Raw genomic sequence first — 128970 nt, 5'->3', positions numbered from 1 at the left:
TTTTATATTTATTTTAAAAATAATTTTATTTTATAAATTTTAAAATATTTTTAAAAAAATAAAAAGTATTTTTAAATAAATAAAAATAATTACTATTTCATATAGAGAAAATCGCCTCAGTGACCAAAAAAAAGTTATAATATACGATTTTAACCAACTTTTTTTGGATTTGCCAAAATGACCAACAAAATCGCAACGCGAAATAAAAATCGCAACGCGATCCCCAGAATCGCAAATCAGTTTCCAAAATCGCAACGCGATTCTTGAAAATCGCAATGCGATAGTACAAATTCGCATTGCGATTTTCCAAAATCGCAACGCGAATATGAAAATCGCAACGCGAACACATAAATCGCAACGTGTATCCGTATATCGCAACGCGTATCCGTAAATCGCAATGCGTATCCGTATATCGCAACGCGTATCCGTAAATCGCAACGATAATCCGTAAATCGCAACGAGAATCTGTAAATCGCAACGATAATCCGTAAATCGCAACGAGAATCTGTAAATCGCAACGATAATCCGTAAATCGCAACGAGAATCTGTAAATCACAACACTGAAATTTTGGGTATATAACACTGAAATCATAAACTAAATCCCTAAATCGCAACTCATTCCATCTCCATCTATCACTCTCTCCGGCGACATCCGTTCCTATATCCAACGACATCCTTCCCAATCCGGCAACAGGTTTTAGTTTCGCAGCTCGTCTGTTTAGTAAATTAATTTACAACCATGAAATCATCTAATGTTGATCATGTTTGGATAGATTTGTGTTTTGGAGGGTCATGGGATAATGTTCATGGTGTTTTACAATATATGCCTTTACCCATGAATCTTCAACTAAAATTGTCTTTACAAAAGTTAACTTATGAAACTCTAATGCTACGTGTTTCAAATAAATTGAATTTAGAGCCCCTAAGTGGATTTAGGCTATCTTATCAGAGAAATGGTAAAGTTTATTTGTTAACCGACAATGAAGATGTTGAACGATTCATTGCTTACATTAGTGTTTCACAAGATGATGTTACATTGTATGTTGTTGAACCTAGAAGTAGTATTGTTGGGTCAGTAGCGGGTAGTAATCAACTAAGTTTTTCTCAAAACCCACAACCTTTCTCTAATCCAAATCCCAATCAACTTTCAGCACCAAATTCCGGTTTTCGTATTGACCAGTTAGACGATGATGAGCCAACAGAAAAAATTGTGAGTACTAGTCAGTATTCGAAATTTGGTCTTGGTCAATATCCGGACTTTGATATTGGTCAATACACGGATTTTGATGATGTTTCAGAAGAAGAAACAGACCATGTGTGTAATGATTTTAATATTGGTCAATACCCGAATTTTGATGATGAAACACCTGTTGCCGAGGAAGATGTTGTTGATGATAATGAGGAGGAAGTTACGACTGTGAATGAACATGTTGAACATCCATTCTGTAATTCATATAATCCTGAAGAAGAAAAAGAAGAAGAAAAATCCCCGAAGAAAAGAAAATGCCACGGGAGTATAACTGGAATATGCCAGAATTACTTCAGTTACCGGAAGAAGAGTTGGCAAAGAAAGCAGTTGATTGTTACACAAAAGTTATTCGTGTCAAGAAAGATGATTGTTTTGATACAAAGGAAGACTTGAAGATAGCTTTGTATACGAAATGTGTGGAAGATGGCTATCAACTAAAAGTTAACAAATCAAGCAAAGATCGTTTCGAAACAAGGTGTATGATTGACAAAAACTGTACGTGGCGTATGATTGCAAAGAGAATAAAAGATTGCAAAATGTTTCAAGTTAGGACTTTTATTGATAAACATACATGTTCAAGAACCCAAGTTTTTCCTCACCATAGACAGGCAAACAAAAAGGTGTTGGGTGGTTTTCTGGCTGAGTTAATGTTTTTGAATGGCAGGGTATATCGGGGACATGAAATTATGACTGACATGAATGCTCGGTTCAAGATTAGTATATCATATTCTCAAGCTTGGAGAGCCAAATGTTATGCCTTGGAATTGTTGAGGGGGTCGCCAGAAGCATCGTTTGCCCAACTGCCGGCTTATTGTCACAATTTAAAGCTGAAAAATCCTGGGTCGGTAACTCATATCAAAACAGATAGAGATGGACGCTTTGAGTTGCTGTTTATCGCCATTGGTGCTACGGTTAGTAAATCAATATAATTTTGTTGACTCATTTTTGTTAGTTACATGCATTTCACATTTAAATGATTATATTTCTTGTGTATATTATTTTGTAGATTCGTTCGTTTATTACTTGCATGCGCCCAGTTATTATAGTTGACGGAGCACATTTGAAAGGTCGATACCTTGGAGTAAACTTATTAGCAGTAGCCATGGATGCTAACAATGGGATATTGCCAATAGCTTACGGGGTTGGCAAATCTGAAACCTCTGATTCATGGACATGGTTTATGGGGCATCTTAGGGATTGCATAGGTCCTATTAGCAATCTGACAATCATATCCGATAGGGCAAACTCAATTGACAACGCTGTTAGAAGGTGTTTCCCAGATGCTTTTCATGGACTTTGTGGTGTTCATTTGTATAGAAATCTAAAATCAAGGTCTGCTGGTATAAAAAAGCACAAATGGACATACTGGAAGGCTGTAAAAGCTTATCGGGAAGTGGATTTCAATAAGCATATAAATTTTTTAAGACGTGTTTTGCCTCAGTGTGCTCAAACACTAGAAGATGTCGGGTTTGAAAGATGGTCAAGAGTACATCAACTTGGAGCAAGATATGGTTTCATGACGTCTAATAGTGCAGAATCAATCAACGCTCTAAGTCGTCATTCCCGGAAATTACCCATTACTATGTTAATGGAGTTTTTTCGAGCCTCTATTCAACAGTGGTACTACAAGAAAAGAAACCATGCAGGTATTATTTCTTTGAATTCGTAACTTATCATATTTATATATTTTACTAAGTATTGTTTATTTAAATTTACAGGAACATTGGAACATCGTGTTACACCATGGACTGAAAAAAAGATAACGAAACGTGTTGTGAAGTCAACATCATGGAGAGTTGAACCATGTTCAAACACTTTGTTTCAAGTACTGGATAATAACTTAAATGGGCTAGTCGATCTAAATGCAAAGACGTGTAGTTGTATGAAATGGCAAACATCTGGTTATCCGTGTGGCCATGTTATAAAAGTTGCTCTTCATTTAAACCAAGATGATTCAAGCGCATACGCTATGGATTGCTACACTACAGAAGTTTATCGACAGACTTATGCCGAGATTGTCTACCCTATTCCACATCCTTCTGAGTGGGACATACCAGATGACTTACAAACAGTTTTGCCACCAGCCATGGACAGAAGGCTACCTGGCCGACCAAAAAGTCACGATCGTATACCGTCTAAGGGTGAAGAGAAGAAGAGATTGACATGTAGTCGGTGCAAGGAAAGTGGTCATACAAGGTTGACATGTGGATCACCAGTGCCATCAAAATCATCTTTTCCTCTACCAAAATATGGATCCTCATCAAAATCCAAAGCTCATATGGTGTCAAGCAAAAGGCAACCATCTTCAAAATCCCAATCACAATTGGCTTCACCTTTTGGGACTGTTAACTTAGGTGATTTTTAAATGCAAACGTTGTATTATGTGGATTTTATGTGTGAACTTTTAACATTTTCAGTTGAATTAATGACTCAGGCCAACCATTTTGACTTAACCAACTCTTGTTATTCAGTTGTTATCACTATTAGGCATGCATTTGACTATCGCAACACGGAAATTACAATCGCAACGAGAGAATCGCAATGCGAAATGAAAATCGCATTGCGATTCTCTCGTTGCGATTTTCATTTCCGCATTGCGATTTTCATTTCGCATTGCGATTCTCTCGTTGCGATTTTCATTTCGCATTGCGATTTTCATTTCGCATTGCGATAGTCAATTTTGCCTTCAACATAATGCAGATGAAATCAACAAAATCAACCATTACATTTCGCAATGCGGAAATGAAAATCGCAACGAGAGAATCGCAATGCGAAATGAAAATCGCAATGCGAAATGAAAATCGCAACGAGAGAATCGCAATGCGAAATGAAAATCGCAATGCGAAATGAAAATCGCAACGAGAGAATCGCAATGCGAAATTAAAATCGCATTGCGATTCTCCCATTGCGATTTTCATTTCCGCATTGCGATTTTCATTTCGCATTGCGATTCTCTCGTTGCGATTTTCATTTCGCATTGCGATTTTCATTTCGCATTGCGATAGTCAATTTTGCCTTCAACATAATGCAGATTGAAATCAACAAAATCAACCATTACATTTCAATCAATTAAACAAGCACAAATAAGAATTATATTCGCATCAATTACACAAATCAACTTTTACAAATCATGTTTTACAAATCAATTAAACAATCAAAAAATAAGCAATAATTCTTATTTCCGATCATCTACTATTGAATCAACTTTTACAAATCAATTAAACAATCAATTAAACTATTGAATCAACTTTTGCAGCCATACATCATTTTCACGCAGTTCACTTCTGAGATTAACCTGCAGAAACCAAACATTTGCTCAAACAACACTTTCTACACATCTAAAACCTACAAACAGCAAATTATTGAATTCTAGGTACTTAACCAAACATTTTCAAACCAAAAGTATATAAACTTACCAATTGTTTATGGACATTTTTATAACGCGGATGCAGGTAGGCAGCGTCTCGTATATATCGATTTAGCCATATAATGCCGAAACCACAAGCCTACTGCAGCTCTATCTCTATCGGTGGGAGGTAGATACTTGATGCTTCCCGTCGTCAAACGCTCCAACGCCAAGCATACGAGAGGACCACAATCTCCTCTGGCTCCGCTCGTTTGTTGTGGCGTGGTCTCGTCTCTAATAACTGTAATATTGAGCTTCTTTGGCTTCTTGTTTCCAGAACGAGTCCAATAATTGATCGCATCCAAGAATTTAGCCAAATGAGAGCTCCATCCCTTAATAACATCTCTTAAATCAGCCAATGATATGTAATTTATCATGCTGTCATACACTATTGTCTTAAGGGATGGGAGCTGAAGCTCGACGAGAATCCAATGTTTACGTTCCAAAACAGGGATAAACACCTGCAATCATAAGTAATAATTCATTCATTTGCGCACTTATTTCATAAAACCTTTAAACTCAATCTAAAATAAATACTAACCTTATCGACCTCCCACCATGCAGGATAAAGTTTAGCTTGTCCATTGCCCAAATCAAATGATTCATTTCGTGCATTCTTCAAGTGAACGGCGTGAAAAGACGTCGGCATAATTGTATATCGTATATTTTTATTTTTCTTAAGTTTTCTTATTATTAGAAGACGTGTCACCCACGCATCGATATGCTGTTTTACAAAAAAAGACATATATTAGTGACTTACATAAATTTAAAAAAAAATTAATCAAATTGAAATATAAGAAAAATATAAGACTTACCCCCCCATCGAAATAGCCATTGTCTTCGACCCCTAATAATACGCCCCACCAAGACCGATCAAGCAACAAATAGATATCATCGGTGAGCTTGCATATGTCAGTGAAACACCCCTGGCTCCGCTCATGTAGATAAAAATCAACAGCGGTCTTAGCCCAAAGGGTGTTATCCAGAATTGTGTCCGGTAGTTGTTCCCTCTCCTCTTCAGATACCGGTATGGTACTGGCCAGTAACTCATACAAGAGCCAACTTGAATCCATCATGTCCGGCACGTCAGAGGGTTTCTCAAGAAGCCTACATATGACGCCATGTGAATCGGGCTCTTGAATGGTGGGAGGGACCTCTTCAATGATGACAGTGGCCTCTTGAACGGTGGGAGGGGACTCTCGAGGAATGATAGGGGGGGCCTCTTCAACGATAGGAGTGGACTCTTGAGGGATGACAGGCGAGTCGGGCTTCTTCTTGCGGTGTCTTCGCACTATTGGGGTGTACGGAGACTTAATAGCACGTGCACGCTGTCTGATGCGTGAACTCCGTCGTGCAAGCATAACCCGACGTAAAGCATCCACTCTATCGGGCCGCTAAATAATTAAATACAAAAATCAGTAAATAAACAGACATGATATTTAAACAGTGAAAACAAAGACAAATATGTTTCAAACTTGCATTGTATTCACCCAAGTCATTATTCTATCATAGTTCACAAAATGCATTAGATAACAAAGAAAAATATGTTTCAAACTAATACCCTGAAGTTAGTATTTGTCTTTGTTTTGTCTTTTGGTTGAAAGTAAATTTATCCATTCAAGTTTCAATTTGCAGAAGAAGAAATAGTTTACTTTCGCAACACGAAACTTAAAATCGCAACGCGAAACCAAAATCGCAACGCGAAATAAAATCGCAACGACAGAATCGCAATGCGAAATGAAAATCGCAACGAAAGAATCGCAACGCGAAATGAAAATCGCAATGCGATTTTGGTTTCGCGTTGCGATCTTGTCGTTGCGATTTTGGTTTCGCGTTGCGATTTTCATTTCGCGTTGCGATTTTGGTTTCGCGTTGCGATTTTAAGTTTCGTGTTGCGAAAGTAAACTATTTCTTCTTCTGCAAATTGAAACTTGAATGGATAAATTTACTTTCAACCAAAAGACAAAACAAAGACAAATACTATTTCACAGTGTTAAAGAATACACAGTTTAGCAGAATTGGCAGCAACCGAACAAATTTACTTTCAACCAAAAGACAAAACAAAGACAAATACTATTTCACAGTGTTATAGAATACACAGTTTAGCAGAATTGGCAGCAACCGAACAAATTTACTTTCAACCAAAAGACAAAACAAAGACAAATACTATTTCAGTGTTAAAGAATACACAGTTTAGCAGAATTGGCAGCAACCGAACAAATTTACTTTCAACCAAAAGACAAAACAAAGACAAATACTATTTCACAGTGTTAAAGAATACACAGTTTAGCAGAATTGGCAGCAACCGAATAAATTTACTAAGCAATCTAAGTGAAATGGCTAATCTAAGTGAAATTACGAGTAAATTTATCATTAAGTTAAATATGGAAAATCTTAAACTTACCTCGTTGCGTAGAGTATGAACCTCATTCTGCAACGATACTATCATCTCACGTAGAGCGGCAACCTCACCACGTAAAGTTGACACCTCCACACGCCATGCACCATCGTTATCGCGTAGAGTACCGATCTCCTCACGCAAGGCATTAACCTCATCACGTAACTCCCTTGACTCATCCCGTTGAGGTGGAGGTGGAGAACAGGGAGATAGGAGTCGTGGCATCTTTGCCGGTCGCCTATCATGAGGTGATGGTGGAGAAGAGGCTCGATGATGTGACGGGATAGGTGATGGCTCTCGTTCTAGAGGTGTATAGTCGGGTCGATCGGGTGATGGCTCTAGGTGAGGTGATGGCTCTCGAATTGGAGGAAGTGGATGCTGCTCATCATCCGTGCCATCAAAAAAATTCTGACTAGCTTGCCACCAATCAGTGGCAAGCTCTTCCTCCGTGGGTGTCAGTCTTTGTAATGGAATGTTAGCCTCCTAAAATATAAAAACTCAAACAAAGTTAAACGTCTACTATTAATAACTTGTTTATATATTATATGAAAGTATTTGTGTTAACTTACATTATTTATTGTGGCATATGGTATTAAGTCTTCCCAATCCAACAGAGTTTTCCTCTTCCAGGAAATAGCCCTGGGAATATCATTTGACGTTTTTATTGCATATGTACGCATGCTGGGGAAAGCCTCGAATATCCAAATCTACAAACAATATAATAACAAAATTAGTAATTGTTAAATAATTAATTATAATTTTAGAAACATTATATAGAAATTCTTACCTTAAAGGCCCAAACAAAGCCTGACAAAGTGTATTTGGACCCATCGCCCCGCAAACTTTTGCGGTCATCAAAGGCAGACGACAACTTAGTCCAGGTAGCTTTCCATATATACGAACCCCACGGAAACAGATTCCATGCATTCAGGTCCTCTACCAATATTATTAGCTCCCGATGAATAGGTTGTCTGGCCTCTCTGCCTAAAAAGCCGGCATACACAAGTAGTAGAAGGCATACTCGGACAACATCGACGTCATCCATCCGAGTGAAACCAGCTTTCTTATTAAACAATTTCTTCAGGTCGTCGACATGTAGGTTCGGCTTCTCCATTGACTCATCCGGAAAAACCCGGGATAACCATGATGGGCGGGCGATATGACGAGTGTACCGGCCTACATCATCGTGTCCGAATCGTAGACCAGTGATTAAGCAGAACTCCTTCCGCCCAAAAAAGTATACGCTGGTGGAAAATGAAACCATATCTCTTCCTCACCACGTTGTATACTGTCGGGTAGATTTGATGTCATGGTCTGAAGCCACAAATGGGTCAAATTAGCATCTCCACCCGGATGCTGTACTCTCAGCCATGGCCCGAAGCAGGTTTCCTCAAACAATTGTCTTTGAGCAGGTGAAAGCTTCTTTGCAATTGTAGTGGCCAGGCTGACTTTATTTCTCAAGGTCAATTGAGCCGAAAAAATTTCTACAAAAACAATAAACATACCAAGTTAGATATACCAAAAACTACACTGTGAAGATATACCAAAAACAATAAACATAAAAAGTAGTAGTTTATTCTTGAAACTAAAATTTGCAACACTGTTTTGTCTTTTGGTTGAAATGAAAATCGCAACGAGAGAATCGCAACGCGAGATGACAATCGCAACGCGAAATGAAAATCGCAACGAGAGAATCGCAACGCGAAATGAAAATCGCAATGCGATTTTGGTTTCGCGTTGCGATTCTCTCGTTGCGATTTTCATTTCGCGTTGCGATTCTCTCGTTGCGCTTTTCATTTCTCTCGTTGCGACAGTCATTCTCTCGTTGCGATTTTCATTTATCTCGTTGCGACTCTTCTGCAAATTGAAACTTGAATGGATTGCATTACTTCAACCAAAAGACAGAACAAAGACAAAGACAAATACTAACTTGAAAATCGGAACGAGAGAATAGCAACGCGAAATGAAAATCGCAACGACAGAATCGTAACGCGAAATGAAATCTAAGTGAAATGGTTAATCTATTATTGAAATGACCAGTAAACTTATCATCAGTTTCAATATGAAAAACCTACAATAATGCAAACATTTCAAAATAAAAATAATTAAAAAACTAACCCTCGGAGGTTGATTTTCCATTTCTGAATATTGTGAGGGATTTCTGACCGTGAATGGTTGTGAGGGATTTCGCCGGAGATGGGGACGGAAATCTTCGGAGATGGGGACGGATTTCTTCGCCGTAGAGAGTGAGAGATGGAGATGGGACTGAGTTGTGATTTTAGGTTTTAGGTTATGAGTTGCGATTACGGGATTTTGTCTTAATATTCTTTTTGTAATTTGAAAATAAAATACGCGTAGCGATTATAATGGCGCTTTAAATATCGCGTTGCGATTTACGGATACGCGTTGCGATTTTATGTATTATCGTTGCGATTTACGGATACGCGTTGCGATATACGGATACGCATTGCGATTTACCCATACGCGTTGCGATTTACGGATACACGTTGCGATTTACGGATACGCGTTGCGATTTATGTGTTCGCGTTGCGATTTTCATATTCGCGTTGCGATTTTGGAAAATCGCAATGCGATTTTCATATTCGCGTTGCGATTTTGGAAAATCGCAATGCGAATTTGTACTATCGCATTGCGATTTTCAAGAATCGCGTTGCGATTTTGGAAACTGATTTGCGATTCTGGGGATCGCGTTGCGATTTTTATTTCGCGTTGCGATTTTGTTGGTCATTTTGGCAAATCCAAAAAAAGTTGGTTAAAATCGTATATTATAACTTTTTTTTGGTCACTGAGGCGATTTTCTCTTTCATATATTATATTTTTAAATTATTTCATTATCTTTTAAATATAAAATATTCATTTTTATATTATGAAATAAATAAAAATCAAATTTAATTTAATTCAAATAACTGTAATTTTTAAATTTAGAGTTAATTGCATCATATGTCCCTAAATTATACTCTCATTTTAGATTGGTACTTAAACTTTTTAATATTCCAATTTCATCCCCCAAACTATGATCTTCATTCTAAATTGGTCTCCAAACTTTTGAATATTCCAATTTCACCCCAAATTCATCCAAATATGTAATTAATTTCAATCATAGTTTAACCTGAATTTTGTTAACAGTTGATGTGATTAGTATACGTGTATAGTTTAGGATGAAATTGGAATGTTCAAAAAGTTTGGGGATGAATTTTAAATGTTCAAAAGTTTGAGAACTAATTTAGAATGATAGTCATAGTTTAAGGATGAAATTGAAACATTAAAAAATTTAGGGACCAATTTAAAATATGATCATACTTTGAGAACATATGATATAATTAACTCTTACATTTATAAATCATAATTTATCCAAACACTATTTTAAAAATAAATGTGTGATTAATGGAATTTTATTTTTCAACTCTACCGCCAAGGGTTGGCGCTGGCCATGTCCTATCAAAAGCAAATTTAATATTTAATCACTTTAAATTTTAAGAAACTATAAAATAACATAACGGTAAAATTTTATTCCGACCTTAAAACATTTTATAAGAGAACGTAAAAACATCCTCCACCATTTTTATAAATTAAAGGAAATATTTATTAAATAAAAGAAAATAAAAATTTATATATATATATAAGTATATAGATGAAAAGGAGAAAAATATAGAGAAGATAACGTAAATGAAATAAAAAAATCGATTAGAGACCTCACATTGTCAGCAACGATAATTAATTAGAATTTTAACTTTTAACTTTAGACAAAATTAAAATTTAAATGATTGTATCATAGTTAAATATTTATAGTGATAAGTAGATACTTACCTAATTGTTATTAACATCTATTATTCTTCACAATAAAATATTTTTATATTATATTCTAAGTTAATATATTTCATTAATCATGTAATTAACGTATTTAAATATATATTTTTATAACATTTGAACAGAATATATATATATATAACTTAATCGGATTCCATTTATTAAACCAAGTAAAATAACTTCCGAATACATCAATCCGACATTATCGATCGTAAAGACAAAATCCAGGCCTATGAAAAAGACCAACACTGATATTATCTTAACCAGTTTTATTTAAGCCAACACTAAAATTTATCTTCCAACTGGGATTCTTCATTGCATGTTCTTACTGTGTCATAATTTAGTGAATCCTGTATCCATAAACAACAATCATAGTAAAAATGTGATAGTTAACAATAAATCTTACTATAATATGCTATGCTGTAATGATTGAGAAAGGCTATACACTAGGGGTGTGCAAAATTACCCGACCCGATTGACCCGACCCGCCGACCCGGATCTAAAAAAATCGGGTAATTTTCTAAAAAAAATACCCGGCCATGTCGGGTACCCAGCCCGACATTTCCCGGGTCAGGCCCGGCTCACAAAATCTAGTTTTTCCGGGTACCCGGTTAGTTTTTATTTTTTTAATTTTATATATATAATTATATAAAATATAATGAATTATTTATATTATGGATTATTATATTTTGTATTTTGAACTTTTAAATTTTATGTTCGAATATTAGAATATGTAATTCGAAGTTTCGAACATTTAAATTTGTGTATATATTTTTTTAAATTAATAATTTAAAAATAAAAAATTAAAAACCGGGTATCGGGTACCCGATTACCGGGTACCCGAAAAATCCGGTACCCGATTATCGGATATCCGTAACATCCGGGTCGGGACACGGGTCGAGAAATTATCGACCCGGAAGTTCCGGATATCCGAAAACCGGGTACCCGAAAATCCGGGTACCCGGATTTGCACACCCCTACTATACACTCCGACACTAGATTTGGGTTTTCAAATTACCTCTTTGAAAAAGGAATTAGTGGGCCTGCCCACTACTTTTAAAATCAATTTTCGGCTTGTACCCCCTGAATTAGTTATTGCTCAAGTATTTGGTCCTTCACCTTCACTGTACTGGGGGCTACTCTCACAATGGAAATCTCCAATCATACAATACAACCATTGAGCACGTAAAATTCGATTGTCATTGACAATAATAAAATATTTTAATCCATTTTTTATGATATTCAATTAGATTTTTTTAATTATTAAACCTAACATCGCCCAAGCGAGACACCGCCAAAGTGAGGTGGCCAAGTAGGCGTGTCTATTTGCATTTGGAAACTATTAACGAACAGTGGGTCTTCTCGCCATATCCAAATGTTAATACTACTCCTTTGGCACAACAACTACCATTTTGTTTGTCTTCACCTTGTTATTTACTTTTCACTTTCCATATTAAATAAATGATATAATGTTCAAATCTATTGTAACCCCTCATATCGATGAGGATAGTCCGATCCGATCTGGAGTGTCACATTAGGGCCACCAGAGCGACCCACTATAAAAATTACGGAAAATTTAAATATTTTCTTAAAACATGTAAAATCATAAAATGAATTATTATTATTAAGAAATAAAACAGATTTTTCAAACTCAGATATAAAACAAAATTCAATCTACATGCACCCTAATCACATGTATCATACTCTGCAAGCAACGCCGGAAGAACTCCCTTACTGATGTTGATAGTTGTATTGGTACAATTCTTTTAACATGCAATGGTGACTAATAGAGTGAGCTTTGAAAAACTTAGTAATATAGAACTACCAGATGCTACTGCAATACATGCCGATAAATGGAAAGCCATATCATTTCTTATTTAATCAAACGTATACCGGTTTTCGGAATAATCTGGAGTTCCACTGGTAGTTCAACGAATAGAAGCCATGAATATCTCAGTTCATAGGAATCATTCATAGTATCACATTTTCAGGAGATCGAATACGATGTCTAGTGTGTTCCATCAGTACGATAAAATCATAATAGGTACACTAATCAAATGATATTTCAGTAAATCCCATAAACCATACTGTAGTGGAGCTTTTTAAACTCGTATTTTAAAATCATCGTATAAAGAGTTAACCTAAAGGAACATTTAGGACCTGACAGCTTACCCAAGAAAGTTCAGGGCCATGGGGCCTACCTAAGAACACATCTTACGGCCGCATGGCCTACCCGAGAATGATCTCAGGGCCGCAGAGCCTACCTAAGAGTCACATTAGGTCCATAAAAATTTTCCAGCTTGATCAGAGCTATAATTTACAAATCTATACATCCAATATACAATTTATACATTGATAGAATTCCATAAGCCATCACCAATAAGTTGATGCATCCATAAAATAGTAACCATAATTTTCAGTGTACCTCATGTTAAAACAATAAAACAATTTATTAAAATATAAGGAACACACTAGAGAAATCTCAATATATATCAGACGCATTTTGTAGTCATCAGTATGGATAACAGAAAACTTATGCAATTTGATCAAATTCCAGGAACGATGTCCTATTGAAGAGAATCGCTTACTAACCGATCTAATCAAACATTTAAGGTTGATACTTTAGAATCCCACTATGTTTTCATGTGCATCCGGAATAACCGGATTGATTTGAGTCGAAAAAGAAGAAACAAATATTCATGGAATTACCATCCATGACAATCGATCGGATTATCGAATAACTTGAGCTGAACAACTCTCAGAACTAATTTCTGTCGACTGGTCAATTCATTTCCCTTCCTGGTATTCACTCTATAATACCAACAATTCTTGTCTATAAATCATCTTCAGAATCATCGCTAAATATACCTTAAGGAATCGAACAGTCATCCCTATAATCTTTATTTTCTTTCCACAATACAACAATATCAAGAATTGATGACGTATTTGATTATTAGTTTATAACCATAGGGACCGTACATCATACACGTTTATTGTATTTCCATACTCATCCAATTACTTACTAAATTCTCCGTCATTAAGGTTCCTTGGTTCATTTAACAATTAATGTTATCCCGGTTACTTCAGAGTTTTACAGAGTAATTCAGACACTTCTGAGTTTTGGATACATATTGTACTTCCGTTCAGTACAATTTGGTCATGTATTAAAATCATTTTGGTATTCGTGATTGATTTATCTCACGAATATCCACTACTTAATATCGAATGCGCTCTAGCGTTGAGCTGAGCTGAGTACTTCCATAATTATCATCAATCCAAACTTGAAGATACGAACTAGTATTCAAGTGGTACCTATGCCATTCAAGTACTGATATAGCACTAGCATTGTTTGACCGGCTTAAGTTGCGTTTCATAACTTTAAAGAGCAGTACAACATCCATGTTTATTGGAATTTTTTAATTAATCCAATACATCTACTTAGTCTAGATCATAAGGGCATTTTGGTGCTCAATGTTTTTCCATTCATTTCAAACCTTGAGGATATTTATTCATTTCTGAACTTGGTGATATTCTTGAGTCATTTCAATTACAAGGGTATTTTGGTCATTTTATAGATCCCACGTATTTTAATTAGTTCCTTCCGTCGATCTTATTATTTAATTCAGACTTATCATCTATTCTATTCTATACGAACAATTCTAACAGAAGAGCACCCTCGATAATTTATTCTTCAGGTATTTACTCATAACTCGAAGATTTCAAGTTAAATACCTTCTCATATGTTACTAACGAATTATCAGAAATTTTTCATACAAAAAATAGGATCTCAACAAGTAAATCAGTAATTTATCGAGTTAAAAATAAATTCTCAAAGTACTTTCTCATTCAGGTTCAACTCATACTATTTTTACCTCTAAAGGGTATTTTTGTAATTTTTAACCAGATAATTTCGCTTGAGAAAATTTCACTCGAAATAGCAATTTATCTCACTTGAGATTGTTTTTCTTAAAACATTTCCATAAAGAGTTTGTAATAAGAAGAACTCGTCTGAAGATGAAGAATAAGTTCATAATCTGAAGAACTTATTCAACCTTTTGCTCGATTATATCGCAGAAGGAGATAGAGCATCATCAACATTTTCCAGAAGGAGTTCGTAATAAGAAGACCTCATTTGAGGAGGAATAAGAAGTTCATAATCTGAAGAAATTATTCAACCTATTGCTCGACTCTATCGCAGAAGGAGATAGAGCAACATCAATATTTTCCAGAAGAAGTTCGTAATAAGAAGAACTCATCTGAAGAGGAAGAAGAAGTTCATAATCTGAAGAACTTGTTCAACATTTTTGTCTTAATCAAGAGAAATCAAATGGACAAAAACTTATTGTCTTTTTCGTCTTTGCCATATTCTAGTTAACACAAGAATGAGCAAAGAGGGGAAGCTATAAACATAATGTTTTTGCCTCATTCTCAATTTTATTATTATTGTTATTAATAATATTATTATTATTTTATTAATATTATTATTGTTATTAATATTATTATTATTAATATAATTATTATTATTATTATAGGCCCAAATACAATTTAAATCTGAAGGCCTAACAACTCAGAGGTCCGTTTACAATATTAACCCGGAAGCCTAACCCGATCTGGTCCATATCCAGCCCAACAGACCCGATCTAGATGCAGCTAGGGTTTCATCCCTATCTCTAACTGCCATCAACCTCATCTGTTAGATCTGGCACGATCCAACGGTCCAGATCTTTTCCAGTAGAAACCCTAGGGTTGGTGAACCCTAGGGTGATTTCGGCGCAGCCTTCAACCACTCCAACTGATCCGCCACCTCTACTTCAACCACTCTGTTGTTATGTTCTCCATCCAGTTACTGCGACAACGTTATAGCCGCAATTGAAGACTCCAGAAGTGAAGAAAACCATACATATCATGATCTATGGTGAGTCACCATCATAGATCCGGTGACTCACTATAGATCCATCAAATAAACGCCATCATCGGGGCTTATAAAAGCCTTCGATCACCTGCAAGAAAAGGGGAGGAGGAAGCAAGATACCCACAACAAGTAAGAGAGGAATACATAAAACAACCAACAATAAGTTTAAAGAAAAAAGACTTACTACCAAGGAAGCTACAAAGTCGTCGGAGCCTCAAAATACCGCTGTAGAACTAAAAGTTTGAATGTAAAAAAAGTTAGATCTACGTTTATCTAAAGGGTTTTAGGCTAAAATAAGCTTGGATTTGGGTTTAGGATAATAAGGGCTTTAATTTGAGGTAGTTTTATAGATTCTGACCACCGTAGGTGGTGGCCATCGGTGCCGGAACTCTGCTTCCGGCGGTGGCCGGATTACCTACAATGGGAGGATTTTAGAGAGAGTTCAGAATGTTGGGCAACCAAGAAGGATCATGTAAGGAGGATAGAGGTCGCAGAAATGAGAATGCTTCGATGGATATGCGGTAGGACTCTGTGGGATATGACAACAAACTCTGCTATTAGGATGTCCTTGGGGGTGGTGTATGTTTCCGAAAAATTGAAGGAGTGAAGACTACGGTGGTTTGGGCATGTTCTTAGGCGACTACCGTCGGATGCAGTCAGGAGGGTAGATTCGATTACAGTCGACGGTTCCAGAATGAGAGGAAGACCAAGGCGGAAGTGGGAAGAATGCTTGAGATCTGATTTGATGGATTTAGCCCTTACCGAGGACATAACCTCTGATAGGAAATTATAGAGACTTAAGACTAGGATAGTCGAGTAGTGTGGGTCACATCTCTAGGGTGTATCATCTCTGTCTTCTTTTAATGCCTTTGTAGTAATTTTCATGACTCCTACTTTTTATATGTTTCTGTTATTGGTATTTATGAAGGTTTAGAACTGGGCTTGCTATCTTAGACTATTGTGTATCATTCTCTTCACTTTTAAATTTAGTTGGGTCTTACGTTTCTGTCTATATGCAGAGATTTTTTCGCAGGGGTTTATTTGCAGGGATTACTGCCCATTACAGACGCACATATGATATTAATGACTGCAAATGAATATTGTTCAACTATGTATTTATTTATATATGCATTGCATTTTATCGATATTTTTAATTTTCTGACTGTCGGAGGTCTTCCACGGAAGCTACTCTCAACTTGGCGTTGGGGGCAGCCTACTACCCTACCTCCCCCTTACCCCATTGCATATGGGAATTGGGTTTTGTTGTTGTTGTTGTTGTTGTCGTCTTTTAGAGAGAGAGGGGAAAAAAGAAAATGAGAGATATGGTTGAGTTTAGGCCGGGTTTGGGCCTTTTATCCCCTTCTCAAACGACGTAGTTTTGGAAAGGGGTGTCTGTGTAATTTCCCTCTTGGGAAAATCACGTCCGTGATCCTTCCAAGTTTATATTCTTTTGCAATTTGGTCATTAAATTGACTTTCTAAGTTTTTTAATTTTGTATTCTTATTTTATTTTATTATGTTATAGTCCTTGCTATATTTATATAATATTTAGAATAAATATTATTTAGTCCCTTATATTTTTAGTAACTTTTATTTTAATCCCTTATAATTAATTATGATTAAATTATACTATTAATACTTATATTAAATAAATTGTTTATTGATTATGGATATTAGGTGATAATAATTATATTATATATATTTTGGTAATAAAATCAACGTGGGTACACTATTAAAGCTATGTTAATTCAAACTACTTTTGACTTTTTTAAAAGTTAAAGTTTAAAACTGAATAATATTTTATTACTATTATTGGATTAAAAAAATGTCTTATTCATATTAGATTTAATTGTAATAAAATACTTTAATTTAAAATTATGTAATTTTAAACAATGTTTGCAAATATTTGTTTCAATATTTTAAATATAGTATTTAATTATTACTTTATTTTTTTTTTCATTTTTTTCATTATAGATATGTTAAACCTATTTTTTATTTATGGTGACAACTTTATTAGGTAGATTCTTTTTGTTTATTATTTTTCATGATAATGTATACCTACATATATCAATAGAAGGTTAGCACATGAAGGTTATTAAAGTATTGATTTTGATTATGTTTTGTTGGTTCGTAAATGTAATTATTTGTTTTATATGGCTTTATCTTTTCTTATTTTATGAATTCAACTTTAGATTTTCCTATTCTTTCATTTTAGTCATTATATTATTATTTTTGTTTCCTACATGATTATGTATTTATTTACATTACATTTTTTAAAGGATAGTTAATATTTATTTATTTTTAAATATTAAGAAAGGATTGTCTTAAATTAACTAGAGGTACTATTCTAATATTTTTTAATAAATAGATACCTTACTTATAAAAACAAATATATATATATATATATATATATATAATTTTAGTTTTATTCAAATTATTTTCTTATTAATATTCATTTTTTAATATTGAAGAAATGGGTTGTCTTAAAATAATTAGATGTTCTTTTTTATATTTTTATAAAACCCTAAGTATATATATATTTATTTATTTATTTTTATAAAAATTATTTTAATATATTTTTCATTAGAATTATAAAATTGAATCTGGAATAATAAGATCATAAATTAAATTCATATTTGAATTCTTAGATTTCCATTAATAGAGACAATATATAATCGATAGGTACCAATTTTAGGCGTTGTGGGGGTGCTAATCCTTCCTCAAACGTAACCGACCACGAATCCCTTTTTATTACTAAAATAAATGAATTTTTGGTTATACACAGACTGATTTATCTTTTAAATGATGTTTTCTTAAAAACTATTTTAAAAGGTGATTTTTAGGTATTCGACCTACCTAACCCAAAAGGTTCGATGAAGACTCTAAAATATTTCATTAAAAACCATTTATTTATTCACTCACTTTTCCGCCAAGAAACATTCGTGCCCGGGCGAAACCCGGTTATGACAGCTTTCCCGAACATTCTTTGATCTTGAAATGATTCCTTAACAAACTTCTAGTATCTTGTATAAACTCTCTTGGGGTTAAAACCGGTTATCCAAATTTCCTAAGTAACACTAACATTTCTTATACACATCATTAGTTTCATCAAATCAATGTCTTTAAAAATCCCTTATCTATCTTCCGTGGTCAAATCTTGTCTTTTTACAACATAAGGGTATTTTCATAATTTTACCAAACCGGAGTTTTCTCAATTTTCCATCCAAGTACATTTAGCATTTAACTTTTGATGATATAAATTATAAGGAACAAAACTAAACTGGTTCATTTATCACATAATCACAAAACTTAGTTTAATACCAACTATCCTCCAATTTCTTTAGTCATCTGAACCATATTCTATTATCGCATTTTTACCGTATTCGGATCGAGTGTAGAAATTAATTAACTACACAAATAAAACCAACCCTTATCTTATTCATGCATTTACCAGTATCAGCATATTCTATAAAGCATAAAGAGGTAGTAAAGTATTACCTCGATTTTCGTGGCATACTGATTTATTGTTAATTTCCATTCGAAAGTCCTCGATCCTTAATTCAACTTCCAATAATTCCTCAAATGCATATCAACAGAAATTACATAAAAACGGAGCTTAATTCCGAAAAATGAATCGAATCGGGTGATAAATCAGTCAAAAATAACTTATCGATTTGAATTTAGCGAAACGGACTCCAAAAACATATTTAAGACATCGAAAAACATAAACTATGACTTTTATAAAAATTTGACTTTTTCGGTCAAAGTCAATGATTTAGTCAACAGTTAATTATTTTACACAAATATCACCCTAACAGAAATTAATTACGAATTAGGCACCATTCTAAACATATTTACAAAACTAGCACCCGAGTTTTTTTATCTGCAACAAAACTTCCCCACGCGCAAAATTCCTGAAAAAATTTCTAAAAATTATTTTAAGGTATTTGAGACACTTACTAAGCTCGGTTCACAATTTTGAACGGTGGAGAGCTCGATTTCAACAAATTTGAAACTTTGACCGCTTCACCTCCCTCACGTGTCGCCGCCGCCGGAAACAAGGAGGATACCGACGGACTCGGAATGGCACAAGGAACACAATGGTGCAGGAGGTGTCGAAAACAGAGCAACGATCGGCGATAAATTTAAGATTTTCTTGACGATGTGCTAAAAAATCGAAATTCACGACGTTTAACAACATTTCACTTCAATTGGTTTAAGGGGTTTGTTCATCGATCGATGACGAACACGATGGTGGTTTGAAATTGACGATCGGGTGTCGAACGACATCGAAATCGGGTTTGGAAGTTGGGCGTTGGAAGAGGAATTTTGAGTTTCATTTCTGATTTCAGAAATGAATTTCACGCATATATTGCGTTTATGCCGACACTATTTGGTAAAATTCAGGTCTTGGTCCCTGAATTTTCTTAACTTTGAAAAAGGATATAAGTTTTGAAAACTTTTAATTTAATCCCCAAATTTCTTCCAAAATACCAATTAAATTCACCCTTTTATAATTTCTAAAATTTAGCCCCTAAATTGGAGTGTTACATCCATCTTTAATTTTTTTAGTTATTCCAGTTTTGTTTTGAAAAATATTTCCACCTCAAATTTTAATTTTAATCAAAATTATCTTCTTTAAACCTGTTATCTCGTGTTAAAGTGCCTATGTGGATACCTGATCGTCATTAACTAATTGTGTCAATCTAAAAGAAAACTATTTTGTTATAAAATAAAAAAATAAAATACTTAAAAAATCAAAATCGAAATAACTATTCCATCAATTATTAAGAATAGATTTTAACATTACACTTAAATAAATGAAATTACCATCTCCATTTTGATATTTACTTTTCACTACTCATAATAGTTGATAGATAATATACCAACAAAACGATACATAATTATGCGTTAGTTAAAAAACTTAGTTTATATCGGTAATTAATAAATTAAAAAATACATACAGTATTTTGCCAGGGAAAAGATAATGATCTCATAAGAGAAAAGATACGGATGATGGTTTGATTTTCTTTATTTCAACTTGCAAATCACTTAAAGGGTATGGGATTAATGCAAAGGAACAAAATAATACTATATTTTAATGACTTGTCGTCATTGGAAGCAAAGTCATTTATGTCACATGGGAAATGACACAAAATCCAATAGCTTTATTATCCATAACATTAATTTAATCCCACAACATAATATTAATAAGTTATTATTTTTGCAGTTTCCCATACACTTATGTTTATCGGTTTCATGTTGAGACGGTTAAATTCATGAATCTACTAAAGGAAAAAATTGTTATATATTTTTAAAATTTATATTATTTGTAAATCAAATTATATAAACATAAAATAAATAAATAATTCTTAAAATTATAAAAAAAATAATCAAAAATATAATTTACCATTTGATCAAACAATGCGAGATGATCAGAGAAGTAGCCTTCCAAATTTCCGGCTAACTACGCTGAAGTCACTCGAAAGGCATGTCCATGCCAATAAAATATAGCCATAATTTCATAATGTTTACTTTGACTACTCCTTCACTTCTATTCTAAGCTATACGTGGAACTCCGATTCTTTAGTTTCAGCCTGTTCCTCTGTACTTGTATTTTTATTTTAATTTAGAGTATGTATATATATATAATTTAATATACCATTAGTATATAAATTTATACAAAAATCATAACCGTTTAACAATAAATTATAAAAAAGCTTTAAAATATATGTAAATAAAATAATTAATTTTTGAGGAAAGTTATATTGATTGATGGTCATTGAAGTTTTATGATATTTTCACTATGGTCATCAAACTTTTAACGCTTGCATTACAACCACTAAAATTTTAATTTATTTTTTAATAAAATATACTAATAGTCACTACCGTTAACTGCCATTAAAAAATGATATGACATAATAAAATATTCTTTTAAATAAAAGCTCAAGATTTTAAATTAACAATCACCGCAAAGGTTAAGTTTTAGTTAAACCGAGTGATCGTTGACAAATCCTAACAGCGAAAATGTTATGTTTGACTTATGATTAATATAGTTTGATTTCAAGTTGATCTAATGATTGATAGTGGTAGATAAATAAGTTTTAGATTTTAGTTTTGATTAGGATTTGAAGATATTTGAAGGTTTTCTGACGAGATTGAATCAAAAGAAAGAAAAAGAAGAGTTTAGCAATTTTTTTACCAATGAAATTACTGAACGACGAAAAAATCAAAAAAAAACAATGATTGCCATTTTTTTAAGAAGTTTAATGTGTCACATGCTTGTTGTTAATAACTTAACGATTCAATGACTAGGATAAAAAAAATTCAACAACAACGATTGTAATAAAAAGATTTCATTTTTTAAGTATCCCAAAATCCGATTTACGAAAAAAATTATCATTTAAACATTCACGATGCATCAAATATGGATTATATGTATTATCGAAACTATCCAAACTCCACTCATTAATCCAAGAATAGTATGTATTTAAGAATACTTAAATTATATTCTTGATATATTATAGCAATCATTACTAACTAAACTAAGATTATTTCGATAAAATAAATATAATTAATAAAATACGGAGATGTCTGGTAAAGTAAAGAGTTGTAGATTAGATAGGTGAGCTGTGGTGGATGCAACCGGTGAGGCTGCCGTAGACGGTGACGTCAAGCGGTGTAAGAGGGGTTGGTAAGTGTCTGGCGTGCACCTAACTCAACACCAACATCTGATTCTCTCCGATTATTTTAACGCACGACGCATTAGTCAGCGTCCAGCTCGGGTTCCCCCCGTTTTAACTAATTATAAGTTTATAACAACTACTATATATTTTATTATAATATCTTAATTTTATTTTAATTAAATAAAAAAAACAAGTGACTAAATTATGGGGGGTTGCTTCACATGCCAAGATAATAATGGTGGGAAGACAAAAGAACTGTATAGTAATGGTCAGAGAATCCCAGTTGAATTTGTTCTCTTATAGGGGCGGGGGTTGTCATGCATGAACGTGGAGTAACTGTTGTCTCGATTCCATTTTCAATCATTCAAATACAAACTATACTAAACTAAATCAAATTACATTTTATTAGCTAGGGTTTTGTTCTGGCATGGACCACCAAGAAAATCTTAGTTATTTTTTAGGCATCGATTAAAAAATCAACACATCCGGCTATAACAGCTAGCTTCTCCGAGAAACGACAAAAACATTAAAAACTTTAGTAGTATAAGATTATTTGTTAGAGTTAGTGGTTTATATTGAGTATCATACAGTTTTATTTAAATAGGATTATTATATTTGTATAATTATATATATTTATTTAAGTTTTGATATAATTTCGTAAAGTTTTATATTTTTGTTTGGATTAATCACTAGTATTTGATCTATTAATCAATTAATTTAGATAAAATATTTTAGATGTTTATTATGGGGCAACCCCTCAAATCTCAACCTAGTTTTACTCCATTCACAATATAATATCACGTTTCGAATATATGATAATACTTAAAGAATCTACCACCTCATCACACTAGATCAACTAATTGTTGATATAATTTCATTATAATTTAACGTCGATTACAATAAAAGTAATTTTCTGTAGTCATGACTTTTCTATTTATAATTTTTATGTAAATATTTATATCCTTAACTTTTGTAACACCTTCAGACCGATACAAGTGATTCGATCTTATACGGGGTGTCACATTAGGGTCACCGGAGCGATCCAGACTAAAAATCCTGGAAAATTTAAAAAATTTGTTAATCCATTTAAAATTGCAAAATAATTTATAGATAAAATACATGTAACAACCTCAATACCGGGTTAGTGACTAAATTGTAAAACTTTAGAATTTGGTGACTAAAGCATAATAATTAAATAGTATTGTAATTGGTATAGGGTTAAAATGGTCATTTGCATGGGAAATAATTAAAGAATAGATATTTATATATTAACTTCACGTGGAAGAGAAGAAAGAAAAACAAAGTTCCAGAGTTCTCTTCTTCTCTTCTTTCTCCACACGTGAAGAAGGCAAAACAAAGGTGAGATTTCTTAAAAGCTAATGGTTTACTGAAATTTAAGTTTGGTTTTGATCCTTAGATGTTAATTAAGCTTATGGAAAGCTTGATTTGTTTTAAAGTAACCAGATGAAGAAGTTATAAGAGATTAAAGAAAATGGGGTTTTAAATGAATTAATTTATGGAAAAGAGTTGATAAGTTGAATTTGAAGATAAATTTGACTTGTCATCATGCTAATTAAGGAATATGAAGTGTTAGAATTATATTTAGAACATATTGAAATTTAAGTATGATTCTTGAATTACATATGAGGGATAGGATTTTGAGGTTAAAGATGATTTTCATGGATATAAGTTGGTTTAAGTAATGATGGTCGAGTTTAATGACATGATAGGGGTTTAAATAGAAGAATTGAGTGAAGAATTGATGATTTTCGGGGTTAAAATACAAATTATGGGTTGTGTGCATCGATGCACTATCAAATAATTGAACATCGAATGCAATTAGTGCATCGATGCATAAGGAGTGCATTGATGCATGAGGAGTGCATCGATGCACCTACTTAAAATACAAACTTCGAATGGGATTTATGCACCGATGCACAGATAGTGCATCGATGCACCCGTCAAGGGATGCATCGATACATGGTGTAGTGCATCGATGCATACCTTCATTAAAAGATAAAAATAGCTTTCTTTTTAGCCTAAGGAGTGATAGTTTATAATATATCAATTAGTATACTGATATGTATCAATGTATTACTATGTAGATTTAGAACGTAATCTCGTTCCGGAACAATCGAGAGATTAGCATTGAGTTAAAGCAAGGCTAAGGTGAGGGCCCATACTGGATATAAATGTATGGAGATAAGACTTGCGATAAGTCTATCTATTATAGTTGAATTCCTGATTTCATATTAATGTACATGCATCCACATATATATATTGGATACAGTGATTTCATGTATAGTTCATGTATGCTTTAATATGATATTATATGAAAAAATGAAATTGTCAGAGGATCAATCCAGGTATGTGAAATAATGAAAGTGATCATATGTGTGTATATGAAGTGAAATACATGTTTATATGAAAAGTGATAAGAAGATATGAAAATGAGAAATGTATTCATATTTAAGCCCATGTGAGTTAATATGAGAGCTGTAGGTATAATTGGCATGCCAAGAGTCGAGGGTTCTACATGGTCTTTCGGGACATATATGTAATTCTGTGGAACATATATGTGGTACTTTGGTACACTTATTTGGTCCATTGTATTATGTATATGGTTCTTAAGGAGTGGTCATTCGGGACAAGTGGTTATTCGGAACAATCAGTGGTCTTTCAGGACATAGTGGTCATTCGGGAAAAATATTCAGTGCCCCTTGAGGGAATTATACGAGCTGTGGTGACAGCATAGTGCACAACCTCTATGTACTCACATACATTTGTTCTCAATAATGTACATGGGCAATTCAAAGATAAATTAAAGCGAAATCAAAATAAAAATATATGTCTTATATGTGCATACTATCATCATATATGTTATAGTATAGTAAATATATGCAAGTTAAGATGTCATGATCAATGATAATGATGCATGTTCATAAATTCATTGTTATACATGCGTATATATATATTTATGTTATGCCTCACTAAGTCTATGACTTAGCGTGTAAGTGATTTACACGTAGGTTCCAAGAGTCGAGCAGAACCGAAATAGGAGTAGCAATAACAGCAGCACTGCCAGAAGATCATATCAGAAGTAACTGATAAAGTATGTATTTTGTCGTGTATAGTATGTTGGCATGTAAGTAAAGTGTCAGTTATGAATGCTCTGATCAATTTTGGTTGTTTTAGTCATGTCATGCAAGTAAACCGTTTTTATGTTAACGAAAGTTTTAAATTTCCTTGATTTTTCGTCAAGAGTCAGAGGTTGAAAAGTCAACGTGACACCTCAGACTCGTATCCGGGTCGGGTACAGGTTGAGGGTGTTACAATACAAGTTCAAAAAATCATTTATTAAAAATAGAATTCAACAATATCCAGTAATAAAACAAGTTTCAGACTCGAATATAAAAATAAAATACAACCTACAACCCCCTAATTGCGTGCACCGTACTCTGCAAGCAACGCCGGTAGAACTCCTTTACTGGCATTAGTAAAAGCACATGATCAAACTCTTTAACCTGAAATGGTAAGTAAAAAAGTGAGCTTTGGAAAGCTCAGTAATACAGAACTACCAGATGAATGCAATAGGTCACCAAGTATAATGTAAAATATAAATTTTCTTAACGATACAAACATCATCAGATTCTAGCGACGAGCTCATATTTCATTAATTATTTCTTCAAGTAACCATCAGGAAATCAAAATATGAAAATATTCAGAAAGGCAGATTTAGGAGATTAAGATGAGGAGTCTAGTGTGTTCCAACAAAACCAGAGAAAGTGTACATGTATTTTAAAATAGTAACAATTTAAAACATATTTTTAATACAACAGTAATACCCTCCAACTAAACACCGATATTCATTTCCCCATAACTGCATCCATAAAGACTTACCCTAGGCCCATTGGGCGTAAGTGTCAACCTAAGATAATATCTTTGGGCTTGAGAGCCTACCAAGGGAGTACATTAGGGCCTAAGAGCCTACCCAATGAAGTACCTTGGGGCCTTAGAGCCTACCCAAGGAAATGCTTTGGGGCCTCAGAGCCTACCAAAGGTCATCTTAAGTCCGTAAGGAATTACCAACTTGATCAGAGTTGTACCTCCACACTTCAGAATCCTACCCATACAATATCTCAATAATTGGTTCATACAGTAAACAGTAGATTCCATGATCCATAAATTAGGAACGATTATATTTTCCAGTGAAAAGAGGTAACCAGGGATCACATATCATGTAGTCATAGTTCATAAACAGTAAATCAATATATCAATAAATCAGAATATCGAACAGTTTAAAGATTCAGTAAACCATTAACTTCAGTAAATCAAATTTTAGGACAGATAAAATATTCATATAGCACATAGGGAACACACTAGAGGATCCAGTTATTTTCCAGAGGTACTTAGCAATTATCAAGCAGGAAAAGCACGAAAATTTTGCAAACTGATTGAATTTCAGAAACGATATCCCTATAAAGAGAGGGTTTGATAGCAAACGGATTCATCAGTTATTCAGGAAGTGATTTATCAAGATCATAGTATTCAAATATATCATCAAGGTATTCAAGAATTATTGCATCAAAATTTATTTAGGATGCAGACATTCCTAAAGTGATTCCATCAAGCAAGCTTTGCGATCAAGTCATGGCGGAGTTAATCCGAAGTCTGATTTAAAAGGGTTGGAAGATACAAATATGTCAGATAAAATGAGAGCAGGGTCAAGCATACACTTTGACGAAATTATGTCGTGACCAATCCTTAGACGAGCTTTCGACTGTTGTGCCGTTGTTGCACAAGAAGCTTCGGTGGATGTTGAATAACTTTTATATTACGTTAACGATAAGATCGAGTTTAAGCATTTTCTGATAATAAGTTTAGATATCATACCTAATTACTATATGTACATTTTTAGTTTATATTTTATTTTGATAAAAGATATTTTCTCCTTTGATGTGGTGGAAATTTCATTTATCTCTTGTTTGAAAAATACTTACTTCTTCTCATATGAATTTTTTAATGATGAATTTATTCTCAATTAATTATAATGTTAATTATTTTTTACAATCTTTAATATTTTTTATTAATTAATCATTAATTAAATAATGTTAATTATAAAATTATTTTAATTATTAGTAAATAGCATTACAAAATTTATTATAGTCTAATAGAAACATATTGGTGTAGTTTTTTAATGTCATGAATAACTTATTTTTCATTTTTGTTCTCGTTTAATAATATGTTATTCGTCAACAATTTTTGAAGCAGTGCTTCTCTTTAGGTTGTGAGTACAATACTCATTAAGAACAAAATTCTCTCTCTCAATCATAGAATTGGTTAAAAAATATAAAATTATACTATGTAAATACATATTTAAAAATGAAAAATATTTCTAATATATATAATGAAGGATATAAATGTTTCATTAATATAACAAATTATATATACATTTACATTTTATTATTTTAAAAATGTACACTTATCCTTAAAAAAAAGGTATTGTTTTTCGTTTGCATCAAAATAGTGGGATATTGGATGCGGGTTGGGTAAAGGGGTGTTAAAAATCGGGTATCTGTTTTTTTTTGGAATCGGAAGTATTGGGTATTCGGACCTAGATAAAAAAATCGACCCATGATCCAACCCGTAACATCAAGGTACCCGTTGATTTGGGAAATAGGGTACTTGGTTCCTTTTTTTCAAACTACAAAAATTATGCAATAATTTTTCTGAAAAATTAAAATTCGAACAAACTTAAGCACTTAAAAATTCAAATTACATAATCCAAATATTAAACTTAAATATTAAGAGTATAAAGAAAATACAACTAAAGAAATATATTAAAAAATAAATTAAAAAGGTTTTGGATTCAAGGTTGGCGGATACTCAATTAAGTAATATTTTGTGATCCGAGCTTGATTCGAAGACTCAAAAAAAATAGGTCTAATACTCGATCCAAAAATTTCAAATATTTTCAATGTAAATATCCGATAATTTTCATATGAGTCGACATGTTAACAGGTCAAATCATCTGAATTGAATATTTTTGAGCACCCTACTGATAGTAATAAACAACAGAAAGCAAAATCAAGAAGTGAAGAATCACTATGAGAGGTCCTGATCCCGCGTCGAAGTTTTAAACCAAACGCACTGCACTGCCCCGCCCACGCTTCAATAAACCAATCGCTATCCCCAAACGCTTTTCCCTCGGACCCCTACTGCTTTTGTTTTTGGAAACCCAAAACAATACAATACATTTTCCCTTCGTTTTTTAGCACAGAACATTTAACAAGTATTATTGTAAAAACAACATTTAACGAGTATTAATTTCACTGCTTTATTTATATGTCTTTTTAATTATTTTACAATTAAATAATTTATATTTAAGTACTTATTTCAAGTAAAATATTGCTTTGTTTTAAAAATATGCTCCACTATAGAAATCCAATGTTATAGTTTTATTTAGGTATAACGTTAAGAGAACTTCAACTAAAACACACACACACACACAATCTAGTGAGGTTATATGAATTGGACCCATTTGGTCTTAACTCCTGTAATACTGTTTTAGTAATATTACCATTTGTTCATTAATTTTTATATTTAAAAATGACCAGTTTTGTATTAAAAGTCAGCGACTCTCTCCCCCATCTCTCTCTCTCTCTCTCTCCAGGAAAGAACAGAAAAGAAATAGTCTTGAGTTTATTTTGTTTGCTTTTGATGTGAAGAAAGAAGATTATTTTGGTCGATCGGTTTTGTTCTGAAACCTTTAAACAAAAAGAACCCTGTTCCTTTGCTTCCAATAGCCAAAACCCATCTCTACAAAATTCAAAACATTTGCATGTTTTTTCACGTCTGCAATTAGTGCTGGTGCAAATTGAAGCTCAGAGCAGTGTGGGAATGGAGACACTGTAGATGTAGGTTCTCTCTCTCTCTCTCTCTCTCTCTCTTTTCTTTTTATAAGAGAAAACCCGCTGTTTGCTTCTTACATGTTTCTTTACAAATGGAGAACTACCGAGGCAAAGGTGATTTAAACGACATAGTTCGGGCAAGTGGTGGTGGTCCATTGAGCTGTGTCATTAGTCAAGGCTCGGATACGGTTCCAACTTCAAGCTGGCAGCAATTCCCCTCTGATCCATTGAATTTCTCATCTTCAGCCATGGAAGGTTATGGTTTAAACGCTTTCGGTGACCCTTTCTCGAGTATCTCCGATCCACTTCTTCACGAGCTCGATGTGGCTGCTGGTTCGACATATTTTAGCAGCCCTAGTTCAGCCGATCATCGTCGTATCATCAATAACAGCTCCACCACCGTTGATGATGCGACGAACTTCCCCGATTCAACAACAACCGTGGGTCAAAGTAAGCTGTTTGAAGAAGATATGCGGAGTCCTTGTAACATATTTTCTCGGATTCAGATCTTCCCGGTAAGCTCAAGTAATCTACCTTTGTCGCCCTGTGATTCGCCGATAATGACTGCAACGGGTGTTTCCCTAAGAGGAATTAAGGCGCCTGCTGTGCTTCCAAGCGACATGATTAACGCCAAAACCACCTCAAAACATAGATTGATCGATAATATTGGCCCAGTGCAGATCTCATCTCCGCGGAATCTGGGTATCAAGAGGAGGTTCGGGTAATATTTAATTCTCTAAGCTCAGCCTTCGTTATTTTACTCTGAAAATAAACCCCTCAACTAGCTACTATATTTTTATATTCTTCTTGTTTCATTGATTGACACCCATGATGCACGAATTAATAACATTTAGGGAACTAAATCAACTAACGAATTTTTTTGAACTTTGGGTTTTCTTTTTTCTTTCATAAAACCATGTAGTAGATGAGACAATTAGGGTTTATTGTTACTAATGAATCAAAACTCATAAATACGTGTTGAATTTTATGCACTGAAGTGTATGAAAGTTAGATAGATAGCTTAATTGGAAACTTTGCTTTCGAGTAGTTATATGAAAGTACTTAACTTTTCTTCCTTAACCCACCTGAAATATCATGAATGATGGTGTTCACTGCTATTTGTCTTTAAATATATTGAACAACAATCACTTTCACATTCTTTGGGAAAAATTATGTCCAAAATAATCTCATCTCATGCGCCTGAATGCTCTTCTTTCAATGTTTGTTAAAAGATTAAGTTTCAAAATAAATAACGTAAATTGTTGTGGAAATGTATATATATATATAGAAAGACCCAGGTTAAGAAGGTGGTTTGTATTCCAGCACCAGCAGCTGCAAACAGCAGGTCTAGTGGAGAAGTAGTTCCTTCTGATCTGTGGGCATGGAGAAAATATGGGCAGAAACCCATCAAAGGTTCCCCTTATCCAAGGTGCATATATAAATATATTTATGTATATAGAATATTATATTATATCAGTGAAACATAATATAATTACTAGTCAGTTACGTTATCATTGGCAAGATGAGTAGCCAAAAGCTACTAATAAGTTTTAGAAACTAAAGCTGCAGTTGCAGTAGCTATCCTGCTGTCTTCTGAGATGACAAGATGCAGAAATCATGTTTTTTGGTTGCTTTGTAGTGTTTCTTAGTTATAATAATATAAGAGCATGCCGAGTGATTTCACTCGCAGTGTATTGCACAGTAGTTCATTGTACATGCTCACCGATCGCCGATGTTTTTCCTAATATATACAAACATAAATAACCTATGTCTCTTTTCCCTCTCTTCTTTGCTTCACTATCATGTATATATCTATGTTTATATGGAAATATATTATGATTCAGATTGTGCATTTCATCGGGTAATTGATAAGTTTATTCCAGGGGATACTACAGATGCAGCAGTTCCAAAGGCTGCTCTGCAAGGAAGCAAGTGGAGCGAAGCCGAAATGATCCCAACATGCTTGTGATCACCTACACATCCGAGCACAATCATCCATGGCCGACTCAAAGGAATGCTCTCGCGGGATCAACAAGGTCTCAGCCATCCAAAACCAATAATGCTTCTTCCGCCCCCAAGATAATAAACCCCAAGGATGAAGAGCTTAAAGAGAGCAGCAACGATTCATTGTCTCCCACTAATGTAGCTGCTGTTGTCAGCTCAACCGCAAGTGCATCGGCTAAAGAAGAGAGCGAGGACATGGAGAAGAAGCTGGAAATGGAGGATGGTGAATTTGCCCAAGGAATCCCTCAAAACTACACACCGGCATTAATGGCAGACTCCCAGCAAGCCGAGGATTTCTTTGCTGAATTGGATGAGATAGAGACAGACCCTCTTAACCAATTGTTTCCACATGGATTCAGTCAGGATGAGCAGAAAGAAAAGAAAACAACGGATCCTTTTGGCCTGTTTGGTTGTCCAGGGAACAACGGTGCTTCTTTCTAATTAAAAGAAAAGCCATAAACCTTGAATTTGAAGTTTAATTCGGATTCAAGGTCATGCTATGAACCCTTATGACCATGTTGGGGTTATATTTTTGTTGCTATTCACCAGAATAGTACGGGAGATTAGGGGGAACGGGATGAGTGGAGTCCCACATTCCTTTTGGATGGGACAGAAAGCTGAGGAACAGAAGGTTTAAATAGTGCAAACAAATTCGTGCCATCAGACATGACTGGAAAACTCAGGCAGCAGATTGATTTAGGATGGACTTGCCCTTCCTTCCTTCATTTTTTTCTTTTCTTTTTAGTGGAAATTTATTAAGGGAGAGAGGGGGAGAAACCCATGATTAAAATGCTTTGATGGTGAGTAAATAGGTGGTAAAAAAATCGTTTGAAAAGCTTGACTTCTTTGTCAAATCTTATTATCTAGGGATATGTGCAAATGAGTGATGATGATTTTTTTTTAACTTTTCTTCTTTACCAAACAAAGCCGATTCAACTTCTTTTCCTGATTAATGCAAGAATTGTTGGTTTCATAATGTTAAAAATAGCTTCTTTGGCGAGAATCTGTTTTTGGTTTATAGATGTTGAGAGGCTTTTTTATTGTCTCAACAACTTCTCTGAATTTTATTAACTTTATATATAAATATTTGTTGTTGTCTGATGTTTCAGCATTAAGTGATAAATAACGATAAATAGTTTACGTCCTACACCATTTCAAGACTCTCTCCCTGCAAGTTGTTTATCGAGACTCGTTACGAATTTTTTTTTTAATATTTAACGATAATATTTCTTTTAAAACGTAACATTTAATTATTGAGATTTTTAATCAACTGCGCAATAAAGGACGTCTCAACATCTCAGTAAACATCCAAGCATGATAAAGCAACAAGACATGCTTCCTTTATTAAAGTGAATTTTATTTGAAAAATGAGAATTGTTTTGAAACAATGTATTAACAATCTCTGCATCAATTTGGTTTTAAACTTAGTCCGAAGGAATCAACTTCATTGGTTGGGTTTGCGTTTCAGAGGCGAGGCAGATTTAAGGATGGAAACTTGTACAGAGTTGAGCAAATATATATATTTGGGCTAAGCCTTGTCTTATCAAAGCCACAGAAACGAAGGCCTTGATTTCTGGCCCAACGATGGAAACCCTAATTAGGTCATGAAAGAAAGTTTGTGTTGTTCTCAAGTCCCGTGGGACAAGTGTGGGCATCCTTCTTCCACAACCTTACTTTACAATTTCTCATTCCATTGTTGTGTATTTCCATCTTAATCAGGATTTAAAAGAAAGAGTAAAATTTGAAGTCATGCATGATCAACACCCTTGTGTATTTGATGGCGCATGTATTCTGTTTCCTAATTATATAAGCATATTCATATGCTATTCTACAATAATTCAAGCATCGGCTTTGCATTTATCTCTATGATTAAAATGCTTTTTTTCTTTCTCTAATTATTAAGCATATTTATATGCTATTCCACAATAATTCAAACATGCAATTCCCTAAACTGTTACTTCTTTTTATATACCACATAGATATTCTAGTCTTAAATCTTATTAATTATAGTAGAAATCATATATAATATATAACGAATAATTTTAAATTAAAATTGTTTGTAGATCCATTCAATCTTAAAACCATGTTATAAAAATTGATAGATATCGTGGCTAAAATGTTATTATCCTATTAATTGGGGGGAAGAATTGAATGAAATTGTAAAGGAGTAATAATGAGGAGAGTGTTTGGAAAAGAATGTGTCCAAGAAAAGCAAAGCAAAGCAAAGCAAATCGATCCCTCCCCAGGGATACATCAATTGTCAAAATCAAGTCTATATCTGACATCCATTCCTCTTCTAACCATTTTTACTTTTGTGGAGGAAAAATAAGCGACACATCACCTCCAATTACATCCTTGAATGCGACGTAAGTATAATTATTACCCATGTAAATATATATATATATATATAATTAATTATTAAATTATCGACCGAATTTATGATGTACTAATAAATAAATTAGTTTAATTTTAACTGACATCAGATTTTAAATTAATTCTTAAAAGTTGTTATCTTTTCCTTATTTAAAAATATTAATAATTTTCAGAATATCTCTCTCTATAATATTAAAAATATGATTTTATGTAAAAAAAATACATAGACGTAATATAAATGCATCAATTACATTATATCCTTTATTTTAAGACAATTAAATTCTAATAAAATTTTTAAAAATCTTAACGGACCAAATGATAATTTACTACAATTTTAAAGGCATGTCCTCGTCCTCACTGTATTCCTCCATTGATTATACTTATCATTCACAGCACAATGAAAATTACATTATGATATGTGCGGACAAATAGGTACTAGAAAATTAAGATCGAGTCAACATTTGTCAAACGAGTTTTGAATTAATTTATTTTTTAAAGTCATGAATATATATAAATATAGTTATTTTTTAATTATAGGTATGAGAGAATCATAGCAGTATATTTGTTAAACTTTTTTGATTTAGCCATATAATAATTACATATTCAAAAATTTAAAGTTAATATTAAAATTAATGAGGAATAATGAGATTTCAAAGTTTTGAAGTAGAGTAGAATTTCAAGCTCAGCTATGGTGCATTTTGTAATTAAAGTATAAGATTGAGTATTAAAATCAAATGAAATTTGGAGAATCAAAACAGTCCTTTGATATTCTTCCATTAATCTGATGTATGAAGAAAAGAAAAAGCTGCAGATTAGTAGTCCAGTGACAGCGACCAACTACAACATATATCAGGTCTCCGGGGAAATGGGATTTCCAGGCATATCATTATTATCAGCAGCTGTTGAGTTCTTCTTTGCGAGTGAGCTATTTCATCTACCCTTTGCTTGAGCCTCCTTCACTTGCCTCAGGTACAGCCTTACAACTCCGGCACTGAAAGGGTTCATCACCGGTTGACCTCCGTTCTCCTCAAAAGCCACACGGAGCCGGCCGACCAGACCATCCAAGCTGCTCCAATCTTCCTTGAGAGGGCAAGAGCATGACGATGGTGGTTCAGGTCGGTCCACCAAAAAGGGACAGTTCTGGGTGTGGATTTTGGTGTCCACGAACCGATACTCCAAGAATTCGAGCACGTGTACGCCGCTGCACTGGGAGAGACACAAGTGTGGGCGATGCATCTTCAGGTACTGCACGAACGCGTTCCAGTCACGTTGCTTCTGTGATTCATAGCGGCTAAAAGCTGGGACGAGCAGTGCGGGTTGTGGCGATGGTGGGAAAATGGGTGTCCAACGTTGATGGTTCACTGCCTGCTGGTTACTTCGATGATGAGAACTGCGGTTAGATGAGACTCTTGCGGCGGCGGCGGCGGCTGCTACGGCGGCTGACATGTTGAATTTAATTGGCTTTTGGAATTGCTGGTTAGCTAGGGTAGTGAAGCTACAACAACGGATACAGTTGTTGGATCAAGGATGATTCCTTTGCTAATGTGTTCCTTGTTCTCTGCATTTGAAGAACAATGGATTTGAAATGTTGATCATCGGTACCTATATATGCGTGTGTGTGTGAGCAGGAGAGAATTTGTTAATAATTGTTAACCAATAATTATTAGACACGGATTTGTAGTAGAATTGTATTGCAGCAATGAACAGCCAAACCATTTTTAGAGGACAATTAATGATGGAAATAATGCTGAATCCACAACAGTGATGGATCTTGTATTGCATTTTTAGAGGACAATTAATTTTTTTCAGGGTTATATTATACAATATAATATATTGTTAGATTTTTTTTAAATAAGAGATTATTAAAACAATCTAATAATTATTCTTAAAATTTTTAAAAATTGAATGTTATTTTAAAAAAAAAATTAAAGAAATCATCCTCCGTAGATTCATTAGTTGGTCGAGTATATTCATATATTAAAAATATATGATTTTCTTTACGAACAAGGAACCAGTTGAAACGTAACCTTGGGATCTTGGGACGTTTCAATTTCTTAACATATAAAAGATTAACGACAATAATATGAACGGTAGATTCAAATATTTATATATATTTAATTTATTTACGTGTTCGAATGTTAAAAATGTTGTTTATAATAAACATATTAATTTCTCTGAGTGACTCAGATTTTAGTATTTTCAATGAATATGAAACACATATTTGTGTAGTGTATAACTGTATATCGATATAATGATGAAATACACAATAAATTAAGGATCAAAGAGAAGAAGGCAATAATTGGGAGGCAAAGCAGTGATGAGTGGAACAAGAGAGAGATGGAGCAATTTCAAGAGTCAGAATAGATATTAGGAAGTGTTTGTCTGTTGTATCCGTGGCCCAGATTTATTCACTCTATCACTCGCACAATATGAGAAGATAAGAGAATATGACAAATGATTTGTCTTGTACCACACATTTGCGTTTTCTACTTCTCTTTAATAAAATTTAAAATTATATTTATTAATATGATACCTAAATTTCAATTTTAATATTTAATAAAATTATATAGGTTTTAGAATTAAATGAATCCACTTATTTTCTCAATAAAAAAATAATTATTTGGACATATAATAAATAAATAAAGTTTGATTTTGGATGTATGGTTGGCTCTTTGGCTCTTTGCATGTGGTATTGGTTAATTGCTGGAAATTTCAAGCAAAAATGTATTCAACATGAAATGAACTCACATATATTGGGTGCTTGATTCGAGTGCCTCATTACACACCATCTAATGAGAAATGATGTTGCTAATGATTTGGTCATTGAAATTGGACAGTAGAGACGTCAGACAGTTCAAGAAATTTTCGGTATATGTCGGGTTGGTTGGATGGTAGTGGGCATGCCATGAACTTCGGGAGCGGTCAATATAAGGTATGTTAAGAGCTATGCTTAGATCATTATTGGTCCTTCCTGTTACAAAAATAAGCACTTAGTTGAATTGAATGATGGATGGCGTGCAGGTGGTCGACTATTGTTTATGAAATTGACATTTGGATATGCTTGACCTGGGTGCAATGCGACTGTTCAAAGTACACTCACTTCACTGCAATACCATTTAAAAAAAAATGAAAGCAAATAGAAAATGAACTCTATTTTCCTTTTTAAAAAAGAAAATAAAAATAAAAAAGTTATCATAATACCATTTTTTTAAAAAAAGAATGAAAGCAAATAGAACCATTTATTTAGACTTCAGTATATGAATTTTACCTTATCTAACCAACCAGCCAACAACAACAACCCAAACCTCCTCTTTCGTCAACACACGGAATATATATTGATTATGGCAAGTTGTAAAACCCAGAGAATAATAGGACTAAAGTGACGTTTGGTTTGCTAGAATGTTTGGGAATTAGAATCTGTGAAGGAATTAGAATCTGTAAGAATTGAAATCCAATTCCATATTCTGTTTGGTTGGCAGGAAATAAAATTGAAATCCAATTTCATATTATGTTTGGTTCGCAGACATGTCAGATGAATTTGATTTCAATAATGTAAAATAACAGAATTGCCCTTTTTATTTTTTTGCTTTATTTTAGTTTATTTTACAACTTACATGTAGTAATATATTATAAAAAACTAAAAAATATTAAATTTTCATTTTATTGATTGATTATTCATTTCAATAAATTATAAAAATCATGCTAATAAACATTATAAGTTAAAATCATCGCAATAAAAATATGTTAATAAGTTACCAAAAGATGGAGTAATATTTCGATACATTCCAATCGGAGTATATTAATTAGTTACTAAAAAATATACCAAAAACTATTTTTATTCAATATATTAATTAGAAACTCGACCCGACACGACTCAATAATAAAAAAATTATTTTTATTCAATAAAAACATTAACTTAATTGAAAAAAATTATATATAGAGGGATATTATTATAATTATTCTTAAATATATAAGGTAAAATTATATATTTTTTTCGGGTTGGTCCGGTTTTTTCACCCTAAACCCGAACCCGACTTAACCCGAATATCACACTTAAAAAAACCCAACCGACTCGACCCGAATATCACACTTAAAAAACCCGACCCGACCCGAACAAAATAAAGTTTCACCCGGCCCGACTCGAATATATGAATTAGAAATCCAACCCTACCCGACCCGAAATAATAAAAACAGTGACTTAATCCGACCTGACCTGAATTATATATATTTTCGGGTCGGTCCAATTTTTTTCACCCTAAACCCGAACCCGACCCGACCAAAATAAAGTTTCACCCGACCCGACCATATGAATTAGAAATCCAACCCGAAATAATAAAAAAATATTTTTATTCAATATATGAATAAGTTACCAAAGGATTGATGAGGGTAGTATGATCAAATTTCAATTCCCTCCAACAATTTGGATGAAATTCACTTTTCCTCATTTGATGAATTGAATTCCATCAGGGATTCCAATTCCCTTGAAAAACTTGAACCAAACATGGGAAAGTGGTGAAATTAGATTCCAATTCCCACCAATTTCAAGGGATTCCATCCAACCAAACGCCACCTAACAGTTGTGCCCAGGCATAACCGTTTACCTTTTATCAAAAACAAACTCCACATCTTCAAGCAACTGATTGCACTGCTCTTTCAAAATTATCTTCGGCCGATGATGATACATGCTTAACAAGAATGTGTTCTGGATGTGTGAGTTTCAATTGGCTGCATTCATATTTAATCATTACACGGTAAGGATTATGGCATTTAAAAAATCAATTATGAATGCAGCACATCAGTTAAGATCTAGAACAGCAACAGCAGAAAAGTAAGATATTAGTCTACAAACTTCTTTACAGGAGGGAGGACCTAGCAATAAGGCTTGAAATATCAAGCCTCAAAATTAAGACGTGGCTATGTTGCCAACTTTGGCAAACCAGAATAGAAACTTAGCGATTTGGTTAGCAGGTTCAGAGATACACTAATTTTTGTACTGTTCCACTATATCCGATAAAAATACAGACAGGAATAAAATATGCTAACATGAATAACAAATGAAAACTCTTAGTATGGTGTATCCCATTAATCTAGTTACCAAGTATTAACCATTGAACATGTTGGACTCTTTTTGATAAACCAAACTAGCCTTTTGTACTCTTTTATAGAGCACTTTGGGAAAATGTAATCGAATTAGTCAAGGAAAAAAACAAAAAGGAAAGCCCAAAATAGAGGAAACGAAAAGCTAGTTTACCTTAACGTGAAGATGATTACCAAGGTGAAGACTGCATACAACCAGGTTGGCAAGAGCTTCCGGATCCTTTGCATCCTGTATCCATTTACAAATAAAACCCTCTCATCACATGCACTTATAACATGAGCATCATCTAATTGCTTTGAAGCAATAAAACTTGGGAGTGAAATATTCATCATCGTGATGAATCCAGAATATAAAAACGGACAGTATTTTAAAGGGCTGGAAGAAGTTTAAGAGTCAAATTCACAATCATTTGATGCCATTCAGAGGTTATATTTACACTAATTGAAACTTGATGCGTATTAAATCTGAAAGAACTGTAATTTATAATCATGAAACACAATAGCTGTAGCCAATCTTGTTCTTGGAGGTATAAACAAACACCAAAAGAAAAGCGAAATCATAAGATAAAATTGAGAAAACAAAAAATTGCCACAGATTATGCTTGCCTTATTAAGTGCTTCAAGCAAAAGTGTTTCAGCTTCATCAAAGCTTCCCATATGCATACAGCAGACAGCCTTCCCATTGAGGATCAATCCAGTCATAAGGTATTTCTCAGAGAAATCTTGGAAGATCAGATAGGCTTCCTGTATCTTGGAACCACCCTGATAAGATAGAAAATGCCATTAAACCATCTATTGTTTCTCATTTATCGTGTTACTAAAAAGAAAAGTATCCCATACCACGGCCAGATTCAACCATGCATTTGCAAGTTGCGTCAGTGTATGATCCTCATCAATCTGCTGCATGACCCTCAGCTGTCTCTCCGCATAGTCTGACCGGTGCATCTATATGAATATTTGCACATTCAGCGCATGCCTGAAAGGAAAGAGCACATTGACTTCATCAGATGTACCAGAGCTTCCAATTTGTCTTGTACACAAATAAATTACTCAGTTTCTCGCTTAAGCAGTTAAAGTAGTCACTAGCAGGAACATAAGGCCTTTCAGAGGAATCACTTGAAGGAACATATTTTCTAGAGGAATTGGACATCAACTACTAATTTGCAAGCATATTTGCCAAAAATATATTCCAGAATAACTCAACATCAATTACAGAACCACTATTAGATTGTATTTACGGTAAATAATGGCTTTTAGTTATATCTAACCTTATTTACAAGTTCCTTCTACTTCTAAATATATACATTAAGCTGGTAGAAGACAGGCACAAAATATAAAATCTTTCCAAATATATACTGCTACAGTTCCTTCTATTTCTAAATATATGGATTAAGCTGGTAGAAGTCAGCCGCAGCATATAAGAGCCTAATTAGTTCGCTGTAGTTTGAAGAGATACACTGGCAGAAAATTTTAAAAAATACCATCTGTTTGATTGGATCTAAAATCTTTCCTGATATGTCTTTTGCATCTATTTTGATCCATTAAATCAAGGTGGGTCACTTATTTTTCTCTTTGCAGGGAGAAGAAGAAATAAAGCTCATCATTTAGAATCTATGCTTGGGTATCTTCCGTGAACTGGAAACTGGGAGCAATCGATATTTGTGCCCTAAACCAGTTACAGATCATCTTTTTGTTACAATGTAAAGCCTAATCCCCATACTTTAGAACCAATTCGAAGAGCACCCCCCAACCCCAAGAGAACAGCTTGGTAAAGTGCTAAATAACGTTGATCATTTTCTATGATAATACGTGCAACAAGTTCAGGGTGTTTTCTGTTTCATGAAAAAATAAGACCACAAAATTGGCATGTCTTATCATAACATTGGTAATGGTCTGGATGCAGAATAATTGAATAAAACAACTGGCAATTTTTGACGGACATGAAATAGCAGAGATTTAAACATCAGCAAGACTGTACAGGGTGTTAAAACCTCTATGGACAACGTTCTGGAAAAACAGAAAGAATGGACCTGTTAATATAGCCATGCTAATTGCTCCCTTCATGAGTTAACACTGATAGTTTAACCCATTAATGGACAGCTGGATTAACCACCTAACTAATCCTAACAGAATCAGTTAACAAAACCAGCAGCTAACAGTTCCAGCTGGCAAGATTTCCAACCGGCATTGCTTAATTCTCAACATTCACCCCGTTTTTTCAATTTCTTGAAAAAAAACTTAGTTCTTTGTGCAGCTGAAGCCTTTGCAGCGAAGAACACATTGAGCTTTTGGCGTAATTCCTGAAATCGAGTTATAACCAACGGCTTTGTTAACACATCTGCAAATTGGCAATTTGCAGGAACATAATTGACTATTAGTTGCTTGTCCATGACTTTTTCCCTAACAAAGTGAACATCTAAGTCCACATGTTTAACTTTGGCATGCAAAACTGGATTAGCAGCCATGGCAACAGTATTGGTATTATCACACCATATAACCGGAGTTTGAGACAGTTCAACATTCATGTCATCTAGAACTGCTTTAACCCAAAGAACCTCAGCCGTTGTGTCAGCAAGGCTTCTGTATTCTGCCTCAACTGTTGATCGAGACACCGACCTTTGCTTGCGTGAGCTCCATGACAACAAATGACTTCCTAGGTAAACACAATACCCGAAAATCGATCGTCTATCATCGGGGTCACTGCCCCAATCTGCATCTGTACACGCCTTGATTTGAAGTTGTCCTTGACCTTTGTTCAACCATAACCCATAATCCATTGTACCTTTTAAGTAACGTAGAATGCGTTTAACGCCTGTCCAATGAGCTTCACAAGGGGACTGCATAAATTGTGCTACCTTATGAACAACAAAGCAATATCTGGTCTAGTATGACACACATACAATAGCGCACCAACTGCACTTCGATACTATTGAGCATTCACTGGAGCTCCTGTATTTTCTGAACTCAACTTAGGAGTAATAGGTAAAGGTGTGTCCACTGGTTTACCATATACACTAAACTTGGTCAACAGCTCTTCCACATACTTCTTTTGATTCAAAAACATCCCAGTTGTTGTATGAACAGCTTCAATACCAAAAAAATAGTGAATAAGCCCGAGATCCTTTAACGAGAACCTGTCATGAAGTTGCTTCTTAACCTCGTTAACACGTTTTTCAGAAGAAACTGTTACAAGAATATCATCAACATACACAACATATGTGGTATCATGTTTCATGCCATGAATGAATAAAGAGCTATCAGCTCTAGAAGGTTGAAATCCCATATCACACAGGCATTGTTGAAGCTTATGATACAAATTACGAGGGGCTTGTCTAAGTCCATAAAGGGCCTTTTGAAGCTTGCACACTAGTTTTTCTCCACGATCACCAGTCTACTCGAACCCTTCTGGTTGAGTCATGTATACTTCCTCCCTGTAGATCGCCTTTGAGGAAAGCATTATTAACATCTACTTGATATACTTGCCATCCTCGTGAAGCAGCAACCGATAGTAACACATTTATCGTGAAGAATCGCACCACATGACTGAAGGTGTCAACAAAGTCACATCCTGGTACTTGAGAATACCCTTTTGCAACAAGTCGTGCTTTGAATCTATTAACAAAACCATCCGAGTTGTGTTTAATACGAAACAACCACTTACACCCAATGACCTTTCGATCAGCTGGCAGAGGAACCAACTTCCACGTGTTATTATCAGTTAACGCCTTGAATTCCATTTCTCCTGCAGCACGCCAATGTTTATGTTGTAGAGCATCCTGCACATTCAGAGGAGTCTCATTAAACAAGGCATTATAAACCTTAGGTTTGAAGATTCCTGCTTTGCTGCGAGTAACCATGTGGTGCCTATTTGTGGTGTGCTGAGCATCCACATTGTTATATTCATCAGACACAGTCCTGCATGAAGCACCTGACTCCTGAACACTTGCTGAACCATTTTGGTCATCATTTGAAGCAGCACCCGAATGCATAGACTCACTGTGAGTAGCCTCTGGTTGAGCAGCAGCTCTAGACACAACATCTGGCTCTACCTCCATTGTGTAAGCTCTATCATGGTGACTAACACTTACACCAGGTGTGTGAGACGAGTCTGCCACAGTATCATTTACCGAGTCAGGTAATTAGCCGGATTATCGCACCCAGTATCCTCGTGATCGGTCAAGCTGACCTCCTTGCAAGGGAAAGGAACAACCCAGTCAACTTGCTTACCACGTTGATTAATACCAACACGCTGAGACACACATGGAAACACATTTTCATTAAACACCACGTGTCGAGAAATATACACACGACTGATTCATCAAGGCACTGATATCCATGATGTTGTGGAGAGTAGCCAAGAAACACACACGGCTTGGACCTGAAGTCAAACTTGTGTCGATTGAAAGGTCGAAGACATGGGAAGCATTGACAGCCAAAAATTCTAAGAAACTGATAATCGGGTTTCTTACCATACAGCTTCTCGAATGATGAGATTCCTCCAAGAAGATTTGCAGGTAACCTATTGATTAGGTAAACTGCAGTAAGAACAGCATACGACCAATATTTAAAGGGAACTGCTGACTGAGCTAGAAGTGTTAAGGTTGTATCAATGATGTGTCGGTGTTTGCGCTCAACTACACCATTATGTTGCGAGGTATGTGGACATGTAATCATATGTTTAATTCCTGCAGCTGCAAGATAACGCTCTAAACCTCGATACTTACCTCCACCATCAGTTTGTAAAGCAACAATGTTTGTTTTAAACTGATTTTTAATAAGAGCATGAAACAAATTGAATGCTTGAGTAATATCCAATTTATTACACATCAAGTATACCCAGACATTCCTGCTGTACATATCTATAAACGAAACATAATATTGCCAACCACCAGACTTAATCGGTGTTGGACCCCATACATCAGTTTCTACCAGCTCAAACAAACGACTGTAGACTGTATCAGATTGCATAAAAGGAAGCCTGTGACTTTTTCCTAGCTGACATGCAACACATATTTCACTATTATCATTAACAACATTCTTAACATGAAAGAGCGAAGATAGGATTTTTGATACAGGGTGTCCCAACCGTCGATGCCATAACCAAAAACTTTTATTGGACTTAACGTCTTTTTCTTCAGCAGGAGCAGTAACCTGATGAAGCATGCCATCCATTCGAGCAATTTTATTAAAGCAATACAACCCATTTTCCAGTTTTCCTTCCAACAGGATTCGACCAGTTCTTTCATCCTTCACAAAACACTTGTCTGAGTGAAACTCGAGATATACATTGTTGTCTTGTGTAAGTTTAGAAACAGACAACAAATTCCTAGTTATTTTTGGGATGCACAAGACATTTTTTAGTAAGTCACATGTATTGGCAGTCAATGGCACATTACTTATATGTGAGATGGGTAAAGTGGAACCATTACCAAGGTAGACCTTACCTTTTCCCGAGTATGGTCGACCCAAGGATGTTGCAGCTTTGTCGTTGCTCACATGGTGAGTAGCACCTGAATCGGGATACCACTTGTCAGTAGCAGACAATACTCCTTTAACAATGAGAGAGTTGATTTGCACAGTGTCAGTAGTGGCATCTTCAGTGACCACCTCACCACCTATAGCTGTGTGAACAAACGGATTATAAGACGAATCATTAGCATCATATTTACATACGTTGGCCTGCATCTCATTGGTATCTATGGACTGCCTAGAGGCTACTCCTTTAAAGTTCTCATCGAAGCGATGCCAACACCTATCCACTAAATGACCAATCTTCCCACATAATTGACATTGATGCCTAGGTCTGCCCTTATACTTATTCATGTTTTGAGTTTTTTCTCGAGTATCATTCAATCTATTATTAGTGTAATACTTGTCACGATTACCATTAGCATTTCCTCCACTGTAATTATTATGCCTGGTCAAGTTTATGCTGACAGATGTCTTCATAAGGTCACCAATCCTCGATTCAGCATCAATGAGAACTGAAGTGACAGTGTCAAAGGTATAAGGTTCACGACTCACTATTATGGCAACAACAAATGGTTCGAAATCACCTAGTAGCCCATTGAGTAACGTAACAATTTTATCAATCTCAGACACCGGGCTTCCACTCGTCGCAAGCAAGTCACAAATCTCCTTGATTTGTGTGGAAAATTTGCGCATATATAGGTCTCCTTTTTTTAAAGAGACATGAGTCTTCCATGGAGGCTCATAATCTTTGTAGTGGAGAGCTTCGAGAACATGCTGAGAACTGTATTCCAGATCTTAGTAGAGGTATGTGCTTCTACAAGCTCTTAGCAGAGGTAAGTGCTCCTACAAGCTGAGGAAGAATGGAAGGACTGATTGTTGAAAGAAGCCCGGATGCCAATAAACTATCTTGCTTTTTGTGATGCCGATACGCCGGATTCACTATTAATTCACCAGATTCATCGACAATGGTTTGAGGTGGAATCGGCAGTGATTCATCCAGCAGATGTTCCAACTCGTGTCCTTGAATCATAAAGAGAACTTGCTGCTTCCAAAGAAGGAAGTTGTTGTCATCTAGTCGAACATTAACATACTTGTTCATGAATGGCGTCTCCACCATCCTATTATTGGCAGCAGCAGCACTGCTTCCTTCTGATGCAGCTTCGACCGCAACAAATTAGTCAGGCATGATGAGCAGAAAATAGAATCATCAAAGAAAGATCACCGTAGAACCACTGGCAATTGGATCGCTAGACATCTGATACCATGTTAAAACTTATATGAACAACGTTCTGGAAAAACAGAAAGAATGGACTAAAGCATTGAGAAAACAGAATGTAGGCTAAAAGCTATTTCAGCCCTTGGTCAAATGACCTGTTAATATAGCCATGCTAATTGCTCCCTTCATGAGTTAAAACTGATAGTTTAACCCATTAATGGACAATTGGCTTAACCACCTAACTAATCCTAACAGAATCAGTTAACAAAACCAGCAGCTAACAGTTCCAGCTGGCAAGATTTCCAGCTGGCATTGCTTAATTCTCAACACGGGTTAATTTATCCGACCAACATGTAATTCTGTCGGTTGTTAATTTCGAACCAGGGGAATATTTCCTTTTTTATTCTTCTTTTATTCTCCTTTACCATTCTCGCTTTAGATAATGGAATGTGATCTTTACCTTATCAAAGAACACCCAATACTTCGTCCTATACCTAAGATACTGAGACTGAAGAGCCTAAAAATCAAATGACCAGACCTACGGTTAAGCAGGCCAGATAAAATAACAGTACATATATAGCAAATGTTCACAAATTTGAAGATACAAAGAACAATAAATGAAGTCAGATCAGAAATTAAAATAAAGACGTAACATATGAGAAAGAGAAAAATGAAGTCAAAAGGGACAACTCACAATTCTATGGTGCCACCGGCATTGGTGTGTTTAAGAGCCTCATTATAATCTTCTTCGTGAAATAAAACGATTCCAGCGATCAACCTTAAGATGGCATTGTTTCCAATTGCTGGATCTGCCAACCATTCCTTCAAGCTGGAAATCGCCGATTCCTAATCATAGAACACCTCGATCAATAACAGATTTTTCCTGTAACAAAAAAGAAAACGAGGCAGTTCTCAATAGGAACTTCAACCTTGTCGCGAGGATTGGAGAGATAGAGAGCGAGCAATTTAACGGCTTGGAGAGGAGTGGCAGCGGAGGAATCGATCTCACTGATCACCAGCTGAAATTTTCAGAAATTCTAAACTGCTTAGAAATAAGAAATCAAATTGAGATTAAAAGGGGATGGGTTGGAAATACTTGATAGCTTCCGAGGGCGATGTAAGAGCGATAAAGGATACAGTCGCGTTCGACGGCGTCGTCGGTGGAGAGATGGGGAATATCGCTGTTGTAGATGGCAACCTGGTACGAACCCAAGTAGAAATTGTTCCTCAAATTGAACAAGTGATCTGGATTTCCAGCCATTTCTTTCTTTTTCTTCCCTACGAAATTTGAATGATCGATCTAAAAACAATTCTCACTAACACAACACAAAACAAATGCTCTTTCCTTCAGATTTGTTTCACTTTTTTCCCCCCAATAAAATAGTCGATGCCAACGGCTCTGCTGTCAAAATTTCCACTCTACGACAACGTTTTAAATTTATAATTTCTCTTAGGATAATTCTACGAATGGACCTTGAACTATGGCAAAACATTCAATATGATACACTTGAGGAGTTGTTGATTTTAATACTTAAAAATTCATTCTGTCCGTTAAAAAGATGCATGTCGTTAATGAAGTGGCATGACACAAATTTTTAATTGAGTCAATAATTTTTAGAATATACCGTTAAAAGTTCTCAATTAATATTTTCCTTTCCTTTTAGATTGTAAGTTAATATTCTTAAATAATATAACTCTTCTTTCCCTCTTCTTAGATAGGAATTGTTCCAAAAAAATCAATTGAAATTTAATATTTCTACTGTCTTACTAAATTTTTTCTTTGTAGATTTTAAAATTATCTCATTCAAAATATTTTATTAAAAAATTAAAAAATAATAATATTGATATTATTTATTATTTATTATCTATCTTATCAAAACAAATATATCAAACACTTTTTAAAGATAATTTTATCCTTTCCTTCATTTTATATGAATTGACATGTTACCAAATTAACCTCCTAAAATTATGTGCTGGGTCAACATTAAACAAAAGTAATGGAACGAAAAAAATTATATAATATCGATGAAATTTAATACACAATCTCACGTGATGGTATAGTGTATTAAATAATTTCATATTTAATAAAATAATGATAAAAGGGTAAGTTTTGTCTTGATAGTAGATTCAATTTATCATTTTCGCTCATTATCATATTTTGTATCAATAACTCCCGAAATTATTAAAATGCATCATTCTATATCTACTCTAAACTTAAAATTCTAAATCGAGGGTTTAAAGATAAGGTTTAGGGTTTATGTTTTAGAGGTTATAAGATTATGATTTAGGGTTTAAGTTTATTAGTTTAGGGTTTTAAGTTAGGGATAGAACATAGAATGATACAATTAAACAACTTTGAAGAATAAATTGATGTGAAAATAGATACAAAATTTATAAAATTAATTTATTTAACACATGATATCGAATAATATTATCGCATGACACTATAAAATACTGTCACTGTTAAATTTTAAGTTGTGAAACTAAAATATATATTTTCTATATGTGACACTATTCCAGTGTATGCATCACTTCGGTAATCATTTTTGTAATTCTTTTGTTGGTGTCTAGTTTAGATGGGTATGAGACTCAAATATAATTTTTTGTGATATAATTTTCTAAGATTAGAGTTTTTTTTTATATTTAAGTTTGGGTATGATAATTCTTTTAAGGCAAATTTGAAAAGGGTCATATTCATAAAAAAATTAGCTGATCCTATTCCCATATGTAATGTGGAGTGAGGGGGGTAAGATAGTAGGCTGTTCCCAACGCTAGGTTGAGAGCAGCTTCCGTAAAAGACCTCCGGCAATCAGAATTATGAATTGCTCACCGTGAGACTCGTTCGCACGACCACAAGATTAAGAGCATTACGCTCTACCAACTAAGCTGAAAAGGGTCATATTCATACTTAGAGTGAAAATTTTTGATTCAATTTAAATCTAATGCACGTTCTTATCTAAAAATAAGTTAGATAAAATCTTTATAAATTCTTATCAAATGACGAATAATAAGATAAAAATATCCAAATCAATTAAAAATTTAACCCGACTTATCCTTATTCCTGTCCCTTTTCACATCCCAATCTTTTCCCCTCCATTCCTTTCTTATGCTTCTTCTTTTTTCATTGTTGTGATATTTATTCTTTGAGTTTTGTAAAAAAGAAAAAGAAAAATTATCACTTTATTTTATTAAAATTTGATTTTTATAATTTAAATAAATTTTAAATTAAATAAATTTTTTTTTAAAATTTATCCTTAAATTATAGATTTGACAAACTATTAATACAATAATTATATAAAAATTTAAATCCCGAAATGAAGTGTGTAACATCAAATAACTTAACAGATGGGAACGGAGGAAACCAAAAAGAAAACGAACGTTGATATTTGTTGAAATAATGATTAAAATGATAAGAGAACGTTAAGAAAAACAAAACACAGCATCCGAGGAAAGTTACAGATTCTCCTTTCATAGGCTTAACTTCTTTTATAAATATATATACCGATAATTAAAAGAAAAAAATGGTGATGTCACTAGGAGTATGCATTATCAAATATCATATATTATTCGATTTAAATTTTTGAATATCTTAAATTTTAGATCAGATATTTAAATATCAAGATCCAACTCTATTTTTTTTGCAAAAAATTCTAAAAAAATTAACATAATTTAAAATATTCATATTTACTTCTTTTTCAACAATTTGTTTATGTAATTACATGTCTCACTATGATTAAAATTTTAAGTAACATAGTATAATAAAATAGTCCTTAAATGTTAAATAGCCTAAAGTAGTGTACAGTAACAACACAATTGTTGAAAATATTTTGATATATTGATATACCAAACAAATTTATTAATTAATTTTATAAATTTTAAGATTATATTCGATTCAATTATTTAAAATATATATATATATATATATTACTTAAAGTTTAAAACGTCAGTTTTTACTCCTTATTCAAATGGAAAATTGAGATCTATACTGAAAATATTTTTGAAATAATTTTTACTAAATATTTCAAACTTTAATCGAGTAAAAAATTTAATTTTAACTAAGTAGTACCGATACTGCTAAGACAGTACTAATACCATGAAAACAGAACCTCAAAATAATACTGATATCATGAAGTGATATCGATACTACTCAAAATTTTTTGAGTTTTCAGATAATCTAAACATGGTTTTTTATCGATACGTATCTGATCTGATAATTTGAAAAAAAATTCGTATACCCGAACATAACTATCTGAAAATTAAAAAATAATCAGATATCTAAAATTTTTAAATTGAATCAACAAATCAGATCGACCCAATTGGATTGAATTGGATTTTTTTGCACACCCTTAGCTGTCAGAGTCCCTCAACTCTTTCCATGAATCCACTATATCTTAATTAACGGCTCTCTTTGCCCTTTCTTTCCTTCTTTTCATCAACTGCAGCTGTGTTCACACGTTCCTCATAAAGGAAGAGGGTAGGATTTTTCTTCTTCACCACTGCCTTGGATTTCTTCAGCATACAGAACCTTACCTTATTTTCTTCACTGAACCTTCTGCTGCTGCTTGTATCTTTTAGTGTGAAGGTTTTGTTTGGTTTGAAAATCTGGGATTTTGATTTCACTCAAAATGGGCAACTTTCATTGCCTGTTTTTGGTGCTGTTGCCACTTTGTTTTGGGTTTTTTGTGAACACTCTGAGTCAGGAGGATTCGGGTTCAGATGCAAGCACGGATATTTACATCGTCACTCTTAAGCAAGCTCCCGCGGCTCATCAATTTGAGGAACAGCTAAGAAGGCAGGGTCATCATCGGTTCCACAATGGTTCTTCTTCAGGGAGATTAAACAGGTTTCACAAACCAAGGTGTGGAATTTTACCCTCGGTTCAGTAGAATTAAGCCGTTGTCGGCAACAGTTTTTCCCCCCCTGAAAAAATGTGATTTCTTTTTTGTATTTTGTAGTTTTAATAATTCAAGTACTTGGAATTTCTGAAGTGTAAATGCTTGTTTTAATAGTTTTTCTAAATAATTTATGGACCGTTGATGGTTAATTATTATTTAAACTGTAAGGGGTCCTCTTGTTTCTTTCTGTGGGGCAAGGGGATTTGGCTGTTAGGGAATGTCATCAAATCTAGCATCTGCCTTTAGTTTTGACAACCTCAAATTATGTTTTTCTTCTTCTCTTTTTGGGGTTAGTATTACTTCAAAAGAAGAGCATAAAATATCCTTCTGGAAACTAGTATTTTTACTTGCAAAATACTTTTTAAGATAGACATTCTGGGTCTCAGCTTCACCATGTTGACACTTGACTTTAAAAAATAACCAATAATTTGCTGAATGCTGATTATTGTGCTTGCTGTTCCCTTTTTCACTTCTCTCTCAAGTTGAATATCTCTTTTGCATTTCTTGGATCCTTTATAATTATAGGTTGTTTGGGAATGTATTTTTTTTTTTAAAAAACTTGACTGTTTCTTCATTTTGGATGTGTTCTTTTATATGTAGGAATAAGTCAAGATCTCATCCAAGTTCTCGATCATATATTTTTCGAGTTCATGATTCTTTGTTAAAGAGAGCCTTGAGGGGGGAGAAATATCTGAAGTTGTATAGTTACCACTACTTGGTCAATGGCTTTGCTGTGTTTATCACCCCTGAACAGGTTTAGCATCAATCAACATTCCTCATAATTACACACCATTTAGTCAAATGCTATCATCATCATTATCCTGCTGAGTGCTTTCTGAAAGTTGTAGCATTTTTAAGTTTAATATTTTATTTATCCTTACTAAATATATGAAATATGTTTGACATATCTTCTTTGGTGTGTGCATATCATTTAGGCTCTTAGCGTCTTAGAAGATGTCATGACATATAGCTTTTAATTTCCTTTTGGAAAATTTTGTTATTAATTAGGCAGAATGGTCTTAGTTTTGTTGTATTCTTTATTTCTAAGGCGAAAAAGCTTTCGAGGAGAAGAGAAGTAGCAAATGTTGCATTGGATTTCTCTGTTAGAACTGCAACCACCCATACTCCACAATTTTTGGGTTTGCCGAAGGGTGCATGGTCCCAGGGAGGAGGATTTGAAACTGCTGGAGAGGGAATTGTAATTGGGTTCATCGATACTGGTATTGATCCAACTCATCCCAGCTTTGCTGATGATGTGTCGGAGCATTCGTACCCAGTTCCAGCCCATTTCTCTGGCGTTTGTGAGGTGACACGGGAATTTCCATCTGGATCATGCAATAGGAAGCTTGTTGGAGCTCGCCATTTTGCAGCATCTGCAATAACAAGAGGAATATTCAATTCGTCACAGGATTCTGCATCACCATTTGATGGTGATGGCCATGGCACGTGAGTGAATCTTTTGCATTTTGTAGATCATTGTTGTGTTAGTAATATTTTCTGAATTTTTTAATTGCTTTAAGATTAGAGGGGAGATAAGGAACAACTTTAACCAGGTGATCTTAGATAGAAACTTAACATTGAGATGAACTTATAGAAAATTTATATTATAAATATTGACGTAAATAAATTTAACTATGCTACTAACCAGGTACCACCAGAAAAAAGATGCTATTATGGGAATTTATTAGAAAAAATAGTAGAAACTTGGAAGCTCCATATTCTACAAAGAACGTGCAAGTTCCCAATAAAAACCTGTAAGCTCTATATGCTAAAAAAACTTGTAAGTTTTCAATAGAAACTTGTGAGCTCTATATCACTAGACTAAAGATGCTATTATGAGAATTTTTTGTGGTTTGTGGTCAAGATTTCCACACATTTTTCCAATCCCTTGAGAAAATTGTTAGCTCTATATGTTACAGATAAACATGTTTGATCATCCTTCTCTTTTCTGTTGGAAGAACCGACTTAGATTATATATTTGATATTCTTCCCTCCTTGCTCCTATGTGGACAATGCTCGTAATTATTAGATAAGCCTATATATGTGTTAGAGTGACATTCTTTTCCCTTATTTTGTTCCTAGATTTTTAAGGGTAGTGCTTTGCACACCTGTTCCTGTTTAGTGCCATACTGCCATTGATTTAAAAAATGTATCATATTGTCTTTCCCAATGCAATAGAAGTTGTGTTGTTTCGTCAATGTAATAATGTGAAGCAAATTGCTTGATGTTGGAATCTCAAAGATGGCCGTTTACTTTCTTGAATAATAATTGTTAAATGCTATAGACAACCTTCTTTTCACATAATGTATGAACAATGGACCTATGCTTACCACAATAGTGTCAATGCTGAATGATATGCAATAACTTCTGGCTACCTGCTTATGTGCTGACCTGATATTATTGGTTGACTCAATCTTCTAATGTTACCAATGGATATAATATTAACGCAGGCACACAGCTTCTGTTGCTGCAGGAAACCATGGGATTCCAGTGGTGGTTGCTGGGCACCACTTTGGAAATGCTAGTGGGATGGCTCCCCGTTCACAGTAAGTTTTCGGATCCCCTTTTCAATTATCTACCAAAGCTATACTTTGAGCCAGTATTTCTACTTAATCATACTAATGATGTGGCCATGTTTTCCAGTATTGCTGTTTACAAGGCTTTGTATAAGAGCTTTGGAGGATTTGCTGCAGATGTAGTTGCTGCTATAGATCAGGTACATCATGGTTTGAAATTCAAGTGTTGAGTAGTATTTGGGTTATGTACTCATTCATAACCATTTGAAGATGAACATTTAGAGACTTGCTTTTGGGAACTGATATTATAACTCAGATTTTATCTGCAGTTTCATGCTATAACCCTTCAAACACTAAACCCACCAAAAAAAAAAGAAAAAGAAAAAGAAAAATAGTGTCCATTGTTATAAGAAGCCTCTTTTTTTTCTACATTTGAACCAAATTGACAAGGCTTCTTTGTTTTAGAAGAAGTCCTTTTGTTAAATCAGTGTCAATGAAGGAAATAAAACCCGTAGGTAAAAATGGACCTTGCATCCTTCTTGTAGACCACAGAATATCAATGGGGGAAGTAATGGATCTTCTTGGGCAATAATTCTTTTGGCTACAGTGAAAATACTTTTTTTTATTTGTAAGAATTACGCATGGAGATAGAATCTTTCCTTTCACTGCAACCATTTTGGCACCAATTATCGATTGCTTTATCATGATACTTTTTCAGGCAGCTCAAGATGGGGTTGACATCATAAACTTATCAATAACTCCCAACAGGCGTCCACCTGGTATTGCAACATTTTTCAATCCCATCGACATGGCATTGCTATCTGCTGTAAAGACTGGCATTTTTGTTGTGCAAGCTGCTGGCAATACTGGGCCATCACCTAAGAGCATGTCTTCTTTCAGTCCATGGATCTTCACCGTTGGTGCTGCCTCTCATGACAGAGCATATTCTAACTCCATCATCCTTGGAAACAATGTAACTATCCCTGGAGTTGGACTTGCACGTAAGTTTTCCTTTCAGATCTATTGACTTCTCTATTTATCCGATGGATTTGTTAAGCATGCTTTAACAAATTGGGAAAGGAAAAAAAGAAGAAGCATCGGTATAAAACAATGTTTTCTACAAAATTGAGGCAGAAGAAGTGCCCAATAAGGGACATGTTTTGAGATGTTCAAATTGACAGCTTGTTTATATCTTTTCGTATCATTTTCTACAATTTATATTTGTTAATACAAGTAAAATTTGTAGTCGTAATACTATACATGATTGTCGTGTGATACAAATGTCATACGAGTTTGAAAGTTAACATGCCTTATGGGTAGAGTAAATTGTCAAATCATGTGATTTGGTAAATATGAAATATGCAAAAAGTTATGGGATGATTAATAATAACTAATACGTGTATGATCACCCCCATCGAAAGGGTGCTGCCTAGTTATGGCTATACCAAACTCAACATACTTGTTCTTATACTACTTTGTTATTTTTAACTATTTTTCCATGCATATTCTTTTTTGTGTGCCAGATTTTTGTTGTAAATTCTTCTCTCCCCTTCATCGAGTGACTGATAAATATGAATTATACAGAAGTCATGGGATGATTAAACTAATACTTGCATGATCACCCATCGAAAGGATGTTGCCTGTTATGGCTATACTTAAAAGTATTTTTCTTGTACTGCTTTGTTACTTTAACTATTTTTCCATGCATATTCCTTTTCTGTGCAGGATTTTTGTTATAAATTCCTCTCTCCCCTTCATTAACTAATTGTTTCACTCCTGAAATTTATGATTAGTAGTTCGATCCTTATATATCAAAGCCTATGCCACTAATCCATTGATTTATGGAATTGCGTTATTATAAATGTCATGCAGAGTATCCATTATTACTAAGCTTACATAATACTTACTTTCTTACTCTTTTATTTTTGACAGCGGGGACTGATACGAATAAAATGTATACACTGATATCGGCAGTTCATGCTCTATGCAATGACACACCACTTGCCAATGATATGTATGTGAGCGAGTGCCAAGACTCCAGTAACTTCAATGAGGAACTTATCCAAGGAAACCTGTTAATCTGTAGCTATTCAATCCGATTTGTGCTTGGACTCTCTACAATCAAGCAGGCCCTAGAAACTGCAAAGAACCTCAGTGCAGCTGGAGTTGTGTTCTTCATGGATTCTTTTGTAATTGGTTTTCAGCTTAATCCCACACCATTGGAAATGCCTGGCATTATAATTCCATCCCCAGAGGATTCCAAGGTGCAGATTCTACATATTACTTCCGCAAGGCACATACAAATTTTATTATTATTTCTCATGTCTTGTTTCTTTATTTTTAATTGAATATGGTGGGAGAATGTTGGAAATTATTTCTAAAACATCTGATAAATTGTTACCAGTGTTAGAATTTGGAGTACCCTTCCACTACCTCTACATACATGCACAGACACAAACACAATCAGAAAAATTACTGATTTTTATTATTGTCTTGAGCAGATTTTACTCCAATATTACAATTCTTCTTTGGAGAGAAAAGGACTTGCAAGGAAAATTGCTAGATTTGGGGCAGTGGCTACCATTTCAGGTGGACTGAAAGCAAACTATAGCATTACTGCTCCGAAGGTTATGTATTACTCGGCTAGAGGACCAGATCCTGAAGACAGTTCTCTAGATGATGCAGACATAATGAAACCTAACTTGGTTGCTCCTGGAAATATGATATGGGCTGCCTGGAGTTCACTTGGTACAGATTCGGTTGAATTTCAAGGTATTAGAATCGTGAAGTAATGGATAGTTCAGTTAAAATTCTATATGAGGTACATTATTCTTAAACAATTAACTTGACTTCTTAGGTGAAAGCTTTGCAATGATGTCTGGAACAAGCATGGCTGCTCCTCATATTGCTGGGCTTGCTGCACTGGTAAAACAAAAGTTTCCTCATTTCAGCCCTGCAGCCATCGCATCTGCACTCTCAACAACTGCTTCTCTTTATGACAAGAGTGGTGGCCCCATAATGGCCCAGCGTGTTTATGCTGATCCTGATGTAAATCAGTCTCCAGCAACGCCATTCGACATGGGCAGTGGTTTTGTGGATGCTACTTCAGCCCTTGATCCTGGTCTGATCTTGGATATGAGTAAGTCATTCTGCTTTTGTCTATAAGACATTCTTCAGTAGTTATGTCTCAATGTACATCTCATTCTTACTATATATGTACTTGCTTGTTGCAGCTTACGATGATTATATGTCTTTTCTTTGCGGCATCAATGGTTCTGGTCCAGTGATCTTGAATTACACTGGTCAAAACTGTTGGGGCTGTAATTCTACCATTGGTAGTGCTGACCTAAACCTGCCATCCATTACCATTGCTAGACTGAACCAGTCTAAAATGGTTGAAAAAACAGTGACTAACATTGCTGGCAATGAAACATACAAAATCGGCTGGAGTGCTCCATACGGGGTGTCGATGAAGGTGACTCCAACTCGATTCTTCATTGGCATGGGAGAGAAGCAGGTCTTGACAATAATCTTTAATGCAACAATGAACCATTCTGTGGCAAGCTTTGGGAGGATTGGACTTTTTGGAGACCGAGGCCATAAGCTCGGCATTCCATTATCGGTCATTGTAAAATTATCCTACAATACCACTAACAGCTGAGGGTAGATAAAATAGTGATTTTAGTGTTGGATTGGATGGGGTCCTTTGGTTTGTTGGTTTTCTTCTTTTCAGCTTCAGCTTTCATGGATGTAACCAATTTTTTCATTCGTTTAGCCTGTAAATGCATAAAATCAATTTGTATTTTCTAGAAATAAGAAGGATGAAATAATTTGTCCACAGTTTAATTTCTTTCAATTGCTTACTTCTGACATCTAATTGTTGGCAATGTGGAACTAAAAATGTAAAATGAAACACTCACTGTATTTGATAAACGAATGTAATTGAATCAGAGCTAGGCAATAACCCACATTCATCCCACCTATAATGACAATAGTAATTGTCAGGATCAAAGAAAGAATGCCGTGAGTTCGCGTTTCAATTGGTCTCAGGGTCCTCTCATTTTCTCAACAATATGCCTACCCCTTTCTTCAATGTGACGCTTCTTCTCTTCGAACCTCTCTCCCATTTTCTTTGTCAAATCCATCACCCTTGCCCTCCTCCCCGTCTTCTTTGGCCTTGAATCATTGTCATCACCTACATCACTCTGCCTTTCAGACTCAGTCAGAGACCTAGATACTGACACAGAATCTGAACTTTCCTCTATATTCTGCTGATGCATTTCATGTGGTTCATCAGTTTCAAGAAGGGGAGTTCTTAGATCTTGCAAGGACCTACTCTTTGCTGAAGAGCTTCTTGATGACCATGCTTCAGACTCTGTGACTCGACGACTGGTGACTGGTGCCTCTAGATTAAGCCATATAAATGGGGCAACTTCCCTTGGGACCCAATCATATTTCTCTGTTAACATCCAAGGAATGCATGTACTTTCACAGTTTGGAAGCACTTTCACGTATAGCTGCCTGCACAAATAATGGAAACATCAGCTGTAAGTTCACTTGGCCAGTTTCTTTCATAGTATCGATGCCAAAGTTCAGCAAATGAAAATTGTGACATAGCTCATTATGTGTTTTCTATGGCTGAAGCAAATATTGAAAAGTAGGTCTAGTATCATTCCAGATCTGATCATATCTCAATGGAAAATACTTGAGATAGGCATGAGTGGACTTGTAAGAAGATGCAGGTAATTAGAAGTAATTGTATTATATAAATAATTGAAAAGGCATTAGCCAACAAAATTTTAGTCACATGCAGCATCAAGAACCATATCATCTTCAGTCTTAAGATTTCAAAATGACTACAAATAAGTAGAAAAAGACCAATGGTTCCAAGAAATTATTAATGTGGAGAAAACACCCGTAACAAATTAAAAGAAGATAAAGCAAAATCCACCACAAATTTTCCTATGTCAGAAAAAGCGTGTTTCGAGTCAAAAAGAGAATGGAAAAGGAATTCATAATATTCAGTGAACAAGTTAAAACCTTTCCCTCTTACAACGCTTTAGAACATAAGGTGTATTAGTCAATGAAGTGGGATCGTACGCCTTTTATTTATCTTCCTAAGGGACAGCTGGTGGCATAGGGAATTTTATTTATATGGACATATAATGCCGTTGTCAATTGCTTAGTTCCTAATTACACGTTAAATGATGTAAACTCAGTAGATAAAATTGCTTTAAAACCAAATAAAATTAAGATGAATATATCTAAAACTAGGGACATCTTTCAATTTTTATTTGTTTCACATGCACAAGCAAAAGTAGAGAAAATAATCACTTCGTTTTATCACAACTTTTTTCACTTTTAAAACACGAATTTTGTTGTAAAAATCACCCATTTTTACTCTTCCATTTGATTGGTGTGCCAAAATTGTAGCGTACACCGTCACAGGATAGTCAATGCTTCATGGGGAAATTTAAATAATCAATCCAAAGAATAAAATGAAACGGTAGGATATGTTTTTCAACAAACAAATGATATTCATACCTTAAACCGACTGATCAAGAATAAAGCAATATGTCCACTATTTATCTTGTGTTCCCTAATAGAAGACTCGAGGACAAATTCTATATCAGGCATGGACGTGAAGCTAAACTATAACTGATCGGAAGGGGTTGGCTTTATATATAACCGCAGCGTTCCTCGAAGGGATGCAACCCTTATCGACAAAGACAAAGGCACCTGCAATTTGAAAATACAGGTTATGTTTGATCCTCAAATACCAAGTTGAAGTATTTCGATTGGCTGATTTAATATTCCTTTTTTTTCAATTTGCTGAATCTTAAACTATCTATCTTTACATAAATACCTTCATAACACTTTAATGCCATTTTTTTTTGTTCTTCTAAGCAGAACCACCTCTGTATAAAGAGATTATATTCAAACCTGTGAAACCTGTTTGGCTACGGAATTTACAACATACTTCCATTGGGATGCATAACTTGTTGTTGGTGTAGCTCTACTGCCTTTTAGACCATCTGAAATCCGAAGAGAGTGAAATCAAAAATTAAAAATAGCAACCATTATCCTGGTCACATAAAACCTCCTATACTAACATTCCAAAAAAATAAAAATAAAACCTCCTATACTAAGGGAGGCTTCATTACAGCAAGACATCAATACATGCCAACACCAGGGAAGGGATTTGGAGTCAACAAGGCTTTCAAATTAGAAATTTCTTCAAATCTGATTTATACAACTTTCTACAGAGGCTGCTACTTAATCTTCAACAGTGTGTGTCCGAATGCTTTTAAAATAAATAGAAATCCACATTTTTGACAATTATGTCATAATTGAAAAAACTAACAAAACACATTATGCAGATATTTTGGGCCTTGTTGATGAATAAGTGTATAAAAATTATTATAATTTTTATACTCACCAACTTTAGGGTCGACCTCATCCTCTTCAGGAAGATTCAAATGCTTTCCAAAATGCTCAAAGCCTTCAAGAAGGTCTGAAGAGACATTTTCAACAGAATTTGTTTCTGAATTTGAGCAACCAGGCCATTTTTAAAATCTTGGTCACTAACTTCAAGTCTGGTCTCAACATCTAACAGAATTCCACCAGAATATTCAGCATCAACTTCAAATGCACATACCTCATTCATGTCTGAAGGAAGAATCCTCATTGCATGGATATAAGGTGGGAGATTTCCAATGTCTAAATCAGTTCAAATGACTTCCCCTATGTAACTAGGGGTCCTAATATTGGACAATGTTCTCTGTTATATCAAATCATGAAAATAATCAAAAACCAACTTCAATGTACATTCAAATACGTTTCCAAAAGAACTAATTACATGAATACCTTGAAGGCAAAATGACCATTGAATGTTTAAATCAAAACATTGATGCAGTAAAAGTACACAAAAAAGAAATGTAGTCGACAGACACCAAAATACTGTGTAAAAACCAAAATTTCATTGGCAATTATACTAATAAAGGAGACAATGAATCAGGAAACACAAAATACCCACTTGAAATAAGCAAAATAGGTTTTTCTTTTCCCTTATTTTCGCTGGAAAACAAATCAAAAGTCCAGGTGCATTTTTTTATAATAACAAATAAACCAAAATGCAAAAAATGACATGAACATACGTACCAAGCACCCAAAAAATGAAAGGAAGGAAGGAAGGAAGTCTAGTTCTGGTGACCATCCAACCTGAATACGTGCTTGAATAGAACTTTTCAACCCTGAATTTCCTTTCATATCAAAAAAGATTCGAGAAATTAACAAGTTCCAGCAAAGTGTCCCTTCATCAAAACTAAATTTGTCTTGTTCCGAATCAGCATCAGAAGCAACAGAAGCACTTTGACTAACTGAACGAGGAAAACCTTGCGGTAATGGAAATGCCATATTTTCTTCGGTTGAACTGTTTGGTACTTTCTTTGTCACTTAATCTTGGAATGGTTGCCGTTCTTCACGGGCAGTTTGCGATGTCCAAATTCCCTTATTTTCCATACCAGGCTTTAATTTGGAAATTTTTCTCCAAAATAATTTAACTTTTTGATGAAGAACCATCAAACTTACCTCCATTATCCATTGGCTCAGCACTGAAACCTAAATAAGGTTTCATAAATGACAGACATCCAACATTTAAAGATGCCAAGTAAGCATGGAAGTCTTCATTCAACTTAGCAAATCAGCTCAGCTTTTCTTTATCCTTGCACGAAGCAAGACGAAGAGCTTTGCACCATGACTCCTTCTCCCAAGAAGTCTCCAGATTAAGGTAAATGGTTTTACTTCCAATGTACATGGATGAAGATTTGTTTTCCACTTTTATTGGAAATCTCGTGGCCCTATCAAACCATTCATACAACGCAAACGAATGAAGCAAAGTTAAATATTTTGAAAGTGCACATAACTTAGAACAACTGATTAAGCTATATCATAACAGCACGGTATTTTATGATTCAAAGGCGACAAATGAAGTCAGACACCTATATTCTTAACTCTTAACAATGTCAACATTGTTATGCCAAAAAAAGCTTGATTGAAAACCAAAACTTTAACTTACAACTTGAAGCAAAAGGATGGGACAGATAAGCTTGAGAGTTGAGACTTAAGTAAGAATCATTGTCGAAAATACATGAACAATGAGCATTGAAGTGAGAAAGAAGAGTAAAAGCAAAGGGCATAACACCATTTTCTTGAGGCTAAATTGGTAGCGGAAATAGCCTCTATGACGCAGCCCTTAAAGGGAATGGTAGTGCGGGAAGAATCAGAATGTATGAAAACTAAGTTGTTTTCCAGGATTTTAGCATGCTTTCGAGTAGGAGAAAATTCCAAGGGCGAGTCCTTTTTTCACTTCTGCTCTCATGGTGCCGGAGCTTTTTCTGATTCAAGAACCCAAACAGTCCCCTAACACAACACGATGCAAGCAAGTTCAAATCTAAGCAAAAAAAAAAGATGAAAGAAAGACGGGGGAATCCATACCTGCTTGTTGTAAGTGAAATCGGAGGAAGGTTGGGACTGGGGATTCGATGCAGCAAGAGATTCTCGTTTGATCCTTCGATTCAATCGATTTAACACAAAAAAGAATCCCACAACTTGCAGACTCACAATTGCTAGCACTCCAAAAACCAACCCAACAAAGAACACACTCCATATCTTTCTTTGGGTTCAATTCAACTCTTCGGAAAAACGAACCGTCTTTATGGATAGTAGTTTCTCTAAATTCCTTTTTCTTTCATGCTTACGCGGTAACTTGATTTTTTTTTGGTTGAATACGGGTGAATGGGCCTTTTAGGTGCCAGTTTTATCAGCTAGAATAATCTCTCAGCTTCCTTAGGGTAATTACGCAGAAAGTTAGTATCCTCCGACTGGTTCTTCATTAGTTTGGCGATAAAATCAGTGATCCGGTTGGCCTCCCTTGATATGTTCTCTATCTTCACTCCCCAGTTTATTTTTAGTAAAATCTCTATGTGTTGAAGGATTGTTAATTGTCTGTGTTCAAAAGATCTATTTTTAATCAGGTTAACTGCTTTCTTGCTATATGATTCCACTATTACTTTCCTTTCTCCTCTCATTCATGCCGTTTTTAATCCTTCATGTATTCCCCATAGTTCTGCTTCTAGTAATGTGCAACTTTCGATTTTCAAATCCCATAGCCAGTTACCATTATAATCCCTAGCGACTGCTCCCACATTGCATCACCATTGTTTAGATTTCTAGTTTCATCAGTGTTAACTTTACAGTAGCCAATCTCTGATTTTTGCCATTTATAATGGGTATTTCTTTTGGTTTGATTATTACCCGAGTTCAGGATTTCTAAGTCTCTAATATCCTGGGTAAGCCTATAGGCTTGTTGTATGATTGATTCTCTTTCAATCATTTCAGAATCAAACACTAATTGGTTTCTTCTCTTCCAGATATACTAGATTATGGAACTGAAGAAGGTAGGCCAATTTTCCGTTCTTGATGTAGGAGATTGGGCCATTTCAAGGTTTTCAATGATCTACTCCTCCATAGTCTTACTTGGGAATTGATTCATATTCATGTTATCAATTAATTATGTCCAAATAGTTAAGGCTTTAGGGCAAAATCTCAGAGTGTGGTTGATGTCTTCAGTCTCATTCCCACACATAGGGCAGCTCTCATCCATCATCATGTGTCTGTGTTTCCTTTCCGAATTAGTCAAAATTTTATTTCTCCCAATAAGCCATAAGAATTTTTAACCCTGTGAATGTTCTTGTGTTTAGCAATGCTGCTCCATAGCTTTTCTTCCATAATACTGCTAATATTCCCAATCCATTTGTATGCAAAACTCACCGAGAAAACCCTTTTTTCTGAGAGGATTCAGCCCGGGGAATCAATAATGTACTCTTCCACTAGAGGTGGTGTAACTTTCAGCTTATTAATGGCTTGGACCGGGAGAAGCTTTGTTAGTTTGTTTCAGTCCCAAGTACCATTTTGGTTTATCCACTCCTTAACTTTTGATATGTCATTTTCCACTTCCTTTGGTTGAATGCATAGTCTGGATAGGGGTTATTTACTGTCTAGACATTTGTCACTCCAAAATTCCACTTGTTTTCCATTGCCAATATTCCAGCATAAATTTTGTTTAAACTTAGGCCATAAGGAACATATATGATTCCATAGTTGTGATCCACCCTTTTTTTTCCAGCTCTTCAGGTATGTCTTCCTTCATCTTGTATTTGCTTCTCATCACCTGCACCCACAAAAGATCAATTCTGTTAATGAGTTTATACGCAAGTTTAAAAGTAAATGCCTCATTTTGGCTCCTTAGTTTCTTAAATCCTTGACCCCCTCCTTTTACAAGTATGCATAGAGTGTCCCAGTTTACTAGATGTAATTCTTTATGCTCATTTGTATCTCCCCATATAAAATTTATGGTAAGTCTTTCCAGCTCATTACAAACTCCTTTAGGTATTAAAATTGACTGCATAGTGTATGCAGGAATTGAAGAAATAACCGATTTGGCGAGTATAATTCTTCCTGCCAGGGATAATACTTTGGCTTTCCATCTTGTGAGTCTGTCCTTTACTCTTTGGATAATATTGCTGTAAGTGTGTTTATTGATCTGATTGTGTAGCATAGGAACTCCCAGGTATATTCCAAGGTTATCCACCTCCTTAATGTTAAGCTTATTGATAATAGAATTTCTGATTTGTGTATAAACATTGTTGGAGTAATAGATGCTGGATTTTTGCAAGTTAACTTTTTGTCCTGAGCTGCAACAAAATCTGTTGAGAATATTCTGAATAACTTCAATTTGGGAATTATCAGCTTCCACGAAGAGGATTAGATCATCTGCAAAGAAAAGGTGAGAAATGTTAGGCCCATTTTTAAACAATTTAATAGGTTTCCAGCTTCCTTGTTGCACAACTAACTTAATCTCTTATGCTAATCTTTCCATGCAGATCACAAAAATGTAGGGTGACAACGAATCTCCTTGTATGATCCCCCTAGAAGGTTTAAAAGGTTCGATAAGTTCTCCATTCCAGTTAATTTGAATAGTAGTTGATGCAATTCATAATAGGCAGCATGATCTTATTAGGCAACCCCATCTTCTCCATAGTGTTCTTTATAAAGCTCCAATCCAATCTATCATAAGCTTTTTCTAGATCAATTTTTATGGCAATCCACCTTTTTTTTTCCTTTCTTTTTCTTCATGGAGTGAATGACCTCTTGAGCAAGGATTATATTATCTATGATCACCTTGCCCGGAACAAAGCTTGTTTGACTGTTTGAGATGACATTAGGCAAAATAGGCTTAAGACGATTAGCAATCACTTTAGTAATAATTTTGTAAATGACCTGACAAAGGCTAATGGGTCTGAACTGAGTAATTCTTTCAGGATTATCCACCTTACGAATTAATACCAGACTCGTTTTGTTTAACTCTTCATTAATTTGACCGCCATGAAGACACTGATTTACTAAGTAGCAAATCTTCTCCCCAATCGTGTCCCAGTTCTTTTTATATAAAGTAGCATGAAAACCATCTAGTCCGGGTGCCTTGAGAGGACTCGTACTTAATAAGGCCTCTTTGATATCCTTATTATCAAAATCTTTATTAAGCCAATTCCAATGATCTTGTCTCAGTTTCGGGAAAAGTCCTTGATTATTCAAACTTTGATTGATCGAAGGATCTTTAGTGAACAGTTTTTCATAGAACTACTTGACATGATTTTTAAGAATTTCCTCGTCATCGCACCATATATCCGAGTCAATTTTGAGGGTTGTAATACGTTTTCTTCTTCCTTTCGTTATTGCACAAGAGTGGAAGTATTTAGTATTTTTATCTCCATGAGTAATCCACTTGCATTTCGCCCTTTGAGCCCAGAGTAGTTCCTCATGTCTCAAAATAGTGTCAAGTTCAATTTTTAGATCGGATTCAATATTTGATAGTCTGTCTGAGCTATATTTGTGAAGTGCCTTATCAATGTCTTTCAGACGAGAAATAATTCTTCTCTTCTTTTGATTAATATTTCCAAATGTCTCTCTGTTCCAAATTCTGATGCTATGTTTGATATGGTTGAGGCTTTTCAATAAATCATTGTGCTTAACCTATTCTCTCTTCAAAAAATTATCAAAATCCGGGTGTTCCATCCAGGCTGCCAGAAATCTAAAAGGTTTAATAATGTTATCTTTGTTTTGTTGATTAATATGTAACATAATAGATGATCAGAACCAATACGGTCAAGATGATGCACCATTGTATCTGGAAATAATTCGAGCCATTTCATATTCATCAAGCAACGATCGAGTCTTTGCCAAAGGTTCCCTTTACGCCAAGTAAATTCATCCCCTTGATAATTCACTTCTATCAATTCATTATTGAAAATGAAGTCTTAAAAGAGTTTGCTCTCAGTTCTATAACGGTTGTTTCCACCATGTCTCTCTTCGGGTTTAAGGATACAATTACAATCTCCTTCTATGATCCATGGAGCATTATTTTCAGGTTTAAGCTTCGACAATAGGTCCCAAAGCTTACTTCTAATACTAGGATTAGGACTAGCATACACAGTTGTAAAAAACTCCTAATATTTACTATTACTACGTCTGAATTGAGCATGTATATACTGATTAGAAACATTCAACATCCTGACCTCCACTGTATTATCCCATAAAATTCAAATGCCACCACTGTGCCCTTGCGCTTCAATTCTGAAAGAATTGTTGTAACCCATATTATTGATGATTTTATCAGCTCTTCTCCCGCTTTTGTGGGTTTCCATAAGAGTAATGATTTTAGGCTTATTGTTATTCACACAATCCTTGAAATGTCTTCTAAAGGAAGGTTTGACAACTCCTTGGGTGTTCTAAAATAGAATCTTCATCATTCTCGAGAGAGTGAAATAATACTATTTGTATGTTCCTTTCCCCTATGTTAAATTTCTTGAACTTGACTTTGACTAGGTTGTTCTAGTAATTGGGTCTGATTAGCAGTAGGGCTTTTATTATCAGGGGGTGCTAAATTCTCTACGTTCATGGTATTTTCTTGAATCCATTCGGATAACATCGGAACAGTAGGAGTGATAGTATTTCTGGATTTTCTAATTTTCAGACCTTTTTTTGTAATGCTAGAGATATGACTGGGCTTCTTATTGAAATTCCATCTGGAAGTTTGGCTGCAGTTGTAGTCCTTTTCTTGAATTGAAATAGTTGCATGGTTTCTAGTTCCCAAACTTGATCTGTATTCCTTGATGTGAGCATTTTTCTTAGCAATGATTTGTATTTCTCCACTATTCTGTTCTCTGTTGTGGTCATGACCCATTTTTGTTTCTTCTTCTATAATAGGAACCTCAATTAGATTGTTGTTATCTTTCCCAGCGCTAATGAATTTATCTCTCTTTTGATCTTGTTCTGTAGTTTCTTTTTCACGTGTTGCATTGACTTTGTTGCCCATCATTCTTCTATCCTTTGTTTTATTAATCTGGTTTATAGATGTGTTCGATCTTGTGTCAATTTTATACACCTGCCCTTCATTGTTTATAAGTTGGTCATCTTTATTATTGCCTCTGGGTTCTTCCTCCAACATTTCTTCTTGAATTGGTGTAAATCTGGATCTCTGATTTGCTATTTTTTCCACTTCTTTGTTTTTATTCTGGTTTCTTTGATATTTACTGTTTCTTCCTCTTGGTTGAACAACCATCCAAGGGTCGAAACATTTTTTTACTGTTATCTTTTGTTGATTGTGCTCCACTGTCTTGATCAGTGTTTACAATATTCATCTGATTATCCTGTTGTAAGATCTGGCAGTTTTCTTTAGCATGGTCATAAGTACCACAATTGAAACAAATCTATTGTAGACCTTCATATTCAATTTTTTTGGGATAAAATCATCAATCCCCATACATATAATAAGAGGTTTATTGAGGTCTATAACAACTGCAACTCTGGCAAATTTCCTCTCTCCCCAGCCTTGGTATTATAATCAATTTTGATAACTCTTCCAATGGTATTAGCAATAGTTCTAATCAACATTGTATTATAATACTTGTAGGGTAGCCCTGGTAGACACAGCCAAGCAATTACTTGGGAAGGATGCTTTTCAGATGTGGATAAGTTTCTTGACCACGGTTGAACAGTTAGGTAGCTTCCATAGATCATCCAATGACCGTCTGTAAGCACTCTCGTATAATCCTCATTATTTTCAAATTTCACTAAAAAGTAATCATTCTCAAGATCGATCAAGTTAAAATTTCCTATCGGATTCCATAGTGCATATATTCTGTTTATCAGCGCCTTATACTCGATCTTTTTTCCCAGTAGTCTTGTAATGATAACTTGCTTCATGTTTTGATCTATCAGGTCATGGATTCTTTTAGAAAAGCTTATCCTTGGAAAGTCTCCAGAGTTGTCCATTATGATATCTCCTTCTTGGAATACTATTTCTTCTTCAGGCATCTTGACGGGAGGATTTTTCTTGTAGTTCGACCCACTGGCTACCATAGCAACATAAGAAATTCTCTCTGGACTCTTAGGAGGATCTTTGTTTGCTTCGTTAACTTCTTGAGTCCCTTCTTCAGTTTGTATATTCCCTGTTGGTTGATTCGCTTCAATATCTTCCATTGCTATTTCTCTATTCTTTGCTTTCTTTGTAGCTCTTTGTTCTTCTTGGGCGTTTTCTCTATTCATTCTTGGAGATTCCCATGTTCACGCGGTAACTTGATTTAATAAATTCCTTTTTAAATTAAATTCCGAAGGATCTTATTCTCCATCCTCATTATTTCTGGACTTTGACTTGGACTTGACTTATTCTTTTCTTGTATTAAAAATTGAAAATGTGTTGCCATTTTAGGGTAAATTACATATTTAGTATTTAAATTATCAATTTTATTTTGTTTTAATACTTAAACTTTTATTTATTTTTAAATCATATATAATGTTTACTTTTTGTTTCGGTTTAGTACCTCTATTAAAATCTTAGCGGAATTATTACAACATGTCACTTTTTTATGAGTAAATTACATTATTCATCGCTCAACTATCTTCTCACTTCTATTTTGGTATATGAAATTTATTTTTTTATTTTAATTACATAACTTTCAAATTACTCCTAATTTAATCAATCTAACTTTCAAATTTAATTTTTTTATTTTAATTATATATTAATAAAATAATAATAATAATAAATTTCATATCACAAAAATTATTAATAAAATAAATTTTAGTGATAAAAACATGAGCAATTTAAAAGTTAAGTAGTTAAATTAAAACAATTTAAATTTTAGTGATCAAAGTAGGAGTGAAAGATATTAGGCATGATTTTGATGTAATTTATCTAAAAAAAGGCCACGTTCAACATTTTCGTTAAGTTTTTAATGACATGTACTGAAATAAAACAAAAAGTAAATATTAAGCATTATTTTGAAACAAATGAAAGTTTAGATACTAAAATAAAATAAAACTGATAGTTTAGATATTAAAAGTATAGTTTACCCTATAATAAGAAAAAAAACTTAATATAAAAAATATTTAAATTATATATATTTTTTCCTTTAGGTGACTAAATTTTTTACGGTCAATCTAGGTGTTTGATGTTACAAATGTTATCATTTCAAGTACCTCACTAATGACAACCATTAAAAAAACTCCGTTAAATGACACACATCATATTTATATAATTTTAAAATTTTATTTTTAAAAAATTAAAAATATATATTATTTAAAAAAATCATTTTTTTGAATTAATCACTGGTATCCGATCTATTGACCGACTAATCCAGGTCGGGTACTATAGAAGCGAGGACAACCCTCTTAATTCAATTTGCTCTATTCGCAAACGTCAGGATTCACAAACGTCGTGAATACCTAAAATTTCTTATTTTAATCCCTTATTAAGGTCGTCGGTCATCTCCCCGCTACCACCCCCGCCGCCGGCATATACCCACCTCTTCGTCGATGACCCTATTACCGGCCATTCCTTGCCGTTGCTAGTTTAATTCCAGTCATTTCTAAGTTGGCCAAAATTGTTTTAACAACCAAGGAAAAATCACCACATCCTCCTGCTTTTTGCTTCTCGCAGAATGCAAACTCGATATATTTTACACGGTGGCTTGATTATGAGCAAGGGATTTAGGTGAACGACAGGTCGCTTGATTGGGTGAATAACGGTAATATTGGATGAGGGGAATTTAGGGCTTCAAGTTTAAGGATTTAGGGAATTTGTATGACGTCAAATGAAAAGACCGATAGCGATGATTTGACAACGAGTGAGTGGATATTTGACAATGTTGGTAGTGATCGATACCATAAGCGGCGATCGGGAAATGATTAAAGATGAGGGATTTTAGGTTTTTAAGGATATTAGGGTTTGTTGGTTTTTAAAAAGAAAATTATAATTTTAGGTTTTCTATTTTAGATAAAAATTTAAAATTATATAAATGTGATATATGTTATTTAACAATATTTTTAACGGTTATTACGACTGAAATGCTTAAAATAGTAACGTTAAACACTTGAATTTATCGTAAAGAAAATTGAAGTATTTAAATAAGAAAAATGTATAATTTGGACATTGTTTTGTATTAAACCTTTAAAATATAATATCTTGAATGTCAGAACAAATAAAAGAAACTCTTTTATACATTAGATACATAAACAACTTGATTACACATACATTTAAGACAATTAAATAATAAACCCTTAAATTTATACATTTTTTAAAAATCAGATATCTAATTTCTTTGTCAGTTCAAATACATAAATCATACTTTTGCAACTATTATGAGCTCGAAAAAACCTTTATCCAATCAAAACAAAGACAAACAAGGAATTAATCTACTGTTTTTAATTAATTAGATTAGATTAATTACAGGAATATTTCCAAGTATCTCAATTTTAACTTCCAACACTGTCACTCCTCGATCAAAATTTTTATATTTAAATTTTGTAGGTTATATCCACTTGTATTCTTTGTAGGGTTAATTTGATCAAATCAATTGGAGGTAAAAAGCGAAAGTTTGGAAAAATAAATTAATCACTCTTTCAACTTGAATTCAAAAATCGTATAAATATGCTGGTCTTCCTACCTACTGTTACTAAACTTCAAAGATTTTATCATAAAAATGATTTGTTGTTTTTATATCAAATTTCCGTAGTCCAAATTGCCGAGATATTGTTGTGGAAAAAATTCTCGAGATAAGGCACATCGGGGATTATTTCCCATCTAAGGTGAAATCTACAGTAACAACACAAAAATTCCATGACTACATTGCCGTCTTCAGGCCAAATGTAAAGACTTTAGGAGTGCATGACGTCTTCAGGCCAAATGTAAAGACTCTAGGAGTGCATGGCGTTTTCAGGCCAAATGTAAAGACTCCAGGAGTGCATGGCATCTTCAAGCCAATGGATAAGACTCAGGGCCGTGGCAGGATTTTCGGGGGCCCTGTACAAATTCTTATAAAGAGGCTCTTATTTTCTAGATATATTCGATTTTGGGGTAACAATAGTGGCGTTTTCTTGACAAACACCGCGATAGATCCATCTATAATGGCGTTTTATCAATAAAGCCGTAATAATAGTGGCGTTTTTTGAAAAAACATCGCAATAGGTCCATCTATAGTAGCGTTTATTAGAAAAACGTCACTATATATATACTTTTTTGGGACCCCATTTTTTAGGGCCCTATGCGGTCGAGCAGTTTGTGCCGCCCCAGCCACGGACCTGATAAGACTCCAGGAGTGCACGACGTCTTCAGGCCAAACGTAAACACTCTAGGAGTGCATGACGTCTTCAGGCCATGCAGAAACAAGTAGGTTGTCTCTCCTAGGCCTGAAGACGCTGTACACTCCTAGAGTCTTTAAGTTTGACCTGAAGACGTCAAATAATCATAAATATTAGTGTTGTTGCTGTAGATTTCACCCTAAATAGAGAAATAATTCTAGATATGCCTATAGAGATTTTTTTTCCCACAACAATATCTCAGTCATTTTCCCAATTTCCGTACGTAAATGTCTCATGCTGCTTGTAGCTATTGGGTTTCGAGTTTCGAAAGATTACTAGAAAGCAAAGTCAGCATTCGATAAAGCTTGTAAAGGACAAGGATGTTATTCTCTATCATTAATTATTAGGTTTAATACACCTTTTATCCCTTCACGTTTATCTTTTTTTTTTCTTTCATTTTGATACTTAACTTTTTTTTGTTAATAATGTCCTAATATATATAAATATTACTAATTTTACCCCAATGGCATTACAAACGTTAAAATAAACTAAGCAAAATGTGTTACATAGTACTTTTTGACTAAAGAAATGCAGTTAACTTTAACGAGGAATGGTAAATCAACAAGTATTTCAGATTTTATTCTTATTCACTTTGGCTTATAATTATTTTATTTAATCTTAAATTAATCTCTACTTATTTCTATATTTTATAATTAAGGACAATATTAATTATAATATTTATATTTATTTTAAATAGAAACATCATAAATAATATTAAACTAAATTATAAAACATAGAAATAAATAGAGATTAATTTAAGATTAAATAAAAAAATAAAAAAATAAATAAAATCTAAAAGACTTGACATGTGATTTTTTGTTTCTCATTAAAGTTTCTTTAGTAGAAAAGTGGCAAGTAACCAAAAAACTAATGTATATAACAGACTTTGGGGTAAATGCGTAACAGTTGTGTATTCTTTAGGGACGTTATTAACAAAAATATAAGGTATTGAAATGAGAAAGATAAATATCAAGGGGCAAAATTTGCACTGAGCGTAGTATTATAATCCATGTTTTGCAGTTCTTATTTCGTATTCAACACTTATGTATGTTGGAATAAATAGGCTTCTGAGCTTTGTTAAGCACTTAAGCTGTTAGGTTTTGGTTGGGAAATTGTTAGTGGTGAGTTAAAGTTTGTTAGGGGATTGCTATTGGTTGAAGTTCAGTTGGAGCTAATATGTTGAAAGACAAACCAGCAGCGTATGGTCTATGAAATGTTTTGCTTGGCCTTGTGCCAAACAGAGTTTTTATAGAAAATCCAATAAAATAAATTAACAACGAATCCATCTTTGATCTGATTTCACTAGTACTCCGGCCACCGTGTAAGTTTACCAATGCACTTCTTCCGACTTAAACAATCAAAACTTAAAGACTTAACTCCTGAAAACTGTGGAGCAAAAACGGATTCTTTTAATGAATATGATTCTGTTGGCAATTTTTTTTAAACTTAATTTCCTGTTATTTAGCTTGTTGGAACCTATCTTTTTTTTGAAAGGCTGTTGGAGCATATCAAATATGCAGGAAACAGACACCAAATTTTGTACACAGGCCATGCAAGCATGGACATAAACAAACCCAGAGACTACACATCCAAAAAAAAGTTAAAATATTGTGTAGCTGCAAACCCAGAATCAGCAAGATGACCAGGGACGTTTCAAGAATTAAATAGTTGCTAGAATTCAACAAAGCTTGCTAGGGATAAAGTTGAGGTTACAACACTTCATGCTTCAAGTTAAAAACAAACAAACACTTCATGCTTTTAATCGTCTTCTCTTTCCGGAGGCAGACCACAAGGCAGAAGCATTTTCTGCACAATTAAGATCACCAACAATTATACCTTGAGACTCGTTTAGCCAACCAAAATATCGAAATTCAGTTCGTCATTTAGTAAGATGATATTAAACAAGACTCATTCTTACAACAGAGACTGACCGGAGCAGAGGACCAATCCCTAATAGAGATCCGATTTTTCATCAGTTTTGATTGAAATAAACAGGCGGATACCATTGCGAAAAGCCATTGGTAGGTACAGAATGTATCCAAGAATCCCATCTATGGTATAGGATACACCTAATTTGTTTAGTAAGTCTGGGCAACGTGGCACCCACTTGGATTGCAAAAATGTGTGTATTCTCCTCTAAGCATACCCCAAGGTAGAAATAGAATTACTCCAAATTCTCCACTCAACAAAACATAAAAAGAAATCATTTTGTTCCATGTAAGGGCAAGGCAAGCTTTAAACTCTTTTTTCAAGTAGTAAAAGCAATTGGTCTTATGGAATACAAAGAAAATCATTTTGAAACTCAAAAAGCTTAGATAAATCCCAAGGGAAAAAGGAGAAAAGCATCGATGCCTCTACGCTCTACATTCCACAAAATTCTAAAACCATAAAACTTAGTTCAAATATCACACAATATACACCGCCAGGCAAGCAAAGAAGCATGAATCTAATAAATCCAAAAACACCAAACTTAAGAAAAGAATAAAGTTTACCTGCATGAAATTGTAGCGCTCTCTTCCAATGGGATTCATTTTCAGCCACAGCAAAGTAAGCCAACATTGGGTAATGCCCAATATATGATGCGTAGCTATCTCGTTGAATGTTCACCGCCCATTCACTGCCATCAAATTAACCAAGGAAACATATGTATATTTATATTATCAGTGACAATTCTTTTGTTCAGTTAATAGAAGAGAAGAAAAAGTATTATAAACTAACAATCTGTTCAGATCAGCATGGCCAGTTCCGACGTATTTGGCTTGGAGATGTTCGAGCTGGGAATTGATGTTGAACCTATCGCTTGCCTGGCAATATTTATGAAAGAGTAAGAGAGAAACATATAAACCAAATATAGGGTTAGAGGGTTGGGATGTTAGAAATTTGATGGAATTTTTAAAAATTAATCAAGAAAGGGAATTAGGGTTTTGACGGCAATTTGATTAAACTGACATCTTTTCGATGTAATATTTCTCTAACACCCTTTGATCAATATTTTTCGAAGTAGCACCATTTCGGCTGAGGTGGCACAAAGGCGCAACCCTGGGGACGCGCTTTACCTGGGTTTATGCTGACTGTGATGCTACGCGTGTAAGGCTCATCCTCGAGGATGCGTTTTCACGGGGTTCTGTTGAGTCGGATGCCACGGGGGTAAGGCGCATACCCGGAGACGCGTCTTTCATTAAATTCCATAAATGTTCATCCGTTTTCCCCCAACTACCCCTCCTTCTCCCATATATAAACCCCCTCAACCCGCTCATTCTTCACACCAAAATCATCTTCTCCTCTCTTATATAACTCAAATTCTCCAACTATTCGAGTTTTAAATTTCTTATTAGTAGTAAGAAATTTATTTTTTAAGTTAGTATTTTTTAAATAGTTTTTATATTTTATAGTAATATAATTATATAAATATTAATTTTTTATAAAAATAATATTTATATAATTATTATTTATTTAAATTTATTAATTAATTATTTTTTGTGCTAATTATATTTTTTGTCTCTAGTTATAATAGAAAGTGAAATGCTGTTGCGATTGGATGCAGACCATATCTCTAGACATTTTAGTGATATAGTAATTTTTTATAATTAATGTTAATATTTATTATTATTTTTAATTTAAATTTATAATGAATTTATATTAATTATAAATTTTTATAATGCATATTATTTAGGAAACTGATCGTATTTTAGAGACTTTTATTAAAAACCCACATATACCTATACCACAACGTATTTTGCCATATTTGTCTTCTGTCGGGTTCAAGTATATTGCAACAATTATTGGCGGTTGCAAACTCGAACATGTCCTAATTTCTGCATTGATTGAGAGGTGGAGGCCTGAGACACACATTTCATCTTCCATGTGGAGAGGCTACAATTACATTGGAGGATGTCTCTATGCGTCTGGGTTTTCCGTCGATGGGAATATTATGTGTGGTATGACGGATGGTGATTGACAGTCAATGTGCATGGAGTATCTTGGAGCTGCTTCGCCAGAGTTTAATGGAGGTAGAATAACTTTATCATGGTTGAAAGCTAATTTTGAAGTTCTGAATGAAAATGCTTCAGATGATGAAGTAAATGCATGTGCTCGGGCTTATATTCTACTAATCATTGGAGGAATATTGATGCCCGAAAAATCTCGCAACCAGGTGCATTGTATCTGGTTGCGGCATCTGATTGATTTTGATGAAGCTGGAAGATATAGTTGGGGCGCTGCAGTTTTGGCATTTCTCTTTAGAGAAATATGTCGTGCGACAAATTATAAGAAAAATGCTATATCTCTTGCTTCTGCAATCATGGTGTGGTTTCGCATGCATTTCTTATGCCCAATCGTCAATGAACCATACGCATTCCCCTTATTATTGAGGTAATTTTCGAACTGAAATTTGATTTAAATATTGTTAATTAAATAGAGTGATATTTAGTTTATATTATATTTCATAGGTGGTCGATGAAAAGAAAGAATCATAAAGATATACCTACTGGACTAGAGGAAATCCGTTTACTTATTGATACAAAAGCTGGGTCTGAGGTATGTTTGAAATATGTTTAAATATGAATATTTTAATTTAAAATGTTAGATATAATTAGAATATTATATTTATTTGAATTGTATATTTATATTTCAGTTTCAGTGGATACCTTATGCGAGCAATGAAGTAAAGGCTTGTATCTCACCTCACCTCAGTGGGTCATTAGATGTTTGGATGTCAATTTTACCTCTTATATGTTATGCTATTATTGAGTGGCATCCAGTTGATCGCGTGCTCCGTCAGTTTGGTTGTACGCAATATATTCCTGGAGCACCTAGGAATTTAGACGACATGCATAACATAGATAGGCAAGGCAAGAAAGAGGTTAACTGGGTGGTGGGACACAGAGATTGGATTGTGCTTTGGGAGAACCGGTATGCAAAATTGGCCCCTCGACAATTTTACGCTAAAACTGGTCATATGGTTACGGATAACTATATGGATTGGTTTAATGAAAATGGAAAGTCGTTTCTACTTTCGGCGGAAGATCGAGGGGTTAACATTCCTAGTGCCGAGAGAGACGTCCACCATCTCAATATCATCGTCTCCCAACTCGTGGACGGAGAGAAGGTGCTATCGGTTCTGCATCAATCCTACCACAACATCCCTATCCACCGATGATGATGCCCAACCCTCCAGTTCAGATGTCATCTCCTCAGGGATATATGCCAAGCCCACCAGTTTATATGCCATATCCGCAAGGTTACATTCATAGCCCACCAGGTTACATGCCTAGCCCGTAGGGTTTTATGACACCATATGGAGGTACATATACGACTATGTTTAATGATCCAACATATGGTTCATATACATATTATTTGGCTGGTGGTCTTTCTCCACAGACACCTCAATCTCCATCTGGATCACAGACATCGATGCCAATGTTTTCACACTTTTCTCAATTTTCTATGAGCGGTGAGATTGTTAGTAGCACTTCTCCAGGGTCTTTATTTTATACAGGCCCTTCAGCGTCATCTACAACACCAGCTGAAGAAAATGCCGATCATGATAGTGAAGATGAGGAGACTGAAGAACAAGTTCCACGAAGAAATCCTTAGCGAAATAGACAACCACCGCCATGTGGAACTCATTCGAAAAGACGACATCGGTGATCCAATTGTATTTTAATATTATTTAAATAGTTATATTTCATAAATTTATGTAATTTGGTTATGTTATTTAAATGTTTCATGGTTGTTACACCAATATTTTTAATATTATTTTTTATTCAAATTTAACATTAAATGTTTTTAATATACAAATTATAGTTTTCGAAATTTAAAATTAAAATACAAATTATGGTATTCAAAATTTAACATTAAATTCAACTTAATATTCCAATTGTATTCAAAATTAAAAGTTATATTCCAATTATAGTTCACAGTACTTAAATTGAAATTAAATTTATCCATACGTATGATTTATCCTTAACATATACATTAAAACACATTGGTCAAAACGACTTATTTTCGTTTGGGTCAACTCTTTGCAAAGCTCGGTGGACAAGCTCTTACTTGGATGCAAAACGGCCATATTTACCACCCAAGACTAGTAGCTGATTTATAGAAAAAAATGGTTGCATCAAATGGCATGTTGGTTATAAATTTTTCTCGCACCCGTGAATTGTTTCGTGTTACCGAAATGCCACATCTGCTGCAAGGGATTTAAGCTAATTCTTTCAGAGTTAATCTGCAAGAGAGGTGGTGCGATTGTGGTTTCTTTCAAGCACTCAAATATCCATGCTCTCATGTTATTGCAGCTTGCTCACATTCGCATTTGTACTACAAAAATTATGTTGATCCCGTATACCAACTTTCACAAGTATTCAATGTATATGAATTTGAGTTTTCACCCATAGGAAACGAAAGAGACCCAGTTGAGATTCAAATTTGACTTACAATTGTACTAGATCCATTGCTATTGAGAGACTCAGGTCGTCCAAAATCTACTAGAATACATTGTGATATGGATATTCGAGAGAAGTCAACAGAACAAAAACGATGTAGACATTGTAGAAACATCGGGCACAATAGAAAAAAATGTCCAGCTCTGTTATCATTACATAACCGTTAACCCTTATGTAATTAATATTCTATTTAAATGAATTTTTTTGTTTCTAATATTTAAATGTAATTGTTTTTTCTATCATTTCTCAATGTATGTACATCTAAATACATTTTATTTTTTTTAAATTTTTATTTAAAAATTATTTTATGATAGTTATTTAATATAATAGTTAATATTATTTATTATAAAAATTATTATTAATTATAAAATATTATAATAATTCCACCTTCTAAGTAGAGAAAAAAATATTAAATTAAACAAATTAGAAGTTATAAAAAAATTATGTATACGATGACACATTTCATGTTCTGATTGGAGGATTAAATTTATTAAATTAAATTAAAAGTAAGACTAAATTGATAAAATATGTAAGTATTGAAGATTAAATGTGTAATTATACTAATTTTATTAACTTATACATCAATATTTTCGTTAAATATTGATAACAGATGACTAGATTGATAATATTTAAATAATTAAGTGACAAAATTAATAGATCGATAATCAAAATAAAAAATAATAGATATATAACCATACGTGTAATATTATAATTTCATATATTTTTCCTATAACTAGAATAAGATCAAAGCTGGTTTTCATCTATTGTTCCATCATATTAATGTCGCGTGGAATGGGTGAATGCCAAAGTCCTTGAAACATATAACACTAAAACCTAAATTCACTAAACCTTTAACACACATTTAAAAAATACATTAGATAATTCTTAAATTATAACCGAAACACTTTATATAATATATTACTAATTTATAATAACAATAAAAATAAAATCTTTATTATTAAAAAAATACCAGCATGGCATCCGACTCAGCAGAACTCATATAAAGCGCGTCCCCGGAGATGCGCCTTTACACGCGTGGCATCCCAGTCAACATAAACCCAGTAAAGAGCGTCCCCGTGGATGCGCCTTTGTGTCACCTCAGCCGAAAGGGTGCTACTTCGGGAAATATTGGTCAAAGGGTGTTAGAGAGGGAATATTACGACGAAAAGATGTCAGTTTAGTCAAATCGTCAGTTTTGACGGGGGCTACATCTTCTTTTTCAAAGCTTTCGAGAAGAGATACCATGGACCAAGAGAAAAAAAACCAACTAAACGTCTTATATATTACTAAAGTAATGCATCAAAATATATTTTAAGTAAATTAATTATTTATAATTACATTAAAACTCATATTTAAATTATCACTTTTGTTCTGATTTAGTATCTTAATTTTTATTTTTTCAAAATCATACATAATATTTATTTTTTATTTTATTTTAGTTAAAAAGTTAATTGCACAATTGACGTCATATTTTTATTTAGGTAAATGACAAAATTTATCACTTAACTATCTTCTCACTTCTATTTTAATCACTAAAATTTTAAAAAAATCAATTTAATCATTAAACTTCTAAATTACTTGTATTTTTATCTCTCTTTGATGATGTGGATTATTTTATTATTATTTTTAGTATGATATGACAAATTTATTATTATTTATGTCAAATAAAATTTAAAATCAAAATTAAAATCCTTAATCTTAATCCTAAATCTCCAAACCTCAACCCATCTTTAACATCATCTTCATGTAACAAAGAATACCCAAAAATCCAAACTAGCCCTTGTTTTTTCTTTCATTTCCTTCTCTTCCCTTGCATGAAGCAGTGCTATGATTGAGTGAAACTACACAAAAAAATAAAAAATAACCTTGCAGTCCATACCTATCTTTATCAAGTTCTTGTTCTTCTTTTTTTAAATTCTTTTCATTTTGATTTTATGATTAGGTACGTGAAAGTAAAAAGGTGTAACGTTGTTTTTGTTTGGTTAGTGATCTAGTGAAACGTGTTATCTTTATTTTGCCTAGAAAATGAGAGAAAGTGCAAGAAAATAAGTATAAACAGAAACTTTGATTTTTTGTTTTGTTTTTGTCTCATAATATTTATCTCTTCTTTATTTTAGTTTTACTTTTCTAGAACAACAATATTTTAAGAGGAAATGAGAAAGCATGGATGGCAACTTCCTTCTTGCTCACTTCCTTCTTGTCCACTTCCTTCTTGTCCACTTCATACGCTTTCCCTTTTATTGTTGTTGTTTTTATTTTTATATAAAAAGTTATGAGCATTTTGTTGTTTCAATTATGAGTATTGAGCAATGTTTACATTTTCTTAACTTGTCTTTGTGAAGGTTATGGTGGTGGTTGTATTCTTGACATTTAAATTTATTTCTCTGTGTTCATTTGTTTCTAGTTCGCAAGCAATTTTTCAAGTGATTCTTATGTGGTGGTCGGAGGGTGATGTAGGTGGGGTTGGGGTTTGGATTGACGATTGGGGTTTGAGGATTAAAGGTTGAATTAAAATTGTATTTTTTTTATTTTAAATCTTATTTGATATTAAATATTAATTAATTTATCAAGTCATATTAAAACTAATATAGTCCACGTCATTAGAGAGTATCAAAATAGAAGCAATTAACTTTTAAACTTCGTGATCAAAATAGGAGTGAGAAGATAGTTGAGTCTGTGTAGTTTACCAAAATAAAAATACCACGTCGTATGTGCCATGAACTTTTTAACGGCGATGTACTAAAATAAAACAAAAAGTAAATGTTAGATTTGGTTTTGAAAAAATTGAAAGTTGAGGTACTAAAATGGAAAAAAGTAATAGTTTAAGTACTAAACGTGTAGTTTACCTTCTTTTTATTAAAAATAACAGGCCGCCGCCGAACTAAGCGACTGTGAATTGAAGTGCTCGATGTTGTTACAGTTGATTTTTTGACGAGTTAAGGTAGTCACTTGCAGTGACTAATGTTGATGGTCGATTTTAACTTATATAACTTAAAAATACTACTTTAAAATAAATTAAATTACTTAAATTAATTATTATTTTTGATAAAAATTATAATTCTATTAAAATTATAACTAAATTTTAATAAATGATTAATTTTAAATAAATCCTTATACTTTTTAATATTTATATGATAATAATATATTTATTTGTGATATGTTTTCGAAGCGTCACTTTAGTGGTACATTATGATATGCGATGTGAGATATAGACTTATCTTATAATTTCTACCATAACCGCCCCCGAAATGTAATAACCCTCTCTTATATGTAGGTTTATTATACAATTTGGTACATGGATTTCACATTTTTTCCTCTCAAATTAATGTTTAAATTAAAAATATATTTTTAAAATTGATAGCTATATTGATTTGACATTTAAACAATATATTATATTTTTTATGTGTCGTTGATTAGTTAAAATGATAATGTCTTTAAATGTTAAAATATAATTGGTAAAAATAAAAAGTATAAAATCTAATTGGTTGTAGAAATCAATCAACTTTAGTGGTTAAAAAAAGTCTTTATTTTTTTTAGAGGTCACGAGTTCGAGCACTGACAGGGGTATAAGTGTTCAGAGTTAATTGATTGAGAATACGGCCTTATATTTACCTCAAATGTATAAAAAAATAAAATAAAATCTAATTGGTAGTTGAAATATCATTATCTAACTCCAAATATCAATTTGAAAAGAAATATTAAATTCAGTTTCCAATTTGTGTATAACAAGCCTATATCGTAAAGTAAATTATTTTAGATTTAAGATTAAAGATTTTAATTGGGTGCTTCGTTAATATCTTTAATTTTTAGTTTATTAAATTAGTTTTGGTATTGATTTTTTTTTTTTACAAAAAAGCTTAAATGATGGGTTACCTGCTTCTCCGCCAATCTACTTCCAAAGCATTACTACTACTTGCTTAATAACCAACTTATTTAAACACGCCATGTCGTGTTAATTTATTAAAGATATTGCTAATTCATACAATATCTAAAATTACCAAAGCTAAAAGCAGCCTTATCTATGATAATTTGGTGGGCATTGACAATGGGTGACTTTGCATGAGGGGCACATAATATGATTCAGGGCTCAAGCATATGAAGCCCTTTTCTTCCTCTAAAGGATTTGTTGAAAGAATGAACCTGAAAGCTGAAAAACAAAATTAAAGCTGACTGATAGTACTTAGATTTTAGCAACCGCATCCTTTTCACCCTTATTTACTAGCTAAAGCTGTTAAATCTCCACAATATTTGACCGAATCTCTGAATCTTCGACCGATGTACACGTTTCAAGGATCTCCATTACATGCCACTCTCCATCCAGCACTTTGTGCTTCACCACGCATTTCAACTCTTCTTAATACTACCTGTCTACCTCTTCTCTTCACCAAATCGATGCTGGCTCACATAATCCTCTACCTATTTTCTCAATTCAACACCAGAAGCTTTTGATTTCGTTTCCCCTACACTACTGGCCAACCCAATCTAAATCCGTATTCATTTCAACTTTGTTGTCATTGCTACTAGTCTTGTGATTCCAGTACTCTGAGCATTGATGGTTCGGATCAAGAGCTTCAATAGCCTGGAAGATGGCAATTTGTTAAGAAATATACAACTGAATTCGATTGTCACAACTAAAACTGACAAGACAAAAATTTATGTCAGTATGCTAGCTGTTCAGGTAAATGCATGCTTCAAATGATAAGAATTTAACAATATCAAAAGGCTTGGACAAATTGTTAAGTTCAAAATATTATGGAAGTGATGCTGGAACATGCTAAGGATTAATATGTAATATTATCTCATCATCAGATTTCGTAAGCCGTATTCCAGTATCATGATAAGAATGATAACGATCATATTTGTCAGCAAAGATATTCAAGTAAGATAATCACCATCAGGGATGACATTAGTTCATTTGCTCAACTGTCAAACTTGAAAGATTTCAATAAGTTGAAACCTTGTTCAATAGCTTAAAATAGAAGAAGGGCGACTAAGCAGTCTATGCTATAAGACATGCATTAGCAACTTTATCGTGCTGCCTCAGGACAAAATAGATGTCATTTTAGATGTAATTATGAGAAAGCATCTAACTACCAGTCAAATTAATCAGATTAATTTTTAAAATGGCTATTATACCTTAATTACGGGTGGTGAGAGAAATCCAAACATTTCAAGTCCATTGACGATCTTCGGTGATTGTAAAGGAAGCATGCCTCTTCCCTCAAGATTGCTCCTTAAAATTTTTTGGTTTAGTTTCTGCACCACCATTTCCCAGCATTTTTCCACCGACACATCTGCAAAGATCACAGTGGGGCAACCTTCTAAAGTGACCTGAAATATACAATAACGGGTGTAAGGAACATAAGGTTGTACAAGCAAGCTAACTCAGTGAAAAATCTTCATCGACTACTCTTGGTTGCTTGTAAACTTATATGTCAAATACTGTTATGCTCTTTCTCTGTCTATCTGATTTATTTTCTTTTCCCATTTCTCCTTTTTTTTCCTCCTGATTTTGGCTTCTGTTACCCCTTGAGTGATTACTGGAGTTTTACAAGTGAACCTTTATGCCCAAAGTAGACAAGCAGTAGTCTCACCTTAAATAGAGGTCCACTGAGCCCAGCATCTACGACTTCTGAGATGTAGCTAGAAGTCTCTGTTGGGTTGATAACACTAAAGAACTTAACACGACTTCTAAATCCTGTAAAAGTCAAGCATGACTATGAAATCCTTCTACTGGCAAGAAAGACGTGATTAAATAGTAAACTATCGGATCAAACTCCACTGTCATGTACCTTTTGGGAATATGGCCTGCTTGCTGCACCATTGCTTTCCGAACACGACAGATCCGAAATTTAAAGGTTCCACAGAAGAATTCAACAATGGATCTCCTCGGGCAGCAATAGATGTGTTTACATCTGAGCTATTGGCAGTTGCTGTCTTCAACAAGGTATTAGGTTTTCCTGGATATGGAAACTGATGTTCAACGCTAAGCAAGTTCTTGCCATCAAAGCCATCAGAATCCAAAGTAACACTTGAAATTGAATGCTGATACTTGTTGGGAGAATCTCGAGAAACTGATGATGGGCTACAATCACTTTTGATTCTTTTTAGAACAGGTTCTCTTACTTCATCAAAGCCACACTCATGTTTAAAAGAAGGTAAAAATGTCTTCACATCACTCTTGTCATTAGGGCTATCCAAGGCATTTAACGAGTTGATTGCAGGATAATCAGATATAATACCAAGATTCAACTTCATGCAGGCATCCTGCTCCAAGTTTTTCATTGTAAGGACTTCGATTTTATAGACATTGTTTTCACTATCTATGGTGGCATGAGAAGCTTTTAATTTAGTCCCATGCTGGCAGTCTGATGGCAATACTTCTAGAATGTGACCATAAGAGCACGGAGTACTAATATCCAGCTTTTTTTCCATTCCCCGGAAAAAAGAAAAATCTCCACTTACTCGAGAAGATTCTACTTTTACTACCTCACTATCATGAACCAAATTAGACACATGAGCATCACAACCTTCAATATCTGTGCATGCCCATACTTTAACAGCATCTACTCCTTCCTCCAAAGCTTTTACTAGCATTTTCAGTTCATCAATGGTGTAGCGAAGGAGGACAAATCTTTCTTCAGTTTGGCACGAGCAGAAATACTTTACATGTTTCAGACATGTAAATCGCTCAGGAGAGCAGTTGCAGCTGCAGGCAGACAGATGCAAATCATAGAAACAAGAGAAGCATTCCCTTTCACATTCCAAATCAAATTCTTTTTCCATCTTTCGTAAGGGTAAGTGAGGTGGAAGGCAATTCAATCTTTCCTCCTCCATCTGCACTCTCGCCTGTTAACAGAGTGGTAATGTTACATACATTAATTAGTATACATAGTGGCAAAAGACATTTTTCACTTTATCATGTGCACGTGCATTTAAATAAGATAATAAAAAAAGTATCTCTTTTGTCAGTGTGGGAGGGAGGGGGGAGAGGAGTGGAGAGAAAAAAATCTACCCTAACAGCCTTTGTAAGCATTCCATCCTTTCCACAGACATGTTTCCACCTCAAATTTCCTGGAGTTTCTCTGCCAGCAAAAAATAACTCCCTGAGAGCTTGGATGGCTTGCCAAGCTGCTCCTAGGAGGAGCTTGTCATGGGACAGCGATGTCCTGCGATGCTGGTCACTGTAGAGCCCCACTGCATGTTGACCATGTTCTAGCCAATCAACAGGAGCAACATTCACAGCCTCCGCACAGTTGAAGCCACAATTAAATCCAGAGTGATATGCCCTTGGAAAGGTAAGAACAAACTCCCCAGAACATTGTACAGCTCGATAGATTGGTACACCCTCACATTTTAGAACAGATGGAGAAAACTGAGTAACCTGACCAAAGATGAATTGCAAAGTTTATGCAAGCTAATTGAATATAAAAATAAATAAATAAATGTGATAGGAGTGAATGACAGGGAACAGATACAACATCTAGGAAAAAGTAATGAGATTCTTAAGATACTTAAAAATCATTTCATGGGCATATTTGTTCTTACATTTCAATTATAGACGATTTAATGGTGTTCTAATCAGTAGCCTTTGGTTAAAGACGCTGTAGGTGAATATGTATGAATATCACCAAGTACCAACACAACGGACCTGGCTCTCTAGGATTACACTGAAAGATACAGTTGCACAATCAGATCAGGATAACTATCTGTTTAGACTATGAATAAGAATAACATTTACACAAAACATAAACTGCCTGCTGAAAAAGCAACCTAGATGCATTTCTTTCTTGTAACTGATTCTCTTAGATCCCTTGATGTCTTGGAACCCAAGGTCCAACATTTTTACATCTATGACCTATTTAGATTGGTAGACAACAGAGAGCGTGTTCCAGTGTTTAAAATACTACAACTTCTTTAACATTCTTAAAACGTATAAATTTGCAGCTAAGCAGGATGAAGGTGCTATTGCCAATTTAGTTTGAAAATACTCATTCCTCATCATCAACCTGATGTGAAACCAAACATCGCTGAAAGAAGCAATGAAAACTGTAGAAAATATGCAAAATCCAACCAATAAATAAAGAAAAAAGTAAAACAAATGTCTCACCAATTCATGGAGCAAGTCTGGTTGTTCTTCAAACAAATCAGGGAGATGCTTTCTCAATGCAGCCTCCAAAGTGGAAGCATGGTTTCGAGGTACTCCATACCATATTTTTGGATCACCCCAGTGCATATAGTTCAGGGAATACAGATGGTGGTCCTCAACATGCTGCTTGAATCATAATACAGTACAAATGAGTGAAAAAAAAAATAGGCATGGATCACTATTCAAATTGTCAAACATGAGTAGCCACTTTTTACTCCCCCTTTCATTTCTTTCTACACATAACAAATAGGCATGGATCATTAATTGGATGTTTATAATAATAGAAAGATGATCAAAATTTCAGACCTAAAACACAAAGAAGGAATAAAGGTGGAAAAGTGATAACTTCTGAAAGGGAGTTATTTCCTTCCCTAGTCCGTGCATTATAACTCTATTTCTAGCTGTTTTTATGCCTTACCCAACAAAATGACGAGAAGCACATCCCCACATAGAGCCATGGCACTATAACTCCAGATATATCACATCCTTCAAAAGATAACACAGAACCTTGTAGGCGTGGGAAATTATTTAGGTTCCAACCTGACGTTGTGTATTTATCTGCATCATTTCCAGTTAATGTAGCTGATGCCTTGGGAAACCCACTGCCAAAAGTTCCTGTTTCCAGGTCTGCCCCATAGTATACCTGCGATAAGATAACAAAACCCAGTAGAAGTAAACAGACACTTCCATGAATGAAATCTTGAAGGGAGCGGAGCAACTTGATGACTATATTCCATACCTCCACCTCATCGGTTGATTGCTCAACTATCTTCCAGTATTCACCTTCAATATCCTCCCAAGAAGGTTCCCATTTCGAGTATTCAACCACACCAGGCTTTGAATCCTTATCACAGTCTCTCTTAAAGTATGTTACCTTAAATTCTTTTGCATATCTCTGAAATTCTTCAAGTGTGAAGTCGGATCCTGAACTGAAGCCAAACTTCTCATTGCTCTCAGAAGTAGATTCTACACTAGAATTGGTGCGTCTTCTAGTGGCTTCGATTCTTGAATGCCTCCTCCGTCTACTTTTTCGGCTTTTTCTTTTCTTTCTCATTGGCTCCCTATTTTGAAGCAAGTCAACTTGCTGAATTCGTGTTGAAAATTTAGCATGTTCCCATATATCTTTCTCTTTAAGAGGACAAGGTGGAGTCCAAGAAGGTGGTGGAACAATCCGACATATACCAAACGATTCAGCTTCTTCGCGAATCTTTTCTATGTAGGCAATTGTGTCTTCAAACTCCTAGTAAATGGGAACATCATAAACTCTAAGTTTCAGAAGGAAATATTGGGGAAAAATAAAACAAAAATGTTTACAACAGACTTTTACTCTTAAAAGAGAAGATTACCTCAACAGTAGGATAAAAGACTGGAGCATCATCAATGGAAGGCCTACATGCTTCATCAGGGTCCCATCTTGCCGAAACCTAGAATTGACCGGCAATGATTTCATAAAGCAACAGAATTTAGTAGGACAAAGCTGAAGAGTTATCAGACAGTTCCTACAATGTATCCAAATGCGGAGCACTTTAAATAAGATAAATTATGTTTCTTGCTGCAAAAGTTTAGGTCTTAACACTTCTTCTAGGACATTTATAACTTCAGCCTTTCAGGTATCATGCAAATATGCTCATCCACTAACTTCTGAATTACACATACTTCAACAAAAAATTTGAAATGACCATCAAAATCCATGCAGAAAATCTAGACTCTGCTTAGATTCAAAATGCCTACTTCGAGATGATGTTTTTTAACATAGAAAAAACATAAATTATTTATTGTCAAACTACTGCAGTAGAATATATATGTCACAGAAAGAAGCCGTTTTAGCCTATTTGTTACATTGAGTCCGCTCAAAACCATGCTAAATTACCTTTCGACTTTGAGGACTGCTGGATGGCTCAATATTATCTCTTTTCATGGAATGTTGTGAAGAGTGGTCCTGCAAATAATCTTTTGTTAGAAATTCATATATTTTATGTTTCATAACCTTAGCTTGAACCAGATGTATTCTAAAATTAAAAACATAATGACAAATCGGATTGGAAATGACATAATCCATGTTAACAAAGTAAACACATGCAAATATTAAAACTCAAATTTAAATGCATACAAATATATGTCCTTATATTCATGCATTCATATGAACAAAAGAAAGATATGCATACTGACAAGAACAAAAACAGTACCAACTCAACAATAGCTCCTTCCCTCAATACAAACAACACACAGCATCAACCAATAAAAAGAAGATAGCGAAAATGGAGTATGCCCTGGTTCTAACACTCTTTAAATCTCACTTGCAGCTACAGGTAGTCAATTTGATGAGAGGCAGTTGCAAAAAGTCACTTTGAAACAACTTAAGAACCATATCAAGAAATCAAGTTGAGGACTCCTAACGAAAGTTCAGGAGAAAGTTTCCAGATGCGGATATACTATCCATGATCCGTTTTATAACAATTTGATCGTTGGTCTTGCCTTCTAATATGAGAATAAGTAGCCATTGTTGCTGGCAACTTGTTATTGATTTCAGAATTCATTCATGATAAGGATTTTCTGATAACTTATGCTATTGTTTTCCCTCTACATTCCTAAGGATTAGAAACCTGGATCCATTCTGAATCAACAAGAAGAATTGTAAATACAATAAAGTGATAGATATGAGTTTCCACAAAAGATTTCATATATACATGAAGAGAAAAATAAGTGAAGTAGTTCCATGCAACAATCAAATTAATAAAGTCATAATCGATGCTGTAGAATAGATGATTCAGAATGTAGTGTTTTATTATATTAATTCCATCTGTTTTAAATCAAAAGAAGATAAAACTTTAATCAACACTGATCATAACTGAATGATCCGATGAACACAAAACATTATGAACCAAGATTACCATAATGCCTATAAATATTCACTTGAAACATCACCTATTTATTAAAAGAATAAAAAAACTACTTTCAGAAAAAGAAAAAAAAGAAACATCATTTGTATTTGATGTATGAACGCTGCAGATTTTAATAAACAGATCTGCACATTTAAGAACACAGAATAAAAATGTATGAACAAAAAAAAGTGATAATCTAACCTATTTGAATAAGAATCTGCTACTATTTTCAGCTGTGTTTGGGGGGTTTTAATGCAGTGAAAGAACTAAATATACAAAAATCATAAAACTTGTCAAATGTGCCAAAAACAAACCCTAATTCTCAGCACAATTTCACCGTAACTCTGAAACAAATACAAGCGATTTTTTATCCTTCTTTTGTCAAAATCTTAAAGGAAAAACAATAATATTTTTTCTTGGTTTTTACTATCCAACTCATTTTCTTTAAATTATCCAGAACTAAATAGCATTAACTAGAATTTTAATAATTTTCAATTAATTACTATTAAAATAATTCTTGTAATCGAGGCTTTTTATCTAATAAAATATTCTTAAATATTTATTTTATCGATTTAACGTTCTTTCCTAATTATTTATTAAAATAATATTTTTATACTGACCATAATAAAGATTTGTTTTAAATTAAAGCAATCTAAATAATAAACGATAACATAAAATTTATTTCAAATTAAAGTAATGCAAAAACTGATTCATGATTTATCTATTTATTTACTATCAAATGAATTTTCCATTTTTTTTCTAAACGGATGACAAAACTTCCGATTTCAAATAGGGTTTATTTGTTCAATAAAATCTTAAATAATTATAAATATTAAGTACAATGGTGAAAAATATTAATATTATTATAATATATAATTATAAATTTCTAATATAAAAAATATTTGATTTAAAATTAAAATATAATAAAAGAACAAAGCTATCTAAATATATATAAATAGAAAGAGAAAGTGGAGTAGAAAACGCGAAAACCCAAACGCACGCAGTATTAAACGGAATCCGGCAAACGATCAAACCACCCACGGATTTTCCTTTGCTTGTCTTCTACTCCACCTCTACTATTTTTATTGGGTAAATCACATCCAAAATCATGAAATTATGAATTTATTAATGAACTTTTCACTTAATTATATGATACTTTATTGTCAAAATTGAAATATGTATGTTAGATAATAAATATTTTACTGAATTAAGTTATAAATATATTATTTTTATTGATAAAATAAAACGTATATATGATAACAATTTTAGTCTCAGGAATTATATATTTTATTAATTTTATTCTAATTTAAAATAATTCAATAAAATTAATTAATTATATTTAATTTTTTATCAATTTAATCCTTTTTATGATGTTGTCAATCAAATAATCTCATCTAATCAAAGCATTAATTAAATAATATTATGTCATAAAGCAGCGACAAATTTATTTTAGGGTAATTTATGTCAAATACCACTCATCTTTATGCCCGGGATCAAAAATGTCACTGACGTTTCAATTTTGCCAATTTTAGCACGGACGTTTATGTTTCACTTTAATTTTGCCACTCCGCTGTTAATCTGTTAACGACACAATGACATTGCATGGATGGTCATGACGGCGATGACATGGACGACTTTTTTAAAGTTATTTAGTCCACGTAACATCTGTATTACCTGAGAAAAGTTATGTTTTTGACTCTATAAAGTGTTTAATGAGTTAGCAGGATTTCAACTGGGAAGCAAGGAGTACAAAAAGAAGGATTCGCCCAAGAAAATGGCAATAGCTCTCTGTAACATCCGCAATACCAGGTTAGTGACTAAATTGTAAAGTTTCAGAATTTGGTGACTAAAGTAGAAGAATGAAATAGTTCAATGATTTATGTTGAAATATTACCTAAAAGATGTTAGTAATTATAAGGTGAATAAAGGGTCATTTGCAATGAAAATATTTAAATATGATTATATATATTTAACACGTGGAAGGGAAGAGGAAACAAAGTGGTTTCCATAATTCTCTTCATCTTTCTTCTTCCTCCTCCCGTATCTCCAAGCTCAAAGGTGAGTTTCTTTGTTTATGGATTAATTGTTGATTTTAAGGTTGAGTTTTGATTATTAGATGATAACTAAGCTTAATGAAAGCTTAAGTTATCTTAAAATCAAAGTATGAAGGAGTTAGGAGGGATTAAAGATTTGAGGTTCTTGGGTGAAATCTTGAAATAGAGTTCATAACTAGAGTTGGAAGTTAAATTTGACTTGTCAAGGGTCTAATTAAGAAGTTAGAAGCCATAGAATTAGAATCAGAACATATTGCAAAGTTGGTTTAATTCTTGAGTTACATATGAGGAATAGAATTTTGAAGTTAAAGATGGTTTATATGGATATAAATTGGTTTAAGCATGTGTATATGAGTTGAGAACATGAAAGGGGATGAAAGATGAAGCATTTGAGTTGATTTGAGTAGATTTTCGGGCTTAAAAATGAATTATGGGCTATGTGCATCGATGCACATTCAATGTGCACCGATGCATCAAGGGTAAATTTCCAGAAATTGTTCAGTGTGTATCGATGCACATGAAGTGCATCGATGCACCCCTTAAAAATAGAAACATCGAATGCAATTAATGCATCGATGCATAAGGAGTGCATTGATGCACATGTCAAGGGATGTATCGGTACACTGTAGAATGCATCGATGCACTTCAAGGGGAAATTGAAATAGATATTTCTTTTGGTCTAAGAAATGATAGATTAGAGTATATCAATTAGATATTGATATGTATCAATGTATGATTATGTAGATATCGAACATGAACAAGTTTCAGAACAATTATCAAGTTAAGATTCGATCGAAAGAGAGAAAATCATAAAAGTGGATTGGAACTTAGTGAGGCCAAGGTGAGTGCATATTATTAGATTGTGTATATTATTATAGGAAAATTAGACTTGTGATAAGTCTGTTTCTAATGTTTTATATGTTTGCATGAATAGATGCATGATTAAGTTTGTATTATGTGTATATGTTTTGTTCATATTATATGTTATGAGGTGTGAATTTATATGATATGGGTTATATGGAAATGAAATATGTAACTATATGTGAAATAAGTTATAAGCATGAATAATGTATAATAGTAAATGTTGTATGTGATAACCATAGAAAGAAAATAAGTTAAGTGATCATGAACATGTAAATATATGTTTAGATGAAGATATAATAGAAAAACATAAATTACATGAGTCAAGTTTATGGAAACTATTATAATTTACTTATAGTATTCAATGAAAAGTGAGATAAACTAACTAGCATTGATTTATAGGACAATATGAAAATAGAATATCAATTAGGAGATCTGTACATAATGATAATCATATAGAGATAAGCTGTATGAGAAAGATTAATGTGCTTAGATGAGCTATGATATAGAAATTACATGGTAAAGATCTATGAAGTCATAGGAAAAGGTTATAAGAGTAATGTAAACTTGAATTAAGAATATAAGAAATTTGTATATAAATGAATTTATATGAGTGATATATGTTAGTATGCTACAATATATGTTATAGGATCTATGTGATTAAGTACAAATGTGATATCCATATATGATAATGATTTGTGAAATTGTATGAAAATGTGATATGATCTACGAGATAATAAATCATGTGAATTATATGGAAGTGATTTATGTGAACATGTCTGATATGTCTTACATGATATGTATGATTTCACAAGAAATGATATGAGCTATGTGATTACATGATTATAAGAGATCAGACATGCGATAAGAGATAAGTGTTATGAATGTGTGAATATGAAATGACATAAATAATAATGCCCATGTTATGTGTCATGAGAGCTAGGGGTATAGTTGGCATGCCAAGAGTCGAGGGTCTACGCGGTTCTTCGGGATATATATGTATTCCTTGGAACATGTGTGATGTCTTTTGAGACACATACTTGAGCCTTTGTATATGTATATGATTCTTAAGGAATTTTCTATGTGGTCCTTATGGACATTTTATATGGCACTTCAGTACAATTCTACGTGGCACTACGGTGCATTTCTACGCGACACTTCGGTGCATTTATACGAGTTATGGTGACAACATTTGTGCACAACCTCTATAGACTCACATATCTATAGTTCTCACATGTGTACATGGGCTAATAAAGAAATAACAATAAACATATTACATGTGACTTGTATGTTTTTGTGCTATGAATTGTATTATATGATTTATATGATGATATGTGGATTGTATGATTAAATGAGTCAAATGTTGGTTAAAATACTAGGTATAAGAGGATATGTACGAAGTGAGATAAATAATAATGATATTGATAATGAAATGAGGCTAATGATGGAAATTATGAGTATATGTGTGTATATATATGTTCTTACATGTAATGATATATTGCATATATGTTATAGGGATTTGTTACATGAATAAGGGTATGAGTGATAGCAGTAATAGTTCATGTATGATTACAAGTTATAGTTTACATTACATGTTTATTTGCCTCACTAAGTCATAGACTTAGCGTGTGATTGTTTCACACGTAGGTTACAAAAGCGAGAAGAGAAGCTAAGAAGAGCAAAACATGTCAGCATCTCCCTTACAAAATTTCAGATCAGAAAATAGATGATTTAAATGTGTTTGGTTAATTTGAATATAGTTGGCATGTACTAAGTGATTGAGTTGAATATGCTCTGATCGATTTTGGTTATTTTGGCCGATTTATGCAGATAAATCGCTTTTATTTTAATGGAAGTTTTAAATTTTCTTTGAATTTTGTCCAGTGTCAAAGTTTGAAAAGTCAATGTGACACCTCAGACTCGTATCCGGGTCGAGTACGGGGTGAGGGTTTTACACTCTCATTCTTGCTTGCTCTTCATTGGCTGCAATTATCTCTTCTTTGTTTTGTTTAAGGGTTTATTACAGTAAGAATTCACACAAATCCACCAGAAATGATGGGAAGATCTCAGGTATATTCTTTTCACCCCATTCTGTTTCAGTTTTTCTTCATAGTTCTGAGACTTTGAGAGTTAGGGTTAAGAACTGATGCTTATTTTCCCTATGTTTCCCCTTCTTTATGTGGTTTTGGATTTGAAGATGCTGAAAAAGGGGCTGGACTGACACCATTTTTTGGTAAATTCAAGCCTACAATGACAGTTTCTAAGGAAAATAATGCATCATTCATGGATTATAAAGTGCTTGAAAAATCTACAGACAAGTTTCATCAAGGTAATATTCTGGGTGAGGATGGATTTGGGTGTTTTTACAAGGCTTAATTCGATGATGGTTCTTTTGCTGCTGTTAAGAAGTTGGACTGTAAAAATCAGGATGCAGAAAAAAAATTTCAGGTATTATTAAAAAAAATTATCAGCCCTTTTTATGTGTTTTCAAGGATTTCATATTCATTTTTTATGTTGAGTTATATTGTATGGAATTGCAGAATAAGGTGGATTTGCTACGTAAATTTAAGCATCCCAACATAATATCATTGTTGGGTTTCAGCAGTGAAAGTGAATCAAGGTTTATTGTTTATGAATTAATGCAATGGTTCCTTGGAAACTCAGATACATGGTAAGCACTCTCTCCCTCTTCGACTCTCATGAACAACTTAAGAACTCACCAATATAAAAGGATATATGTTAATTATTGTTTCTGGAAAATTTTAAATTACATCTCAGGGGTCTTTATTAACATGGGATAGAATGATGAAAATTGCTTTGGATACAACAAGGTAAGGCTTTATTTTCATTTTTACTTATTCCTCTTGGTTAATGACGATGGTTTTAAAAATAACACTGTTGACCAGAGGATTAGAGTATCTGCATGAACATTGCAACCCACCAGTCATCCATAGAGATCTGAAATCATCAAATATTCTTTTGCATTGAAACTTCAACTCGAAGGTAACGATTATGCTGCTTTCCATTTCGGTCTTGTATTATCTATTAGAGCTCACTTTCTTTCCATTTCGTCTTGATACATCTCTCGGATTTCGGTCTTGCAGTAACCGATACAGCCCATAACAAAAATAATCTAAAGCTTTCGGGTACTTTAGGTTATGTTGCCCCAGAATACCTTTTAGATGGTATATAAGCTAAATCTGAATTATATGTCATGTTGTGCAAATTATCTGAAAGTGTTATCTGGTGTTTTTTGTAGGTAAATTAACATATAAGAGCGATGTGTATACATTTGGTGTTGTGCTGCTGAAACTTCTATTGGGAAGAAAGCCTATGGAAAAACTGGCACCAGCTCAGTGCCAATCTATTGTCACAACATATTCATTATTGAACACATGCCATGCCTCAGCTTACTGACATATCTAAACTCCCAGACAACGTGGATCCTGTAATACGAAATACAATGGATCTAAAACACTTGTATCAGGTTGGTAAGCTATTGTCTTTGTTTATAAAATTGCCAGTTACATCATACAAGTCTGGCTGGTTATGGTTAGGTAGGAATGAGTGAGCTTAGAACCCATTTATTCCTTTCACTTAGGAATGTTTTTAATATTTTAATATTAAAACTTTTATAGAAAACATAATAGAAGAATATAATGTAGTTCAATGGTTAAGCATTCCCTTTAATTTAAGGGATTTAGGGTTCAAGTCCCTATAGTTACTTAATATTTCAATAGTTTTTTCAAGCAAAACGGGTGTCATTTTGTCTTTATTGAGCATCAAAATAGTTGTGTTGAAATGACGTCGTTTTGGTAAGCCGTCCACGTCATCACCGTCACGGCCCGTCCATGCCATATCATTGCGTCGTTAATGGATTAACGATAGAGTGGTAAAATTGAAGTGAAACATAAACGTCCGTGCTAAAATTGGCAAAATTGAAACGTCAGTGGCATTTTCGATCCCGAGCATAAAGATGAGTGGTATTTGACATAGATTACCCTTTATTTTAAATTGTTATTATACCAGAAAAGTAACAAGAAAGTAATATAACATTTATAGAGAGAAGAATAACGATTGAGATGATAATTTTTTTTTTAAATATTTAGGTTAAATTCATTGAATTGTTTTTGAATTAGGACTAAATTGATAAAATATATAAATTTTAAGGATTAAAATTATTATTATATCAAATCACATCACTATTCTTTTTAATATTTAATGATAAAGTGACATGTTTATAACAATATTTTAATTGAGTGATATGTTTGTAACTTTTAAAAAATAAATCTCCTATTTATTATCAATCAGATAATTGACTTTGGATGTAATTTATTTATTTTGTGTTTCATATATTTTTGGATAACAATATTGTAAAAATAATTAAATCATACAATTATTAAAATTTTAGATCTTTATGGAATAATAACACTGTAGAAATAATTAAATAATAAGTTCATTGATTTATTAAAATTTATATAAATATAAAATAAATGAATACAATAATTGCTAAGTTTATCAACACCATCATTTCAAAACTATCTTCAACTAGATTTTCCTCTTTACTTCTAGTCAGGATCAAAATACACTGAAAAAAAAACTAAAGCTGAAATTCGTGGTTTTATGGAGAGTCTTTCTTATATAATCTCTAGTTCTTGATCTCAATACTTACTATTTAATTCTTTGGTTTTATGTAGATTGTTTCTGCTAATTATAACATTATTAATAGCATTGATGTCAAAACTCAAGCGATATTGATAAAGGTGTTGTTTTATAAATTAAAAAAAATAAGTGTTGAAAAATCAAATGTTTTTAATAGTATGAGATGATGATTAAAAGGTAATATTTGTTCATAGTTTTTCTTAAGCATTGACAATATACACATACCATGTAGACATAGTTGCTTGAACCTAAAATCTTAAAGGAGTATAACACTCCCTTTAACCACTAAAATTACTTAATAAGTTCAATTAAATGTTGAATTTAATTTAAAACTATATTTTATAATTTTCTATTTAATATAATCAGATTATTTGAATATAAAAATTTGAAGGTAGTGGATCCGTATCCCCCCCCCCCCCACAAGAAAAGGAGTACAATTTCTCATTAACATCATAGACCATGAGAATTATGTAGGCCAAATAGTTGGGTAGTGGATCCGTATCCCCCCCCCCCTCAAGAAAAGCCGAAAAGGTAAAGAGAGAGAGAGGAATTGAACTAAGGCCGAGAAGATATGGCAATGAATGATGCACATTTTGCATACATGTGAACATTATTTCACTTTCGCAAATCATATCATCATATAAGGATAGATATAAACGAAACATTTCCATCTCTCACACACAATGTACAACACACATTTCCATACCTCATCATGAGCAGCGACACGGACATAGATAATGGACAAAATTTAATGATAATATACACAACTAATTGCGTGCAATCATAACCATGTTTGTTTTCATTCTCCACAAATAAAAAAAAATCACTGGATCATTTTTTGTCGGTTGTTATGCCAACCACCACATTGCTCACCTGCAATATCATAATTTTGTATCAGTCAATACTTTTTCTTCCCCGCCCATGTTCCATCTTTAATATCATAATAAAAGTTCGTGACAACGAAGAACACACAACGTAAATATGTGCAGTTAAACTATATTTACCAATTTGCCACTCTCATCAACAGACGTGGGATTCTCGACAACAACTGTTTGGCTCTGAGCACAAGGCATCAGTCAAAAGGTTAGATTCAGGTAAACGTCAGTAACTCGAAACCATCTACATTTTAAAGGAAAAAAAATGATATCAAACTTCAATAACTTACTGTCGAAGTAGATGGTGTAGTCCCTGCAGCATTTGGTCTGCTTGCCGCAAGTGGGAACCTTACGTTGCCCATCTGAAACATAGATGAGAAATAGAGTGAGTAGGTAAATCACCAAATAGAGGTTCTCTAAACATAAATACATATACTATGTATTTCAATAACGCCGCTGTTGCTCAAAAATATTTATTGCATGGGCATAATAAGTAAATAAATAAGTACTTATCCTTCTGATTAAATACAATGCAATTCACTTTCAAAAGGGGAAACATGCCCCAAAACAGCTTATGAGAATCAACAATGTGAGGTATTCGACAAGGTACAATCATTGCTTTGTGAACATCATGTTAAAGAAGAATTAATTTGTCTAGTAAGAATAAGCAAAATCTTGCATATTTGAGAAATAAATCTCCCAATCCATTAATAGGGTGGAAATGGCCGGGGTACCAACTAAACTCATCCAAAACCTGTTTCAGGAGAGGTAACAGATCCTCTTTCCACTATAAATGATTTTGGCCTGAATCAACCTATAACTATGCTGGGGAAAATATGACCAAGTTTGAGAGATATTACCACCAACTTGAATTATTGAGAGAGAGAGAGAAGGTATGTACAGAAGACTCATAAACAAGAAAACATAAGAAGTTCGCAACAACCGCATGCAAACCAAATAAATGGATACATTCAGAAATAGACCAAATAGATTCAGTGATATTGAGAAGAATTTAAAGATTTTGAGATTGAAAAAAACATGGGGCCTTGTATCACAAAACATGCAATAAATATGTTCAATATCAATGATAGATGCACAAATGAAAAGTTATGTCAATTCAATCAAACACTTACGCCAACAATAGTAACATATTGACAAACAGCACATTTGACTGATGGAGCTCCATATGGATACATTAGTATTGTACGGCAGTTCCCGCAGTTGATGTGAGCTATCTGGTTGGATGGTGCTTTTTTCAAGGAAATGAGACCCAAGAAGAGAAAAGAAAGAAAAAAACAAGGCCAGTAAACAAGCCGGGGACCATGAAATTAAAAAAGGGTAGGAAAAAATGAATAACAAACATTTACAACAAATTGTTGCCAGGCAGCCTGGAAATGCACTGATAAAAGATTAAACGAGGAACCAAAGAAGAAAATACAGTATAGTCCATACTCACTCCCAAAGTTCATAGAAGATATACAACCTCCAGTATTCAAATTAAAAATTACACTTCGAGAAAAGACATAACCAAAGTCCAAAATGATCAGGCTGCTTTCTATAAAGAAACATATTAAGATAATCTGGTTACTGAAATAGTTTAAATGCCGCAAACAAAGCTATGATTAACAACCACAAACACAGCCTAAAAGCGCATGCCGCAACTGAAAAAGATCCACAGCCACAGAAAACTGAATTGGCGTCCTAAATGATTAAAAATACGATGTATGCATAATTTGATTAGAACAGCCAATAATCCAGATGGCAGACAAAGTTTGGAAACATTCTAAGATCTTTAACTACTCAAAGTAAGCTCAGATTGCTAGTAATATAAAATGATAATATAAGATGGTAAAAAAAAATCATCCACGTGGAGCACATTGTGACACATTAAATACAGGAGGGGAAGCGCTAATCAAAGAACTAAGCGACTTTCTTTAACTTGTTTACATTTCATAAAAAGTAGAAGGAACACAGAAGCATTAACATTTCATCAAAGCCCAAAAATGACTTTCCATTTAATAGCAACAATTTTGTAATTCCGAACATTATTACCACAAATATCATTTACACAAACCAGTATATTATACCTGTCGCAAGGTTGACGGTGTTACAGCAAGAGCATCTTACACTTGTTGCTCCACATGTATACATTAGCAATGTTCGACACCCTCCACATATGAGTTGAGTCATTCCCATCCCTGCAGGGTTAATTTAAAAACTTGGATTGTCAAGCCATAAGATTCTTAGCTGACATTTAACTGATTTACATATCTAGATAAGAGGAATGTTACTGGCCACCCTACATTATTGTTTTCTTTGCCTTAAGCTAATCTTTTATTTCTGTAAAATATTCTATGTAACACCACAAGCATTAAAAGCATTACCAGATAGTTTCAAACTATACATCAATCAAGGCAACCAAATGAAAAAAAGGAAAAAGAGAACTCATATAAAAATAAAATACAGTAGCATTGCAATCAGACATCTGTAGAAAGGACCAGGATAGTGCCAAGGGTACTGCCATATTGATTGGCAGATTATCACCCTGCAATCAAAGATTGTCATGAATTATCTTACTATGTTGTTCTAAAAACAAACCTTTGGATATTATGGTCCAAAATCCGGTACCACATTGATGCCCAAGTACCAAACTAAAGGAAGTTAACATGGCCAAAATGCCCAAATGATATGTGTAACAACCTTGATATGGGTGGGCTACAATCAAACCAAGTTGAATCGTAGATCTGAGCAGCTTTCCAAGATTCGTACTTCCAGCAGTTTCAATGGAGTATGGTTCAGGGACCATAAAATAGTTTGACGTTTGTTTGGAGTGCTCATGCAATTCAAACTCCAATAAGATAACATCAAAATCTCAAAAAAAAAAAAAGAAGAGCAGTAAGTTCTCACTAACAAACTGTAACAAGTTTGATTTTACTATGTTTTGTTATCAAGTTGAATTGAATTTAGTGAAATCGATGCTTCACTCCAAAAGTTAACAAGTCAGATTATCGAACTATACTAAATAGAGGTATATATTGCATGTTAGCTTCTTTTCTATGTTATTGAGTTTGAGAAATGTAACTGTCAGACACGAGTGCCGGACATAGATACTTCATGAAAAATGCAGAGTCCGAGCATCATATCTAACTAACATAAGTCAATTACAAGTAAGACAATACATTCTAATAAATTCCATTCAAGCAAACTTGTAATATAGCTGTTGTGTGCAGCAAAATGACAGATTAAATCTAACCGTAAGTACAACAAAAACCCAGCTCCATCATTTGTACCACTCAATTCAATTCTAATTTCAGCATTTAAAACCAATGAACAATTTTTTGGCAAGGGGAACATGCAGAAAATTTTCAAATAAGATTCTAGCATAATTTAAAAACGGGGTCCATTGGATCTCCATTGTATTGATAACCGAAGTCATCATTTAGTTAATGAAGAAGCACAGTAGTTTCTAATACGACTATTTGAAGCATAGTCTAAATCACTTGGTCAAATATTAAGGGGTGAAAAGAAACCCACAAAGCCAAGTATTCCTACATAAAGTAGTTCCCAATGCCACTCACCTATATAGATAGCCCGGAAAATAAGAGAACAATTTGCTAATTTTATGATGCAGATCTCTTTTGAGTTTCCGTAATAATAAGCATGTTCACGTTGAAGATACCGACAACTAGCAACTGTTCACAACTTCAGAAAACTGATGGTTGATTTTAAATGTTCAATTAGTAAGAATGAGAATTGAAGTTTACCGGGGGAAGGGACTTGGGAAACTGTATTACATAATGCGCAGCAAACATTTGTTGCCCCTCTAGGATAAAGAAGAATGCTCCTACACCCGATACGAACGAGCTGGCTTTGCATATCTGCAGTCATTGTAAAGAATGAAGTAAAAAAGATGGTCATAAACCTGATTATAACAATAATAACAATTTACAAGTGGTAATGCCATTTTTGAGATTCAATATAAAGCATATGATAGTAAAATCGCATCCACACAATCCCGTTATCTCTATGAAGCAACAATCAACATGACATCTAGAGGTCAAAATTCATAACATCCAAAGACACCAAAATTGTTGGTCAAGAGAAATAGAATAGTAATAAAAATGTCTCAAAGGCGAAAGATTCATTTAACAACTAGCATTCAATGGCAACTTAATTAGAGTTCTATCTCAAAGTGCAATAATAGATATACTACAATATGCATTACAATCACTGTAGAAAAAAGGCGAGGTTAAGAATTTGAAATAACAAAATATGAGAAAGAAAAAGAGAAATAGTACTATCTGGTGCACAGTCTTTTCCTTTAATGACTTTTTCCCTTGAAGCATTTTTTTCTCTTTTGTCCTTTCAATCATATAGTAGTTAAAAACTCAGCAAAATTAGTGTATCATTTCTAAAACCCCTTTATTTTCAATGAAACCCTAACATTAGTTTATCAAAAAAGAGAGAGAAATAAACACCCGATTTCCCTTCTTCATCAAGAAACCAATCCCAATTTTTTGAGGAGCAGTCGAATACTTAAAAATTTCTGTCAACAAATTAAAAACAAAAAGTAAAAGTAAATAAGACAAAAATTCAAAAAAATTAGTGATAATAAGGATGTTAACTTTTTACCTTGAAGAAGAAGGAGAAGAAATTGAATACTTGAATATCAGGAAAAAGAAATATTATCAACAGGATAATTCAAATGCTGTGATTTCACAAATATGATTAGATCCGCCAAAATTAGGAATCTTGCAATTACGCTTATTTGTTTTTATTTTCCTTTCTCTTTTAGGAGATTTGGTTGGAATTTCTTTAGAAAATGTCGTTAGGAATTAGGATTCGGCCGGTCTGGAAACGCCGCCAAAGCATAACTCAAAGCATTGCTCCTTGTTCTATCGAGGTTTTGCACTATGACCCTCTATTATTCACTTATTTGATTCTCGACGACCTCATAATTTTATATGTTGCAAACTTGATTTTAAAGTTTTTTTTATCTACTCGGTTCTAAGGTTTCACATTGATTAATTTAAACCAATCCACGTTGCACACCTGATTTTCATGATGAATCTTCTAGCACGAATTTTCTGCATATACAAAAACTTAAACTCAAAATCTTACTTAAACGATATCTCAACACATGCACAAAAAACATGAACTTAAATTTAAAGTATTTAGGTTAGATAAAATTGCATCAAACCGCAATTTCACTTTTGAATGGATAATACTTATTAAAAGATATATTAGGTTCTTTAAATAATTTAAAAATTAAATAATTTTAAAAAATAATTGTATCTTGATTAATTTTGAAAATAAACAATTGAAGATGACTAATCGTATCTTTAATGATTTTATTAATTTTATATAATTTTAGTTATCATGACAATAGACATAATCCTTAATATTTACCTATTGTGTCAATTTGATCTAATTATAAAAAAATCAACACATAATTCACATATTTATAAATGTTGAAAGTTAATTTTTTTAAAATTTTTATAATTAAAATTAACTTGATATAATATATAAATATTTATGATAATTTTATTATTAAGTCAATCATAATTATATAAAATACTATAAATATTAATCTTGTGATTTATTATTCTTATATTCACATTCAAAATTATTAAGAAATCTTATGAAGGTTATTAGATTCGTTGGACGTCACTTTTAATGGAATTTTTTTCTCCTTTGTATATTTGAGTTTAATATTTTTGTTTTATGTTTGAGATTTTTTGTGACTATAATCTTATTTTTCTCACTATATTTGAGTGTGTTGTAATTTTGATTCATTTCATTATTTTAATTAATGAAATCTGGTTGCCATTCTTAAAAAAGAAAAGAAAAAATTATCAAGTACTAAATTATTTTAAAAGTATTTTTTTTAAATTTAAAGGCTTAATATAAAAATAAAAGCTCAAACTATACCCAAAGTTAACTTAGGTGCTTAAAGAATTTTTTATAAAAAATAGGTGTTCAACGTTTTATATGTTACACTTTTAGGCTAACGTTTTCTCTGTTATATATTTAGGTGTTTATTTCATCATGATCATTAAATTCTACCGTTATCTGACACATGTCGGACTATAAAATTTTAAAAAAAAATATTTTTTTTAAAGAATAAAAAATCGTTTTTTTAAAAAAATTACTCTAAAAATTTCTAAAATATAAAAACAACTCATAAAATTTCTAAAATATCATAAAATCCCTAAATTTTATAAACCCCAAAACTGCCGACTATCATTGTCGGTCGACCCCGTCGCAACTATTGCCGTCAATCCAATGGCCATAACGATCATAAACGGTTGTTTGGTGCTAGTGCAGTGGTGCAATGATCGGGTGGACTTGGGTCGCCATCTAAATTATACATACAAAATTATAGTGGGATTTTTGTCGAAACGGTCTTTTAACCCGATGGAAAAAGGGTGGTTCCGCTTCGAAAATGGTATTAGTGTGATTTTTGTGATAAAAACGTGGTTCGTGGAGTCGTCATCAATCTTTTATTAAGGTGTGATTGGGCATCCAAAAATAAATTTATCATTTAAATAAAATATTAATTTTAATAAAAATGACAAACTTGTGGTCTGCGTTACCAAATTTTGAGTTCGGGAGTCGGTTACGTGTGGGGAAGGATTATAACCCCCACAATGCCCTAAATCGGTACTTAGTCGATTAATTAATTGTATTTGCAATAAAATGTACAAGTTTGAGTTTAACTTAATTTAAGATCCCCTAGAATATTTTTTTAATTTTGGATGAAAAATAAAGATATTTAATTATTTCCTATCGAGAAGAATCGATCTATCATACATTGAAGCAATCGATTCTTACTCCAATCGAAATAAAGAAATATTGGAATTACATTCTAAATTTCAAAATAATAATACCTAAAATAATGTTAAGATTGAAAACAATAATATTTAATTATTTCAGATCGAACATTATTATTTTAAAAAACCTTTGAAAACGCATGCCAAAGTTAAATAAATAAATAAATAAACATATCAACCAATTGATTAATTATTTATTTTATCAATATTTAATGAGAAAAAGTATATTCAACTAATTAAATATCGCGAGACGAGACCATAGATTCGATTTAACAGTATTTTCTCGATAAATTTAATTAAAAGAATATGATCTTTTTCTCAATCCCTTACTTTTAAAAATGAATTCAATTTAATAAGTGTCACTTAACAGGATACACTTTTGTTTTAAAATTATCGAAAATAACTTTCTTATACGTTAAGATAGTTACTTTACGACAATATTAAAATGATCGAATATTACCCTTAATTAAATTATTTTGATTCGAGTCTAATGTTTATGTCAAAATTTATTTATGAATTAATGTTTCAAATATATATACATGAAGGAACAAATAACCTACATATAAAATAAATTAAAAATTTTAATTCTATGCAATAAATTCAAACGTATATAGATTATAAACACATGTATATACAATACAATTAATGCTATATGAAGTAAATATTTAAGTAAATGCGAAGAAATTTTAATGGTTATATATTAAAAAAATTAAATAAATATTATTCTTTAATTAAATTATTAAATTAATTAAATTAATTAACATAATTATTTTTAAAAAAGTTAAGAAATATAATAAATATTTAAAACAAAACCAAAATTAAAATTATTATAATTAATAAAAAAACGTGTAATTTAAATATAATAAAAAAAAACTAGTGAACATTACTATATATTATAATATACATATGTGATAGCACTATGGGTTTTATTATTATTTAATTATAATACTTCTACCTTTTTATTAATAATGATAGCACTATGGGTTTTTATTAATATTTTAATTAATGCTTCTACCTTTTTATTAATAATAATAGCACTATAGGCTTTATTATATTTTAATTAGTCATTATTTTTAGTGACATTAGTATATTTTAAACATTAATAATATCACTATAGGTTTTATTATTATTTTAAAAAACGTAATTATAATAAAAAAAACTAGTGAACATTAATATTTTAAACATTTATATATATTATTAGGATATATATATATATATATATGATAAAAATAATAAATAAGTATTAGATTTAAAATATTTAAATATAAAAGGTAATAATAAAAATAAAGTAAAGTTGCAATTAAATAATAACCAAAATAATAATATAGGATTAAATTAAAAAATATATAAATTATTGGTTATAATTCGAAATATTATAAAATATATATATTAAAAGTGTAAATAATCCTAAAATATTATTTATATATATGTAATATACGGGTAGTGACTAAAATAAAAATAACTAAAATGCAAAAACAAAATTAAAAGATATAGAAACCTGATTTTGGTGACTATAATGGAAAATTACAGAATATATGGACCATGGACGTGATTTATCAATCTTGAAATTACACACACACTCCCTCTCCAAAACGACGTAGTTTTGATTTGGATATAAATAAGTCAAATTTAGCTCAAAATAGCCAATTCTTCTCATTTTCTTAATTTTGATTCTCTCTCAAAAGAGAGAGAAGCTCTCACTTCTCTCTAAATTCTCTTATCGGAGGGAGCTCCGATCACCGGCCGGTCACTATTCCGGTCAATATTTCAACCACCGTCGGTTACTATTCATGCCGCTGGTCACTATTCCGGTCACTATTCCCGGCCGAAAAAAATAAAAATAGCTCAAATCGTAGATCGGCTCACCCGAAACCCGAAACCACCCTCCTTTTTTCCTAAAAAACTTCAAAACGGTCTAGATCTAAGATTTTACCTTCGGTAAAACAACTTTTCCAACGACGTTTTGGCTTTGATGAAGGTAAGATCTCCTCTCCTTTATTCTCCTTTCGGTTTGTTTGTTGCTCGTTGGTGTTGCTTGCTCTCTTCCCGTTCTTCTCGTTGTCCTCCTTTTTCTCGTTGTGTTTTCTTTTTTTTGTAGGGAAATCGAGGCTTTTTATAGCCCTCAAAATATTGTTCGTTCAGTGAGTCACCGGATCTACAATGGTGACTCACCATATAGCTGATGAAGTGTGCGGCTATCATCGTTTCTTCTAGATCCTTTTGTTGGAGGTGGTGGCGGTGTGACAACGTCGGAGTGGACCATCTGGAGGCGGCGGCCGAAATTACCCTAGGGTTGGTGAAACCTTAGGGTTTCTGCTGGATGCATCTGGGTCGTTGTATCTCTCCAGATCTAACGGTTGTAGATGATGGCGGCTGGAACTGTGTAGAAACCATAACAAAAACCCCTAAATGGGTCTTGGGCCTGATGGGTTCTATTTTTGGGCCTAAATCAGTTTTAGGAATGACTTGGGTTGAAATTGAAAACGAGCTTCGATTTTGTAATATTTGTAATAATAATAATAATAATAATAATATGAATAATAGTTGTAATATAATAATAATAATATATAGTCTCGGACGAAAATGACTGTCGACAGCTGCCTCTCTTTGCTTATTTTTGTGTTAATAAGAATAGAGCAAAGATAAAAAGACAATAAATTTTCGTCCTACTGACAAGTTTTTATAAGGAAATTAAAGTAAAAACATCATACCCTGAGGTTTTACAGATGACCCGGAGGATTTACAAATTACCCGGAGGTTTTAATTTTCTAGAACATTAAATGAGAAACTTTGGTAATCGCTTTCTCATTTTCATCCGAAAACATCCTACCCTGAGGTTTTACAGATGACCCAGAGGATTTACAAATTACCCTGAGGTTTTAATTTTCTTGAACATTAAATGAGAAACTTTAGAAATCGTTTTCTCATTTTCATGCGAAAACATCATACCCTGAGGTTTTACAGATGACCCGGAGGATTTACAATTACCCTGAGGTTTTAATTTTCTTGAACATTAAATGAGAAACTTTGGAAATCGCTTTCTCATTTTCATGCGAAAACATCATACCCTGAGGTTTTACAGATGACCCGGAGGATTTACAAATTACCCTGAGGTTTTAATTTTCTTGAACATTAAATGAGAAACTTCGGAAATCGCTTTCTCATTTTCATGCGAAAACATCCTACCCTGAGGTTTTACAGATGACCCGGAGGATTTACAAATTACCCTGAGGTTTTAATTTTCTAGAACATTAAATGAGAAACTTTGGAAATCACTTTCTCATTTTCATGCGAAAACATCCTATCATGAGGTTTTACAGATGACCCGGAGGATTTACAAATTACCCGGAAGATTTAATTTTCTTGAACATTAAATGAGAAACTTTGGAAATCTCTTTCTCATTTTCATGCGAAAACATCCTACCTTGAGGTTTTACAGATGACCCAGAGGATTTACAAATTACCTTGAGGTTTTAATTTTCTAGAACATTAAATGAAAAACTTTGGAAATCACTTTCTCATTTTCATGCGAAAACTTCATACCCTGAGGTTTTACAGATGACCCAGAGGATTTATAAATTACCCAGAGGTTTTACAAATTACCCGGAGGATTTAATTTTCTTGAACATTAAACGAAAAACTTTGAAAATTACTTTCTCATTTTCATGCGAAAATATCCTACCCTGAGGTTTTACAGATGACCCGGAGGCTTTACAAATCTTTGGACATTAAATGAGAAACTTTGAAAATCGCTTTCTCATTTTCATGTGAAAACATCCTACCCTGAGGTTTTAGAGATAACCCAGAGGTTTTACAGATCATTGGGAAATAATTTACTAGGTAAGAAACCTCTTACTTTTCAAAAATTTCATTTTTAGCAAAGATTAAATGAGAAACTTTGAAAATCGCTCTCATTTTCAAAAACACATGTTGGTTGGGCAGGCCCCAAAATAATACTTTCTCTATGGATTGTATCCATCTATTCTTCAGATGTTTGCCTCTCCTAACGTGATTCCTGCATTTGGGATTTGAATTTTACCTTCCATTTGTAAGGTATTTGTCATCATGAATATTTTTTTATGTGAAAATATGTAAAAGTAAGATTTGAATGCAATCAAATGTATCAATGTAATACATTTTCTAGTATGCAAATGATGTTCTTATGAATGCATGAATGTTGATTCAATATTCATTTGACTCAAAGTGGCGAATTTGATCTTATTCCACTTGATCATTCCTTTCTAAGGTTTTCAGATATCAGTGTAGCAACTTATGCTATCAGGCTTTGTATTTCTCAAAAGTTATCTGATCTAATTGCATCTTTGTGTCTTGTTTGCCTCCATTTGTATTAACGTCTCAGAAGAAATGTTTCATTTACGAAGCTCTTGTTGCAGTCAGAATTATGACCTCAGTGTCCCCATTTTGTCCTTGAACTTGTGTGAAAATCCAATAAAGCTTTCATTTTTGAAATGAGAATCTATCATCTTTGGAGAATTTAGATGTAAATATGTCAAACTCAGCAAATACCAATGAGATAACAGTTTTTGTTCTGATTTGACTTTTGAAACACATCACAAGGAGAATTTTTGCTAGTTCTTTTCATGCGACTTCTGCCCATATTTTTTTAGTGAAGCACTTTGTGTAGCATTCAGAGCTTTTGTAGGACGTCACTTAAGAACAAACCTCATTGGGAATACAAGTGGGATGCCTTAACTTGTCAACATCAATGTAGGAGAAATTACCAGTATAATGCCACCTGTAATGAACAAAATGATCATATATGGTCATTTCCATTGTCACTATTTCACCATTTTCATTCTTCATACATTTCTGTATCATTGGAAATATTTGTTCAAATCAATGATCTTTCTGAAGGATGATATAGGCTTTTAGCATGCCCCAGTGTTTTCTTCTTGTTGATATGAGCCTTCAAAAATACCCCACATGGATTATTTCTGTCTGAAATGGGCCTTCAAAATGTCCCAAATTTTCATACTAAGGTGAGCCTTCAAAATGCCCCACATGGATTACTTCTGTCTTTTTCACGTTGATGTGGGCCTTCAAGATGCCCCACATGAAACTTCTATCTTTTTATGCCGATGTGAGCTTTCAAGATACCCACATGGATAATATGGACATTCAAAAATACATCCAACCTTCAAGTCAAAAGGTTCACTCTCAATGTCCATGGAATTTGAATCTCATGATTCTTACGAGGTACAACTTTGGTAATGCCTCATTGTAAGTACTTGTAGCTCTCTTCGTGACCAAATATATTATTCTTGAATGCTCTCATTCCATTGTTACTAAACAACAGTGTTGTTAAGTAACTTAAGAGAATCTCTTCATGTTGTCACAAACTTAAGAAATGATCAATCATTCTGACAGAAATGTCTGAGATATGTGCATTTTCAGAAGAAAGAAATTATCTTCTTCTTGACGAATCGCTTTCTTGCCTTTTTTCTATGCCCTGGGATATGTGATCCCTTTGTCAAATGAGGCGATCCTTGTTAATGAATTGCTAATAATGTCACAAGAGAGTGTTACAAGTTTAATTCTCCAGACTTTCTGGTCTCTTGGGTCACTTGTTTTCAAAACTGTGAAATGCTTCATCATTCTGGCATCGTTTATTCTTTTTCTTCCAATAGAGGTATAATATGCATTAACTTGCTTCAAAGACCTTTTTCCTTTGAGACTGCCATGTTTGAAAATATTTTTCCTCATTTCTTTATCAAAGAATGAAAGAATTTTGTAAAATATATCCCCTTACAGGTTCACAATTGAATCAAATCATAAGCATGAGTTCAAAGAATATTAAATAAATTAACTACTCTTTTAAATCATTCAAAAATCATAGTCCAATGGCAAGTGTCAAAATTATTGACTGATTTAAGGTGTAGGTTAATTCTGGAAAGGTAAGTTCTTTCAGGTTGGTCTAGTATATATGTGTCTTTGAGCGTCCACTAACTTGAAGAAATGGTTGTTATGCTCGTCTCATAGAGATACTTCTTGATTCCAGAATCTCATGAACATCTTTGGGGATGTGCAGTGCTTCATCAAGAGCATAAGATTGTCTCTTATATCATTGTTGCACTATTCAATACTCGAGCTGCCTTTTTAGGTTTTCAACTCGAATCCTCCTTTGGCTTTAAAATGTTATTCAAAATTAACATCTTGAACCCCCTTTTTATCATTTTTCATATCATACATTAAAGATTTTAAAAAACAATTTTTGTAAATAAAAATCCATCCTGAGAGGCGGAATAAAATCTGAAGATAGTCTCTCTTACTTAGAGATCCATGTATGATTAGAATGGACTTTTCAGGTACGTAACGTTGGCCAAGGTTCATGGTTATTAAAGAAAGGGATAAAAAGGCCCAAACAAGTGTTTAAGAGTAATTGAACCAATGATCAATTCATTGTGATGCATTTAATCTTGCCTTGCTTGACTTGGATCTGCTTTGCTACCTGTATTTTTTTCTGGATCCCTTTAAACTGCCAATTTTTGGGTTCGTTTCCATTTTCTTATATCTCCAACATTTTTTGCACTTCTTGTTGAATATGAATCTTAGAACTGATTGCACTTGATCAACCTTGTAACTTGAGGCTCAATGAGTCATCCATCTTGATTCAATCTCTTTTTTCTTTTTGTTTTCTTTTTTCTTTCTTTTATTTTTTTCTTTTCCTCTGATGTATGAGTATAAAAATTCAATTGCTTTGAGTACCTTCTTTTCCTCTTGCATTTCAGAAATTCTTTCATTATTCTTGACTGGATTGATCTTCAAGCACATTGAATTTGACATACCTTGTGGTTCAAAATTCTCTTTACTTCATGGAGATTTGTCTTCGTAATAAAACTGGATTGACGATATTTTATTCTTGTGAGCAGATATCCTTCACCTTACCCCCCAGTGTGGAGGGTGATCCTTGGTTAGGGTTGAATCAGAAGAAAAATCATTCAGGCTCAAATGGGGACAACAAGGGATATATTTTCTTCTTTTGTGAAGGGATAAACGAAAGAAGGCCGTTCATCATTTCATACACATAAATCTTTGTGAAAAGAGATATCCCAGGGTTATGAATATTCAAGATTAACTTTATTTACATGAAAACAATATAATTAATGCATGATATATTTATCTAAATCAATCCCTTTATTTCTTCTTCTTGTTTCGAGCATGCCCCAATTACTCGAACTTCTCTTCGACAAATTGATACATGATGCCTCATCTCATCTCTTCTTACAGGAAGATTCATGGATAATTTGGAAATTTTTGTACTTTTGAGGTATTTTGGTTTCACCAGTATGAAGATTTTATATTTGGAAGGACAAATGTGTGACTTTTGAAGCCATATATGGTGAAAGGTAGTATCATAAACCAATCATCTTTACCCGAGAAGGTAAACATATGGATTTGGTGTCTCAAAAACAAGTAAAGACATTACTTTAGAGTCTCAGATAAATGTAATATTAGGATTTGGTTTTGATAAGGACCAAGAATGGATCAGGTAATCGTATAGAATATGAGAGGTCTAATTTTACCACTTGCCAAAGATCTATAATTCTTGAAAAATTAAAAGAATATTTACTTGATACTAAAAAATTTCAAGATTAAAATTTGATTCCTTACTCATAACCATAAAAAACAATATAAATTTATAAGAAGACTGAGAAAAAACAAGTTCAAACAAGATTGTTGAAAACATTTTGATATTTCGATATAACAAATTAAGTTAAATGAATTTTAAGATTTTCCAAATGATTTTCTAAGTATATTCGATAGAATTATTCGAATATCAAAACATTACTCCAAATCTTTCAAAGATCATTTTTAATCCTTACTCAAAGTGTAAAATTAAGTTTTAATCTTTAAACAATTTCAAAATAATTTTACAAAGTATTTCGAACCATTTCAAAGCCAAAAATTCCAGATTGCTCAGAGGGAACCGATTCCCCCCTAAGGGGGTATCGATTCCCCCTGAATGGTTTGGCTCCGAGAATTCCAGTATTCTCGGAGGGAACCGATTCCCCCCTTGTATAACGGTCGAAATATTTGAATTTTACACTTAGGGAACCGATTCCCCCATAGGGGGTACCGATTCCCCCCACGCTCCAAACTGTTTTATTAATTGTTTTCACACTAAAACGGCTATATTATTTTCTCTAATTATCCCCAACGTTCAGAAGTGATTCAAGGTGTATTTAAGCAAGCTTAGAAGCCATTGATCAACAACAAGAAATATCAAGCAATTAGAATCAAGAGAGAATCAAAGAGAAAGCATCAAACCTCAAGTTTGAGCATTTCAAGCCTATTTTTCATTCAATATTCATTTTGCTTTCAAGAACACTTATTGTGCTCAATTGTATTTATTCTTGAGTGTTCTTTCTTTGTTCTAGAATTGTGCAAACATATTTGCCTTGTGAGGTTTTTCTTGTAAGTTTGCAAATTTGTATTTCTCTTTGAGAAAAGAGTGTTCTCAAGAATTGGGGTATATTCTTGAGGGAGTTGTAAGGTTATCTCTTTGGCCTCAAAAGAAAGAACAAATTAGTGAATTTGTTGAAAAATCCTTAGTGTGGATAGCTAAGGTAGTGGACGTAGACTTTGGTTGATAAAGTCGAACCACTCTAAATCGTTGTGCAATTTCTTTCAATTTTCTGCAAAAAGCTTCCACTAAAATTTTTATAGCCAATTCACCCCCCTCTTGGCCAATTCAGTCAATCGATTAACTCAACAAAGATGTTGAAAATGAAATGCAACTGTGGTAGATAACAACTTCCACTTATTTATCTAACTACCCTATTACTCATCCAATGTGATACAATTGACTTAATCATGCTTTGATGCCCCACTTGAGTTTATCATCCATTGTTCCACTAATTCTCGTGTCAATGTCTCATTATCAACAAGCATCTCTATCTCATTTAACAGTGACCTAAAATTCCCCGTAGAATGTCCAAGTACCCCTAAGTGGAAATCACAAACGCTATCTTGATCATAGCTATGAGCATAAGGGTTTGGTGACACTTTCATTGGTCTTGATGTGATGTATTGACTCTCAATCAAATAAGGGTACAGATATGAGATAGAAGTTTGAAATACCTCTAAAGTATTTCTTGATTGTGAGATTTTCTTTGGTCGGTCTGAACCACTAATTACTCCTTTTCTTTTGCGGTTACGATGATTCTAGATGTGACATTCATTCACATAATCAGCTTTCGCTTTTTGATCAGGTGGGCTTTTAGATGTGACTTTTAAGTTTCCTTCTCTGATTGCATTTTCAATCAATTCTCGACTTGTCATAAGATACTTAAATCCATCTCTCGAACTTGCCAGCATTAACTCATAGAAAGGAGCTGGAAGGGAATCATGAAACATATATGATATCTCTACTTCTATCATGGGAGGTTGAACTTGTGACGCCACTTCTCTCTATCTTAAGGCATATTCTTTAAATCTTTCATCCTTATTTCTTGAGGATCCTTACATTTGGGAGCTAAGCCTTTAACATATCGATATTGCCCCAAAAATGCATCCACTAAATCAACCCAATTCTTAATCTGCTCTTATTTCAAATGATTATACCATACCACTGTTGGCCCAACGAGACTATGATGGAAGGAGTGAATTAACAAATCATCAACATTTAGGTACCCTTCCATTTTTCTGTAAAATATTCTCAAGTGGATTAGGGGACAACTGATGCCTTCATATTTCTCAAAATCAGGCATCCTAAATTTATGGGGAATAATCAAATCTAGAACCAACTGAGTTCTCTTGCTTCTAGTTCTTTGTGGGAGGCATTAACACCTTTCATAGATCTGATTGCTTCATTCACCTGCTTGAATATTTCCTCATGTTGTGCATAGTTACTGAGACTATTCTTTAAGTTTGAATGGGATACCCCAGGGTATGTTATCATTCTCGATGCATTAATCTGATAGCATTGTTGCTCTTTAACGGTCATATCTTCTTCATCAGCAATCTTAGTTTCCATTACTTGGACCATATGATTCAATCCATCTTGTAAAGATCCAGATGATTCATTCCTCGTAACTTGATGTAACCCATCAAATTGTTCTTGTAACTGATCTTGTGATCCATCATGAGATTGCTCCATGATGATACAGTAATATGAATGAATGATCTCGGTTTTACTGTTATAAAACCTTTCATGAATTATTTACATGCTCTTATAATTATTGAATAAAATAATACTTAAATAAATAGTTATGATGTAAATGTGAAAATGCAGAAATGGGAATACAAATGCAGAAATAGGAATACAAATGCATGTATGCAAAAGGTGTCATTCGAGAGTGATTATCTTAAAACAACTTTCATTGAACACAAAAGTTTTGATACATCAAACAAACTTTATAGATAAGGGATATCTTTAACTCCTAACTTCTCTATCTCTCTCAAAAGCCAAGTTAACTTCTACTCATGCTCAGGTGTTGAGTTGTCAATCTGTTTTAACTCTTGCGTAAAGCCAGCTAAATCAACCAGTTTATAAGCCACATTGCTTGCCTGGGCAACAACTTCCTTTATGAAATTGTCTTTTTCCTTCATCTTGCATGTTAATTCTTGGATTTGTAGACAATATTGTTCATTTTCTCTTGTAAGAGAACTTTTGTGATCAAGGAATTTGTTGAACTATGTTTCGATATAACAATTTAAGGAAAAATGATTTTTGGACTTGAATTGAATTTAAAAAATGTATTTGGACTTAATTGAATTTATTCAAAATTTACAAAAATAATTCAAAGTTCTTTTAAATTAAAATTGAGCACAAAAATGTTTTTATGAATAGTAAAATTTATGTAAATCACTGTTTGAACAGTAACCCGAGGCTCAAAAATTCCAGTATGTAAAAGGGGAACCGATTCCCCCCAAGGGGGTACCGATTCCCTCACTGTTCATCAGCCCAACGGTCATAATATTTGAATATTATGAAGGGGTATCGATTCCCTATGAAGGGGTACCGATTCCCCCCATTCTGGGCAGCCTATTTTTGTAGAAAATTCATTCCCAAACGGCTCCAAAACATCCCCAACGGCTAGATATGACTTCAAACACATTCCAAGCTATAAATACAAGCTAAGGACACTTGAAGAAGAAAGAGAACAACTATCCAAGTAATCAAACACAAGAGAAGAGTTTTTCATTCTTATTTCATCTTTCTCTTGTAAATATTTTGTTCTTGTGAGCTTAATTCTTGTAAACGCCTACCTTAGAGAGGTTTTATTGTTTACATCTTTTATCTTTTTGTAAAGGGGAAAGGTTCTAGCTTAGCCCGTGTAAAAGCTAGGGAAAGGTTCTAGTTTATCCCGGAAAAACTAGGGAGTTGTAAGGTTATCTCTTTGTCCTCAAAGAAAGAACAATTAATGAATTTGTTGGAAAATCCTTGGTGAGGAGCTAAGGTAGTGGACGTAGACTTTGATTGAGAAAGTCGAACCACTATAAATCGTTGTGCAATTCTCTATCTTTCAATCTCCTTACTCCCTAAACACAAAATCATTCCGACCCCTCTTTGTAAATCGTTCATGTTGTCATTTCGAGCTTCCGAAAATCCTAACAATTGGCATCAGAGCCTAACTTGTTAAGAAGGTTTAACCACCTTGAGACGATCCTAGAAGAAGCTCTACCAATTCCTGACACAACCGAGAAGATGGCTTCCACCTCCGGCTCGTTCCACATGGAAGACTCCCTACCAACGGACAAGCCTCCATACTTCAATGGAGACAACTATCATCATTGGATGAAATTAATGAAGGTATTCATCCAATCCAATGATCTTGATGTATGGGAGATAATCGAGAATGGCTACTCTTCTCCAAAGAAGAAGGAGAAGAAGCGGAGTGACAAAGAACGGAAGAAAGCTCAACTTAATGCCAAGGCCATGCACATGTTTTTTTGTGCATTTGGTCCTGAAATCTATGAAGGAGTTTCTTCATGTTCAAGTGCCAAGGATCTTTGGAATAAGCTCAAGGAAATCCATGGAAACAAGAAAGAAGAACCAACAAAGGTGGTGTCTCTAATGGCTTATGAAGAGCCCGAGATATCTTCTAACTCAAATGAATTTAATTCATATACATTTGATGAGTTACAAGATGCTTTTAATAGGTTATATTCGGAGTTTGAGACCATGAACTCCAAATATAGAAAATGATTTCAAATTTAAAATTGAAAACGATTTTCTTTTGAAAACAAAAATAGATTTTGAAAGCCAAAATGAAATGTTGAAAAAGGATTTAGAGCTTTCAAAAATAAAAATTGATAGTTTTGAAAAACAAAATTTTGATTTAAAAGTTAAGCTTGAATTCTTAACAAAAGAAAAAGAAATCATTTTAAATAATTCATTTAGTTCAATAATGACAATATGCTCACATTGTCATTATCATGGTCATTTGTAACATACTTGTTCTTTGAAGAAAGGAAAACGTTTTAAAATTAGGCAAGTATGGGTTCCGAAAGGAACAAGGGGCATTGAAACTAACGTCCAAGGATCCAAAGCAATTTGGATACCAAAATCTACTTAAATGTCTCTTGTAGGTGTGTGTGAGCAATGGTGATGAGAGTGATGATATTCAAGATGCTCTAGCCACACATGAAAAAGGAATGGGTAACCTCTAAGCTTAATGCTTTTAATTTAGGTTATTTGGTTGCTCATTTGATTTTAAGCATGCATGAGTTTTGGTTTTAAATGATTATGCATCATTGTTTTAATCTCATGTATGTTGAAAAGATGATTATGATGAACATTTATTTTTGAGAATTTTTAGTTCATCATAATGAATTTTGGTCAAAATTGGTTTTAAATGCTAATGATATCTCTTTAACAATTGATATCAAATTTCAAAATACTTTGATTTTATAAATTTTAATTTTTGGCCTAAAATTGAATGTTTATGCATGTGGTCTAAATGAAAATAATATCTCTCTAGCAATTGATATCAAATTTTTAAAATTGCATAACATTTTTGGAAAACTTTATGCAAATGCACTTAATTTTAGCAATTGGTATTAATATCAAATTTCAGCAATTGGTATTGCATAAAGTATTTTAGACTTGGATATATTGAATTTCATGTGCTACAAACATGTTTGTTATTCTTTTTAGAAATTCAATATTTTGTTTAAGTGTCAAGATCTTAAAAGCTTAATTTTGTTTGGAATACATTTATTGAGGGGGAGCTTTGATTTTTCAAATGATTTTTAAATGTAAAATTTACTACTTACTCTCCAAAGTTATTTTAAACTTCAAAGATCGAATTATTTTTGATATAACAAAAAGGGGGAGAAGTTTAGTTTGAAAATTTCAATTTCTTAATGAAAAAAGGGGGAGCTTAACATTTTCATATGTTTTCCAACAACTAGTATCTTTTTCATAAAACATTTTATTAAGGGGGAGTTTTTGCCAAAAAACAATTTTTCAAATGTTTTGTTATATCAAAAAGGGAGAGATTGTTGAACTATGTTTCGATATAACAATTTAAGGAAAAATGGTTTTTGGACTTGAATTGAATTTACAAAATGTATTTGGACTTAATTGAATTTATTCAAAATTTACAAAAATAATTCAAAGTTCTTTTAAATTAAAATTTAAGTAAATCACTGTTTGAACATTAACCCGAGGCTCAAAAATTCCAGTATGTAAAAGGGGAACCGATTCCCCCCAAGGGGGTACCGATTCCCTCGCTGTTCATCAGCCCAACGGTCATAATATTTGAATATTATGAAGGGGTATCGATTCCCTATGAAGGGGTACCGATTCCCCCCATTCTGGGCAGCCTATTTTTGCAGAAAATTCATTCCCAAACGGCTCCAAAACATCCCCAACGGCTAGATATGACTTCAAACACATTCCAAGCTATAAATACAAGCTAAGGACACTTGAAGAAGAAAGAGAACAACTATCCAAGTAATCAAACACAAGAGAAGAGTTTTTCATTCTTATTTCATCTTTCTCTTGTAAATATTTTGTTCTTGTGAGCTTAATTCTTGTAAACGCCTACCTTAGAGAGGTTTTATTGTTTACATCTTTTATCCTTTTGTAAAGGGGAAAGGTTCTAGCTTAGCCCGTGTAAAAGCTAGGGAAAGGTTCTAGTTTATCCCGGAAAAACTAGGGAGTTGTAAGGTTATCTCTTTGTCCTCAAAAGAAAGAACAAATTAGTGAATTTGTTGGAAAATACTTGGTGAGGACCTAAGGTAGTGGACGAGACTTTGATTGAGAAAGTCGAACCACTATAAATCGCTGTGCAATTGTCTATCTTTCAATCTCCTTACTCCCTAAACACAAAATCGTTCCGACCCCTCTTTGCAAATCATTCTGGTTGTCATTTCGAGCTTCCGAAAATCCTAACAGAATTCTTGTGCAAGATCCACAAATTTCATCAATTTCTTATTTTTGGCTTTAATGTCTTCTAGTTCTGCTTCAATTCCACACTGATGGATATGATATGAATATTCCATATTGATTATAACCTTATTCAACATTTCATTTTCGGCTTGACATCTTTCCAAATTGATGACAGTTGTATTGAGCATTTCTTTTGCAATCCACAAATCATGAGAAAACTTCTTGGCTAGGCCTTCGTGTGACTTGCAATTCTTTTTCAGTTTAATGACACTTGTTATCCACTCGTCCAGGGTATTTTCTAAACTAGCCTTTTGAAAGGTTTGACTAATCTTTTGGAAATCCGTACATATGGTTTCCATTTCTGTACTCAATTTATCGTTTTCAATTTTCAAATGATGAACTTGAGCCTCATATTTCTGCAGATCTTCTTCCTTCTTGATGCCCCCACTGACACTCTTACCTTTGAATACTTTTGGTATCGAACTGGTAGTATAATCAATAACCAAACTAGGTTGCTTCTTTTACCTTGAACTCTAAAATTCCATAATCCAAAAGATTTTGAACTCGATGCTTGAAAGATGTGCAATTCTCAATGAAATGTCCTTGAACTTCGGCATGATATTCATAATGAACATTGATATCATACTAATTCGGATATGGAGGTTGCCACGGTTTCACATAGTGTGGAGCTACCTCTCGCGCTTCTAGTAGCTTCTCGTACAATTCCTTATATGATATAGGGATATCATCAAAATGAGAACTACCTTTTATCTTAGATTGATCTTGAGTTTTCGATATTGGGAAAAGACTCTTAAATACCGACGAATTCTGATTGCATGACTTCTTTTCTTCTCTGGGAACTTCTACAGTTGTCAACATTTCCTTGGTATCTCCAGAAAACTTGTTGATATGAATGATGATTGTGTGTGATATCTCAAATTGGTTAGGATCAGAAGTCCCTTGTATATCTAAGATTGTAGGATTATGTTCATTGAGCTCTCTCTCTTTTTGTGTAGGAATCTCTTTTTCTTTTGCCAAAACAGATACTCTATCCATCATCTTGGACATTTACTCTCTTATCTCTCGTATCTCCCTTTTCTCTTCAACGGACATACGATCTTTGGGCACATAACTCTCTTCTATCCTCGAAGTTTCCTCAGGATGCCATTCCCTAAATGTACTATAGTTTACTTGATCATAAAACCCTTTATCCATAATGAAAATCTTTTATTTTGATGATCACTCTTAAATCAACACCTTCTAATCATGTCATGATCATGCCATGCAAACAAAATAAATCAATATAAACAAGTTAGAGTAAAACAAAATATATCTAAAATAGATAAAGATAATAAAAATAAAATGGTTAGTACACATTAATGGAAAGAAAAGATCTTATATATAATGGTATCTATATAAAAATCCTAACTTCATGCTTTCTAGTTCCATGATTTGTTTGGAAAAATAAACATAACCGCATGATTTCTAGTTCGTATACATTTGTTCGGAAAATAAAGTAATATTAAGTAAATTAAAAGACATAACATGCTTTTCCTTGTGTGTAACCTTACAAAACTTATTTGGGTGAGGCTCTGACTAGACTCAAGTTCTAGGTTTATTATATGATGGGTTTGGATCTAAAGGTATAATGGTCAGCGAATTGTCCTTTGTTGGTGCCCCCTTGGACTACCAAGCCCTCATCCAGGCCCATCATAGGCTTTCGAAACGAGTTCAATTCGTGGGGACATACTTCCTTATATCATTGCGGAGGTGAAAACCTCACGAGGATCATAAGGTGTGAGCCCAAAGAGCGTTTCACTATCCCGCACGGAGGTGAAAACCACACGAGGGAGTAGTTACTTACTCCTACTTAAATATGATGGAGCGGGGTTTTAGCTCATGTTATGCAAATGCAGTTGTGCAGTGTGTGAGAAAAAGCGAAAACAAAGCAAACAACACTGAACAAAACACTCAAGACCTTGAACAATTATTTAATATGAAAACATTAGCAAACAAATTAGTACAACTATTTAGTGGTTAAGCAAATTAAGAGTCAAAATGCAAACAAAACTTATTTAAAACCAAACAAAGGATCAAAAACCAAATTAGAACGAACTTTTAATTTTTTTTTTGCAAAGACAATTTATTAATCAACTAATAGCCTGACTCTCTAAAAGTAGGTCCCTAGCGGAGTCGCCAAGCTGTCGAAACGGTCTTTTAACCCGATGGGGAAAGGGGTGGTCCCGCTTCGAAAATGGTATTAGTGTGATTTTTGTGCAAAAAACGTGGTTCGCGGAGTTACCACCAATCTTTGATTAAGGTGTGATTGGGCACCCAAAAATAAATTTATCATTTAAATAAAATATTAATTTTAATAAAAATGACAAACTTGTGGTATGCGTTACCAAATTTTGAGTTCGAGAGTCGGTTACGTGTGGGGAAGGATTAGCACCCCCACAACGCCCTAAATCGGTACCTAGTCGATTAATTAATTGTCTTTGCAATAAAATGTACAAGTTTGAGTTTAACTTAATTTAAGATCCCCTAGAATAATTTTTTTTAATTTTGGATGAAAAATAAAGATATTCAATTATTTCCTATCGAGAAGAATCGATCTATCATACATTGAAGCAATCGATTCTTACTCCAGTCGAAATAAAGAAATATTGGAATTCCATTCTAAATTTCAAAAAAAATAATACCTAAAATAATGTTAAGATTGAAACCAATAATATTTAATTATTTCAGATCGAACATTATTATTTTAAAAAACCTTTGAAAACGCATGCCAAAGTTAAATAAATAAATAAATAAATAAACATATCAACCAATTGATTAATTATTTATTTTATCAATATTTAATGAGAATAAGGATATTCAACTAATTAAATATCGCGAGACGAGACTATAGATTCGATCTAACAGTCTTTTCTCGATGAATTTAATTAAAAGAATATGATCTTTTTCTCAATCCCTTACTTTTAAAAATGAATTCAATTTAATAAGTGTCACTTAACAGGATAGACTTTCGTTTTAAAATTATCGAAAATAACTTTCTTATACGTTAAGATAGTTACTTTACGACAATATTAAAATGATCAAATATTACCCTTAATCAAATTATTTTGATTCGAGTCTAATGTTTATGTCAAAATCTATTTATGAATTAATGTTTCAAATATATATACATGAAGGAACAAATAACCTACATATAAAATAAATTAAAAATTTTAATTCTATGCAATAAATACAAACGTATATAGAGTATAAACACATATATATACAATGCAATTAATGCTATATGAAGTAAATATTTAAGTAAATGCGAAGAAATTTTAATGGTTATATATTAAAAAAACTAAATAAATATTATTCTTTAATTAAATTATAAAATTAATTAAATTAATTAACATAATTATTTTTAAAAAAGTTAAGAAATAAAATAAATATTTAAAACAAAACCAAAATTAAAATTATTATAATTAATAAAAAAACGTGTAATTTAAATATAATAAAAAAAACTAGTGAACATTACTATATATTATAGTATACATATGTGATTGCACTATGGGTTTTTATTATGAGAAAATAACATCAGTGACCGAAAATGTCTTATAATATACGATTTTGACCAACTTTTTTTGGATTTGCCAAAAATGACCAACAAATTCGCATCGTGAACTCTAATTTTTTAACTCAGTTTCCAAATTCGCAATGTGAATATCTAGATTCGCAACGCGATTTTGAAAAATGTGTTGCGATAGTTAAAATGTGTTGCGAGAGTTTGAAAAATGTGTTGTTACAATAGTGAAAAAGTGTTGCGATAGTGAAAAAACCAAAATAAGTTTACATTTTAACTATTCCAAATTCACGTGGAGTTTGAAACAATAAAGAATGTGTTGCGATAGTGTAAAAGATTATCAAGCCATTTGTAAGATCTTAGTTTGAAACAATAAAGAATGTGTTGCGATAGTGTAAAAGATTCTCAAGTGTTTGCAATGCTCAATCCCACATAGTATTGGAAACACTATTGGGAATGGGTATTTAAGGCTTGGATTTCCCACTTTCTTGTTGAGTGGAAGAGAACAAGGGGGACTCTCGCGCACCGCCGCCGCCGCCGTCCCGTCCCGTCTCATCTCGGGTCGGGTCGGGTCGGGTCATGGTCGTGGTCGTGGTCGTAGTCATACGTGTCTTCGACACGTCCGCACGGATACTATCTTTTTAGAGAAAATTCTTAAGAAATCGCAACGAATTTGGACTAACGTAAATTTGGAAAATTGCATTGCGATTTTGTATTATCGCATTGCGATAGCATGAATCGCGTTGCGATTATGTATTATCGCGTTGCGATTTTGTATTATCGCGTTGCGATAGTCAGAATCGCGTTGCGATTTTGTATTATCACGTTGCGATTTACATATTCGCATTGCGATTTTCTAAAATCGCAAAAACACGATTCTATATTATCGCGTTGCGATTTTGTATTATCGCGTTGCGATTTACAAATTCACATTGCGAATCTGGAAACTGATTTGCGATACTGGAGATCGCGTTGCGATTTACATATTCGCATTGCAATTTTCTAAAATCGCAATACGATAGTCAAAATCGCGTTGCGAATCTGGAAACTGATTTGCAATATTAGAAATCGCGTTGTGATTTTGAGATCGTATTGCGATTTTGTTGGTCATTTTGGCAAATCAAAAAAAAGTTGGTCAAAATCGTATATTATAAGGCATTTTCGGTCACTGAGGTTATTTTCTCTTTTATTATTATTTTAATTATAATACTTCTACCTTTTTATTAATAATGATAGCACTATGGGCTTTTATTATTATTTTAATTATAATGCTTCTACCTTTTTATTAATAATAATAGCACTATGGGTTTTTATTAGAGAAAATAACCTCAGTGATCGAAAATTCCTTATAATATTCGATTTTGACCAACTTTTTTTCCATTTGCCAAAATGACCAACAAAATCGCAATGCGATCTCTAAATTGAAATCGATCTCCAGTATCGCAAATCGATTTTCAGATTCGCAACGCGATTTTGACTATCGCAATGCGAATATGTAAATCACAATGCGATAATACATAATCGCAACGCGATTCTGACTATCGCAACGCGATAATACATAATCGCAACGTGATTCTAACTATCGCAACACGATAATACAAAATTGCAATGCGATTTTCAAAGCGCAATTAGTATCGCAACGCGTATTTTATTTTCAAATTCCAAACACGAATATTAATACATCCCGTAATCGCAACTCTTAACCTAAAAACCTAAATCACAACTCAGTCCCATCTCCATTCTCACTCTCTACGACGACATCCGTCCCCATCTCCGACAAAATTCATCCCCATCTCCGACGAAATCCGTCTATCTCCATCTCTTAGAGCCACCCTCACAATCATTCACGATCAGAAATGGAAAATCAACCAAATCAACCACCGAGGGTTAGTTTTTTTAATTATTTTTATTTTGAATTTTTTGCATTATTATTAGGTTTTTCATATTGAAATTGATGATAAGTTTACTGGTAATTTCAATAATAGATTAACCATTTCACTTAGATTGCTTATTAAATTCATTCGATTGCTGCTAATACTGCTAAACTGTTTAGTCTTTAACCCTGTAAAGTTAGTATTTGTCTTTGCTTTGTCTTTTGGTTGAAGTAATACAATTCATTCAAGTTTCAATTTTAGACAATGACTATTTGAAACCGAGGATCGCAACGCGAAATGAAAATCACAATGATAGTCAAATTCGCGTTGCGATAGTCATTTTCGTGTTGCGATTTTCATTTCGCGTTGCGATTATCTCGTTGCGATAGTCAAATTCGCGTTGCGATAGTCATTTTCGTGTTGCGATTTTAAGTTTCAGAAACTATTATTCTTCTGCAAATTGAAACTTGAATGAATTGCATTACTTCAACCAAAAAACAAAGACAAATACGAAATTCACAGTGTTGCAAATTTATGTTTGAAGAATAAACTGCTACTACTCTTTATTGTTTTTGGTATATCTTCACAGTGTAGTTTTTAATTTAACTTGGTATGTTTATTGTTTTTGTAGAACTTTTTTTCGGCTTAATTGACCTTAAGGAATAAAATAAGCCTAGTTACTACAATTGCGTCGAATCTTTCACCTGTACAAAGAACATTGTTTGAGGATACTTGCTTCGGGCCATGGCTAAAAGTACAACATCCGGGTGGAGATACTATGTTGACCCATTTGTGGCTTCAGACCATGACTAACGATCTACCCGAGAGTATAAAACGTGGTAATGAAGAGATATGGTTTCATTTTCCACCATCGTATACGTGTTTTGGGCGGGAGGAGTTTTTCTTAATCACTGGTCTACGCTTCGGACACGATGATGTAGGTTGATACACTAATCATATTACCCATCCATCATGGTTATCCCAGATTTTTCCTGCGCTATCAATGGAGAAGCCGAATTTATACGTCGATGACTTGACGAGATTATTGAATAAGAAAGATGGTTTTACTCGGATGGATGACGTTGATGTTGTCCGAGTATGCCTTTTAGTACTTTTGCATGCTGGCTCTTTAGGCAGAGAGGCCAGACAACCTATTCCTAAGGACCTAATATTATTGGTAGAGGACCTAAATGCATGGAACCTATTTCCGTGGGGTTCGTATCTATGGAAAGCTACCTGGAATAAGTTGTCGTCTGCCTTTGATGACTGCAAAAGTTTGCGTGGCGATGGTTCCAAATACACTTTGTCAGGCTTTATTTGGGCCTTTAAGGTAAGAATTTCTACATAATGTTTCCAAAATTATAATTAATTATTTAACAATTACTAATGTTTGTGTATTATATTGTTTTTGTAGATTTGGATATTTTGAGGCTTTTCCCGACATGCAGACATATGCATTAAAAACTTCAAATGATATTCCTAGAGCTATTTCTTGGAAGAGGAAACGACGACTATTGATCTGGGAAGAGTTACTATGGTATACGACAATAAATGATGTAAGTTAACACAAATACTACCATATATATAAACAAGTTATTACTAGTACACGTTTAACTTTGTTTGAGCTTTTATATTGTTAGGAGACCAACACTCCATTACAGAGGCTGACACCCACGGAGGCTGAGCTTGCCACTGATTGGTGGCAAGCTAGTAAGCATTTTTTTGATGGCACGGATGATGAGCAACCTCCACTTCGAGAGCCATCACCTCACCCAGAGCCATCGCCTGATCGACCACACTATATACCTCTACAACGAGAGCTATCACCTATTCCGTCACATCATCGAGCCTCTTCTCCACCATCACCTCATGATAGGCGACCGACAAAGATGCCACGACATTTATCTCCCTGTTCTCCACCTCCACGGGGATGAGTTAGGGGAGTTACGTGATGAGGTCAATGCCTTGCGTAAGGAGGTCAGTACTTTACGCGATGACAATGGTGCATGGCGTGACGAGGTATCTACTTTACGTGGTGAGGTAGCGACTCTACGTGAGATGGTAGCATCGTTGTAGAATGAGGTTCATACTCTACGCAACGAGGTAAGTTTAAGATTTTTTATATTTAACATGATTTACTCGTAATTTCACTTAGATTAACCATTTCACTTAGATTGCTTAGTAAATTCATTCGGTTGCTACCAATACTGCTAAACAGTTCTAAAATAACCCTGTGAATTTAGTATTTGTCTTTGTTTTGTCTTTTGGTTGAAGTAATGCAATCCATTCAAGTTTCAATTTGCAGAAGAAGAATAGTCGCAACACGAAACTTAAATCGCATCGCGAAAATGACTATCGCAACGCGAAGTTGACTATCGCAACGGGATAATCGCAATGCGAAATAAAAATCGCAACGCGAAACTAAATTTGCGTTGCGATAGTCATTTTCGTATTGTGATTTTCACGTTGCGATTTTTATTTCGCATTGCGATTATCCCGTTGCGATAGTCATTTCCGCGTTGCGATAGTCATTTTCGCGTTGCGATTTAAGTTTCGTGTTGCGATTTTAAGTTTCAGAAACTATTCTTCTTCTGCAAATTGAAACTTGAATGGATTGGATTACTTCAACCAAAAGACAAAGACAAATACTAACTTCACAATGTTGCAAATTTAAGTTTCAAGAATAAACTACTACTCTTTATGTTGTCCTTGAACATGCACTAAACCTATATGCTGTCTTTTTCAATGTTTATAAGTGCTTACTTCCGGAATGTTATCTGATGCATTTTGTGAACTATGATAGAATAATGACTTTGATGAATACCGTGCAAGTTTGAAACATATTTGTCTTTGTTTTCACTATTTAATATCATGTCTGTTTATTTACTGATTTATGTATTAATTTATTTTTAGCGACCCGATAAGGTGGATGCTTTACGTCAGGTTTTTCTTGCACGACGGGGTTCACGCATCAGACGACGTGCACGTGCCATTACGTCTCCGTTCACCCCCAATTGTGCGAAGACTCCGTAAGAAGAAGCCTGACTCACCTGTCATCGTTCAAGAGGCCTCTCCTATCGTTCAAGAGGCCCCTATCATCCCTCAAGAGTCCCCTCCCACCGTTCAAGAGGCCCCTGTCAACGTTGAAGAGGTCCCTCCCACCATTCAAGAGCCCGATTCATACGGTGTAATATGTCAAATTATTGAGAAACCCCCTCACGTGCCGGACATGATGGATGACTATTGGCTTTCGTATGAGTAGCCGGCCAGTACCATTCCGGCAGATGAAGTGGAGAGGAAACAACTACCGAAAATAATTCTGGATAATACCATTTGGGCTAAGACCGCAGTTGATTTTTATCTACATGAGCGGAGCCAAGGGTGTTATGCTGACATATACAAACTCAACGATGATATGCATTTGTTGATTGATCAGTGTTGGCGGGGTGTGTTATTAGGGGTTGAAGACAAAGGCTATTTCGATGGGGGGTAAGTCTTATATTTATTCTTATATTTCATTTTGATTAATTTTTTTTAAATTTATGTAATTCACTAATATATGTCTTTTTTGTAAAACAACATATTGATGCATGGGTATCACGTCTTCTAATAGTAAGGAAATTAAAGAAAAAAATACGCGATATACAATTATGCCGACGTCTTTTCACGTAGTTCACTTGAAGAATCAACGACAGGAATCATATGTGTTGGCTAATGGACAAGCTAAACTTTATCCTGCATGGTGGGAGGTCGATAAGGTTAGTATTTTTTAAAAAAATATTTTAAAGGTATTCATAAATAAGTGCGCAATTTGAATTATTACTTATGATTGCAGGTGTTTATCCCTGTTTTGGAACATACTCATTGGCTTCTCGTCGAGCTTCAACTCCCATCCCTGAAGATAATAGTATATGACATCATGATAAATTACATATCATTGTTTGATTTGAGAGATATTATTAAGGGATGGAGCTCTGATTTGGCTAAATTCTTGGATGCGATTAATTATTGGACTTATTCTGGAAATAAGAAGCCAAAGAAGTTCAATGTTACAGTTATTAGAGACGAGACCACACTACAACAAACGCCGGAAGCCAGATGGGATTGTTGTCCTCTCGTATGCATGTGCTTGGAGCGTTTGACGACAGGAAGTACATAGTTTCTACCTCCCACCGATAGAGATAGAGGTGCAGTAGGCTTGTGGTTTCGGCATTTTATGGCTAGAGCGATATATGCGAGACGCTGCCTACCTGCATCGACGTTATGAAAGTGTCCATAAACAATTTGTAAGTCAAATGCAAGTATTGTTAAGTACCTAGAATTCAATAATAATTTGTTGTTTGTTGGTTTTAGATGTGTAGAAAATGTTATTTGAGCAAATGTTAGGTTTCTTTAGGTTAATCCTGAAGTGAGTTGCGTGAAATTGATGTATGGGTGCATAAACAACTGTCTGTGATACACTTTTTTTAATTGTTTATTTGATTCTTAAAAGTCTGATTTGTTTAATGATGAGGAAAATAAGAATTATTATCATTTTTTGCTTGTTTAATTGATTTATAAAAATTGATTTGTAAAAATTGATTTGTTTAACATTGATGTGTAAATAATTCTTATTTGTGCTTGTTTAATTGATTGAAATGTAAAAGTTGATTTGTTGATTTCAATCTGAATCATATTGAAGGCAAAAGACATGTTGAAGGTACACTTTCGCAACGTTAAACTCAAAATCGCAGTGCGAAAGCCAAAATCGCAACGCGAAAGTCAATTCGCGTTGCGATAGTCTAATACGCTTTATAATTTTCTCGTTGCGATAGTCAAATACCCGTTGCGATAATCAAATTCGCGTTGCGATAGTCAAATTCGCGTTGCGATTTTCTCCTTGCGATAGTCAAATACCCGTTGCGATAATCAAATTCGTGTTGCAATAGTCAAATTCGCGTTGCGATAGTCAAATTCACGTTGCGATTTTTGCGTTACGATAGTCAAATTCGTGTTGTGATTTTTGAGTTGCGATAATCAAATTCGCGTTGCGATAGTTAAATTCGCGTTGCGATATTCAAATGAATGTGTAATAAGTGATAACAATTGAACATATCATAGCAATGTTCAAACTCAAGTTACTAATACATGCCTAACTGAAAATGTTAAAAGTTTACACATAAAATACACATAATAGTCAAATTCGCGTTGCGATATTCAAATGAATGTGTAATAAGTGATAACAGCTGAACAGATCATAACAATGTTCAAACTCAAGTTACTAATACATGCCTAACTGAAAATGTTAAAAGTTTACACATAATACAACGTTTGCATTTAAAAATCACCTGAGTTAATAGTCCCAAAAGGTGAAGCCGGTTGTGATTGGGATTTTGATTTTGATTGAGATTTTGATTGCCTTTTTCTTGACACCTTATGGGCTTTGGATTTTGATGAGGATCCATATTTTGGTAGAGGAAAAGATAATTGTGATGGCACTGGTGATCCACATGTCAACCTTGTAAGACCACTTTCCTTGCACCGACTACATGTCGATCTCTTCTTCTCTTCACCCTTAGACGGTATACGATCGTGACTTTTTGGTCGGCCAGGTAGCCTTCTGTCCATGGCTGGTAGCAAAAATGTTTGTAAGTCATCTGGTATGTCCCACTCAGAAGGATGTGGAATAATGTAAAT

At 33.6% G+C, this 128970-nt stretch overlaps 6 protein-coding genes, 1 long non-coding RNA gene and 3 pseudogenes across 10 annotated transcripts; 3 read left to right on the top strand and 7 right to left on the bottom strand.

Moving 5' to 3' along the window:
• The first annotated feature begins 29349 nt into the window (after positions 1-29349).
• LOC120196316 (probable WRKY transcription factor 14) lies at positions 29350-32289 on the top strand. Its single transcript, XM_039198143.1, has 3 exons — positions 29350-30110; positions 30678-30818; positions 31273-32289. Exons 1-3 carry the CDS (start codon positions 29482-29484, stop codon positions 31832-31834), a joined length of 1332 nt encoding a protein of 443 aa, XP_039054074.1. The 5' UTR covers positions 29350-29481; the 3' UTR covers positions 31835-32289.
• Positions 32290-34663: 2374 nt separating this feature from the next.
• LOC120196286 (protein G1-like6) lies at positions 34664-35266 on the bottom strand. The gene has a single exon (XM_039198122.1). The coding sequence runs from the start codon at positions 35210-35212 to the stop codon at positions 34697-34699; it is 516 nt and encodes a 171-aa protein (XP_039054053.1). The 5' UTR covers positions 35213-35266; the 3' UTR covers positions 34664-34696.
• Positions 35267-38367: 3101 nt separating this feature from the next.
• Positions 38368-46902, bottom strand: LOC120196238 (annotated as a pseudogene).
• Positions 46903-50046: 3144 nt separating this feature from the next.
• LOC120196327 (subtilisin-like protease SBT2.2) lies at positions 50047-56793 on the top strand. Its single transcript, XM_039198150.1, has 10 exons — positions 50047-50409; positions 51047-51200; positions 51495-51892; positions 52897-52992; positions 53090-53162; positions 53681-53963; positions 54895-55226; positions 55464-55734; positions 55820-56101; positions 56196-56793. The coding sequence occupies exons 1-10, from the start codon at positions 50177-50179 to the stop codon at positions 56621-56623; spliced, it is 2550 nt and encodes an 849-aa protein (XP_039054081.1). The 5' UTR covers positions 50047-50176; the 3' UTR covers positions 56624-56793.
• A 140-nt stretch (positions 56794-56933) lies between these two features.
• Positions 56934-61928, bottom strand: LOC120196328. Of its 2 annotated transcripts, XR_005523162.1 has the most exons (6): positions 61459-61923; positions 60184-61383; positions 59402-59743; positions 58906-58997; positions 58507-58701; positions 56934-57483 (listed from the first exon to the last, which is right to left on the bottom strand). It is a non-coding gene; the product is annotated as an uncharacterized LOC120196328 (long non-coding RNA). The 2 variants fall into 2 exon arrangements; XR_005523161.1 differs by having other exon boundaries at positions 56947-57483; positions 60184-61928.
• A 4942-nt stretch (positions 61929-66870) lies between these two features.
• LOC120196366 lies at positions 66871-67629 on the bottom strand. The gene has a single exon (XM_039198187.1). It carries the CDS (start codon positions 67627-67629, stop codon positions 66871-66873), a length of 759 nt encoding a protein of 252 aa, XP_039054118.1.
• Positions 67630-72312: 4683 nt separating this feature from the next.
• Positions 72313-75949, bottom strand: LOC120196365 (annotated as a pseudogene).
• A 5290-nt stretch (positions 75950-81239) lies between these two features.
• On the bottom strand, positions 81240-88654 carry LOC120196245 (lysine-specific demethylase JMJ18-like). Its single transcript, XM_039198086.1, has 12 exons — positions 88395-88654; positions 87182-87250; positions 86658-86735; positions 86051-86551; positions 85730-85954; positions 85273-85434; positions 84178-84546; positions 83576-84011; positions 82955-83257; positions 82757-82860; positions 82299-82493; positions 81240-81741 (listed from the first exon to the last, which is right to left on the bottom strand). Exons 2-12 carry the CDS (start codon positions 87227-87229, stop codon positions 81628-81630), a joined length of 2535 nt encoding a protein of 844 aa, XP_039054017.1. The 5' UTR covers positions 87230-87250; positions 88395-88654; the 3' UTR covers positions 81240-81627.
• On the top strand, positions 87570-94679 carry LOC120196364 (annotated as a pseudogene).
• A 1732-nt stretch (positions 94680-96411) lies between these two features.
• LOC120196246 (protein LSD1-like) lies at positions 96412-101532 on the bottom strand. Of its 3 annotated transcripts, none has more exons than XM_039198089.1 (7): positions 101278-101532; positions 100410-100523; positions 98733-98843; positions 97779-97894; positions 96936-97007; positions 96775-96828; positions 96412-96643 (listed from the first exon to the last, which is right to left on the bottom strand). In XM_039198089.1, the coding sequence occupies exons 2-7, from the start codon at positions 100519-100521 to the stop codon at positions 96602-96604; spliced, it is 507 nt and encodes a 168-aa protein (XP_039054020.1). In that variant the 5' UTR covers positions 100522-100523; positions 101278-101532; the 3' UTR covers positions 96412-96601. The 3 variants fall into 3 exon arrangements, with proteins under 3 accessions (XP_039054020.1, XP_039054019.1, XP_039054018.1); XM_039198088.1 differs by lacking the exon at positions 101278-101532 and adding an exon at positions 101124-101140; XM_039198087.1 differs by lacking the exon at positions 101278-101532 and adding an exon at positions 100944-101105.
• Positions 101533-128970: the final 27438 nt, after the last annotated feature.

Source organism: Hibiscus syriacus, unplaced genomic scaffold, assembly GCF_006381635.1.
Source record: "Hibiscus syriacus cultivar Baekdansim isolate YM2019G1 unplaced genomic scaffold, ASM638163v2 tig00117032_pilon, whole genome shotgun sequence".
Lineage (NCBI taxonomy): Eukaryota > Viridiplantae > Streptophyta > Magnoliopsida > Malvales > Malvaceae > Hibiscus > Hibiscus syriacus.
The sequence above is the reverse complement of the archived record's forward strand: the minus strand, read 5'-3'. Positions and strand labels throughout refer to the sequence as shown.

Bases quoted from the DNA above. Each gene is read 5' to 3' on its own strand.
- LOC120196286 (XM_039198122.1), bottom strand. From the start codon at position 35,212: ATGTCAGCCGCCGTAGCAGCCGCCGCCGCCGCCGCAAGAGTCTCATCT.
- LOC120196366 (XM_039198187.1), bottom strand. From the start codon at position 67,629: ATGAATAGAGAAAACGCCCAAGAAGAACAAAGAGCTACAAAGAAAGCA.
- LOC120196246 (XM_039198089.1), bottom strand. From the start codon at position 100,521: ATGCAAAGCCAGCTCGTTCGTATCGGGTGTAGGAGCATTCTTCTTTAT. The intron at 98,844-100,409 runs GTAAACTTCAAT...TTAACCCTGCAG, and splicing joins TTCCCAAGTCCCTTCCCCCG to GGATGGGAATGACTCAACTC. The intron at 96,644-96,774 runs GTAAATATAGTT...ATGATATTGCAG, and splicing joins TTGATGAGAGTGGCAAATTG to GTGAGCAATGTGGTGGTTGG.
- LOC120196316 (XM_039198143.1), top strand. From the start codon at position 29,482: ATGGAGAACTACCGAGGCAAAGGTGATTTAAACGACATAGTTCGGGCA. The intron at 30,111-30,677 runs GTAATATTTAAT...ATATATATATAG, and splicing joins GGTATCAAGAGGAGGTTCGG to AAAGACCCAGGTTAAGAAGG. The intron at 30,819-31,272 runs GTGCATATATAA...AGTTTATTCCAG, and splicing joins AAAGGTTCCCCTTATCCAAG to GGGATACTACAGATGCAGCA.
- LOC120196327 (XM_039198150.1), top strand. From the start codon at position 50,177: ATGGGCAACTTTCATTGCCTGTTTTTGGTGCTGTTGCCACTTTGTTTT. The intron at 55,735-55,819 runs GTATTAGAATCG...TTGACTTCTTAG, and splicing joins AGATTCGGTTGAATTTCAAG to GTGAAAGCTTTGCAATGATG. The intron at 56,102-56,195 runs GTAAGTCATTCT...TGCTTGTTGCAG, and splicing joins TGGTCTGATCTTGGATATGA to CTTACGATGATTATATGTCT.
- LOC120196245 (XM_039198086.1), bottom strand. From the start codon at position 87,229: ATGAAAAGAGATAATATTGAGCCATCCAGCAGTCCTCAAAGTCGAAAG. The intron at 85,955-86,050 runs GTATGGAATATA...ATCTTATCGCAG, and splicing joins AATCAACCGATGAGGTGGAG to GTATACTATGGGGCAGACCT. The intron at 84,012-84,177 runs GTAGATTTTTTT...CTCTGTTAACAG, and splicing joins TGCTTACAAAGGCTGTTAGG to GCGAGAGTGCAGATGGAGGA.